Here is a 136,924-nt window from a genome sequence, read left to right on the forward strand (position 1 = left end):
CTGCATCACAGTTTAATTCCCCCTTCTGCCCAATTTTGCATGTCTTACTCCCTTACAAGAATGGATCCTCATTAAACTTCCCTGCAGGCAGATCCCTGTCTCAAAGTCGGCCTCCCAGAGATCTTGACCTAAAATAAATGATAATAAATAACGATGGTATCAAACATAACAACGTGGTACTAGCCAACACATAATCCTTCCTACCTTCCAGGAACTGCTCTAAGTCCTTTACATATATGTACACCTAGGTAAGCATGTTTGCCTTGGTGGGAAAATTGTTATGACTCCCTGGTCTCTGAGCACTGCAGTGTTGAGACAAGAGAAAGATGAGGCTGGGATCAGGGAAGGGGAATGGGAATGGAGACAAGTGGGCAAGCTCGATGTAGTTAGTGCTTGCTGTTTGACAGGAAGTGAGGGACAGGAATAGGGTCAGTAAACCCAAGACCCTGGGACAGCTTCTAGGAGCAGGTTTGGGGAAACACATTGGGTTCATCAGGCAGCATGGTCTCCTCTTCTGAAATGGGGACAGGTTGGCCAGCCAGGAAGGTTCTGGTGGCTCTCCCCACTCTACTGCCGGGGCTGCCCACCGACTTCCTCCACCTCTCCCTGCACCCTGCCCTCTCTCCCGGGATCCACGGATTGTTTTCGTCCTCTTCGGAGGTTGGACATTTGCTGATGGTCCCCGAAGTTTTGCTGCCGTGTCCGCAGAGAGGAATTGCGCCGGGTTCCCTGGGAGGGCGCGGAGCGGAAGCGGAAACAGCGACGCTGGCGCCGGCGGCCGGGTGGCCAGGAACGGAAGCGGAAGTGGCGGCGGCGCCGGCCTGGCCTGGCCTGGCTGAGGGGAGGCGGCGGGCGGGAGCGATGGCGGAGGCCGGGCCACAGGCGCCGCCGCCCCCGGGCACCCCAAGCCGGCACGAGAAGAGCTTGGGACTTCTCACCACCAAGTTCGTGTCGCTTCTGCAGGAGGCCAAGGACGGCGTGCTTGACCTCAAGCTGGTGCGGCCTGGGCTAAGAGGCGACCGGGAGGATGGTGGACCAGGCAGGCCTGGACCGGTAGTGGGAACCCCTGGGGCCGTCCAGCTGAGCCCTCAGGGAGCAAGCCGCCATCGGTGTGCTTTCTCACAGGAGGGAGGCCGGGAACTGTTTCATTCATTCGGCCGAGGCCATTGGGCGTCAGCTATGTGCTAGGCTCTGGGCTGCAGGTCCTGGTCCTCGTGGCCCTCCTCGGCTGGTGTGGGAAGGCATCAGAACATCAGTTCAGACTGTGCCAGGCCTCTTCCTGCCCCGCGGTCCTGATCTATGGCGCCTGGGAGGAGGGCTGGGACTCAGGCCACCCCTTTTTCAGATCACTTCCAGACCAGATTTCAAGGTAGCTGGGGGGACACCTGAGAGTGGGGCTGAGTATCCTGTGCTCTGTTCTGTCTGCCAGGCAGCTGACACCCTTGCTGTGCGTCAGAAGCGGCGGATTTACGACATTACCAACGTGCTGGAAGGTATCGGGCTGATCGAGAAAAAATCCAAGAATAGCATCCAGTGGAAGTGAGTGGGGGCACCTGAGAGGGCAGTGGCATCTCTTACCCAGAAGTGTCAGGGGCGTGGGGAGGAGGACACAGGAGAGAGCAGGGGCCATGGGACCCAGAGTTCCTGGTAGCTCCTCTCAGCCTCCCTCCCTGGGCTCAGGGGTGTGGGGCCTGGCTGCAATACCCGGGAGATTGCGGACAAGCTGATTGAGCTCAAGGCTGAGATCGAGTTGCTGCAGCAGCGGGAGCAAGAACTGGACAAGCACAAGGTGTGGGTGCAGCAGAGCATCCGGAATGTCACAGAGGACGTGCAGAACAGCTGATATCCTCCTGGTGGTCCCTGCTCCCGGGGAGTGGGCGAGAGGGGCCCTCTAGTCCAGCTGGGTTTGCTCTGTGGTACCCTAGACACTATCCTGCTCGGGAGGATGATCCTGCAGCTCCTGGCCAGGTCCCTGCCTTGGCCTCCCTCCTCAGACTCAAAGCCCCTTCCCCAACCATTCTTGGCCTGTGATCCTTCTCCATGTAGACCCCAGGCCCCAGGATTTTCTCTGAGAGCTTGTATGTCAGATCTCTGCTAAAGAGCTGGGTTTTCTTTGTGGTCTGCCATCTGTCACTATAGGCAGGGCATCAGCCGTTCTCCTTAACCCCCACACCTTGGCCTACGTGACTCATGAGGACATCTGCAGATGCTTTGCTGGTGAGCAGAGCCTGGGTAGGGGGCAGTGGGGGTGGGGCTAGACTGAGCCACAGCCCTGAGCAGTGGGCTCAGTGCCCAAGGAGAGTTTTGTCTCTTAAGAGGGTTCCTTGGGCTTGCCCAAAGAGGAACCAGGCAGGGTAAGTCCTGGGTTTGAGGGTCATTGGGACCCCATGGAGGCAAATCATACTGAAAGGGTACAAGAATTCTGGGCTGGGTCCCTGGGTCAGTCCCCATCTGCAGTGTTTCCTGGGTTTGGCTTCTCAGGCATGACAGAGGCATAAGGGGGGTAGAGCATGTGTGTACGCTCTTGCGTGCTTGTATCCAGAGAACGATGGTGCTCACTTGCAACCTGTAGTTAGTTGCGTTAAAGATATAGGAACTGTTCCTTCTCCGTTTTGCATTCTCTAGACTGGTTTGGGGAAGGAAAATTGGCCTTGGCCTGAACATCTACTCCTAGGGAGCAACCCCATCAATCAAGAAGTGAGATTGCCCAGCAATCCTTCAGTCCACATGTTTGAACCCAGATATTCTGGTTACTGACCCTTGGGCTCTTGGGAGGAGAAAAGCTTTAGTTTTCTGCCCCAGCCAGTGGGGGGTTGGGTGAGGTTTACTGTCCTAAGACACCATGATTTTCTTCCTTGCTCAAAGGGATAGGCATCCCCATTCTCAGATTAGATTGAGCCCATGGGCCCTGACCCATCCTTGTCATTTTAGGAGATACCCTTCTGGCCATCCGGGCCCCGTCGGGCACCAGCCTCGAGGTGCCCATCCCAGAGGTGGGTGCTCAGCCCAGGCAGGCGGAGTTGATTGAGGGCGGGTGCTGGCTGTGGAGCCCGATAAGTCCCGGGTGGGGCAGGTAGGGGGAGGCCTGGGTTTGGGGGTTATCTAGAAGAACGGGCAGCCTAGGGTGGGAGAGGACACTGCAGCCCTGGCCCAGGCTCAGGCAGGAGCCAAGCCTGCTTCTAATTCCACCTGTCCCCCATCCCCCACCTCCAGGGCCTCAATGGACAGAAGAAGTACCAGATTCACCTGAAGAGTGTGAGTGGCCCCATCGAGGTGCTGCTGGTGAACAAGGAGGCGTGGAGCTCCCCGCCTGTGGCAGTTCCTGTGCCGCCACCGGAAGATCTGCTCCAGAGCCCTCCTGCCGTCTCTACCCCTCCGCCTCTGCCCAAGCCTACCCTGGCCCAGCCCCAGGATGCCTCACGCCCAAGCAGTCCCCAGCTGACCACCCCCGCCCCTGTCCCTGGCATCACCGAAGCCCAGGGGGTGCCTGGTCCAGCAGCTGAGATCACAGGTGAGGTGTAACAGGCAGCTGGTGATGGGGTGACTTCTGGGGCCCAAAACGCAGCACCTCTGTACTCAGTGTTAGAAGAGACCTTGTGGGGGTTGTCCTTTTCCTGGTCTCCAGCTGGCCTCCCCTTGCTATGGTCGTGAATGAGCCCTTTTTAACAGGGAAGCTCTGAATGTATGAAGGGGTATTAGTGGCAATGGTTTTCGCCGGGTCCACCTGTGTCTCTCTTCCTCTGGCAGCCCCTCTTGAAGCCTGGCACAGCAGCCATGTCATCCTTGAGTCTCCCTCCTGCAGGCCTCATGCCTCTGTTCAGGGGCTCGTTTCTAGGGTACCTCTGCGTGGGGGACTGGCAGTGCCTCTCTCTCCTTGGGAACTGGGGCTCTTGTCATCCCGACTGTGGGTTCTAGCACAAAGCTTCGGTATCCTCCTTCCTGCTCCCAAGTGACTGGGTTTGGGGGATCTGGTTGCAGTGAGCGGTGGCCCTGGACCGGACAGCAAGGACGGTGGGGAGCTCGGCTCCCTGCCCCCAGGCCTGGCAGCCCTGGACACCCGGCCGCTGCAGTCCTCCGCCCTGCTGGACGGCAGTAGCGGCCCATCCGGACCCAACCCTTCTACCTCCTTTGAGCCCATCAAGGCAGACCCCACAGGAGGTGAGTGCGTGGCCCCTGAGGGACAGGCAGAACCCAGCCGCAGCCACTGCTAGGGCAGAAACACCTGGAGCTGGAAGCCAGCTCGCCTGTCTCCTTGGCCAGAGCTGGCCAGCCCGCCCCCCGGCCCCCAGCAACCCTTGCCTTGACCCCAGAGCTCTGCCAGCCTGAGTGAGGAGCCTGGCTGCCAGCTCAGCACTGGTGCCCCTTTGCTCCCCTTCCCGAGCTACCCACAACTCCTGGGCCCCTCTCAAGCCTTGCCTGCCCCCCCTTGCACTCAGGGATCAGGAAGGCATAACTGCCATCCTGGGGAGGGGGCTGTGGTAAAGGCCCTCAGGCTCCAAAGGTGGGGGCAGTGCCTTCCCAGGGGAGGTGACATCATCTGCCTGGAGTCTTCTTTCCAACCTGTGATTTGGGTGTTTGCGTCTTCCAGGACTCGTTCTCCTTGGCCCACAAGCACTGCTCAGTCTCTTCTCACTAAGTGACCCTTTGTCCTCTGTGTTCCCTCTCTCACGTTCACTGTGTCGTTTCTGTTTGGACTCCTTGGGCAGGTCATCTCTGTTCCATTCCGTGTCTTGGTCTCCTCGTCCCCCTCCAGCATTCAGGACCCTTGTACCCCCACCCCCCGGGACGCTGCTGCTGCTCTGGAGACATTGCCTCGCCCTGACTGCTGCCTCCAGCAGGTTTCTGGGTGATTCGCTCTGGTGCTCTCTTGCTCCATGGTGTTGCTTTCTAGCTCCTTTGGCATTTATGATGCCAACTTTGGCTCTTCTCTCACCGGCTTCTTCTGTCCTCTCTCTTGCATGCCTTTATAAACATTGTGCTTCGCAGGTCTCTGTTGCACACCTGTGGAGGGCACCCATTCTGGGTAGATGAATCCCTAGCCTCTGGCTTGCCTAGGTCTTTGTCTGAATTCCACACCTGTGTCCGTGTGCTTTCCTCTGCACATCTGATGGGCACTTCATTCCTGTGTCATTAACCGAAGCTTGCTTTTCTATCTCTGTGTGTACCCTCCTATTGGCCCTGGTCCCTCAGGCCTGACACCCGCATGTCTCTCCACTTCCATCTCCTCGCTTCTGCTCTCCACCTGGCATTAATTAACTGAGTTTTGTCTCAGACATGTCCCATCACTGGCTTCATGTATCCTCAACACTCAGGGTCACTGCTGGCTACCTCTACCCTAAATTCTTCAGCATCCTCCTCTTTACCCCGACTGATAGGGATCTGTCTGCAACACAGGTTGAGTGTGGCATTTCTGTGTTTGCAAAGTACCTTTAACGCTTCTTAAGGCCTGCTGGATGAAACCACAGGCCCTTCACCTGGTATATGAGATCCTCGTGCGCCAGCACTCCTCTCCAGTTTCATTTTCCTCTGCTTCCCATGTGCCTCCTCCCAGTCAGACGTTTATAGCACCAGCCCCTATTAAGTGTCTGCCTCCTCCTCTGCCAAGTGCCCTGGTCCAGGGTGTGGCCTTTGAGCCTGGCATTGAGCAGGTGCTCAACGAGGGCAGGTGTGAGTGGGCATCTGCCATCAGACAGGGCATACCTACTGAGCCCATCAAGGGAAGGGTCTGCTGCCCTCTAACTTCTGAGTTAGAAGAGCTGTATCAGTCATCTTCAATGGGCCTTTCGTACCCTGGGGTCAGCACTAAGGAACTCACATCTAGCAGGGGAGACTGACAATGCCAGCTTGGCCTGGGGCAGGGCCTCCATCTCCTCAGCTGTGTGGAGCCCCAAGACAGGTGGTATAACATCTGAGGAAGGTGGAGGCTAGAGTGGGACCAGACTGGATCTCTGTGCCCTTGAGTATGGCTTTCTTGTCTTTCAGTTCTGGAACTCCCCAGAGAGCTGTCAGAAATCTTTGATCCCACACGAGGTAGGTCTGCATTCTTCCATGGGGTAAGGGCATAGCTCATTGGGTCTTACGGTTGTTTTCTCGCACTTCTGAGGACCTATGATTGTGCTTGGTACCTGGGCAAAGAGTAAAGTTCCTGATGGGTGGCTAGGGGGGGTCCCCTTCATGGGCTTTGGTGGGTGGAGAGCCAGGAGCCAAAATGTAACTGAGCTCTCCCTCCCTCCCCAGAATGCATGAGCTCAGAGCTGCTGGAGGAGCTGATGTCCTCAGAAGGTGGGTAGCCCAGGAAGGTGGGAGGTGGGGGTGGGCAAGGGGGTTGGGCAACTGCTGGGGGGGCGGCCTTGGCCCAGAGCCTCAGCCTAGTGCTCTCTGCAGTGTTTGCCCCCCTCCTCCGCCTTTCTCCACCCCCTGGAGACCACGATTACATCTACAACCTGGACGAGAGCGAAGGTGTCTGTGACCTCTTCGATGTGCCTGTTCTCAACCTCTGACTGACAGGGACATTCCCTGTGTGGCTGGGACACAGACTGTGTGACCTGGGGGCTGCCTGAGGACCTCCCCCACTCTACCCCTACACAGCTTGAGAGCCACAGACTCCTGGCTTCCCCAGCCTTCCCTCACTGCAGTTCTGACCACGACTCCCACTCCTGCACGAGCACCTGTACCGTGCTAGGAAAGCAGGGGAAAGGGGCTCAGCCCCCTTCACCATAGAGCCAGAGTGTTGGCCTCTCCTTTTCTGGGGCTTTCCCCCACCTCATGCCCTCTCAGAGCCCAGGCTCGGCTGCCACTCAGTGGCACAGAACTGAAGACCTGCCATCATCTGCGTAGGGCAGCTTGTCCAGCCCCACTGCCCTGTTGCAGCCATTGCCTCCCACTCTGAGGAGGGAAGCCTAGGGTGGAGCCAGACGCTTGCCAGCACCACCCCTAGCCTCCTTCACTTCTCCCCACCCCTGACCCTAGAGCTCCCCCTGGGCCTCTCCCCTGTACCCCCCATCTGCTGGGCCCTTAGCCCAGAGTACCTATAGGTGGGGTGGGGTGTGGGGTGGGGGGCTGCTAACAGGAAGGAACAGAGAGGTCTTTAGCTAGAAATCTGGACGGGTGAGCCCCTGAGGATTGGCCCAATCTCCTGCTGCCCTGTAGCCCCCCCCTTGTTTATTCATTTGCCCTCATTTAGAGCCATTTGCAGAGATTTAGAAAGATTTGCAGTAACGAACGGATTCCTATATAAAGATTATTTTTATACTTTTTGCAGCAAAAGGAAATTGTAATATTTGTACAGTATCCAAGTGAATAAAGACCATGCCTAAGGCTATCTCTGATCTGGTTCTTTCAGGGCCCCTCCCTGGAATTCGGCTGGATTGGTGGTGGGACCGGGCGGGTTACCTTTCTTGGAAAGGGAGGTGTGGCTGCTCTGGCGTCCCGCCCGCCCCGCCCCCCCCGCCCCCACCTGGCGCACCTAGGGCGGGCCGCCGGGGTGGGGTGGGGCGGGGCAGGGCAGGCGCCTACCCACGGGACTCCAACCCGGAACTAGTCTCGGCTCCCTTGGGAAGGCCGCGGCCCCTGGCCAGGAGCGGGACCCTAACCCCTGAGTGCGGGCCACGGGGTCCAGGCCTTGAACAGAGGGACGTCCTCGTTCTCGGAGGCACCAGACCAGGCGCGCCCTTGGCCGGAGCTTAGACGGTCTGGAAACTACAGGCGCCCCTGCCCTGGCTGGACCATGGCGCCCCCGCGGAACGTGGTGAAGATCGCGGTCCAGATGCCTGACGCCATCCCGCAGCTCATACAGCTGGACCAGGTCACTCGCCCTGTCTGGCCTCCATTCACCCCACCACCCCCCTCCGGGTGGCCCCCTTCCCCTCGGAACCCCCAGGGTCCTCCCCAACTCCTCCCCACACCCGCCCCATGAGTGACCTGTCCACTTGCAGGCAAAGCCTCTGGCCGCTGTGCTGAAGGAGGTGTGCGACGCGTGAGTGCAGGCTAGCCAGGCCGGGGAGGGGGGTGGGGGATGGGAGGGCAGGAGGGAGGGGCGCCCTCTACCGGCCTCACTGAGCCTCCGCTCCTCGCAGGTGGAGCTTGGTTCACTCGGAACGCTACGCCCTGCAGTTTGCTGATGGACATAGGAGCTACATCACTGAGAACGTGAGTCTCCCCCGCCCCCACCCCCGCCAGGCCCATATCCCACTGTGCGACACCCGCCACTTCTAACCCACCTGATCTTGATCCCTCAGACTCATCCCCCTGTCTGGAATGTGATCTTTCTTTTCCGGACTCCCGAACCCTCCCTCACCAGCAACCCGGATTAACCAATCCTCAGAGCCCTTCTTTTTTTTTTTTTCCTCAGAGCCCTTCTTGACTTCTCCCCCTTTCTCTCCATCTTCTCCAGAACCGCACAGAGATCAAGAATGGCAGCATCCTGTGCCTCAGCACTGCCCCAGTAATGCCCTTCCTGACCCCACCCGCATTCCCTGCCCTTCTTCTATGCCTCTTTGCTGCCCACCCTCTTCTCTGCCCAGTTTGGGAGGGCCCCGGCCCCATCTCCGCAGAGCCCCACCTAGTGGACATCTGAGTCCCTACACCTCCAGTTCCTGCTCCTTACTTCCACCCAGCCTCCTCACCTTTCCCACCCCTGCCCAGGACCTTGAGGCTGAGCGGCTGTTGGGTGGGCTGCAGAGTGGGAGTCGTGAAAGGCGCCGGGAAGCTCTGCAGCACCTCGTCTTGCTGGCCCCGGACGTCACCTTTGCCCAGGAGGTCATCAGCCGTGATGGGCTTCAGAGACTAGGCACCATCGTTGAGGATGGGGATGAGTGAGCACAGGACTGCGGTTTGTGGTGGACATGGTGGGGCTGGGGGTCCTAGTCTGGCCCTGCTCAGCCCCAGATGTCCCCCCAGCTTAGGGGAGGTGCTGACCCTTGCACTGAGGGCCTTCTTGGAGCTCATGGAACACGGCATGGTGTCCTGGGAGACGCTCAGCATCCCCTTTGTTAGGAAGGTGGGATGGCTTTTCTAGGGGCAGCAGGTGGGGGCAGTGGAGTGGTGTCAGGATCTGGCCTTCCATGGTGGTGAAGTGGTAGCAAGCCCCTACCCCTGTTACAGGTGGTGTGCTACGTGAACATGAACCTGATGGATGCATCTGTGCAGCCCCTGGCCCTCAGGCTGTTAGAGAGTGTGACCTTGAGCAGCCCTGCTCTGGGCCAGCTGGTCAAGAGTGAGGTACCACTGGATAGGCTGCTGGTCCACCTACAGGTGTAAGTGTCTGGGGGTGGGGGTGGAATACAGGTGAGGGGCATGGAGCCAGACCCTGGATAGCCCGCTGAGCCCGCCTCTTCTTGCCCCAGGATGAACCAGCAGCTACAAACCAAGGCTATGGCATTGCTGACAGCCTTGCTCCAGGGGGCCAACCCTGCTGAACGCAAGGTGAGTGTCCCATCTGGTGGCTGGACTGCAGGGGTGGGGGGTTGGGGGCTGGAGCCTGCGCAGGAGCTGGTGGGCACTGTGTGCCAACCCGGGACTGCAGGAGGCTGCTCGTGGTGGGGCTGAATCATCTAAGCCCCCTTCCCACTTACCTCAGCACATGCTTGGCTACCTGTGGCAGAGAAACCTTCGCCAGTTCATCTATAAGGTAGGAAGGACTGGGCTAGGCAGACCCCTCCCCGCTTTTCCTCCCCCAGTAAGCCCCTCTGCTCACACCTATGGACTGGCTGTTCTCCAGAACATCATCCACAGTGCAACACCATTGGGCGACGAGATGGCTCACCATTTGTATGTACTGCAGGCCCTTATGTTGGGGCTGCTGGAGCCACGCATGAGGACGCCACTGGACCCCTACAGCCAGGTGGGTGCCTTTGGGGAACACAAGGCTGGGGAAGCTAGAGCGTGGCTTTGAGCCTATGATCCTGACGCCCGCTTACCCCACGACAACGTGGAGTACCTCCCATCCCCCCGCCCCCAGGAACAGCGGGAGCAGCTGCAGGCCCTGCGCCAGGCTGCCTTTGAGTCGGAGGGGGAGTCTCTGGGCACTGGGCTGAGTGCCGACCGCCGCCGTTCCTTGTGTGCCCGCGAGTTCCGAAAACTGGGCTTCTCTGTGAGCGACCCCTCCCTAGCCCCCCACCCCTGCCTCAACCCAGGGCTGCTGTTGTTCCAGAGGCCTGGGGCCCTTACTAAGCTGCCCGTCCCGCTTCCCCCAGAATAGCAACCCTGCACAGGATCTAGAGCGCGTGCCCCCTGGCCTGCTGGCCCTGGACAACATGCTCTACTTCTCCAGACACGCACCTAGTGCCTATAGCCGGGTCAGTAATCGGGTGGGTGGGATATGGCTGGGTCCCCGTGGCCTTAGCTGAGCGCCCCGTCGCATTCACTCTTTCTGCCGCCCCAGCTGGTGTTGGAGAACAGCAGCCGTGAGGACAAGCACGAGTGCCCCTTTGCCCGGAGCAGCATCCAGCTGACCGTGCTGCTGTGCGAGCTGCTCCGCATCGGGGAGCCCTGTGAGCGGGCCTGGGCGCGGCGCGGCTGGGAGCGGGGGCCGAAGGGCAGAGAGGGCCAGGGGCTGCGCACGCCTTCTCCCTGAGCCCCTCCTGCCCCCCTGCTCCAGGCTCCGAAACAGCCCAGGACTTTTCGCCCATGTTTTTCGGCCAAGACCAGAGTTTCCATGAGCTCTTCTGTGTGAGCATCCAGCTGCTGAATAAGACCTGGAAGGAGATGCGAGCCACCCAGGAGGACTTCGACAAGGTGGCTGGGGTGGAAGGGAGGAGACCCGGGCCAGGGCAGGGGCCGTTCTGAGTAGGGGCCCCGAGCGCAGCCCTGAGCAGAACTGGGTGGCTCCAGGTCATGCAGGTGGTGCGGGAGCAGCTGGCCCGTACGCTGGCCCTGAAGCCCAGCTCCCTGGAGCTTTTCCGAACCAAGGTGAATGCGCTTCCCTATGGGGAGGTGCTGCGGCTGAGGCAGACAGAGCGGCTGCATCAGGAGGGCACGCTGGCCCCTCCCATACTGTGAGTTGCTGGGAGTGGGTCCCAGTCCTGGCCCCACCTGCCCCAGTGCCCCACGGGCCTTGCCCCAGGTCAGTTCCAGTCAGCAAGCCTTCCCCTTGCCCCCTCCGCCCCCCAACCCAGGGAGCTACGGGAAAAGCTGAAGCCAGAGCTCATGGGCCTGATCCGCCAGCAGCGTTTGCTCCGCCTCTGCGAGGGGACACTCTTCCGCAAAATCAGCAGCCGGAGGCGCCAGGGTGGTTGAATGGGCAGGGGTTGGCAGAGAGCGGCTGGGTTGGGATTAGGGCCCCTCGCGTCATCCTTCCCTCTTCCCTTTTTGCTCACAGACAAGCTGTGGTTCTGCTGCCTGTCCCCCAACCACAAGGTGCTGCAGTACGGGGACGTGGAGGAGGGCGCCAGCCCACCCACCCTGGAGAGCCTGCCTGAGCAGCGTGAGGAGGACGGGGCAGGGGTCCGGGTCAGCCACCTGCCCTCCCGAGACCACCCCCTGTGCGGGGCCCGCCTGGGTCCCAGTGGTCAGCCCGGCCTTCTTCCCGCAGTCGCTGTGGCCGATATCAAGGCACTGCTCACAGGCAAAGACTGCCCCCACGTCCGGGAGAAGGGCTCAGGGAAGCAGAACAAGGTGAGTGCAGTGGAAGCCAGGGGCTCCTTCCCACCCGCACCTGCCTTCCTCTGTTCCCCACTCAGCACTCTCCGCTGCCTGCCTCCCCCAGGATCTCTATGAGTTAGCCTTCTCCATCAGCTATGACCACGGGGAGGTGGAGGCATACCTCAACTTCATTGCCCCATCCAAACGGGAGGTGAGTATCTGGGCCAGGCTGAGCCAAGTGGGGCAGACAGGCTCGGGAAGAGATGGGCAGGCCCTCACAGAGCTGGCCCCATCCCCAGTTTCACCTGTGGACAGATGGGCTGAGCGCCCTGCTCGGCGGTCCCATGGGCAGTGAGCAGACTCGGCTGGACCTGGAACAGCTGCTGACGATGGAGACCAAGCTGCGGTTGTTGGAGCTGGAGAATGTGCCCATTCCCGAGCAGCCGCCTCCCATCCCCCCGCCCCCCACCAATTTCAACTTCTGCTATGACTGCAGCATCACTGAGCCTTGACAGTGAGGTTGGCCATGGGCCACAGCTGCTGGCATTGGTGACCGTGAAGGGTGGAGGGTGGTAAAACCCAGACACCCTGACCAGCAGAGGCTGCCGCAGAAATAAAGTCTGCTTGACTCTGGGGTGTGTGTCGAGCCAGTTCTGCAACTGTGGGCCAAGCCTGCCTTCAAATTTAGCTGGCAAATGAGATGGGGCATCAGGCCAAGGTCACTGCTTGGGGCCACAAACCTGGGCGGCCGCAGTTGAGGGGCTGGTGTTGTGAAGGAGGGGCTGGAGACAAGCTGACCCTATTGTCCTTCCACAGGATGAGTCCTCAACCTTCCTCGGTGCTGGGCCTGCAGAGAGGGATGTCCTCTGGTCTGGGTAGCAGCCCATTGAGGGACGTGGGGCAGAAGATACTGCCCTAAGTGGATGCCTTCCTGGGCCGCATTAACAGGGGCCTAGTTTCCAGAAGGCTCCTGACAGTCTGAACTCAGTCCTCAGTCCTGCTGGGCCCAGTCCTCAGTCCTGCTTGGCCCTGCCTGGTGTCCTTTTCAAGACTTGGGGGCCCTCTGGTGAGAGGTCTGGAGGGACAGATGTGAAGCTGGGTCTGTTCTGTGCTGAATGGCAAACTCTTAAGATTCCAAACATGTCCCCAGGTGCTGGGAGGATAGGGCTGATGCTGACAAGAGGGAATTCAGTGCCGGAAGCCTGGCATTCTGATTCAAATCTGCTGGAGCATGGGTGTGGTGGGGGCCACAGAGAGGCAAGGCCTCTGGGGACAGAAGTGGCTAGGGGTGCTGGGCCCAGCTGGAGGTCAGTTTCAGAGGCTAGCGCACGAACCCACAGGCCCCACAGGGCAGGCTGAAAGCTGCCACCTCTCTGACCTCCTCCATGCCTCTCACTACTTCTCTTTCTCAACACCTTCGCACATACCTTTTTAAACAGTGTTAACCATCAACATGTTACCTTGAAAACTGATGAAATGGCATCTCCTTTGGAGAATGTGCTGGGGGAGCATCTGCTTCTGACTCGGGCCTCCAGGGGGCCCTGTATCCAGAGGCTTCTCACCTTGGAATAGTTCAAGTTCAACTTGCTATTGAGTTCAAGATGGCAATCAGGAGCAGGGATCCCAGATGCAGTTAACTCTTCTAATACCATCAGTTCTTCCTCCCCAGTGTCTCCATTCCCTTGTCCAGGCCACCAACATCTTGGCAAGAATCTCCTGACTTCCTGCCTTCTGTCTTGCCCCTCCAGTCCTTAATACCCCAAGTGCTTTTTCAAACATGAAGCTGATCAGATTACACACTCACATACACACTACCCCCCATCCTGCATTTTTCAGTGTCTCTGTTGTCCGTGGGATGAGGGTCACGGTTACTTGCCTGAGCGGTAGAGCTAGATGGGTAGGAGACATGTTGTCTAACAAAAGGCCTGTGGCTTGCAGAGTGCTCTGCTTGATCCAAGCTAGCATCCTCCCTGCAGCCCAGGGGCCCCGCCCTGCCCTCCTAGCACCAGCTCGGGCCTATCATGTGTACCTCCCTGGTCCTTTCTCATTGCCCTCTTTCTTCCCTTCTGCCCCTTTTTCACTGCGTCGAGTCTTTCCTTGATCTCTCTGGGCTCTGTTCGTTGCTCTCCTAGGCTCCCAATTCCAGCTGCTTGTTTCTCTATTTACACACACCCCACACACTGGACTGTCCCTGTCTGTCGGCTAATTTGCCTCCCTGCCTGACCTGGGGGCTGGGAGAACTTCGGCACCTCTGAACCCCACATAAAGTGCAGTGCCTGGGGGGCACTCGGGCAGCCATGCTAGCTGCTCCTAGAACTGATGGGCAGATGGACAAAGAGAGTGGACAGATAGTTTCTCAGAGCTGCTGTTGTCACTGGCACTGTTTAGGAGGTTGGACTAGGGGACCTCTAATGACCCTACCCAGAGATACTGTCCTCTTTCTTTTTTCTCCCTGAAGACAGCCTCATTGCATCCTTAATCATTGTGCTCCTAGGGCCTGGCTGGCACGTGTCTTTGTTGCAGGACATGCTTGGAGGCTCAAGCAGGGAGAGTCCTCCAGGCTTCTAGTCTCCCACCATACTGGGGAGGAAGTTAGGACTTGCTGGGGGCACCTGTGGGGCTTTGGGTCAGGTGTAAGGAAGAAATTGTCTATGTGCCTCTGGTGTTTTGTCCACATTGTCCCTGGGCTAGGCTGGGCTGCTTCAACTGAGGTCGAGGGGAGGAGGGGGCCCTTTAGTCTGAGAACTTCAGACAAGGAGGTAAGATCTGGAATTTTTAATTTTGTTTGGGTTTACAACAAAGTCTGTGGCCTGGCTGCTGAAGCTCAGTGCCAGTAAGAGCCGGGAGAGCTCCTTATAGGGGATAAGGCGAGGCACAGGCCTCAGGTGGGAGAAGTGGGCAGGTCAAGAGGCACGTGGTCTGCTCCTCCGTGGCCCCAGATGCACCCCACCTGTGGGCCTGGCCTCCGGACCCAGGCCTGGCCAGGAGAGCAGGAGGTGGCATTTCCAGAGGCCTGTGGCAGCGACGTACGGCTGGAAAAGGCTCCTGCTGGGCTCTAGGGCAGACTGGGGCAGGAAGCCCCCTTGGCTGCCCCGGATTAGCCCTACCCGCCGTCCGAGAAAAAGGGGTTTATAGCTTGGGGAGGGGGCTTTGGTGTATGTGGCAGAGGCGGGCAGAAGGCACTGACTCGAATCAGGTCAAGAGGCCAGGGCTGGGGACTCGGGGGGCGGGGGGGCAACGGACGCTGAGGCACAGGGTTGGTTACTGACCTGGCCCTAGAGTGTTACGGTCAGGTCAGCACCTCCCACGAAGCGGGACTGGACACAGGTCACCTGGGGCAGTTGGGCTTGGAAGTGCCTGACGGCAGCCATGCTGATACGAGGGCACATGGCCACATCTAACATCCGGAGCTGCTTGCATGCCCGCCCAATGGTATCCAGAGTTCTGTGGGAGGCCTCCGATGAGCGCCAGCCGGCATGGGGACCCAGCCCAGCCCCCGGACCGTGGCATCATCGGACAACTCACTGCTCGATGAGCTGCCCGCAGCTGGCCAGGTTGAGGTGCTGCAGCCTGGGCCCAGCCCTCGTCACTGAGGACACTGCAGTGACTCAGCACCAAGCACTCCAGGCTGGGGCAGCCCCTGGCCAGGGCCACCAAGCCCTGGTCTGTGAGTGCTGGCAACAGGCTCAGTGACAGCTGCCTCAGCTCGGGGAACTGGAGCACCTGCAAGGACCGGGCTGGGGAGTTGGGGTGGGGGGGTAGGGTGCCGGAGCCCAGGGCCCTTCCAGGCTCTCCCACCCCCAGCTGGAGGAATGGCCGTAAGTAGCAGAAGCCAAAGGGCATGGAACGTCTTCCAAGCAAAAAGCGGGTTGGCCTGGGCCTGACACCGGTGCCAGGCTCCTCAGCCTATCCACACCCCCGGCCCCACACCTTGGCCAAACTGGCATCAGTTAGTTTGCTGCAGGCTGTGAGTTCCAACTCCCGCAGGGCCCGCAGCATGAGCAGGGAAGGGCCCTGTGGATGGGGAGAAGGGTCCTTGGGGCCCGAGGCCTGATGCTCCAGCTCCTGATGTAGCTGTGGGAAGAAGCTCCTGCTTCTCAGGTTCCTCCTGAGTTTGGCCCTCAAATATTCCTAGAGAGAGACACTTAGGAGGGGCAGGAGGGCGGCTGAGCCCAGGGACCACCCTCCCCCCTTCCATGACCTGCACCTGGGGCTCGTGCGTCGGCTCCTCACTTGGTTCCCCCAGCCCCAGAAGCCCCCAGTCTTGGAGTTCCTTGCACCAGGCCATACGCAGGACTGAGAGGTGAGTGAGGTAGGCGCAGATGGCCTGCAGGGTCCTGTTGGTGAGGGCCACACAGGAGGATAAGTCTAGCACCCTGAGGCTCAGGCCCAGCACTGGGATCAGGGAGAACACTGAGGCATCCTAGGAGGGAAGAGAAGGGAGAGAGCAATGGGCAGGTGGCTTGTGCAGGGGTCCCCAGGAAGGTTCTGCCAAGGTTCCAGCCCCACAGGTGACAGGAGGGAGCCACCAGATGGTCCACAGAGGGAAGCAACAATGTCCCTGTGCTGGTAAAAGGTAGGGGTGGGACACCAGGAGGAGTTTGGTGGGGGACTAAGGCCTACATTGACCGCGGCGGGAAGGACGCAGGTGCAAGTTTCTAAAGTATCTGTCCTGCTAGTGCTCCCAGACCCTGCTGAAGGTGTGAGCGGAGGCAGCCTTCTGACCATAGCCTATTGGATCATCAGTGGACATCTGACCCTAGCTGAGCCAGTCAGGTATGCTTCCTCTAGAATTTGAAGCAGAACTGGGAGGTCACCATTGGGGTAGGGCTGCCACCTGCCAGGAGCAGGAGCTAAGGGCAGAGTAGAGGAAGCTGGTTTATAAAGAGGTTTATGAGAGACACAAGAACACGGGCCCCGGGCCCCGGACCCCGGGGAGAGCAGCTAAGATACACATTGTGCTATTGGGAACGTGGAGTGGGAAGCAGGGCAAGGAAAGCGACTGTGGAGGAGACTGAGAGACGGTTTTCAGGTTGGGAATGCCCGGGGCACATTGAGAGGTTGAAGGAATAACCCACTAAAGAGGGAGAGACTGTCATTGCCAAGTTAGGGACGCCACCCAGAGGGACAGGGCTGAGCCCTATTGAAGGGACTGGCTGCAGCCGAGAAATGACCATGACTCCCACATCACATTACCTTTGTGTCAGACCCTGTCGAGCAACCTCCTTGTGTAGCCTCAGTATCCATTCTCTGCAGACCCCCCTCTCTCCTCTTCCCTGCCTCCAGAACACCTGCCATAGTGCCCCTACCCAGTCCACCCGGGGGGCACAGAGCACTTGGTATATGAGGTGTGGGCTGGGCCGGTCTGGTCTCTTGGGCCTCCCTCTAGCTGGGCCCACAGTAGGGGCCAAGGGGAGGAGTGCCGGCAGGAGCACTGTATTTCCAGGCTCCTTTCCCCTTGCGTCCTCAGTTCACTTCTCCCTGCTGTTCCTTGGACACCGACACTGGGCAGGGCCTCCCTGCCGCCACAGGTGCAGCGCCCCCAGCCCCAGCCCTGGAGAGGAAGGAAGGGGATGGTGTGCTCACCTTGAGTGAGGAGCAGTAGGCCAGGCTGAAGGAGGCCAAGGGGGCTGGAGCTCTGTGCCCCGAACCCAGGGCCTGGGCCAGGCCCTGCCCGCTCACCAGGCAGCACTCTGCCAGGTCCAGGCTGTGCAGCTCCCGCAAGCCCCCCAGGGCTGTGCATCCTGCGTCCGTCAGCCGCTGCAGCTTCCTCAGGCGGAGACACTGCAGGGGCCCCAGGTCCCGGCTGATGGCCAGGAGTGCCCCGTTGGCCAGTTCTGAGCAGCCGCTGAGGTCCAGGGAGGTCAGGCCTGATTGCAGACGGCAAAGGGCGGCCACAGCCTCTGTGGAGAGGTCCTGGCAGCCGTGCAGGCTCAGCTCCTGCAGCTGCAGCCCGGCCACCTGACCCAGGACCTTCAGGGCCTCGGGGAGCAAGCCAGTGCCACTCAGGTCCAGGGCGTGCAGCCTATCAGCCCTTTCCTTCACAAATCGCAGCAGGTTGCGGAAGGAGAGTTGGGAGGGGGAGGAGTCTTGGGGGCCAAGGGAGCCCCGGGCTGGGCCTAGTTCAAAAGTGAGGTGATAGTAGGCCAAGGAGAGGTGCTCCAGGTTGGGGGCACAGCTGCTGAGCCGGTTGAAACTGAGGTCGGTCAGGTCCTGCAGGCCAGCCAAGCTGAGCTCACAGAGGCCACGCAACACCTGCCGGACCCGCTGTGCCGTCTCGGGCTGGGCTAGCAGCGTGCTGCCTGTGAAGAGGCTGTTGCAGCCACTGAGGTCAAGGATACGCAGGGCCGGGCAGCCCAGGATCAAGGCCACAAAGGAGGCCTGCGTGGGGCTGCCCCCACTGAGGCACAAGCTCTGCAGTTTCGGGCCCAGGTGGTAGGCAAAAGACTCCAGCACCTGGTGCGAAGCTGGCAAGCCATCCAGGTTGGTCAGGCTGATGCAGGTGATGCCCCTGAGGCCTAGGCTCTTGATGGCCGGGAGGGAGGCGGAGGACACAGGGATGTTGTACTGCACGTTTGTCTAAGGGGCAGCAGCAGGACTGGGGTTAGCCCTCTGGCTTCAGAGGGGGTTGGCCATCATGTCTGGTGGCCAGTCACTGGCAGGTCAGGGAAGGGCCCTGTCCCGATGGGGACCCACTGTGGTGTGTGGTGTCATGTGTGGTTGAGGGGGTGCTGGTGGGAAGTGGGAGGTGGGAAGACAAGTCACTCTGGGGCTCAAAGGGGATGACCGTGAGGGGAGGGCAGGAAGGTTAGCAATGGATGGGACTGGATGCCTATGGAGGGGCGGGGACAGGGTGGGGGGAGCTGGCCTGCTGGGCACAGGGGGCTGGGGTGGCCTGGAGGAGAGCCAGCGGAGCCCCCAGGGGGCAGAGGGCTAAGTATGCTGGATCCCAAACTTTGGGGCTTTCAGAAGGTGGCCCTGAGACCCATGGACTCAGCTCCTGCTCCAGGGAGTCAGAGCTCAGCATTAGCTAAGCAATCAGCCTCCCCCACTTTTTCAAGAGAATATAAATAGCCCTCAGAACAGCTGAAGGCTGTAAAAAGCGAAGCGGTTGTCACTCATCACCACCATGGTTGGCCCAGGTGCTAGAGGTCTAGGGCAGGCAGTGAGGCCTAGGTCCCCTGGCGGCCTCCGTAGCTCAGCCACTTGAGTGTTTACAAAAGGGTGTTTTGTGTGTGTGTGTGTGTGTGTGTGTGTACCCCAGTGCATGTGGGCCCTGCAGGCTCCAGAGTTCAAGATGTGCTTGTGATCTTCGGAGCTCATCTCCGGGGGGGGCGGTCTATCTTGTCTGTCCAGGTAAGGAAGGAGAGGCCTCCCATTTCTGTGGGCAGAACTCTGCTAAGAGAATGAATCTTGAGGTGCCAAGAGTGTGGGGCTGGCCCCGCCGTAGGGCAACAGGGGAACGAGAGCAGGGGGTCCATGACTGGTGTGGGATAGAGCCTGGAGGTGAGCCCAGGGCTAGATTGGTGGGGGGACAGCCTGGCTTGTCTAGGAGTTTGGGGAGCCCCCGTTTTCACAGAAGCGTCCCTGATTTTGTGCCAAAGGGAAGTTATATCAGGTGTGGGGGAGGGAGAGGAAGGCTTGGCTTCTTCTCTACCCCTGGTGGATGGCCAGGCTGCAGGCAAGCAGTACCCAAAGGCTCTTGTTTTAATATATCAACATGATCCTGATGCAGGAAAGCAAGCCGTCTAAAAAACCTGTCCTGTCAGTTACTGCAAGAACAAGCTGATGTCCCCTGCTTCTGCCCCACAGATCATCATCAAAAGGAATTCAGAAAAGTAGGAATGACACACAAGATGCACTCCGGCAAAATACTTATCAACAGGATTCTCCCAGGAAGACACATGAAACCCATTCCTGGGTGGAGAAACCAGGCTGACTTCTGCCACAGAGAGAAGCAGCTCACTATGGCTGTCATCATGGGAATGAGTGTGTGGTAAGAAATGGGGGCCAGCTCCTGACCGCTTCCACAGGAATCAGGGGTCAATTCCCATTCCCGGGATGTGGTCCTTGTGGATGAGAGGAGCACTTCCCGCAGCTCCCCCTCGTAGACACTGGGAGGCAGTGGGGTGGTGGGAACCCTAAGGGCTTGGCTCCCTCTCTCAGATTTAAGGAGGGGGAAAGATCCCAGTGGGTGGGGAAGGTGATTCAAGGTGATGAAAAGATCAGAGAGGAAAGGTTTTAGAAAGGAAGGCTAAAGGAGACCTCCAGCCATTTCCAGGCCCTGCTGACAGAGGGGCCAATCTGAGGATGGAGAGTGAGCTGTGGCTGCAAGTGCAGAGCAGGGCCCGTTGCTGACGCAGGACCACCCCTGCCATCATGTCATGGCCCGCCCCCCCCCCCCCCCCCCCCCCCCCGCCCCAGGCTCCAGCAGCCACAGTCCTTCTTTTCCTTCCTTCCTGAGCCTTGGGGGCCAGGAAATGTTCTCATGTTCTCCTCTTCTCCCACTGCCTCCCTATGAATAAGGTAGATGAACAGCTGTGTGTGTGTTGGGGGGGGGGGGACACTGGCAGTCAGCCTAGAGTCCAAGTCCAGGGCCGACTGGCAGCAGGAAAACCCACCAAACACAGGGGCAGGGCCTGGTCTGAAGGACTTCCAGCAGCTATTGGGAGATGTGTGAGAGTGTGTGTGTGTGTGTTGAGATTTGAGACTGCCTCCCTGCTCCCCACTGTTTTTCTTGATGGGGAGGGGGTAGCCTCTAAGCCATCACTCAGGTGATCTGCCCTGGACTCAGAGTGCAACACCCAGGCGCAGCCCTTTAGGGATACTGGTCATCCGTGGGGAGCAGAGCAGCAAGCAGAAGAAGCAGGCTCCTGGGTTATGGTCTTTGGCCCCAGTGTAGGAGGGTCCCCCTCCCTAGGCCCTAGGAAGATGCTTCTGGAGGTCCAAAGGAGGACTGCAAGGGTATCTGCTCTAGCTTCAGCTGTCCCATCCACAGAGGAGCCAACCAGCCCCCATCTCCTCCTTTTCCAATGCTGGCCTCTTAGGAGTAAATGCCAAGTCATTTGGGAAGTACCCCAAATCTGCTAAAAGGGACACATATCCCTTGACTGTGAGAGGCCAGGATTCCATTGTACCTCATGAAGCCCTGCGCTGAGACTGCAGGCTTGGGTGCCGGCTTGGAAAGCACGTGATGGAGAAATGGCTCTCCTTGTCTGTTGGCACAGGAATCCAAAGCTAACATGCCTGTTCTCCAGAAGAAAATACCTGCCCTGACACCCAGGGGCTTTGGTCTCTAGAGAGGAGTTAGACCTCGGGGGTCATTTCCAGAGGCTCCTCTGGGCCTTTATAAATACCCCAGCAGGAGAAGGCATGGAGGGCAGAAGCTGAGCTTCTTCACAGTGACCAGCCCAGTGGCAACCAGGGCTCTCCCCGAAATGGGCATAGCCTGGGTGTGTGTGGGGGGGGTGGTGGTTTCTGCCTTTGTCTACCTTCTTATTGGAGAAAAGATAGGACTAAGTGGGAGCAAGTCAGGGGGAATAAGAAGTCACCGATCCAGCATCCTAGGCTGGCCTGGTGAGGCATAAACCCCAGCCATGAGCCAGAATCTTCGGTAGCGCCTACTAGCAAGAGGCACTACTTCCTTATCAACTGCCCACGTCGGGGCCCTGGGAGATGGTTCCTGCTAATAAATGCTGCAAACTGCTCTCTGGGACATGGTGGGGGTGGGATGTCAGCAGAGCCCCTGATGCCATGTACCTGTGGCCTGGCCTTCGAGGGCTCCCGGCCCAGGTGGGGCTGAGCTCTGCAGAGACACCAAACAGGTCTTTGTCAGCGTCCTATCTGGAGCTCGCAGCTGGAGCAGCCCCGGTGCTAAAATGGTGGACTCTAGATCTCAAACTCTGACCGTGGCCTCCTTCTCACTCTTACCCCATGCCGATCTACTCCTGACTGCCCACTTCGCTTCTCCCCTCTCCTTCTTGGCTGGACTCCAGGAACCTCTCTGCTGATCGCCTCTCCCTGGGGTCCTGTGGCCCTGGCCCTGGCACGCTGCTGTGCCCATTCTTCTTGCCCTGCCAGGGATGATGAGGGGGCTGTGCTGAGGCTACAGAATTCTGCCTATGGAAGCCGCAGTCTCCCCTCTTGCCTCCCCCACTGCCCCCCTGCTCCCCTGGCTCTCTTCTCATCGCCCTCAAGGGTTCTCTCGAAGCCTACCATTCTCTCCAGCCCCTGACGCGAGTGCAGCAGCCTCCCCGTACTCGGACCTCAGAGACGACCTGTTCTGTTTCAAAAAGAAGCCACTGCCGTCGGTGGGAAGGCCCTCCCTTTGCTGTGTTCAGTCCACCAGCCAGCTCCTGGCAGGACCCATCCTAACTTCCTTCCCTCTCCTCCTCCTAATCCCCTTCTCTCAACTACTGGGCCTGCCCCCACCTTCTCCCATAGGAACACGCAGTCCCTGCCTTCTCACAGCTCCTTCCCCAGTTTACAAATACCTCAGAGTCATACCTTAACAAAAGGCCTCCCTTGATCCTGCCCCCCCCACTCCTGCTTCTCCCCTTTCCTCTGCGCTCAGGCTTCTCCTGAGCCCACACGCCCACATGGCGCTAGCCGCCTTGTTAGACCTCTTGCCTCACCCACTCACCCCTCCATCACTGCCCCCACAGAATCTCTCATTCCTGGCAACTGCTCCCCTCCAGCAAGGCCATCAACATCTGGGGGCTCCTCTGCAGACCTCCCACAAGTGTCTTTTCTGCCATGCCACCTGCTGTGGGTGGCCAGTCTCCCCCTGCTTCCTCCCACTGGGGGTTCTGTGCTTCTGCCTGCCTGGCTCTCCTCCTACCTTCTAGCCTGCTCCCCATCAACCTTTTTTGGGGCCACCAAAGAAGAGAGAGACCCAGTCCATAGAGGAGTGAGTTCCTCAACTGTACGGTCCACCCCATCACACACACACACACACACACACACACTCTCTCTCTCTCTCTCTCCCTGTTGCCCTCATGTGCACCCTGGCAGATTGCACTTCATCTCATTCCAAATGCTTTATTTGCAGTCCACATCTTTTTCCAGAGCGCAGACCCTGGGAACCAGTTACCTGAGGGACCTCGCCAGATACATGGATGCAACATACTTACATCTGAATTCACTGTCTTACCCCAACACTGGGCCTTCTCCTAAACTCTCAGTGCCCTCTACCAAGTCACCCAAGTCAGAGATCTGGGAGCCATTCTAGACCCCTCCCTCACTCCCCACATCCAGTGACCAAAGTCCCTTGCATCTCCTGTCCCTGACACACTGCAGCATGTCCCTCCGCTCCTGCCTCACTGCTCCTAGCCTAGTTCAGGTACCCGTACTGTCTCTCAGAAATACATCACAGCAGTTTCCTCCTTATGGGGGTCCCGGCCCCCGGTCTTTCTGGCTCCTAGCTAGCCTTGGTACTGTCACCAGGTGATCCTTACAAAAGGCAAACTGACCATGCTCTTTGGACCCCTCGATGGTTCTCCACTCCATGGGATGGAGCAGAGCTTCCGGGCCAGCCCTTCTTCAGCCCAGCTTTCCCATGCCTGCCCTCCTTCCTCCCCGGCCCTGGCTCTGGGCATGGCAACTTCTGATGGTTGTCTCATGCTGCCATGCCTCCTCTTGGCTGCTTTTTCTCTTTGGTCACAGTGCTAGGGCGGCGGGGGGCAGGGGGGCTGTCTCACCCCTCACCTACTCCCATTATTTAGCAAATATTACTCTTCTGTCTAGGCCCAGCACAAGCATCCCCTTCTCCATGAAGTCTTTTCTGAATCTTCTCTGCATCCCCCGTGTGCCACACAAGACTCCCGGTGCAGCACCCCTACTCACTCCTTTTAGCTTATGCTTATCTACCTCTCACTACCAACTGTCAAGTGCTGGGCCTTCCCCGGCCCTGCAGCCCCAGTGCCCAGCACAGGGCTAGGCAGACAGACAACATCCCTATCTGAGTGAGCGAGGCCTCTCTGAGCAACTCTGGTAACCTTCCCACTGCCTTCTGCCCTGTGAATAGCGCGAGCTTCTGTGCCTGGCCTCTACCTCTCTTCTCACTCCCCTAAGACAACGTGGCCTCCAAATTCACCCAGCAAAGAGGCCACTGGCCTCAGAGGAACTTCCTCAGCAAATCGTTCCACATTGCCACCCACTCCCCTCCACGTCCTGAGCAGGAGAGCTGACATCCACTCCACCCTCTCCAAGGCCACGCCTTGTATCACCTCAGGCCGCATCCACCATTTCCGCCATTTCTCCTGTCTCTGCTTCCTGCATTCACATCACCCACTCCTCTCTGACTCTCCTCAGCATACGAACACACTTGAAATTTCTTCCAATGAAAATCCTTTGTCGAGTCCCCTCAACCTCTCATTATTGCCCTATTTATTTCCTTCCTCTCGTGGGGAAATAGGTCACTCTCTACAAGGCCCTTCTTATCTCATTCACTCTTCCACCCACCTGGCTTTTCCCCCCAGATGCCAAATGTTGCTGAAGTCACTGGGGACCTCCCTGGACATCAGACATCATGGACACTACCTGTTCTTTATTTTCTGGACTCCTCATGGGATTTGACACTGTTAGTCATCCACTCAGCACTGTAAATGCTCTTCACTTCTGATCCTCGGGACCTCCTCTGTAGGTGCTTCCTCCTCTCCATGCCCTTGGACTGGGGTACTCTTCTGGGGCATTCTGTGGCCTGCTGTTCCTAGGGCTCTTCATGTGCTGCCTGGGGGATGTTACTTGGATCCATGGTTTTAACCTCCACCCATTCTTGAATGATACCCAACTCTGTATTTATTACCAAGACACTTCTCTTGAATTCCTCACTCAGAAATCAAACAACCAACTGCATCTCACCATCTAGAAGTCTCACGCTTCAAATTTCAACAAGTCCAAATCAAATTTCTTTAGACACTAAGCTCAATGACACTGGATAGATAACATGACAGTAGACCCTACTTATACATACACATTTAATATGTGACAAAGGAGGAGTCCAATGCAGCAGGGAAGGGAAAGATTATATATAAGTGGTATTAGGGCTATTTGAAAACTAATCCATTTAGCTTCTTACCTGAGAGAATAGATTAAATTTCACCAATTAAAAAAATTACTATAAAAATTTAAGCCATAAAACAGAAGAAATGATTTTGTTGTGAACCTAAAGCCTCTCTGAAAAAATGAGTCTAGTAAAAAAAAAAAACAGAAGAGAAATATGAGTGTACATCAAATCACTGAAGAGGCAAGGGGTCTCTAAGTTTAAAAAGCAGTGGAAGAAATAAGAAAGCAAAAGATGTTCAGAATCAACAACATAGAAATTTAACCTCTGTGTCTCAGAAATAAGCCCATATCTACAAATCAAATACAAAGGCAAATATGTTAGGAATATATTTCAATAAATATGTAAAAGATCCATCTCTTTAATGTATAAAAGGTTCATACAAACGGGTAAGAAAAATACTAAGATACCAATGGTTAAATGGATAAAGAACAGAAACAAGAGAGGGAAATATAAATGGTCAGCTAATAAGAAAACTGTTTAGCCTCAGTAGTGATCAAAGAAGTCAGAATGAAAACAAGGAGCTGTCACCGCTTGCCTTTCAAACTGTTGCAGATGTCTGCATTCACCTCCAAGCTGGGCTGTTTCCCCACACCTTGACTCACCCTCTCCAGTCTCCTCAGCACTGGAGTTCTAAGACACGTCACTCCATGTCATCCCCTGCCTTAACATTCCTGGACAGGCTCCGTGATGGTAATCAGGATGGAGCCCTGGCACCAGTGCCAGCTTGTGGTCTGACCGCCCTCTAGCCTCATCTCCCACCCCTCCTACACCCATCTCCGTTCTAGCCGTAGGGGATTTGGGTGGTCATTTACAGAGCCATTTCACACCTTGGTGCCTCTACCTGTGCTACCAGCGGTCCCGGAAGACCAACCTTCCGCCTCATTCCGTTCCGTCAGGAAGCCTTCCCTCATGCTCCTGGTCTCCTCTGGACGTCCTTCTTCCTGTTCTTGTTGCACCGCTCATTCGAGTGTCACAGCACCAAGCACATGACATCACCATCACTCATGTACTTGTCTTTCTCCTTCACCGGACTGTGAGCTCCTTGGGGCAGGGGACTCTATCTTACTCATCTGTCAAGTCCCAGCACTGGACCCAGAGTCAAGTGTGTATGAATGTAACGTATGTGTATGTATGCATGGATGAATGGACGATGTGGAAGCAGGGCCATGAGCAAACTGGAGTGAGAGACGGCTGAGAATGGGCCAGGTGAGGGTGGCCACCTTACCTCCCGAAGGGCATTCTGGGCTGCACAGTACCAAGCCCGACTCACGAGGGAGGCCTCTTTCTGATCTGACAGAGGCAGGAAGCTCAGAATATATGTGAGCATCTGAGGGAAAAAGACAGGGCATTGGCAACTATTAGAGCTGGGGGCCTTTGGAACCTTCTCCAGCTGATAGTGCGGTCAGTCTGAGGGAATGGAACACTGGCTTCTAGTTCATCTTGAATCCTAAGCTTCATGGGGTCTTCACTTCCCCTCTCCAGCCCCCAGGCATCTTTACTCTGAACAAACCATTCCTGAGCCTCGCCTGGATGCAGGGTTGTACTGACTGATAAAAAGCAAACTTCCCGCTCAGTTTGGTAAAAAGAGCCTGGGCATTAGGACCAGATAAACCAAGTTCAAATCCTTACTCTATCAACTGGCCTCTCTGAGCCTTGTTTTTCTAATCTGTAAAATGGCAATGGTAGTGAGGTTTAAATGGGTTGTGCTGAGAATTTAATAACATAGTAAAGTGGCGGGGCGCCTGCGTGGCTCAGTCGGTTAAGCGTCTGCCTTCGGCTCAGGTCATGATCTCAGGGTCCTGGAACCGAGTCCTGCATTGGGCTCCTTGCTCAGTGGGGAGTCTGCTTCCCCCTGCTCTCGCTCTTTCTCTGTCCCTCTCAAATAAATAAAATCTTTAAAAAAAAAAATGTAGTATAAGACCTAGGACAGCAAGTCAGGTGTCCTCCTCTGATCTTTGGAAACCACACCCCTTCCTCCTTCCCTCACAGGTCAGGCTCTGGGTCCTCCCTCTTTCCCCATTTTCTCCTCTGTCAACTCGCCTTCTCAGCTGGCTGTTAAGATATGATCCCAGCAGGACCCAGCCCAGGTGCTCAGGCCCTCGCTCCACCTATGCTCTAGGAGTCTGGGGGTCATGAGGTTGGAGGCCCTATAGAGGACTGGGGAGGGAGTCACTGGTGAGGCCAAGAATGATCTAATATTAACTATTCTTTTCTTCTGAAATCTTCTCTCTGGGACTCTTGTAACACTGTGTTTTCTAGGGCTCCACTCTCCAACTCCAACTGCCCCGTTTCTGGATTCTTCTGTGGCTCCCATGGCTCCGACTTGGGTCTTTCAATCTGTTTACTTCCTAGGATAGTAAATTCATTTGCATGGCTTCAACAGTTACCTCTACAGCAATAAGCAACAATTCAGTATCCGCATATTGTCTCATCATTCATGTGCTAGTCTGGTGTTGCCAATCGTCCACAGGATCCATTATCTAAATGTCTTACTATCACCTTCGTCTCAACCAAAATTCATATTCTCAGTCCAAAGCATCCCTTCCTCCCAACTTTCCAGCACCTGAGCTTCAATGCCAATAGTGCATCTCACCTGAAGATCCTGATAATACTTTGTACTCTTCGTGCTCTTCTGTCCCTTGCTGTCAGATACAGGTGTACGGCACAGGCTTAGGCCAGGGTAACTAAGACTCATGCAGATCCCAGCTCTACTACTTCCAAGCTGTGTGACCTATGTGACCTCAGGCAGGGTAACTGACCTCTCTGAGCTTCAGTTTCCATACTATATATAATAGTTACGGTGTGCTTGATACCTAGTAGATGTTCCATAAATGGTTGCTGGATTGCTGTTACTAATATTTCTACCTTTGAAATTTTAGCACCTCAGTAGCCCAGACCCTTATCACTCCAGACCTGGATTCTTTCTACAATCTCCCACCTGACCTCCTTGCCTCCAGGCTCAGCCTTGCTAGTCATTTTGCACACTGTGACAAGGTTAGTTTCCTTAAAAAACAGCTTTTAGTCTTAGCACATCCCTGATGAAAACCTTCAGGGTACCCCAGTACCCGCAGGACAAAATCTCTTCTCTTGGATCAGCAAGACCCTAAGCAAGATCCTGCCAGGCCCTATGCCTGACCGGACCCCTGATCCCAGAGCTTCCCCAGTTCAGTCTTCCCACTGTCCTACAACCATACCATGTCTATTACCTTTTGCCTATGTAGGCCTTTTTCAGGAATGCCCTTTCTTAACCTTGACCTCACCAGCCCATTCTAACCTCTTCTTCCTTTCTTTGATCCCTAGCACACAAAAGGTACTCAGCCAATACTTACTGGTTTGAATTAAAGATGGACAGTGCTCTATCTCTATTTTCATCAAAGCCCTCTACCTCAATTTTCACCAAAGGTTTGCTCAGGGAAGGAGTGGGGAAGATAAAACAGATCATTACTGAGAGGCCTGGGGAGAGCTGCCTTCAGGGCCGGAAAGCTAGACAGGGGGAAGAGAACACTGATGGGATTGGAACTGACTAAGCCCCCACCCTGTGGGAGGCAGGGAAGCCTGTCTGAGCCAAGTTAAGACAGTGGCCATCCTGTATTCTGGGGCTCGGCAACCAACCCAAAAAGCAACGGGAGAGGGCAATAAACCTGTCCTCACTGAGGAGAGGGAGCATGATTCTTTGAGCTGAGAAGGGGGTGGCTTTTCTAGGTCGAAGAGGAGGCAATGGTAAGGATGGAGTCACCCTCCATGAACCCCATCCTAAGGGGCTACAACTGAGATATGACTGGTCATTCCTGGGATTTATGTAGTAGACATCCTCTGGGGCCTAGGAGATAAAGGATGCATGGTAGGGGGCTAAAGGGGGTGGGAGCTGCCCTATTCTTGCTAAGGGGAAGGAGCACCTTCCAGGGCCAATGAGGAAAGGGTGTCTTGTCTCCCGTGGGCAACGGGAGGGAGCTGCCAACTCTCAAGGCAAAAGGGACAGAGAGGCCATCCCAAGAGGCCACTGGGAACAAAATCTGTTCTCTCTCTCTCCGGCCAGTGGAAGGAGAGTGGTCTTGTTCCAGGCTAAGGAAAAGGAGCAAACATCCCATGGGGTGAAGGAGGTAGGGAGAGCCATCACTAGGGACCGAGGGAGTGGGAAGCAGGCCTGTCCTGGGTGAAGTAATCCAGCGACTGTGGCCGGAGTTGATGGGAGGGGCAATCTGTCTCCCACCGCCAGGGGAAGGGGGCAGCCGTCTTTCGGGGCAGAGGGAATGGAGTGATCATCTCAAGGGGCCAAGGAGGATAAGATCGGTTACCATTCGGGGACGAGGGGATGGAACAGTCATCTTCCAGAACTGAGGGGGAGGGGCGGCCATCGCTAGAGAAGGGAATAGGCAGAGACCCTGTCCTTGCTGAGGTGACAGGGCAGCCATCTCCTGGGGCCGACGGGGAAGGAGAGGACGGTTCCCCCAAGCTAAGGGTACAGGGTGGCCCAAAGGCAGGGCCGTTACCCATAGCCTGCAGGTCCTGGGATCTCTCGGGCAGGTCGTTTCCGCCAGGCGGGCGGAGCCTGGCGAGCTGTCTAACAGCCCCTCCCCCCAGCCCGGGACCCCGAGGGCGGAGCCTGTCCCAAGCCAGGCCTGAGGGCGGCCTCCTCTCACCTCCAGGGGCAGCGACTCCGCCATCGCATCCCCGCCGCCTCCGCCCCCGTGTAAGGCCTTCTGGGAAGTGTAGTCCTACCGACTGGGGGGGAGGGCCTTGGGAGGGAAGTGGACCCCCCCACTTCCGTCACAGTTGTGACGATTTGGGTCTGCACCGGAAGTGCCTGTGCTGCCGATGTGGTACCTACTGACCGCGGTTTCGGTCGCTCTCCCTTGTTTTTCTCGCTGGGTGTTTGCGTCGCGCCATGGCGGTAAGGAGGGCGGGTAGGGCGGGGTTCGCAACGGTAGAGGATTCCCGGGGCCGGGAGACTGAAAACAGAGGAAGGACATCAAAGGAAGCGGTCCGCCAGAGGGGGGCGCCATGCAGTGGCCAGACCCTACTAGAGCTCCGCGGGGGAATGGAGCGGCGCGCCGCCATACCAGAAGTGGTGCGGGAGGGGAGTGGGCGTCAGTACCAGACTGTATCAGACCTGGTCGGAGACCTTAGGGGCCTGAAAGGGGTGGGCGTCAGCCGAGATCTGGACTACTCCAGCAGAGGCCGGAGGCGCGCACCATTCAGCGCCACTCAGGAGTCACCCTTGAAGGGGTAGTCATCCCAAAGCTGGACCTTACCAGGGGAGCCAGGAGATACCAGCCTAGTGTTGGATTGTTCCAGGGTGAGCAGGAGGCGATCATCGGTAGGGGTGTTGCACAGATGGTGTCAGCCCTAAGCAGGATGGACGGGAGGAGGGGTGGGCATCCCAAGGATTGTGCTTGATTTGAGCACGTGGGGATCTGGCTTAGGTGCAGGTGTAATTCTGTACCTGACCAGACTTGGGGGAGGGTAAGGAGGACCCTGGCTGAGGAGGGCTCTGACAGCACCTTACCATCCCTCTGCAGCCGAAGGGCAAAGTGGGCACGAGAGGGAAGAAGCAGATATTTGAAGAGAACAGAGAGACTCTGAAGTTCTATCTGCGGATCATACTGGGGGCCAATGTAAGTACCTACCTCCTTGCTTCTGTGCCCACCCGAGATCCCACAGTCAGCTCTGGTGGGGGTGGGTGTGGGTGGGCCTGGTGGTATGTGACAGTCATGTGTAGTTTTCCAGAAGAAAACTACAATTAAAAAGAAATGAGGGGCACCTGGGTGGCTCAGTTGTTAAGCGTTTGCCTTTGGCTCGGGTCATGATCCCAGGGTCCTTCCCTGCACCGCGGGAAGCGTGCTTCTCCCTCTCCCACTCCCCCTGCTTCTGTTCCCTCTCTCGCTGTGTCTCTGTCAAATAAATAAAATCTTTTAAAAAAATTCCTAAAAATTAAAAAAAAAAAAAAGAGAATGGATCCTGGCCCCCAAAAAGTGCTGAGTAGTCAAAACAAAAAACAACCAAAAATGAAAGGAGCGTTTGAGTCTCAGATGGACTTGAGCCCATCCTTCCCATCCCAGATACACAGGGCCTTCTTTCCTGGGCTGACACGTCGGAGGAGAGTCTGGGGACTCAGGTACTCAGGGAACAGACCCCTTTCTCCCACGAACCCTATGAGAAACAGCCTGTCTCTTTCCACCAGCTGGCCTAACTCCTGGTCAGAGTCGAGGAAGGCCCGTGATTTAGGGTAGCTTTTGATCCCAGCCTGATCATGTATCTGTTTACAGGCCATTTACTGTCTTGTGACCTTGGTGTTCTTCTACTCATCTGCCTCATTTTGGGCCTGGGTAAGTGTCCCCTATCCTGGGAAGTGGATAAGCATATAGGATTACTGGCTGGCCTTTGATACCATTCTTATTCTGCAGATGGCCCTGGCCTTTAGTCTGGCAGTATATGGGGCCAGCTACCACTCTATGAGCTCGATGGCACGGGCAGCCTTTTCTGAGGATGGGGCCCTGATGGATGGTGGAATGGACCTCAACATGGAGCAGGGCATGGCAGAGTGAGTGTCCCCCGCTGCCAGCCCAGGTGAGCGGCCCTGGGGCTGGGGTGTTGGGGCCCAGATAGCCCAAGACCCACAACTGCCCGCAACTTAAAGAGGGTAGAAGGGAGATGAACTGGGGCCCATCTACTATTTTTGGCCCTTGCAGCCTCCCTTCTATCCACAGGCACCTTAAGGATGTGATCCTACTGACAGCCATCGTGCAGGTGCTCAGCTGCTTCTCCCTCTACATCTGGTCCTTCTGGCTTCTGGTGCGTGGACTGTAGGGCTCCCAAGAAGGGGCTAGAGCATTTAACCCTTCTCTTCTTTCATTTCCTGCACCTGGCTTCAAGTTACCTTTTTTGTCCTAGGCTCCGGGCCGGGCCCTTTACCTCCTCTGGGTGAATGTGCTGGGCCCTTGGTTCACAGCCGACGGTGGCACCCCAGCACCAGAGCACAATGAGAAACGGCAGCGCCGACAGGAGCGGCGGCAGATGAAGCGGTTATAGCCCCTGACGTTTGGGTCACAGGCTGCATGGTCCCCATGCCAGGAGCAGGGAGGGCCTGCCTAGTCCAGGGCCCAAAAGCAGTCTAAGGTATAGGATTGTTGAATAAATGGCTCAGAATGTGGCTAACGGCTGTGCGGGTGATAATGAAGGGCGAGGCAGGGAGAGCCAGTCCTGCTGTACTGGAGCCAGTATTAGCCTCCTGCTACAGACCAAGTGTGGTGGGTACCTCGAAGGAAGGAAAATGCTCTTGGGTTGGCTAGGAAAACTTTATTATACTCCACGTATTCAGGGAGCTCATACAAGTACGTGTACACACACACACACACGCACAAACACGCACGCACGCACACAGGCACGCACAGCTAATACTGCTCAAGGCACTGTCCCCTGGGCACACAGTGGCCCTGGGGTTGAGAAGAGGCCCAAATTCTGCTGATCCCTCCTCACTCTCTGGTCTCTTGTACTGCAGACTGGGGCCCCGACAGGTAGGTGTCCTGGAGGCGGCGCCTTATACCTCCAGGCCAGTCCCCTTGCTCAGTCCCAGTGCCTGCACCAGGTCCTCTCCGAGCCCGCTCTTCAGTGTCCGTCTCACTGCAGGGACAGAGCAGGGTTGGAAGGGGGTTGATGGGATTAAGGCGGGTAGTGGGAATTTGGGGAGCACTCACAAGACTTGCGGTTGCCCCGGGAACGCTTGCGTTCCCGAGCAGCTAAGGCACGAGGACTGCTCTTCGTCACTGATTGCACCAGCAGGTCCATGATCTCATCTGAAGTGTCACTGGGTAAATTGGAGCCTGGGGGTTCTTCTGGGGGTGCAGTGGAGGATCCCATTGCTGTCGGCATGACTGGGGAGCCACTCTGGGCCATGCCTAAGGGAGACCAGATGGGGAAGTCAGGTCAAGGTGACCCCAAAGCCCATTGTTCCCAGTGGCCCCAGGTCCCACCTCTGCTGCGGCGGCCATGTGTCGTGTCCTCTGGCTTGCTGGTCAGCAGACTCTTCATGCTGGCGTGACTGTCGGCATCACCCCGCCCTGGCCCACTGCCCACAGCCACTGGGACAGATGGGTTGCTGGGGGCTTCCCCAGCCACACCTGAGAACTTCTCTGTCTGCAGAGGACAGAAGGATGAGCTGGGAGCGGGGGAAGGAAGCCACAGGGGGTGGCAGTCCAAACCAGGAAGGGTGCCCACCTCTGTGATCATGCGGCCCCGGGTCTTGTTGCGCTCACGGTACGTGGCACGCTTCTGCTGCTGCTGCAGCACCCGTTCCCGGCAAGTGCGGTACTCCAGTGCAAACTCGCGCAGCGTGTGGCAGAACTGCATGATGCGCACCTCGCGGGCCGCCGGGGCCGTGTACCCCAGGTACAACAGGAAGGCGTGGAACCTAAGCAGGCCGGGGTAGGGAGGGATGGTGAGTCCTGCGTGGGGTCTGAGCGATGGTGGTGGCGCTCCTGCCTCTCTGGCCCGTGTGCCCACCTGTTGCAGACACGGCGGTGCACCACCCGCAGCATGGCTACACGGCGGCCACACTGGGCCAAGAAGTGGGTGAGGCGGGCACGCAGGGCTGGGGCCAGCTCATGCTTGGCCAAGCTCCGTAGGCTCTCCTCAGCTGCCCGGCTCCGACGCTCCAACTGCCCCAGGTTCTCAGTCAGCTGCTCAAAGTCCACCTGGAAAAGCAGGGGGTATGCATGCTATCCCCCCACAGAAGGGCACCACCTGAGCTGCCTCTGCCAGGCCAGCCAGCTTGGGCCCTAGGGACCCAGCTAGCCAAGACCTGCCTCCTGCCCTCCAAAAGCTCACAGTCTAATGCCGGAGACAATGGGGAACAGGGAAGCTTTCTTGGGGGAAGTGGTGGCTAAATGGAGACCCAAAGACAGTAGGTGTGTGTAGCCAGGCCAGCAGAGGAAAGAGTGTTTCTGGCCAAGGACACAGCCCACGCAGACACCTAGCTGGGCACACTCTGGCACAATAGCCCAGACAGGGAGGGAGAGCCAGCCCCAGGAAGCAGCGCTCCCTCATTGCCGTGGCTGGTCTTAGCCAAGCCTCTGGCTGGCGCTAACCTTGGCACAGCGCGTCAGGGCAGGGATTTCGGAGTAGAGGTCCGAGGAATCAGGCCGGGTCTGGAGCACCAAGGAGCAGAGATGGTGCAGCAGTGACTGCCGGCGCACCGTGTCCTTCACCTCTGACACCTTCTCCAGGTAGCTCAGCTCGAAGCCGCTGCTCTGAAAGGACCCCATCTGAGCCTGGGCCTGGCTGGCTCCAGAGCCCTGGCCGCCAGCCCTTGTGCGCTCCTACTCACCTGGGAACCGTTGAGGAAGTTGCCCACAGCCAGGAGAGTGGCCAGGATGCAGCGGAAGGTGGCATTTTGTACCAGCTGTTCCATGCCCACTTTCAGGTCAAATAGTGGTTCTGCGATTTCCTGGAGTGGGAGATGAGGGACTCTCAAACTACCTGGTCCTTGTGCTCACCTGCCCCCGTTCCTGCCCCGCCCCCCCCATAATCCAAGTACCCGCTCCATGCTGTCATAGTCCAGCTTGAAGGCCCAGAGTTGTAGGCGGGCGGCCAGGCCCCCAGTGGAGGCAAGGGTCATCAGGAAATTCTCAGCTGGGCCCAGGGGTACGTCAGGATTGGCCAGCTGGGCCTCCTCGATCTTCTGCCGCTCCTCCTCCGTGGGCATCATAGTCAGCAGTTTCTGAGGATGCAGCCACCACCCCACATAGTCCCCTCAGTCCTGGCCTGAGGCTTCAGGAGTTGGTTTGGACTCATCCCTAGGTCATCTGGGGGATCCCCAGGGTCTGGGGAGTGCTCTGTAGAAATACCAAGCCCGTGCCCACTGACCAAAGGAGAGGGCCAGACCTTCCACCTCCCTCCAATACCCCTAGCTGGTATCCCCACCTCAATGCCATCTTTGGTGACAGCAAACTCATCAAAGTTGAGCAGGGCAGCCTTAATGACATGCACAGGTGGCAGGGTGGTTAGGCCAATGTTGATGGCGTTGCTGCGCTTGGGGTCCAGCACTGTGGTCATTGTCCGGCGGCCCTCACCGGCTTTCTTTAAAGTTGGGGAGAAGAGTGGTATGAGATTGGGAAAGGAACTAGCTGGGGAAACAATATAAGACGGCACTCTTAAAGCCCCCTTTGAAATGGCCAGATGGTGCGGTCACCCCACAACCTGCGGTGGGATGTGTAAGGCTTTGGGATGAGCTGAGATTCTAGTTAGGGCTTTGCTGATACCTTGTTGAGAGACCTCAGACAAGACTCGGTGCCTTTCTTTGCCTCGGTTCCCCCATGTGGGAAATGGGTGGCAGTTCAGACCCTTAAGGTCTGACTGCCTCCTGCCTCCACTGGGGTTACCCTGCAGACGAGGGTGGATTTACCTTGGAAGGCAGCACGTCCTTGGCACGGGACTCAAACAGGTGTTCCAGCCGGGCTGTGTCCACCGCTACAGGTTCCAGTGAGGCCCATAGGGTGGGGCAAGGCCCAAAATGGCTCCCAGAGCCTCCATGGCCCCCAGCCAGCTTTAGCTCCCGCCAGAAGAGTTTTACTGTCTTCCTCTTGGTGGGGAGGGCTAGACCATCAGGTGCTGAGGGAGGAAGGGGGGCGGCTGGAGGTGGAGGTGGTGGGAGTGAGCCTTTGATGGGTGGGGGAGGTGGGGGCGGAGGAGGCAGGGGACCTCCAGAGAGCACAGGCAGTGGGGGTGGTGGGGGTGGGACCCCTTTCACAGCCTCCACAGCCTCCACATTCAGCATGTCCTCGTCTTCGTCCTCCCCCAGGTCTGAGAAGTCCAGGTCTCCAATGCAGAGCTTGGGTACACGGACAGGAAACTCCTGAATGGGCTCAGCCTTGGGGCTTGGTGGGGCCAGTGGCGCCTTGGGCTCTGGCTCAAGGCGCCGTTGGGCCCGGAGCAGACCTCGGGGGGCAGGGCTCTCAGGGGTTCTGGGTGCAGGGCCTGGTTCTGGGGAGCCACATAGTTCCCGGGTATCTAGAAGAGAAGCGGCTGTCAGCATCATGCCCTCTGTGGAGCAAAAGGGCAACATGAGTGGATTCTGCCCACCCACCTACTCACCTGGGTGTCCATCGGCCTCATCAGGCATGGCCCCAGCCAATGTCTCTGCCCGGCCCTGGGCCAGTGCAGCCTGCTTCTCTGTTTCTGCTGCTGCCACATTCTCCAGGAACCGGGCTCTGGAGGGAAGCGCTCATCAGTGAGGGTGTCTGACACACCCCAGCCCAGGGTGGTGTACATGCCTTGCTGTGCCCTGGGCACTGCCCCAAACTGCAGGCACACACAGACACACAGGGAGCAGTCCATGCGCTGAGCAGACCCAGGACTTACCCCCCAAGGCCAGCCCCTGTTCAATCCTCCATATCTGGGGAGGGTCAATGCCAACCCAGCATCCCCAGTTCAACATATGGAGAGAAGTTCTGCTTAACATCTAACTTGCAACCTTGCTGCTGTTCATGTTCATTGTCTTGATTCTAGACAAGGACCCTCAAAGCAGGGGAAGGGGACAGCTGTCCCAGTGGGTACACCAGGCTGTCCCATGTCTGGCAGCTTCTGAGAGCTATGACCCATGCCTAGAAAAGGGCCCGGTAAACAACAGGCTTTAGCTTAAGAGTTTCATGCTTTACTGACTGAGCTACCACAACAGGCACTCAGTTTATGTTAAAATAATGAATGTGATCCAGTGTCTTTTTTTCAGCCCCTCCAGCTTCTGTTGGCCCTCAGTCCCTGCCCTTCCCTCAGTCCTAGGTTGCTCCTCTACCCCCACACCATATAGCACCCTGGATACCACCCCCCCCGCCCTATTCCTGGGAGACTGGGCCCCAGGTTGGGAGTCTGTGTCCTCATTTTTGGTTGAAGCTGTTAAGGTGTCACTGTTGAAGCACAGGGACCACTATGACCCCAATGAGCTGCTTCCCTTCCCCTTGGATAACAGAGGAGGCGTATGTCTGGGAGAGGAAGGGCCTGAGAGTCCCCCAGCTCTGGCTGCATGAGGCACATGGAACCCCCGCTGGGGGGAAGCATTGCTGAAGCCCTGAGCACATGGCGAGCCTGGCAGGCTGGCCTCTGTACTTACTCCAGCCTGGCCTGCTCAGTAGGGGACTGAGGGACAGGTGGGCTCTCTGGGGCCCTGGGTGGGGGGGGATGAGAGGAAGAGATGGTAATTGTGGTGCCCGCTCCACTCCAAAGCCCAGCAGCTCGTACCCACACAGAGCTGGGCAGTAGTACCAGGGGTTCCTTCCCAGCCCCAGTGGGAAGGGGAGGCGTGGAGGAGGCAGGACGTGAGGAAACTGGAAATGGAGGGGAGAGACGGACATGAAGCAGGACAGGGTGCAGTAGGAGACAAAGACGGAGCAGAACAAGAGAGTCAAGAGATAGGGGCAGAGAAACAAAGAAGGGGGGCAAGGGAATAGATGACAAAGGGGCAAGGACAGGCAGAATGCCAGAAAGAGATGAAGACAAGCAGCAGGAGGAAGAGGTCCAGTCAGAGCAGAACCCCACCCCCCAGCAGTCACTTACCAAACAGGAGCAGTTTGGTGAAGTCTGGAAAGAAAGAGAAAGCACGCGTTTGGGCAGAGGAGTTTGGGCAGAGGAGGCGGAGGGCCTGTGGAGGGGCTCAGAGTGGAGGGACAGCTGGAGAGAGGACTCTAGGGGCAGCCTCTATCTCCCTACTTACTTGTAGATGCTCCTCTCGCTGGAGCTGTCGGCCGAGGGCCCCACGGAGATGGCAGGAAAGAGGTTCACCGAGGTACAGAGGCCAGAAGCTGGGCTCATGGGGCTGGGAGCCAGGCCGGTCGACAGGGCCGGGCCAGCGGAGTAGGTGGAGATTACCGTTGAGGCGGGGTCCGCGGGGCTTGAGGCGGGGCCTGTCGGCGAGGCGGGGCCTGTGCGGCTAGAGGCAGGGCCTGCAGGGCTGGAGGCGGGGCCTGTTAACGGACAAGGCCACTGCAGGCGGATCCACCCCTCCTCTTGTGCAAAGGCAAGTTCTTACCCAGGCTCGGAGGAGCGAAGAGGGCAGCCCCCGCCTTCTAGAGACCGGCGGCTCCTCTTGCCCTCCTCCGAAGAGGGCTTTCTGCGTTCCCGCCGCCCACCTGCAGCGGCTTCCTCAATGTCTCCATCCTCCAACCGCAGGGCATTCTAGTGGAGGTGTACCCAGATCTAAGCCGCTGAGACTCGCACAGGTAGGGTGGGGTGCTGGGGAACTGCGCCTCTTCCCTCCCTTCCAGTCCCGCCCAGATGGCCCAGCCTACCTCATAGAGCACAAGCTGTGTGCGCAGATCGAAATCAGTGCCCGAGGTGCCCAAGTGGCGCTGGACCAGAGCCTCCATGCCCTGCTGCTCCAGCGCATCTGTCACATCATAGAAGGAGTCCTGGTCCGGAAGTGCTGCCAGTGTCTAGAGGGTGGGGATGGGAGGGCGAGGCCAAGGCTGACTGGGGTTAGGAGCCTTAGGGGCCCAGAATTGGCAGCTGGTTCTCCCCCCTTCTCAGGGCACCCCCACCTTGTTGATGAGGGTGACTGTGTACACCAACAACTCAGGGTCAGCGCCATTCTTCTCCTCTAGGATGGACACCAGATTGGCCCAAGGAAGAGAGCCTGACACACAGAAAGGGGACCGATCATGCAGGGACAGGTAGGAGAGAGGGCTCTGAATGGTGGGGGAGGAAGGGACAGTCTCTCACCTGTGGAGCTGGCCACAAAGTTGACTGCGCGGATAAACAGCGGTGCGTTGTGCTCAGAGTATTCCACAAACACCAGCAGCAGCTTCAGGGCCGTTTTCACCACCAGGCGGGACTGGGGGAGGGGTCACCACATATGAGTGGGGCTTGGGCCAGACTTGTGCTAGCTCCTGCTGGGGAGGGGTAAGGGCTCCTGGGGCTGGACCCAGAGAGGAGAGTCTAGGCAGAAAGGCCCTGGCCCCGGGCCCAGGTGTTGGAGGGCCTCCTAGGCTTAGAGGAGCCTGTCTCACTCATTCCAGCCCACTGTGAAGAAGAGCCGACAGAGGTCAGTGCGAGGCAGTGGGGAAGGGTGCATGGCTGTGCGGAGGCCCACTTACCACACTGGCGCACAGTGTGTACAGCCACTGCAGAGTCTCACTGTGGGCCACCACCCCCAGCATCCCATCCACAAACAGCATCAGCTGGCCTAGTGCTGGGGACACAGGGACAAGAAGAGGTCAGAAAGGGGTCGCTGAAGGCAGGGGTCATGGGGGAGGGATGGGGCTGACCTCGGAGGATGTAGCTCTGGTAGTTGTGGTCAGCAGCAGCACCCACACGGATCAGGCAACTCAGCCCCTCTGAGTGCACAAATTCGGGCACCAGGTCCTTGTCCTCCTGGGGACACCACGGGGGACTGTAAGCAGGGCTCAGGCTGGACGCCCACCCCCAGCCCACTTCTGGGCCTCACCTGGAAGATCTGCTTTAGTGAGAAGAGAGAGCGGCGCAGCTCAGGGCCACTGGAGCCATACAACTTTTCTGCAAGGGGTAGGTGGGCACGGAGAGCTCAAGGGGGCACAGACACCCTCCTCTACTGGGACACAATCCCCCACCAAAGAATATTCTAGCACTCTTGAACCCCCAACCTCCTCCTCCACTCCCTGACTCTGGGCAACCCCCATCGCGGTTTAGCTGCAGCATCAGCCCTGGCCCTGGGAAGAGAGGTCAGGATAGGAATGGGGAGGGCCACGCATCCTGTCTCCCATGTGCCTTGTTCACTGTCCAGCACAGGCCTGAAAGAAACTGAGCCAGCACGGGTGGGGAGGGGGATTCCTGGACTCCAATGCCCTCATACACTTACCCAAGATGGCATTGACCCTCACAGAGAGTTGAGTACGCAGGATGAGTGTAGGCTTCCGCCCTTTGCTGGAATCAAGCAGCCTAGTCAGCAGTTTCCAGGTCATTCCTCAGAGTCCCTGCCCCCACACCAGGGCAGCTAAAGACCACCCCACATGCCAACACTGGCCCAACTCCTTCCTCCCCAACAAGAGGGTTTGTGCAAACATAGGTATCTCAGGGTATGTGCAAGAGCCCCCCATCCACACCACACACACATCCCGGGCATCAGGTAACACTGGCCAGGCCTTGGGATTCCCCTGGCACAGTCCCCTGGGGTGGCAGGAGGTAACCCACAGCCTAGGCTAGAGATCAGGTGTCTTGCCTGCTGACACCTGAGCCAGCCCCTGGTGGAAGCAAGGGTGGGGGCCAGCCTTGCCTTCCTGGTCCCATCAGCTCTGACCTGATCTCTTCATAGAAGCCCTCCAGCATCTCCCGCTGCTCTTCCAGAGACAGCTCAGGGTCCAGGTAGTATCCGGAGGGAGACACTTGCAGGGCACAGTCCTCCAGCTGGGGGAAAGAGGTGGCAGGGGTATGTACGGAGACCCCATGCCCTCCCACCTCCCACTCAGAGAGCTGGCAGAGTGGCATACCACGGGGTGTGCGCTGCCGCGACGCATTCCGTCGGCAGCCGTCTCTCCCAGGCCTACTATGTGCAGTGCCCACGCACTCCAGGGGCCAGGCTTTCTTGCCCTTTGTACGTGCTATGTCTTCCAGCTAACACCTACCCATTCTGTAGGTTTCAGATCAGGTAATGGTTTTTTGGAATGCTCTCCTGGACTCCTCTAGCCAATGCTACGCGACCCATTCCACCCCATGTGTGTAGCTCCCATTTGTGAGGCCTTCCACACAGCGTGATAATGTCCCATACACTACTCTTCTTCCCCAATAACCATAAGTTCTCTGGGTTCAGGCACCATGTCTGTCTTGCCCCATGCTGTATCTGCAGAGCCTAGCACAGCTTTTGGCTCACAGTAAGTGCTCACTAAACACTGTTGAGCTAATGAACATGAATAAGGAAGGGGAATAAAGATGGGCAGGAGCTCCTGCTTTTGAGGAAGTTCACAGCCCTGGGGGTGATAAGCTGCATCCACAAAGCAGTCAAGCCCAGGGAGAACGTGTTAACGAATGCTGGTGCAAACCCAGCTGGGAGGGGGGTGTGTGTGTGTGTGCGTGTGAACCCAGCTGGGAGGGGTGTGTGTGTGTGTGTGTGTGTGCTGTCTCCCTGAATTGAGACCGTGAGGACCTTTGGGTAATCCATAGGCTGTCAGTCCCTCTAGGCCTAAGGGTCTTTGCCCTGCCCTGAGTGAGCTGGGCCTCAGAGGCCTCCAGGTTGAAAACCAGGTTTTAGGGTCTGACTCCATCAGTCTGCACTGGGTCCCTGAAACCTGCATTGTACAAGGCACACGTTCTATCCACTTGTCTGCTTCCCATGTATCCCCACCACGCCTCCAGCCTGGCTCCCGTCCACCATCACCAGGCGTCACACTGGCCTCTTAAGAAGTACCTGTAGAGAGGCCCTAGTGGAGTGACTCCAGAGTCTGAGGGCGGCACTGTGCCTCTTCGAGACACCTCCCCCGTAGCACAGAGCCAGTATGCAGGGCTCAACAAAGTCCCCTTGAATTGAGTGGGCCTGCTCCTTGACGTACCATGGCCCAGGGAGAGCCCACCTCTGGAGAAGCAGGGTGTTTTCCGGCTTCCCTCTTACTGGGGAAGTCAATCCCATCATTCGTCCTGCTGTTCTGCCAGCCCTGCCCTGCCCTGGGCCCAGTCCAAGGGCTTCCAGCTGCATTTGGTCCCCTGGGGGGGGGAAGGGAGTCCAGCTCCTGCCCCTACCCCTGTTTCTGCTTTGCACCCCTGCTCATGCCTGAGAGCCTGACCCACCTCCTTCCTGGCAGTTCAGCCTTGAGGCCCTTGGGTGACACCCCCTCTCCTCCTGCCCCCCTCCCCCACCCTGTCTCGCCTGGGACATGGGACACAGGACAAACACTCCAGCCTGTTCTCTGTCCCACTTCCTGCCTGGCTGCCTGCCCTCCCTTGGGCGCCTTGGGCGGGCCTGGCCTCTCTCCCCTCCCTGGGAGCAGAGTCATCTTCTCCAGGGCCTAACAGGAACAGGCCTGAGATGCGGAGGCAAGGCCTCAGAGCTGGGGTACTCCGTCTTGGGCCAGCTCAGCTGAGGGCAGCCCCACATTCCTCCTGATCCCTCTTCCCACATGATGACTCAGCAGCCTGCCTACCCCACCCGCATCCAGGCACAGCTGCATCTCCTTCCACCTTGGACTAGAGGATTCTGGGACCCTAGAGAAACATCTCCACACACACTGCCCTAGCCCCAGAGCAACACATTCCTTCAGGGATCCCCCAGATCACACATACATAGACTAGCTCACTCATTCAAACATTCATGCATCAGGCTGGTTTTAGGTGCTGAAGACATAGTGGGGAAGAAGATACTGCTTCTGCTTTTCCTGCCTTCCAGCCCGGCTGGGGAGGCAGGCAGGCTCGCCTCAGAAAAAGGCCACAAATACATGTAGAAGTACAAGGGTCATGAGTGTTAAGCAAGGAGAGGAGTGGAGTGCTGTAAAGCTGAACACTGGAGGGGTGATCAGATTAAACCTGGTATGTACTTCCACACCCAGGTTCATGGTCTGTGGTATACATATATGCTCTGCTGGAGCACAGGTTCAAGAAGCACATCCCCAGAAAGCTCGGCTCCAGCAGGCTCTCTTCCCCTCCTGCAAGCACGCTTGTGTGCTCTAATCCCAAGTGAGCAGAGAACGGCCCTCTCCTTCCAGAAGGCCTGCATGTATTTGGGGTAAGGTCCTGCAGGCCAAGTGCTCCATCATCCAGCCTCCTCAGATAAGCAGGTTTAACCTCTTTCCCTCCATGGTGGCAGCAGTGGCCTCCCTAGAGGAGTCCTGAGGTAACAGTCAGCCCAAAGCCTCCAGGATGGTACCCCCCAACCCAGCTGCCTGTCCTGGGTGGAGATGGGGGAGGGTGGGCTAAGGTAGCAAAGAACAGAGACTTCCTGCCAGCTGGGTGGTGTTTGTCCCTCACACCCCTGGCCCCTTGCTCGGGTCACCCTTCTGAGAGCCAAACCTCTGGGGCTTGTTTCTCACACCCTGGGGCTGGGCCAGGCCAGAATAAGCCTGCTGACAGTGCTGAGGGTCAGCACAGGGCCCGTGTAGGCCCACATCCTTGACTCCCTCCTGGTTCTTGTCTTGCACGCTTCTCTGTGTCCGTTTTGGAGTACAGTCCTCTCCATTCTTCCCAGGCTCAGCCCCTCCCTTCAGCATCCAGCCCACTTTTCTCTTGGTTCTCTGGGCTCAGGCTCTTCTGACAGCCTAAACCAACTCATTACATATGGCTTTAAATGCAGGGCCAAACTTAGGGGACCATGGTGTCTACTCCCCAATATTTTTCATAACTGCAAATCAGGAGAGAATGAACACACCAGGGGCAGGGAAAGAAGATGGAGAAGAGGGCAGAATTATATGCTGAAGGACTCCCGTTTTAGGAAATAATTTTGCTAACTGCTTTTTTTTTCTTTTGCTGTCCTCTAAACCCTATACCCTTGAGACACCTGGCTGGCTCATTTGGAGAGCATGCAACTCTTGATCTTGGGGTCGTGAGTTCAAGCTCCACGTTGGGTGTAGAGGTTACTTAAACAAACAAACAAACAAATATATAAACTTTAAACATGACACCCTCCTTCTACTGTTATCTTGGGTTTCCAACTAGACCATGACTTCCTGGATGAGACACCATGGATGGACCTTGAGGAGCGAAACCCATAATAGTTATGCCTCCCCTGTGTCACATACCAGGTTGCCTAGTTGTCTGATTCTCCTGCTATTCCCTTTTTTTTTTTTAAGTTTTATTTACGTAAGCAATCTCTGCGCCCAAATTGGGGCTCAAACCCACAACCCTGAGATCAAGAGTCAAATGCTCTACCAACTGAGCCAGCCAGGTGCCCCTCTCCTGACAATCCTTTCACAGGTGAGGAAACCAAGGCTCAGAAACTCAGTGAATATGCCCCAGGCTGCACAACCAGGAATGGAACCAGGGCTAACTGACCTACATCTTGGGTGGATGGACTTTGGAAGTGCTCCAGGGAACCCTGGAGGGGAGGTGGGGGGGGAGGGCTGGAGCATGAAGTGTTGCCAAGGGCTGAAGACCACCCCTCAGCTTTCTGGACTCAGCAAATACCCTGAACTGGTCCTCCAAGTTGTAGCAAGGGAACACAAATGAACACATACACATCATACACGCCAAGGTAACAATGCCTACATCTGTAAGGATCTAGGTCCTGCGGTCCCTCACCAGGCTGCATCCCAGCCTGACCCCAGAATGACCAGTAAATTGGACATGGATGGTGGCCCCAGAGAAAGCTGGGAGAAGGCCATAACTCATGTCCACATCCCAAACTTCTAGTCTCCCCAAAAGACCTCCATATCAGGGAAATAAAGGGCTCAGTTCATCACCAGAGCACCCCATCTTACCCTTAAACCTCCTCTGGGATCCCTCCAGTTGGTCCCTGTCCCAGCAGATCAGGTTCACACTTTAGCCCCCTTGCCACAACTGCTCCTGAGAGGTAAACTGAGGCTGGAGTAGGGAGGGTGCAAGGTCAAGAAACATCCCAGGACAGTGCCATCCCTGTCCTCCTCTAATCTTTAGCCACAGCTGGGGAAACAGTTACTGGTGACAGACGGATTTCTAGGGATATCCCTGCTGCTAGAAGTAGGGGGCTCCTCGGGCCTTTGCATCAGGGTCAGAGCAGGACTCAGGTCTCTGTGCCCAGAGCCCAGGGAGAAGTCAATGCTATCTCACACGTGGCAGGCCCTTTACGTGTCAGACAGGGGCTCCTGAGGCACTGCCCAGAAGACCAAAATGTAGCAGAGCTCTGGGTAAAGAGATGAAATGCAGGGCCAGAGGGTCAGGTTCTCCCCTGGACAGGGGCAGGTCCCTGGGCTGGGAGAGGCTTGTGCACAGAGGGAAGACAGATATTCCTAATATTCCCCTGGGGACACCAGGCATGGCCCAAGGCACAGCCAGGACCCTCCCCACCCCCCTCACCCCTCCCACTCCCACCCAAGGCCAGGAGATGAGTCAGAGGCTGTGGCAAGGAGCTTCCTCCTAGACTAGGAGGAAATGAGCAAGGCCTTCTCAGATCTGAAAGCTCTAAACGGTTTAAAAAGGAAGCCCCCAGGGGAACTCTAGTGGCTAGGCCCAGCCCAATGGGGTATGTGGGGTGGAGCTCCAGAGTGAAAGTAGGCTGGACCTTCCTAAATTCCCAGGGAGGGAGCAGGGTCTGCAGGGATGATGAAGGTCAGTGCCCAGAGTGGGAGGGCAGATGTCATCACTTGTCTGTGTCCTGTTCCTCTACTGGACAGATGTACAGAGGATAACGTATTGAGTGGTGATCCCCTCCTTCTTATTTCTGCTCTAGGCCTGGGATGGGAATGCCTGGGTTTCTGGGCCACCTCTCCCCTCTATAGGGCTATGTAGGCAGGCTTGAGTCATGTCTGTGCCCCTGGGGCAAACACTTATAGGAGGAGGGGAGGGACGAGCTGTTGACATTTCCTGCAAGGAGGAGCCCTGCTCCCCCTCTCTCAGCCCTCTGATGTCCCTGCCCCTATCCTATTCTCAGCCCTTCTTCCTCCAGCCTTCTATTCTGGGGCTGTGGTCACAGTTTATATTTGGGATGAGCACATCACAGTGTATCTGACCATTCCTAGCACAGCTGCCAGCCCCAGGGAATCCTGGCTACAGGCACAGTGGTAACTCAGTGTGCCCACCAGCATATCCTGCCTGTGGGGGATATGGTAGTCCTGAGGTACACCAAGTGGGAGATCCTAAAGGTGGGGAGACCAGGAATGTCTGAGCTGGGGCGTACTTAACACTTAACACATTCTCCATCTGAGCTCTGTAGTCTTTAGCTAAGGAGTACAGAGCACCCGGTGCAGCAGGGAGATGGGTCCCTAAATGAGGGGAAGAAGAGGGGTTGTTCTTTTCTGTTGCTGACCTCCCAAATCTGCCCCTAATTGGGAAGAGGGCTGTTAGGGCTAAGTCCTGTCCTAGAGTGGGGGGTGGGAGGAATACTATGTTCTCTGTAATGCACCAGGCTTGTTTCAGCACCAGGAGTTCCAGGAGCCTGAAGGCAGGAACCTAGACTCGGTTCAACACCCCTCTCCAGCGCCCAACCTGAATTGAAGGTGGCCTCGGGATGGACGTGCTCTTTCCAGGCCCACCTCAGACTGCCCCTTTGAACAGGGCAGGACAAAAGGGGTTGCATCAAAACACTAAAGTGGGCAGTGTACTACAACCTTCAAGCCGTGGCCTTGAAGCCGGGGCTCTGCCCGGACACGCGCCACTCCCCCCGCCAGTAATCTCACTAACTCTCCCGCCCGCGCTCAGAGGCGGGGCTGGCCTGCAGAGCGAGGAATGCAGGCTGGGGGCCCGGCGCCCGGGGCACATTCCAGGGGAGACCCCGGGCCTAGGGGGCAAGTTTGCGTAACTCGCCCCCCAGCTAAGGCTGGCAGCAGGGGAGGGCACCCCCGCCAACTCTCTCTTTTTCCTCACCACTCGGTGTGTACTGGCTGGCGGGGAACCCTGGGGGGTGGTAGTGCGCCTCCCAGAGTCCTGGTCCGGAAACCCAGCGCGCCGGAAAGCGCTGCCTGCGGGGGGCTGAGCGCAGGGAGCCGGAGGGGAGGTAGAGCCAACCATCTGGAAAAGGGCCTCTCCCAGCACTGTGCACGAGTCGGCTCCGGGACGCAGGCAAACTAGGGCAGGCTGGCGGTTTAAAATTAGCCCGGCCCCCCCCTCCCTTCTAGCAGTGGGCGGGCTGCGGCGGGAGTACGGGATGGTGGGGGCGGTGACTCAAAAGGCTTTTCCACCAGTGCAGCCACCAGCTCTCGGCGTGTCCCGGGCCGGACCGCTTCCCGGAGACTCACCTCACCCCGAGAAGTCTCTCTTCTACTGGCACTCCCAAGCGGGGCCCGCACCTACCGAGGCAACACTCCATCCGGCAGGACCTAATCCAGCCTCCAGAAACCGCTCGAGGCCTTGGCCGCCCCAGTGGCCCGCCCCGGGTCCGCCCCTCCTTTTGGTCCCGCCCCACCTCACCTGAAGCAGGTGGAAGCTGGTGCTTCCCCAGCTCCAACTTTTATAGTCCGCTACCACGCAAACATCTACCGTCACCTTATCCAGATCGGTTACCCAGGCAGATAGGCAGCGAGTGGACCCCGAACATCTCCCCAGGTGGGCCTCACTTCGAGGGGGCAGCCAGAGTGGCGCAGACCACAAATTCCCATCTCCCTTCTTCAGCTTCCCTCAACTTGAGAGGCGTCCCGCGAAAGCGAGGCAGCGTGGACCTTAAGTCCCCAGTCCAAGACTTTCCCGCAGAAGCGCACCCGCTCCAGCCTCTCCCCGAGGGATACCTCCCAAACGCTTTCATGGCGCCATGAACCTTTGATCGCCCCCAATCTTTCTCCGGACCCCCTCACCTTCAGCGGCGCCGCCAGCAGGCGGTGCAGCGCGGGTATCTGCGCACCCAGGGGCAGTGCCCCGTCTAGGCTGCAGGTGGGGGCCCGGCGCGGCTCCGGGAAGTTGGCACATGCGAAGGGGTCGGTGTCCTCCAAGTACTGCACCCGCACGGTCACCACTGATACCGGGTCCCCGTCTCCGCGGTCTTCCTTGCCCGCCATCGTTTGTCACTGGCTCGCGCCGCGCGCCTCCGGGAGAGTCCCGGCCCCTCCGCGGCGTCTACTCAACTAGCTCCGCTGTCTGGGCCGAGTCTGACCGGACGCTGCTGGAGAGGGGCGGGGCCAGGCGGAGGCGGGGCCGAGGAAGGGGGTGGAGCCAAGAGTAGTCCCTGAAAGCGCCGGGAGGGGCAACCACTGCTGGGGGCGGGGCTTGCCGCCAGCCACTCAGAGGGCGCGATCGTGATCCCGTTAGTTTACTGGCTCTGCCGGCGGGAAACCGGAGCTCACCCCCCCACACCCCCACCCCCCGCCTTCAAGAGCGTGCCCAGAGCGGGGAGGTTTTCATTGGGGTTGGTGGCGGTGAGGCTGCGTTCTTGTTGAGGGGTTATTCGGGCAGGTGGGGCGGGAATTTCTTCAGATAGTGGCCGGCCGGGTCTCCCAGAGTTTAGGGACGAGATGGTCCTGATTCCTTCAGTTTGAGGGATGAAGTGGATGGGATTCCATCGTTTGGGGAAAGCAGGGAGATGGATCCCTTTCAATTTGGAGCAAGAAGTGAAAATAGATTCCACTCAGTTTGAAGGAAGAAGTGGAATCATTTCCCTTTAGTTGGGGTAAGAAGAGGGACGGGTGCCCCTCAGTTCTGGGAAAATGATATGATGACTCAATTTGAGTGAGGAGGTAGAACATGTTTTTCTCAGTTTGGGGTAAGATGTGGGATGGGTGCCCCTCAGCTTGAATGAAAAATGGAGACGGTCCTCCTCAGTTTGGGGTGAGATAAGCCAAATGCCCCTCAGGTTTGGGGGGAAAGGTGAGTGGATCCCTTTTAGTTTGAAGGGAATCGATAGGCTGGGTTTTCTCATAGTTCAGGGAAAGAGGTTAGGTTCCCTTCTGTTTTCATGGAAAAGGTGAGGAGACTTTCCTGTAGTTTGACCGAAAGGGAGGCCGGGTGCTCCTCGGTTTGGGAGATAAAGAGGAACAGCTTCCTCATCAGCCTCGAATGAGCTGGGCCCAGTCTGGGCCTTGGAGTTTCTGGGGACGTTGAGGAAGGACGGCGTTGTCCATCACGGCTTTCTGGGAGGGCCCAGTGCGCGTGCGCAGCGCTGGTCTGGGCGGGGGCCCGAAGGGGGTCCTAGGCTCCGGAGGGCGGCGGCGCACTGCCCCCTGCCGTCTGCACGGGGCAGCGTCAGGGCCCGCGCCTTCGGTACCAGCGGCCGGCGGCTCCAGCGGGTCGGCACTAGCGGTGAAGGAGATGCGCCCCTCCGGCCTGGACCGCGCCCCCCGCAGATCCCCTCCGCTCCCGCGACGGGCTACCTACTCCGGCGGGTGGGACGCGGCCGCGCCTCCGGAGGGCTGTGGCCGCTCACAGCTCTGAAACCGGGTCAGGGGAGCTTTGGGGAAGGTTTGGGGGAGCGGACTCGAAGGAATAGGTTTCGGGACTTGGAGAGCTGGACTGGGGGATTTCCAGAGCTCAGACTGGTTTAGAGGGGGGAGGAGCAGGGGTCCAGAGTCCGGACGCCCGGGGCACGGTCTCGGAGTCCGGACCCGGCTTGGGGGTTTCGGAGCTGGGATTGGGGGGAGCGGGCCCCACGTGCTTGTGACGCGGGGGCGGCCGGTAGGCGCGGCAGCGACGCGCGGCCGGCGGCCGTGCGGTGCCGGAGGGCCGCTAGGCAGGCGGCAGGATGCTGCGCGCCGCACTACCGCTGTTCGGGCTGCCCCTGGCGGGGGCGGCCGCCACCGAAGAGCCCACCCAGGAGCCGGGGTCGCCCGACGAGCCTCCCGCAGGGCTGGCGCTCTTCCGCTGGCAGTGGCACGAGGTGGAGGCGCCCTACCTGGTAGCCCTGTGGATCCTGGTGGCCAGCCTGGCCAAAATCGGTGAGTGCGTGTGTGTGAGCGCCAGGCCGGCGGCCGGCAGCGGACCCGCCCCCAACCCCTAGTGCCCAGATCTGGGCCGGCTTCTTGCACAGTGCCAGGACTCAGGTTCCGATTCCACAAATCCGGGCTCTCACAGAGTTCCTGCGCCCTCTCTCCCTCCTCTCCTCCCCGCGGGGGAGGTCTGAGGATTGGCCTTCTCTGAGGGCTGCCCCAGCTCTCTCCATCCCTACACTCTTTGCCCTCTCTGCCCCCCTCCTCCCCATAAGCCCTTCCGTCTGGCCTCTTCTCCACCAGTCTCCAGGCTCCTAGAAACCTCTGTCAGCAACAAAGATGTGTGGAGACATTGTGGAGATAGTGTTCTCCAGCGAATCCAGGCATCCTGGATCTGCAGAAGCAGTCTTCCCAGGAGACCACATACAAGTGTCCACTCTCTTGGGATACTAGATTGCCACTTTTCCTCTAGGCCCCCCTCTGCTCTCCTACAGATGCACCGTTCTTTAGGTGTGCTTAGCAGGACCCCCTACCATAATTCAGATCTACGTTCTTCCCATTTCAGGGTAAAAAACAAACAAACAAAAACCCCTTTCATTTCGTAGGGCCTTACTTACTATCTGCTGCCTACACTAGGTGCTTTCATACATCCGACCTCCTTCAGTCTGCACAGCATTAAAGGTTGTGCTTCACATTCCTTGCCTTGAATAGAGCTGCTTTTCCTTGCCTTTGCCCCTTCCTCCCCACTTCTGAGCAGCCAGTGGTCCCTCCTCCTTCCAGAGACCCTCCTCCATCTCCCTGTTGTTCAGGCTCTGCTGTGGGGGTGACTAATTATAGCTGAGCGTTGCTACTCACTCCCCAGCTATGCTGGCACAGGCTGTACTCCAATCTCACCAATACAGTCTTCCTGTAGGAATCACACAGCTTAGAATTTGCCCCTCAACTCCCCCAGGGACTCTGCTGGGGGTGGGGGGTGGGGTTGCTGGGCAGGAACAGAAGAACTTTCCACTCTGTTCTTGCAGCTCATTAATAATGGGAAATGGGGCCTGAAGGCCTTCAGGGAACCTAGTTCTGCCTGAGAACAGGCTTTGGTGATGGGTTTTGGATTGCAGTGCTGGGGTTGATGCATGCTCTGGAAGTGAGGATGGAATGGAGTTCCCTGAAGGAGAGGAGAGGGGAACTGAAGGTAGGGATGTGTGTGGGCAGATCTGACTGAATTTACCTTAGGGCCTGGCAGCAATGAGAGCAAGAGGGAGGAGCCCAGATTTGGGAGCCGAGAATTGGGTTTGCTGAGGAGTCTATGAGTTGCAGGAAAGTTCTTGTTTTATTTAGGGTTTATGTAGCAACAACTGTAGTTTCCCCAATAAATTGTAGTGCTTTGCCTAGCTTGGATGTCACATCCTCTGGAAGTAGAAGAAGAGAGCCTCTTCATCTCACACACACACACACACACACACACACACACACACACACACAAGTCCTCACAGAGGATGGGAGAGATCAGTAGGACGCTCAGCGATACCTTCCCTCAGCTTCATTGCTAGGAGATTTCCCCCACCCCCCTTTTTTTAAATTTTTATTTTTATTTTATTTTTTTAGATTTTATTTATTTATTTGAGAGGTAGTGAGAGAGAGCACAAGTGGGGTTGGAGAGGGAGAAGCAGGCTACCCGCAGAGTAAGGAGCCCGATGTGGGACTCGATCCCAGGACCCTGGGATCATGACGTGAGCCGAAGGCAGACGCTTAACCGACTGAGCCACCCAGGTGCCCTTTTCTCCCCTTTTATTTGACAAATATTTATGTAGATCCCACTGTGTGCCAGGAACTGTTCTAAGCCCTTTGCATATAGCTTCCAAAGGGCACTGTCTTGGCATTGGGTCTCACATAGGCTATCATGGAGGCCACTTCCACTACCTGCCACTCCAGGTATGGGGAGAAGTGTTTACTCAGGATCTCAGGGCCTAGGGGAAAGCCAAAAGAGTTTATTTTAGTGGGCAAAGATAGGAGTGGCGATAATGCTAGAAACCCAATTCATACTTCCACTTCTTTTCCTGGGGGCAGGTCTGTCATTATTTCCCCCCAGGATAATTTTTTTAAAGGTTTTTTATTTTTAAGTAATCTCTATACACAACTCAAACTCACAACCCCGAGATCAAGAGTGGCATGCTCCACCGACTGAGCCAGCCAGGCATCCTTCCCCAGAGTTCAGGTAAATTAAATAGCTTGAGATTACACAGTTAGAAAGTGATGGAGCCAGAAGAACTGGAGATCTTCTTACTGCTACACCCAATGTTTTTTAAGCGATTGTGCCATTAGTGGAGCCTATGTAATGAGAAGCACATTGGGCTAGGAGGTCTGCAGTGCTGCTAGGAGATATAATACGTGTTATGGTCTGGATAGGGAGCAAGACGCTGTATATTAGGTAACGTTTATTGAGTGCTTGTGATAGAGCACTGGGTTAAGTGCTATCGAGTAGATTGTTTTACTTAAACCTCACAACAATTCTATGAGATCATGACTGTTTTTATTTCCATTTTGCTGACAAGAAAACTGAAAGAGAGGTGAAGTTATGTACTCCGAGGCCACAGAACTAGTAAATAGAGGAGCTAGTCTTCGAACCCAGGCAGCCTGACTCTAGAGGCCCTGATTTTAATAGCTAAGTTATGCATAAAAATATACCAGCTAACATTTGCTGAGGCTCAAATAATAGCTATGAATAAGGGAGATCAGAGAAAGGTGAGGTCCCCTGAGGATAAGAGTAGAGAGGAGGGGGCATCTCCAGAATGGAAAGAGCAAGAAAGGCCTAGGTTACCATGACAGAAGCACCAAGAGACAGACAACCTTAGCTGCAGTGGAGGGCTTGTAGCCATGCAACTTGAGATTCTAGCAGTCTTGCCATTCTTTTCTCCTCCTTGGTCCCAGGGTCAGGGTTCCTGACCTTAGATAACATTTTAAGACTGGGAGGTTAAAGGCCAGTGTGTGTGTGTGTGTGTGTGTGTGTGTGTGTGTGTGTGTGTCCCATAAGCTGATACATCCTGCCCTCTTCTTGCATTGTAGTGTTTCACTTGTCGCGGAAGGTGACATCGCTGGTCCCTGAGAGCTGCCTGCTGATTTTGCTGGGACTGGTGCTTGGAGGCATTGTCTTGGCTGTGGCCAAGAAAGCTGAGTACCAGCTGGAGCCAGGCACATTCTTCCTCTTCCTGCTGCCTCCTATTGTGCTGGACTCGGGCTATTTCATGCCTAGCCGGCTGTTCTTTGACAATTTGGGTGCCATCCTCACATATGCTGTGGTGGGCACACTCTGGAATGCCTTCACAACAGGTGCTGCCCTCTGGGGCCTGCAGCAGGCTGGACTTGTGGGTGAGTGACACTAGGCCCTGGACTGGCAGAGGGAGGCTTTGCCAGATTCATCACCCAGCTCCCTTCTCCAGTTCTGGAGATCCCATATTGGCAAGAGCCATGCCCTGAGAGCTCCGTCTTAGGTCCCTCCCACCTGGAGTGCAAGGCAACACTCCAGATGGGCCTTCAGCCTTCATTTAGGTCTCTGCCAGTTGAGGCTGGGCTTCTGCAGCATGACAGCTGAGCAGAGGCCTGGCTCCCAGATGTGTGTGGGCTGCCGAGGCTGGGAAGCCTGCATTACTACTCTGCTGCCTCCTGCCCTCTGTTACGACACTGCCACTTGCCAGTCTTGCTCCCCTGAGGCACAATTCACTGTTCCGTGAGGGCCAACCATCCTGGCTCTGCCCAGGTCACATCAGGGTGGTTTTCTGTTATTATTATTTATTTTTTTTTAATTAAGATTTTTTTAAACAATTTTATTTTTAAGCAATCTCTACACCCAACATGGGGCTGGAACCTACAACCCCAAGATCAAGAGTCACATGCTTCATTCACTGAGCCAGCCACTGTTCAGCCAGGCACCCCCTTACATTTTTTTTTAAAGATTCATTCATTTATTTGAGAGAGTATGTACATAGTGGGGAGGGGCAGAGGGAGAAGAGAATCAAGCACACTTGCTGAGCGCTGAGCCCGAGGCACGGCTGGATCTCCAGACACTATCAGGACCTGAGCCAAAACCAAGTTAGATGCCCAACCGCCACCTAGGGACCCCTGAATTTTTTTTTAAGTAATCTCTACACCCAGCATGGGGCTTAAACTCATGACCTCGAGGTCAAGAGTCACATGCTCTTATGACTGAGCCAGCCAGGCACCCCTGTTGTTATTATTATTATTATTATTATAGATAAATCTATATTATACATCGACAGAATGCAATACATTATACTGAGTGTTCTCTCCTTACTTATCCCATGGACTCTTTATAGCAACCCTGTTGGGGTATAATTTGTCCCACTTAATAGATGAGGAAATAGAAGGCCTTGAACTCATTTGATAACAGGTTCAAGGTTAGTAGGAGAGGTCTGCTTTACTGGGGCTCCTTGCCCTTAGGCTGCCTTCCTACTCCCTTCTTCCTCATTTCCTGTACCCAAATCCATCCAGCTCTGAACATTGATAATTCAGACTTCTTCCAAGGTACAAGGGGAGGTTTGCAGTTTCTACTTGAGGACTCCAGCCTGATTTTCCGAATGGATGAGTGAACTCTTTGGGGCAGGAAGGGAAGGGAGAACATCAGATAATAATAATAATAACAGTAACAACAACAATAATAATAAGTAACATCTATTAGGTGCTTACTATGTATGAGACTCTGGCTAAATAAAGAACCTTTTGAGGGAGATACTGTTATTATTCCCAATATATACATGAGAAAACTGAGGCTCACAGAGATTCTATGTCATATTCAAGTTCTCCCCATGGTGGGTGCTTTTCCTATCACACTTAGCCCTCGTGGATGGACAGCCCTTCCCCCTCCTGCTGACAATTGTGTCACATCCCTTAGGCTGAGAACCACAAGTGTGGGAGAAAGCACTCTCTTGTTGTTGTCCCTGATAAGGCCAGTGAGCAGCCAGTTTCCACCTGCTAGTGGTTCTTATTACTGCAGTTGCAATTCTCAGCATCACCTTAACTTTTCAGGTTACTTAGACTTTCTTAGCCATCTCCTGGGTTGATTTTGCAGCAATCTCGTGAGGTAGGCAGATGAGGAGGCATGGCTTAAGAGAAGTCATGTGACAGTGACAGCGCCAACATCACAGAGCTGGTAAGTGGCAAAGCCAGGCCTTAGGCTCAAGTCTCCTGACCTGCGGGCTGACACTGTCTTCACCATCCCAAGTCCTCTCTGGGCATCCTTGTTTCCACAATGCGGGGGCGGGGGGTGGTGGTGGGAGCCAGGGCTTGTCACAAGGAATGCTGTGGGAGACCAGATACCTCACCAACTGCTGTCCCCCATCTGTCCCTCAAAAGCCCCTCGAGTGCAGGCCAGCTTGCTGGACTTTCTGCTGTTCGGGAGCCTCATCTCAGCAGTGGACCCTGTGGCCGTCCTGGCTGTCTTTGAGGAGGTGCACGTCAACGACACTCTCTTTATCATCGTCTTTGGCGAGTCCCTGCTCAATGATGCCGTCACCGTGGTGAGAGTGCTCAGTTGGCTGCCATTCCCTGACCCCCGCTACCATGCTCTGACTAGTTGGGTGTCTGAGCATGCTCATACCCTTCCCTGGGTCCCCTGGGGAAGAAATACAGCCTCAGTTTTCACCTTCTCCTGGCAGTCCCAGTTGGGCATTCCCTCTCTTTGCTTCTGACTCTCCTCTTCTCACTCAGGTGCTGTACAAGGTCTGCAACTCCTTTGTGGAGATGGGCTCTGCCAACGTGCAGGCTGCTGACTACCTGAAAGGAGTCGGTCAGTATTTCCCCCTCTTGGCTGGGTTGCTGAGTCCCTGCCCCCAACTGCATCAGGACAGAGGAGGCTGTTGGGTTGCCTCATTCCCTTCCCTCCACTATGGAGAAATGGGATCCCGAGAACCTGAGAAGGAAGGGCTTTCCCGGGATCCTGGCTCTGGGATCCTGACCCCCGGGGAGTACAGTGGGCATTGTCCTCCACTCCCTGCCAGGCAGCACTCTTGTCTGCCCGGGTGGGGTCCAGGCCTGGGGTCATGCTGACAACCCACTCCTCCCCCAGCCTCCCTGTTTCTGGTCAGTCTGGGCGGGGCAGCCGTGGGCTTAGTCTTTGCCTTCCTCCTGGCCCTGACCACACGCTTCACCAAGCGGGTCCGCATCATCGAGCCGCTGCTGGTCTTCCTCCTCGCCTATGCAGCCTACCTCACTGCTGAAATGGCCTCGCTTTCTGCTATTCTTGCGTGAGTCGTGGGGGCCTTGCATGTAGGCAGCTGGGAGGGGGCATTGGAGATGGTTGCCCCTTCCATGGACAGAAGCAGGACCCTGAGGAGGCAATAGGCTTCCCTGAGCCCTTGTGGTAGCGGGAGCCTCAAACTCCCCTGGGGAGACGGCAAACCTCAGGTAATGTTTCAGGATCTGCCTCCAGAACTGCCCTAGGCACCTCAGAACCCAATCTTCCTCTGCCTGAAGCACTCTCTGGGGTATAGGCTGAGCTAGAAGTGGACCTCAGGTCCTGGTGCCGCCAGCTCTAATGGCCACAGCACTTTAAAAAGTGCCTCAGAGAGGATGCGAGTCAGAGCATGTTTCTCGCAGCTTCCCTTCCAGGAGGCACTGAGTGGGAACCTGGAGATTTGGACCCTTATCCCAAGACCACCCACCACTAGCTATCCTGGGACAGTCTCTTTGCCTCCCTGGGCTTCAGCTCTGACGGTCTGACAACCTGTGATGGGCAGCACCCCTCCTGCGGCACGCTCAAACCCCAGAGGCTGCAACCCCTCCTTACTTGCCCTGTCTGTTCATTCCTCTCCCAGTGTGACTATGTGTGGCCTGGGCTGTAAGAAGTATGTGGAGGCCAACATCTCCCATAAGTCACGCACGGCTGTCAAATACACAATGAAGACTCTAGCCAGCTGTGCTGAGACCGTCATCTTCATGCTGCTTGGCATCTCGGCTGTGGACTCTTCTAAGTGGGCCTGGGATTCTGGGCTGGTGCTGGGCACCCTCTTCTTCATCCTGTTCTTCCGAGCCCTCGGTATTGCCAGCACCCTCTGCTTTCCCACTCTCCTTCCTGCCCTGCCCCAGCTCATCCCCCACTTTGAGTCCACATCCTTGTCTATTCCTAAGCCCCACCCCCCCGCCCCGTTGCTCACCCCTCCCAACCCCTGTCAGACCTTAGCCCAGATACTTGGTGCCATCCACTCCTGGGTCCTCCACTCCCAACGCCCTGCTCCCACTGGCCTCCCTCCTGCTGTAGGCGTAGTCCTGCAGACGTGGGTGCTGAATCAGTTCCGGCTGGTCCCTCTGGACAAGATTGACCAGGTGGTGATGTCCTATGGGGGCCTGCGGGGGGCTGTGGCCTTCGCTCTCGTCATCCTACTGGACAGGACCAAGGTCCCTGCCAAGGACTACTTTGTGGCCACCACTATTGTGGTGGTCTTCTTCACAGTCATTGTGCAGGTGGGAGAGCCCAGGAGGCTGGGTAGGGAGAGGGTCCGGCAGGCCCTGGGGGAGGCATGGAGCCTTTGGGACCGGGGCTCTTCTCTTTGGGGGATAGGGACCTGACTTCCCAGACCTTGAGTGCAGTAAGGTGGAGGTACAGAAACTGAGGTCTAATTATGGGGTGAGAAGGGCAGCAGGGAACTGGATAGGGCAGGGCTCACCTGCTGCCTGTCCATAGGGCTTAACCATCAAGCCACTGGTCAAGTGGCTGAAGGTGAAGAGGAGTGAGCATCACAAACCCACCCTGAACCAGGAGCTGCATGAGCACGTGGGTACCAGAACCCCATCCCTACACCTATACCTCTCTTCCTTCTATTTTGAGCAGAGTCCTGATCCAGTCCCCCTACCCACCCCCTTCTAGACTTTTGACCACATTCTGGCTGCAGTGGAGGACGTTGTGGGGCACCATGGCTATCACTACTGGAGGGACAGGTGAGGGAGCTCCCCCAAGGCTCCTTCAGCAGCAGCAGCCCCACCAGCCAGGGCAGCATTGGGGATGTACCACACTTCTGAGAAGGGACACAGCCAGACTTGGGCTGGGTGACCTCTGCCAGGAGCTCTTCAGTGGCATCCCAGTACTCTCAGGATAAGACAAGTCTTCCCAGGGAGGCCTGCCTGGCCCTGTGTGGTACTGCAGGTGCCAGACCCCAGCCTCATCGTGCTCTGCCCTGCCTTTGACTCTCTGCCTGCTAATTACACGGATCCTGGTTTAGAACTTCAGGACCCACTCTGCTTCCCCCACCCTGCCACTGGGACCTTTGCCCATATTCTGTGTATTAGAACATTCCCTTGCCTCCTTCTCACCTACTTAACCTGTTCATCCTTCAGATCGCACCATAGGCATCAATTCTCTAAGGAGGACTTCCCTGGCCTCCCTGACTAGGACAAATCCCTATCATACTCTATCCTTTGTAGTTCTTGTTATGGTTGCAATTTTAGTTGTTTGCAATAACTTCAATTTAATGTCAGGCTTTCCCCTAATGCTGTAAGTTCCATAAGGGCCGGGATTAGCTTTGAGATTCTCCCAACTGCGGCCCACACCAAGAGAGCCAGGCCAGTGCTGGCCGTGCCCCTGCCCCATCTGAGGAAGGGCCAGCCAGCTGGGCTTTGGGGATGGCACTCAGGGCTGGGCCTGACGTCCTCTGTAGGTGGGAGCAGTTTGACAAGAAGTACCTGAGTCAGCTGCTGATGCGGCGGTCAGCCTACCGCATCCGGGACCAGATCTGGGATGTGTACTATAGACTCAACATCCGGGATGCCATCAGCTTCGTGGACCAGGTGGGCCAGCAGCCAGTGGTGGGTGGGCAGGTAGCCAGCAGAGCAAGGCAGGAAGGGGTGACAAGCAGGCAGGACCTGAGCAGGGAGTTGGGAATTCCCAGCAGACTCCATGGTCTGGTAAAGTGGCAGCTGCAGGCACCAGCCTGACCTGATGCTAAATTCAGAGTCTGGCAGGCAGTAGAGAAAGCTGAGAAAGAGCTGGACTCTACAGTCAGCAGATGCAGTTCAGTTCTTACCACTTACAGGCTTGTGATCTTGGGTAAGTCCCTTATCCTCTCTGAGCCTCAGTTTCCTCCATTGTAAGAAAGCAGGAATAAGAATACCTATGTCATGGGGTTTTGTGGATTCAATATTTAAAGTGCATAGCACAGTACCTGGAAGATCAAAGAGCAGAATAAGTGTTACCTATTGTTCTTTTTATTACCCTTTGACTGGGCCACCCTCCATCTGATTGCCGTCTGACCTCTGTCTTGGCCCCTGCAGGGAGGCCATATCTTGTCCTCCACAGGGCTCACTCTGCCCTCTATGCCCAGCCGCAATTCTGTGGCAGAGACCTCTGTCACCAACCTGCTGTAAGTCCTTGAGCCCCCTTCCAATTCCTCAAGCTCCTCTCTGCCGGGCCCTCTCTGTGCATCCCTTTTGGGGAAGATTTGTGGACACCTTTGCTTTTTGCCCTCCGCCTGGCCTGTGCCTCCCGGCCCCTCCCCGGCACACATGTTCCCTGCCTCCTGCAGGAGGGAGAGTGGCAGTGGAGCGTGTCTGGATCTGCAGGTGATTGACACAGTGCGCAGCGGCCGGGACCGTGAGGATGCTGTGATGCACCATCTGCTCTGTGGAGGCCTCTACAAGCCACGCCGCCGGGTGAGAGCAGGCACGGTGTGAGAGTTCCAAGGGCAGCTGGGGCGGGGGGTTGGGGAAGGGTGGTCGGGGAGGCCATGACTACAGGCTCAAGAGGCAGTTGGCGCCAGCTAGTGGAGAGTTAAAAACACCCACTTGAAGAGCGTGGGCTTCATCTTGTTGTAATAACTTTTAGCTTTTTTTTTTTTTTTTTTTTTGAGAAAGGGTTGGCCTGATACAAGCACTGTTTAAAGATGTCTTCTTCTGGTAGCAGAGCACAGACCAAATTGGAGGGGTGAGGTGAGAGACGGGGAGAGCCAGTTGGGAGGCTGGATTGAAACACCAGATCGGAGCTGGGTGGTGGTAAGGGAGAGGAGCACATAGGATTGGGTGGTTGTCCTGAAGGGGAGAGGAGGGGACAGACTACAGAGGGCTTGATGGGCTCCCAGACAGAAGCAGAAGTGCTGAGGAAGCCTGTGGGACCAGCTTAGCATGGGGAAGGCCGGCATCTCTTTTAGAGAATGTTAGTCTAACGCAGGTCAGGAAGCTTTGGGGCTAGACGGCCCAGCCCATCCGGGAGGGAATCTGCTGCAACCCCACAAGGGGGCAGCAAACCATTACATTGAACTTGTCTGAACCGGGAAGGCAGCTGTTACCATTCCTGGCAGTTGAAACAGTCCAGGTTATTTCTATCATTGAGACGGAATTGGCTTCCCTTAACCGGTGGCACTGGTCCTAATTTGACTCTCTGCAGCTCTGCAGAATAAGACTTTAAAGGTTCCAAGACAGTTCCCTTTCACACAGGCCTTCTTGCCCTCAAGTCAGCATCGCCTCTCCCTGCTGTGTCTTCTCTGGTCATAAGAAACAAGGCCCAGAAGGCTCCTCTAGCTGTGGTTGGTCAGGGCATGGCATAGGGGTTCTCTTACCTTTCTAGCTCTAGAATTTGCCATTCTCTTCCCGCTGCTCAGAATCCCCCCAGCTTTGTTTTACCACTCTGAGGCTCCATATTATCCTTACAATTAGACACACCTCCATGGTCTTCCTCAGTTAATGACTGTTAAACTCTGTCTTATCCAACCTGTGGGGTTTGTGTTTCATTTTGTTTACTTTTTTCTCAAGGCAAATTTTACTCATTCACAAAACTAGACAGAATAAAATAACTCTCATGTATCCATTGCTCAGCTCCTCTTATCAGTGCATGGTTAACCTTGTAACATGCTGTACCCCCACCTCACTCCATCCACACTTTATTATCTTAAAGCAAACTCCAGACATATATCATATCACCTCTAAATATTTCAATATGTGTCTCTATGTGGCAGGAACTCTCTATATGTATTCATGTGTATGTATATTTTATATATATATATACACACATATATATAATAGTACAATTATCACTCACAGCAAATAACAATAATTCTTTCTCACATGAAATATCCAACCAGTGTTCATAAACATCTTTTTTCCAGATGGTTTGTTTAAACCAGGATCCAAATAAAGTCCACACTTTGCCTTTGGTAAATATGTCTCTTTATTAAAGAAGAAATCTCTAATAGTTCCTTTTCCTTTTCACCCACTTGCTTATTTATTTATGAAGAAACTGGATACTATGTCTCAGAGAATTTCCCATTTTATGGATTTTGCTGATTGTATTCCAGTGGTGGTGTTTAACATGTTCCTCCATCCCCTGTATTTCCTGGTAGTTAAATCTAGAGGCCTGGTCAGATTCAGGAACATTCAGTAGGTGTGCTATGTATTTCTTATTGTATCACATCAGGATGTATGTAATGATTGGTTGTCTATGGATGTGTGTATGTAAGATTGGTCAATGGGTGCAATTCTTGTGTAGTCAATTAAAAAAAACTGGAGTAAGATTGTGCTTATCTCTGTTAAATGTCATCTTATTTGATTTAGCCTATCATTCCATCGTTTGGATCCCATGTCTGGCACCAAATATCTGTTCAGATTCACATCATGTGAAAATTTACTAAGCCTGTTAACTTTGTATTCATCCAAATCAACATAAAATGTTGAACAGGATAGAGCTGAGGACAGAGCCCTGTGGCATGCTACCAAAGACTTTCCTCCAGACTGACATGGATCAAGCATTTTTGGGTATGGTTACTCAACTAGTTCTGAGTCCACTTAGTTATACCATAACATAATCTGTAATTCTTCGTGTTCTTCACAGAAATGTCATTAGAGAGAAATGTCATCAGAAACAGACAGAAGTGTTTAGTATGCAGTTACAAATAGGAGATGATAGTTTAAGAGAGAGATAAGGGCTAGAACTAATGATTTTTAAAAAAGATTTTATTTATTTAACAGAGAGAAAGAGAGAGAGAGAGAGGGAACACAAGCAGGGGGAGTGGGAGAGGGAGAAGCAGGCTTCCCACTGAGCAGGGAGCCCGATGTGGGGCTCGATCCCAGGATCCTGGGATTACGACCTGAGTCGAAGGCAGACGCTTAACGACTGAGCCACCCAGGTGCCCCTAGAACTAACGATTTATAAGCAATCTTTATCATCAGAGGTTTCCTAACCTGGCAACATCAGAATCCCCTGGGGGAGCTTGCTAGAATACATATTCCTGGCTTCACCTCCTGGAGATTCTGATTTTGTAGTATGGAAAGGGACTAAGAATCTGTGGGCTTAGTAAATGTCCAGGTGATTCAAATGCACCTGGTCTGATGGCGTCATGGTCTCTATCATGAGGCTAGCTGAAGCTGGGGGAAGGGCCAGTTCACTGCGGAGAACATTTGGAGGGGGGAGAGGAGGGCCAAGGACAACACTGTGAGGAATCCACAGGGGAGAAAAGGAAGGGGAGCCAGCAAAGGAGGGGAGAGGAGCTGTAGCAGGTGGTGTCTTGGAGGCCTGGGGCAGGACAGCTGGATGCTCCACAGAGGTCGCTCAGTGCCTAACCAGAGGCCATGCCATGGCACTGGTGACCAGGGAGAAGGCAGCACCATGGACTCGTGAACCCTGGAGTTATATTTCTGTTTTTAAGAAAGTAATGGGTATGAGGGAAAGTGTCAGAATCACAGTATAAAAGTTTGGCAGCAAAAGGGAAGCAGTGGCTTCAGTGGAAAGGCTTTCTTCAGGGGAGTGTGGGCAGCTGCCTGCTTAAAGGCAGGGGGTGGGCGTGGTGAGGGGAGGAGGGAAGGTGCTGGGGCAGGGGGAATGGGAGGGAGCCAGGAGCTGATGCAGGAAGGGAGGAGTGGGCTGAGCAAAACAGGGACCAGAGTTCAGGGGGGAGGCCTGGGAGGGAGTTGATTCTGGCACCCCCAGGAGAGAGGGGTCCCTCTGGGTGATTAGGTAGAGGAGGGTAGATGGGAGACTTGAAGGGAGCTCTTAGAACTGGCTCAGGGCATCAGAAAATAGGAGGCATAGGAAAAGATCGATTGTACTGCGGAGGTGAGCCCAGATGAAATGATTCAGACCAAATGGCAGTACTTCTATCTGGCAGTCTAGGCAGCTATGTAGTGGGCTTGGTCTTTGTGAGAAAGAGTGGGAAGAACAGATGATGGGGGTGGTCCTGAATTGGGTGCAGGTGGCTGTTGGGACCAGGAGGGTCCAGGGTGTCGGGAGAGATAGTTCCGGAAGTCCAAAGTTTTTGCAGAAATGGCTGGCTGGAGAGTTCGTTGTGGAGGGAGAATCCTGTGTACCGGGGGTGGGGGGACAGGCACAGGGACCAGGCTCCGAAATGGAAGTGCTAAGAAAGAAATGTCCCCCACAGTCTCATAGTAGCCCTGAGGGACAAGATACAGGGTCCCCTGCCTCTTGTTACTTCAAGTCAGAGGGGATTGGGAAGGGCAGTAGAGGATAGGGACAGCCAGATTTGGGGGGAATGGGTTCGTGATAAAAAGAAGGTTTTCCTCCGGTGAATTGAGAATACAGAGTGGCTGGCTGGGTTCCTATCGTATTTTTTGTTTTTTTAATCCATGGTTGGTTCTGGAAAAACTGGGCTGGCAGGGCCTATGGTGCACTTGGTGCTGTGGCCTGGGTTCCTGTGGGAGGCCAAGGCTCCCAGCATCATGGCAGGGCGGGGCTGTCATTGCCAGTACAAAGCCAGCTGCAGCCGCCACTTCATCTCAGAGGATGCTCAGGAACGGCAGGACAAGGAGATCTTCCAGCAGAACATGAAGCGGCGGCTGGAGTCTTTTAAGTCCACCAAGCACAACATCTGCCTCAACAAGAGCAAGCCACGACCTCGCAAGACCAGTCGCAAGAAGGCACGTGCTTTCTCTGGGACTTCTGTTTGGGGCTGGAGGCTGATGGTGCATAGTTTCAAGCTCCCAAGTATTGGAATCCAGCCCAGGGGGACCCCGAGTTGGATAATCCTCAAGACCTTGGTGGGTGCAATAGTTTGTGTTCCCTTTTGCAACTTCCTGGAGGCCCAGAAGGGTAAGGTGAGGCCTTCTGGGGGAGATCTGCCTCTTGCCATGTGGGCGGTCACCTGCTGGGAGGCAGCAGAACTTCCTACCAGAAATGAACCCAGAAAGAGAAAGGCAGGTTCCTGGGGGCAGGAGCAGGGAGAGCTCCATGAGTCCCTAATTCAGCCCAGGCTGAGGCATCCAGAGCCCTTGCTGGGGCATAGGTTACTTACACTCCATAACACTTGCCTGGGGCGCCCCGGGCAGATGAAACCACTGAGACTGACACAGATTCCCAGGCCCGCTGTGTCAGGGAGACCCTACCAGACAACAGGGTTGGGGTTTTGAGCCCTGATCAGAGGCTTAGGGTTTTTTTTCTTGGTCCTCAGAAGGATGGCTTGGCTAACACTGAGGCCACAAATGGGAAACCTCGAGACGTGGGCTTTCAGGACACAGGCAAGCAGGGAGTGGGGGTGGGGCTGAGGATGGGGTGGGAGGGCAGAGGCCCATCAACCAAAACCTGGAGGATCCCCTCTGTGCTGCATTCAGTGCCATAGGCTGAGGCTCCTCCCTTCAGGGACCTGATGGGCTTACTTGATTTCAAAGCTGGCCATGTTCTAGGCAGTTCTCAGTTTGTGGCAGGAGGTGTCTGGTAGCTAACTACAGGTTCTAGGCCCCGGGGACTTGGAGAAAGTATCATGGAGAAGGGGGGAGCTTGAAGGATGGGTGTCCCCTAGCCCAGTGTCCTGTCTGCAAAACCAGGAGTTTGGATGAGCTGAGCATTGATGGGCCTTCCACCTCTCCAGATGCTCATGTTTTCAGTTGAGGATGGGCTCCGGGGCTGAGAGAACAGGATGGAGGGGCTGGAAAGTAGAACCTCCCCGCTGGCTTCCTCTGAGGAGGGGCTCTGCAGCCCCACCTCCCTTCCTCTCCAGCCCCAACCCCTAGGCCAGTGCTGAAATAGCCAGAGGAGAAGGTGGGGGGTTGTGCCAGCCGTGGGCTCTTGCCTGGGTAGACAGCTGGCTTGGGCTTACGCGGCACCAAGAGGCAGCTGCCGGGCTGCCATCCCCACTCAGTCTTGTCCCCGTCCAGCTGCTGTGATCTTAACTGTGGAGTCGGAGTCGGAGGAGGAGAGTGACAGTTCAGAGACGGAGAAGGAGGATGACGAGGGGATCATCTTTGTGGCTCGGGCCACCAGTGAGGTTCTTCAAGAGGGCAAGGTCTCAGGTAATGCTTTCCTCCCAGCCTCCCTCCCCCTCGGGCAGGCTGGAGCTGTGCAGCTGCCATCTTCCCTCTTCACTCATGGCCTTCCCTCCAGACAACTCCCTTTTCCTACTCACTTATTCACCAAGCAGCATTTACTGAGCATCTCCTTTATAGTCAGACATCTGACATGCCTGATCTGATTCAATCCTCACAACAACCACGATCGGGGAACCGAGCTCATAGAGCTCAAGGGTCTTGGGATTTGTCCAGGATCCCACAGCAGTACCAGAATTTGAACCTGACCCATCTGACTCCAAAGCCTGCAGCTTTGTCACTGCCTCCCAGCCTCCCTTTACAGTCTGGCGAGGCATACGAGGTGACAAGCAAACCAAACACCAGGCTCTGTTGTGACCCATGCTCAGCACACCTGCCCTCAGGTAGAGCCCCTGGGGAGGGTGGCAGCCTGGCCTGGGGAAGGAGTCTGAATTCATCAAAATGGCATTATTGTGGATCAAAAACAATATATATATGTGTTTCCGTATGTGGAGACCTAACTTACTCATAATATCACTGCTAGTTGGCTCCAGCATCCTCAGGTGTCATTTCTAAAATGTTTATTCTAGAAAATTGCAAAATATACAATAGACAGAATAATAAAGTAAACTTCCATCTACCCATTACCCAGCTTCAATAATTACCTACTCCTAATCTTATTTCATCTATCCCCTCACCTATGCCCCTCTCTTCACTGGGTTCTTTTGAAGCAAATCTCAGATATCATATCACCTTATCAATAAATACTTAAGTATGTATCTTTAAAAGATAAGGATTCTTCTTAAAAAATATTACTCACAATACCATTATCATATCTAAAGTCTTTGTCACATGTTCAAATTTCCCTGATTGTCTTAAATTTTTTTTTTTACAGTAGATTTCAAATAAAAATCCATACAAGGCCCACACATGACATTTGGTTGCTAAGTCTCTTTTATCCTACAGCAGTGGTTCTCAAGGGGGTGGTAGTGGAGTGACTTTGCCTGCAGGGGACGTTTGGCAATACCCGGAGCCATTTTTGGTCACCCCAACTGGAGAGGCGCGCTTGCATGTAGCGGCTAGAGGCCAGGGACGCTACTATGTGTCCGCTAACGCATGGGACAGCCTACAACAAAGTATCTGTTCCATCTTGTCAGTGATGTCAATTTGAGAAACCCTGATTTACAGATCCCCCCCTCCCTTTTTTTCCTTCCCATGTATTTATGGAAATAGTCTGGTTATTTGTCCCACAGTCTTTCCTTGTCTGGATTTTGCTGATGGAATCCCCAAAGCATCATTTTAATATGTTTCACTGTGCCTTATATTTCCTTTAAACCAGTCATTAAATCTCGATCAGATGTCAGTTTAGATGTTTTGCTAAGAACCCTTGAGTGGCGGTGATGGTGCACTTTGTACCGCGTCGCAGCGGGAAACCCATCCCCTCTGGGGTCTGTCTTCTGTGAGGTTACTGTCGATCACTGGGCTCAGGTGCTAACCTGGCCCACCCGCTGGGAAGCTCGCCAGCAGCCGTTCAGCAGCGTTAGCCGCTGACGGTCATCGCCAGACCCCGCACTGCATCCGGGGCTGCACAGTGGTCATGCTCTCCATCTCCTTTGTCATCTGCATTACCAGCACTTCTTCTATAAAAAAAACTTCACATCAGTGACTTCATTACTTTGAGGGGCAGTTCATACAGAAAAGAATAGATGAATGCTTGATTTTTTTTTTTCCTTTCACGTAACAGTTTTCAGACCAATGAAGCCTCCTCCAAAGGTGAAGACTGAATTTTGTTGTTGTTGTTTTAGTCTGGTGGTGGTGGTGGTGGTTAAAATTTAATATTCCGGGTCTTTCAAGAGAGGGAGTTTTACTTCCAAACATTTTATAATGTACTCGACTGCGAAGGACTTTATCAATGAGCAGGTACAGACCGAGCACCTGTTATATGCAAGGCATTGTATTGACTTTGGAGAGCAGGGCGCGGGAGGTGGCCAGGGGGCTTCTCCTCTTTCAGAACCTCGGACTTCCTGTCACACAGTGGCCCGGCCTCCCATGCTGGGCCAGCAGTGCCTGGACTCCTTGGCTCAGGTCCCCTTTGCGGCACAGCGTCTCGCCTGCTATGGGGTTTGCATGAGCTCACTCTTGTGGGCTCTGTCGCACCAAAGGGCTGTGGTGGGTGCTCAGGCAGGGTGTCCAGCACCAAAGCCTTTGGCGTGGAACCTCGAGGTCTCCCTCACCCTCAATGCTGTCTCCTCTGGGACAGGGCCTGGCAGGATGTGGTTTCTGAGGCCAGCGCTGCAAGTTGATGAGGACTGATCACAGATGGGCTTTCTTCCTGCCTGGCGCCTCTTTTCTCTTGAGTTATCTGCATTCATTTAGTCAGTATTTGCTGAGCAACTACTCTGTGCCCAGCCCTGTGCCAGGTGCTGGGGATATACAATGCAGAGCTTTCCCTCATCAACTAATCACACATATGGATGTATTAGGGCAAATGTGGAATGAATTTATTTACGACAACGTGGTGATACTTGAAAAGGATTCCACTGTGTTACTAATGAGTGCATATGTACTCTCTGTCCCCAGGGAGCCTTGAGGTGTGCCCAAGCCCACGCATCATCCCCCCCTCCCCAACCTGTGCAGAGAAGGAGCTACCCTGGAAGAGTGGGCAGGGAGATCTGGCAGTCTACGTGTCCTCGGAAACCACCAAGATTGTGCCCGTGGACATGCAGGCGGGCTGGAACCAGAGCATCTCGTCCCTGGAGAGCCTGGCGTCCCCGCCCTGTACCCAGGCCCCGACTCTGACCTGCCTGCCTCCTTGCCCGCTGGCCGCTGAAGAGCCCCAGCCCCCTTTCGACCTGCCTTACGATCCACGCCCTAGCTTCGCCTTTCCCCCAAGCCTGGCCAAAGCGGGCCGCTCTCGCAGTGAGAGCAGCGCTGATATCCCCCAGCAGCAGGAGCTGCAGCCCCTCATGGGACACGAGGACCGCACCCACCTTAGCCCACGCGCAGCCAACTCCCACTGGTGCATCCAGTTCAACAAAGGTGGCCGGCTGTAGCCCACGGACTCAAGGAGGAGCAGGGAGCTGGATGCCCATGGGAAGTCTTCCCTGGGCAATGGGCAGAGGAGCCCACTTAGCCTGACAAGGAGCCAGAGGAGCCTGAACTAGCAACTGGGCTTCCTTGGGGCAGGTCAGAAGGGTATCCTGGACTGGTCCTCACAGGGACCCTTTCACCACCTTCCCTTTCAGTAAGGCCCTTACCCTGGCTCAAGACCCAGTCCAGAACTTCTAGGGACTAGGCCCAGCCACTGGGAAGCTGATGCCCTTTCCTCAGTGGGTCCCCCTACGGTCACTCTTGGCAGCTTTTCCTGCCCCCAAAGCAAGGGCATCATTCCATAGCTGATGCTGGTCTTTCCTGCCCTCCACCCACTCCCCAGCATCAGCTCAAAGACAGTGCCCTGGCACTGAGGCTCCTCGAGGGGCTGGTCCTCAGAGGGATGGGGGTGGGAGGTGGAGCAGGCCTCAACCTTAGGCTTTGCTGCCCTGTTGGGTCAGCTACCTACAGCCCATTTTGCGGGGGGCAGGGGGGCAGTGGGAACCTGTGTCCAATTCTTTCTTTATCTCCTTCCCTTTGCTGCCAGTTATTGGGGCCATAGTTCTTCCTTTTCCAGGATCGAGGCCACAGGGCTGGGCCAGGCTTCAGATCAGGGCTGTTTCTTGGCAGGGGTCACTCTGAAGATCAGCTGCTCTGTATCCAAGTCTGGATCTTTCAGATTCCTGGGTCTGGATTTTCTGAGGAGGGGAGATAGTGGCCTCTGGGCCACGACCACCTTGACATTCCCCAAATAGGAAAGGAGCCAGGTATTAAAGGGCCACCGTCCCACTGCTCTGGGGGCTGGGATGCCTGGCTGCAGTGGGAAGGGGGCTGACTGGGTGGCAGGTAAATTTTCTGGGGTTAGCACCTGCCCTGTGTCTTGTATCTTGAACCTAAGACACATTAAACATCTCTCAGATGAATGGGTGTCCTGTGTCCATCTGTCTGGGGGTCCTAGGGGTGCGGGGGCAACTGGGGTATCTAATGAGGCAAATAGAACCTTACAACTGCCTGCCCTGGGGCTTCTAGGAGAGAGAATGGAGGGGGATCCTGGGAAGGACTGTTAGGCCCTCTGGCCCTCTCTCCCTCCTCCCTCATACCTTCCCAACATGGTCCCCTGAGTGGGGGGCCTGCAGTGGCTGTCCAGGGATCGCTGTATGGGCACAGGGTCACAAAACTGGGAGTCCACTCTAAAATAGGGAGGCCAGCAGGAAAAGAGACCCCAGAACATAGGTCCCAAGGTACCCAAAGATGCAGCCAGCACATACTGGGATCAGATAAGCCTTCCTTGAAAACCTGGAGGCAGGTGTAGGACAAATAAACAGAAGTCCTCTGCCCATGGCAGGTGGGAGGGCAATCTCAAGGGAGCTGCTTCCCACTCGAGTTTACACTATAAAGTGGGTAGTGTGGGGTCCAGAAACATCTAGGGACCAAAACCCTTAGACAATAGCAGCCCCAGATTCAATTCCCACTGTGTCTGAAGGACTTTTAAGAAGACATCCATCTTTATTGAGATATAACACATATACTACAAAACTCAACCATTTAAAATGTATAGTTCAGTGGTTTTTAATATATTCACAGAGTTGTACAACCTCATCACAATCTAAGTTTAGAACATTTTCATTATCCCCAGGAAACCTTGTGCCCATTGGCAGTCACTCATCATCCCCTGCCTGCCCAGCCCTAGGTAATCACTAACCTACTTTCTGTCTCTGTAGATCTGAAGGACTCTCGACACTGCGAAGGTTACACAGGTAGTCAATAAGCACTTACCTTCTCTGGGCTACGAATGGGAAAATGGGAAGGAAAGAGGAGTGACTTGGGCCTTGCCCTCACATTGTTTAGAGCTGGCAGTGACAGGACCTAATAGCTAACCGTCCAGCTGTCACTTACCAGCCATGGCAGCTTAGGCACATTACATACTGTCCGTGAGCCTCAGTGTCTTCATCTCTAAGACGGAATAGCAAGTATACTTATTTTATAAGTTTGCTGTCAGGATGAAATGAAAAAATGACAAGAACCTAGTATACAGCAGGGCGCACAGTAAGGGATCGTTAATGTTTGCCATTGCAGGTCTTGTACTTCAAGGCAAGGAGCGAGGAAAGTGCTGTGGGACTCCGAGGAGATCTGGGAAGGCTTTGTGAGGAGCTGGTGGGTGTGAAAGTGTGTGTGTGTGGTGTGTGTGTGTAGGGGTTCAGACAATACAGGCCAAGTTGGGTGGATGCATTCCAGGTAGAAAGAGCAGCATGCCCAGAGCACACATGGCAAAAAGGGAGAAGCAGTGGGTGATGTGCCCTGGAGAAACCAGCCAGAGACACACAGGCTGGGGTGGGGGTGGGGGGATGCTGCTGAGTTGTGGAGGTGGCAGAGAGCTGGCCTGGGAGAACTGTGATCTGCGGAGCGGTGTGGGCAGTGATATGCTTTAGAGAGCTCAAACGCAGTCGGTGCCAGATGGAATGAAAGAAGCCCCGGGTGCAGGATAGACTGGTGGAGGGGAAGGCTGGAGACAGGAGGCTTGCTCTGCTCAAGCAGCCTAGGGACGTGAAGAGACGGGACAGGGCAGGCAGCCATTCTCAGACTTTCGGGTCACAATCACTGAGAGCTGTCAAACATACAGATTCCTGGGGCACCTGGGTGGCTCGGTCAGCTAAGCATCCGACTCTTGGTTTCGGCTCAGGTTGTGATCTCGCGGTCCTAAGATTGAGCCCCATGTCGGGGCTCTGCACTCAGCGGGAAGTCTGTTTGAGATTCTCTCTCTCCCTCTCCCTCTGCCCCTCCCCCTCCTCGCTCCCTCTCTCTCTAAAAATAAATCTTTAAAAAAAGCCATGTAAATTCCTTGGGCCTGCCCCAAGGTTCTGACTTAGCAAAGCAATGGGGACCCAGAGATCTGTAATCTTAAGCAGCTCCTTGTGAGGGAGATCACAAAGACGACATTCTTCGAGAATTTTTAGATTAGAAAAGTGGTAGAAATTAAATCCACACAATCAGGCAACTCAAGGTGCAGGAGGAAGGGGTGCAGAGGGGCTCCTGGGTTTGGCGCTGGGTAACTAAGGATAGTTGGACATCTGGGAAGACAGGGTTAGTTAGAGATGGAGGGGGAGAAAGCAGGTGAGCACAGCTAGGGGAGAGGCAGGTATGTGGGATGCAGGAGAGTGAGCAAGTCAGGAGCTCATCCATGGCTCACCACCTGACTGGATAAGATGATGGACATGGCCCTCGGGGTGACCTAAGCTGCAACCATGTTTTGAAGGAGGAAGGATTTTGACCAGGGGAGATGGACACATTTGAGACAAGATTTGTGATCAGATGAGTTTTCTAGGCCAGTATGGAGTTTGGAGTTTATTTAGGCCAAAAGTGAGAAAAGTCTGCAAAGTTTGGGGTATTATCACCCTCGCTGTCTGGGGCAGTACTGAAGAGAGTGTGCAAGGTTTGGGGTGGAGTAAGTGCAATGACTTTGGGTCTCTTATCACTAGGCCCAAAGCCCCCATCTTATTTTTGATTGATTTATGTTGGCAAGGAATGGGAGGCTGAGGGAAGGCTGGGCAAGGGGCAGGGGAGGGAGGCCCAACCCCATTTTATGATCTCAGTGGAAAAGGCTGCTGTGAGTGAATTTTGCTGCCAGCAGAGCCACAGAGATGGGCCCCATGAGTCACTCCTCAGTCCTGCAAGCTCAGCCCTGCAGAGCCTGCTGTGGTCAGCGGCCTGGGTTGGTTCCAGGCCCAGCCCCCAGTGTTCCCCCACTAGGCCTCTGTGTGTCCCCATTTCTATCCGTATCTTTGCCATCCTAGGGCTGTGCATCGTGCAGCTCTCTGCCTTTTCTGTTCTCCTTTCAGACTGAGCCTCTGAGTCTGTCTCTATTTGTGACTCTAGTTTACATCTGGCTCAAGGATGGGGAGCCTCAGGAGGGCAGGTGGTAATGTGACCACTCTCAGGCACCCCTAGGCATTTATTCTATGCCAGGCCCTATGTTAAGTGCTGGAAGTATAGAAGTGGCCAGTACACTCTGTTTTCATGAAGCTACAATGCACATTCTATGTGGAGTGAACAAACCAAGGCTGCCCCTGACGCTGAATCTGTCTGCTGCCCGTGCCCGGCACTGCTGAGGTCAGCTATGGCCTGTGGCTTGGGACCTCTTACTTGCCTCTGGTATTGGAGGGGGTATGTGTGCCTGCCAGCAGGTCCCCCCAGATCTCAGCGCTCCTAGGAGGCCTGGCTGGTGGCTGGGGGTGGGCAGACAGTGGGCAGCAGAAGGACAGGGAGGGAGCAGGAGGCAATGACTCAATGGGGCGGCCCTGGGACGGCTGGGGAGGGATCCAAGGTTGGTCCCGATGCTCGCTAAAGCTAGAGGAGGGTGGGGCCAGAGGTCCTGGCTGGGGGGTGGGGACGGAGCAGGACAATTCCAAGGCTCCTCTGGCAGCCAGATCAGCTCAAGAAGAAGGCTCCTAGGTAGCGGGTCTGAGAGTCTGGACTTTGGGAGCTGATGTGGCAGCTGGGATGGGGGCGGGGGTGGGCTGCTGTTGTTACGACTGTGCCTGCTTTTTTTTTTTTTAAGATTTTATTTATTTGACAGAGAGAGACACAGAGAGAGAGGGAACACAAGCAGGGGGAGTGGGAGAGGGAGAAGCAGGCTTCTCGCTGAGCAGGGAGCCCGATGTGGGGCTCCATCCCAGGACCCTGGGATCATGACCTGAGCCTAAGGCAGATGCTTAACGACTGAGCCACCCAGGCGCCCCACTGTGCCTGCTTTTGATGCCCAGGTTTGCTGCTCTGGCAGCCTCCAGGCTCCTGAGGGGGTGCCTGCTTTAGAGCCAAGGAAGCCATCATACCCACTGCCCCTCCCCTCCCAGAAACCAAGGGCCTGAGCATGTTGTGGGGCATAGTGCCTTCTTCTGGCCACACAGCCTACCTTCTTACACTCTTCCCACAAATTGTGGGGAGTGTCAGGCCAGGCACACATGCCCTAAAGGCACCTCACACCTCAGAGCTAGGAGGGATCTCACAGGTCAACTCTCCAGGTAGCTTTCACCAGTTCAGGATCCCCTGAATGCAGGTGAAATGATGGGGAGGGCATGAACACAGCCTAAACGCTGCCAGCAACTGGACATCTGACACATGGGGTCTTCCCTAGTCCTTATGGCAAACCCCAGGGGAAAAAAAAGGATGACTTTTTTTTTTTTTTAAACAGGTGAGTAAGGTGAGGCTTAAAGAGAACTGAGTTGCTGGAGCTCACCCAGCAGGTAAGTGGAGGAGCAGGCCTGGGTTAGTGTCTCTGGCTTCAGGACCCTGACCTCAGCCCCAATCTCCTTGGCTGGACTTTGTGGGGAAGGGGGTAGGTGAAAGTGCCCAGGAATGTACCAGAGTGGAGGGTCTGGGCCTGGTGGACTCTGGCAAGCCTGAGTCAGCTCCAGCCCAGATAGCAGTCCCCCACCGGGTCTTGGAATCATACAACCTGTCTTGGTGCCTGGGCCTGGAAGGAAGATTGAGGGCTGCAAGGGAGGGGCCCCTTCCTCCTACCCTCCATGAAGATACCCGTACTGGTTCCTAGCAGCCCCAAGCAGCTGGTTTGGGCTTAGAGAGTTTCTCTTTCTAGGGGCCTCCTGGGACCCGGGGCCCACACTTATCTTCTCCCGCGAGGAGTGAGTGCTCCCAGTTTTGAGGAGAGAGGGTGGGGCAGCCCCCCATACTGCGTGCATTCAAGAGCAGAAGCCTGCCCCGCTCCACCGCGCCCCCCTCCCCCACCGCAAGCCCCTTCCCTCTATCCCCAGGCCGACCCACCGGATCCCTCACCTCGGGCACTTACACCGCCTTCCCCAGCAGGGGGCCGCTTCCGGCGCTCTCAGGCAGGCGGCGGGGAGTGGGCACAGTGGGACGGCTGGCAGTCGCTGCCCCTCCCCGCCGACAGAGAAGCCAAGTCAAAGTAAGGGGGCCCTGAGGGTGGGAGTGGAGCCGAGCCGCTTGGCCCCGAGGGTGGGAGGGGGCGGCGGCGGGCAGGAGGCGCTGCGAGGGCCCGCTCCTCAGCGCTTTCCTGGGGGTCCGGGCCGCTGCCGTCGGGCCTGGGGGTGGGATGCAGCTCCGTCCTCCGGCCCCCAGGGGGCGGCGCGGCGCCGCGTCCTCCGCCGCCCTGCGTTCCCTCCCCGCGGCCAGGAGGCGGCGCCCGTGGACGCCGGGCGGTGCGCTGTACCCGCCGTCGACGGCGGTGCGGTAGGTTTGAGGGCTCCGCTTCGCGGTCTCGCGTCCCGGACACGTGAGTGTGGCGGGCGGGCGGGCAAGGGATGGGGCGCGGAGTCTCGTGGCCAGACAAGGCCCAATTGGGCAGGTGTCAGCACGAGGCAGCACGGCGTCCATGCAATGGCGGCGCCCCATCCGCATAGACCAGCAAAGCGTGGCAGGGATTGCGCGTCCAAGCGTGGGGGCCCTCCTGGCGGAGGCCCACGTGAGCGTGGTCGGGCGGGGGCCGACCCCTGCTGGTCTCCCCTCTCTTCAGGTCTGAACTGCCGCCGCGTCTGTGCTCCGTCTGGCCTTCCAGACCAGGCTGGCCACCAAGGCCACCAAGATTGGCCTTCTGCCTGTTTCACTCACGGAGCCGTACGCACGACCATAATCAACCCATTTCCTGGATGAGCAGAAGCCTCACACTGAGGACCCAGCTCCTCTCCCACTTGCCCTGAGCAGGCCCACTCTTAAGGAGGGGGTGATGGAAGGGCCACCGGAGGTTGGGGATGAGTCCCCAGACTCCCAGGGACACGCCACTGACTGGAGGTTTGCTGTGTGCAGCTTCAGGGATGCCTGGGATGAAGAGGAACCTGTTCCCCGCATGCAGGTTAAGGACCCTAATCCTCCGAGACGTACAGCAGGGACAGCCCAGGGAGAAGGGCTACAGGGCAGCCCCTTGCCTGGGGAGCCTCAGTCTCCGCTAGGACAGATGGCTGTAGATGGGTCAGGGGATGCCCAGGGTTGCATATTAGGAGGTTCTTCACTCCAGTTAGAGGAACCAACCCCTTCTGGAGTGGAGAGCCTCCTGTGCCCAATGTCCTCCCGCCTCAGCCTCACACAGGGCGAGAGTGATAGTCAAGGGGGAGGCTTGGCAAGGGACCAAGTTCCAAAGAGATTAATGCCAGCCCACCTGGGTCCTGAGGGCTTGGACAGTGATCCTGTGGACCCTGGAGGCCCATTATCTGAGACGACGTCAGAGCTACTGGAGGCAGGTGAGGGAGGCGGGGCCAAGGAAGTCTTGGAAGGGAGTGGGGGTTCCTGAAGGGGGGGAGGGCTCTGACCCTACTCCACCTGAAGCCCAGGTCCGAGGAGGGGTCTCTGGGGGGGTGGCCCAATGCAGACCCAAGCCGTTTTCCTTCTGAAGACCCCAGTGGATCCAGCCTCCCTAAGCCTGCTGATGATCTCCTGGCCCAAGACCTTGCCTGGGAGCTGCTGGCCAGTGGCATGGCTACCCTGCCAGGTAGTTGGGAACGACTGGAGGTGGTGGGAGTGGGGTGACTTGATTGGGCAGGTGTCCACTGCCTTCTCCCCACAGGGACTCGGGATGTAGAAGGCCGGGCAGTGCTGCTTCTGTGTGCCCATAGCCCGGCCTGGCTTCACCCCAAGTGCAGTGACCGTGAACTCATCCGCCTCCTGCTCTACCTGCGTGGCATTCCCAGGTTTGGGGAGGAAATGGGGGAGGGGGTTGGAGCCTGAGCTGGGAGATGGCAATATTGGGGAATTAGATACTGAACTGAAGCCTCTTCTTTAGGCCTGAAGTACAGGCCATGGGACTGACTGTGCTGGTGGACGCCCGGGTTTGTTCCCCACGCTCTTCCCTCCTCTGGGGGCTCAGCCAACTGCAGGTGAGTACGCGATAGTAGCTTCCCCTGCCTTCAGCCATTCCTTTTGTGTAGGGTTGGGGACATGGTTGAACTCAAAGTCCTTGCAGGAAGCCGCCCCAGGGTCAGTGTACCAGGTGCTGCTACTGGGAAAGATGCCGGAGGAGGTGCCTTCCAGGCTGCAGGTACAGAGCCGTTTCGGCCAGGGGTGGAGATGGGCTGTTTTCCCCACTAGGCCTCGGTCACCACCTGCTTTTCTGGCAGCTGCAGCAGCTGCCTTCTCATCAGAGCCTGCTGAACCACGTCTCCACCTCCGGGTTGCCGACTTCAATGGGAGGAGGCCTGCCGTACTGCCACCAGGCCTGGCTGGACTTCCGGATGGTCAGTGCAGTGGGTGGGGCACAGGGTGGGTGGCAGGCAACGTGGCCAGCAGGGGGGCCTTTTCTGGGTTGGCTTGAGCAGTGCAAAGCCGGCCTGGGATCCAGGATGCCTGGGATGAGCACTGCACTACTCTGGTCATGCCTGCCCCTGCTCACAGCGTCTGGAAGCCCTGCTGCAGAGCTGCCAGGTGGTTTGTGCCCTGCTCCAGGGGGCCATCGAGAGCATGAAGGCTGTGCCCCAGCCCATGGAGTCTGGGGTGAGTGTTCCCTCGACACCTCTCCGAGTGCTCCCTGTCTCCCTCCTTTTCTCCCATGCTCACCTCCACTACCTGTTGCACTTAATCACAGGAAGTTGGTCGGCTGTTACGGCAGGCACAGGTCCTGATGCAGCATGTGCTAGACTCACCACGGCTAGCATGGCTACAATGCCAGGGGGGTTTGGAGCTGGCATGGCTGAAGCAAGAGGTCCCAGAGGTGACCCTGAGCCCAGACTACAGGTAGATGCAAACTCAGATCCCAGATCTTGCCCCAGCTCACCATATCCTATGCCAGGGACTCAGCTGGCTGGCTCAGAACCAGCCAGGATTGGTGGTCCCAGGATAGGGTGGAGTGGAGCAAGGCAACTAAGAGCCCTAAGACCATGTACCCTATATCAGGCCAGCAGTGGATGAGGTTGATGAACTCTATGGCCGTGTAGATGGACTGCTGCATCAACTGACCCTCCAGAGTAACCGGCGGGTACAGGCACTGGAGTTGGTCCAGACTCTGGAGGCCCAGGAGGGTGGACTGCACCAGGTGGGAACCATCTACCCACATGGGCCCTCCCTCTGATCTCAAGCATGACCTCCACCCCACAGCAGCATTCCTTTCCCTGCTTGTGCCCCTCCAGATTGAAGTGTGGCTACAGCAGGTGGGCTGGCCAGCACTTGAGGAGCTAAGGGATCCCTCACTGGACATGCTGCTCCAGGCCCACGGTCCTTTTCAGGACTTGGACCAGGTTGCCCAGGTGAGTTTGGTCACTTGTTTATTCCATAGGTATTGGGTCACTTGGCTGAGGACTGGGAATGCAGGATGGGTGAAAGCAAATCTATCCTTTTCTCTCTTGGAATGTACAGTTCAGCAGAGAAGATCAGTTGTAATCAAAGGTTCAAACTCATATATGTGTTTGCAAACCGAGGCAGAAGCTCCGAAGAGAAGTAACGCAGGTCGTTCTACCTGAGTATATTAATAAAGACCTCACCCAGAAGGGGTGTTGGGCTAGCTTTCTTGAGATAGTGACTTTTGAACTGAACGCTAAAGAACAGATCGGGGTTAATTAGGAGGAAGAGGGGTTGGGGTTAAGAGACATTCCAGGGGGCGCCTGGGTGGCTCAGTTGGTTAAGCGACTGCCTTTGGCTCAGGTCATGATCCTGGAGTCCCGGGATCGAGTCTCGCATCGGGCTCCCTGCTCGGCGGGGAGTCTGCTTCTCCCTCTGACCCTCCCCCCTCTCATGTGCTCTCTCATTCTCTCTCTCTCAAATAAATAAATAAAATCTTTAAAAAAAAAAAAAAGAGAGAGATATTCCAGGCTGATGGAGCAAACAGCATATGCAAGGGTTCTGTGGCAGGAGGGAGCATGGGTTGCCCGAGGAACCATAAGCAGGACAGTGAGGTTGAAATGCAGTGCAGAAAAGGGAGGGAGAATGGAGGGAGATGAGGTAAAATGAGGCTGGAAAAGTAGCGGCCAAATAGCTGGGCCCCTTTTGCAGTGTAATATCTAGTGGGAAAGTCACATAATCAGATCCACATCCTAGGAAGATCATCCTTTTTTTTTTTTTTTCAAGATTTTATTTATTTATTTGACAGAGACACACAGCAAGAGAGGGAACACAAGCAGGGGGAGTGGGGGAGGGAGAAGTAGGCTTCCTGCCCCACCGAGCAGGGAGCCTGATGCGGGGCTCGATCCCAGGACCCTGGGATCATGACCTGAGCCGAAGGCAGACGCTTAACGACTGAGCCACCCAGGCGCCCCGAGGAAGATCATCTTAGGTTCTGGGTAGACGGGGATTTGAAGGATGGATGTGTGTACAGTCCACAGAGGCAATTGCAGTGGCCCACCAGGAATGATGCTTTCCCTGGCCAGATGGTGGCAGAGGAGATTGATTTTAGAAATTGCTGGGATTTGATGGTGGATACATAGAAGGAGAGGGAGGTTTCAGGGTTGAATGAGTGCCGTTCCCTGAGAGAGGGGCCGGAAGACAAGGATCTTCTGGGGGAAGGGGCTTCATCTTGGAATGGAGGAACTCAGAGGAGAGACCGGGGTGTAGAGGGTCACTTGGTGGATGTGAGTTGTGGATGACATTTGAAGTTGGTCACACGAGACTGCCTGAGGAGAGAGCATGTGGACTGTGTTCAGGAGCACCAGTGTTTAATGGCCCAGGTGAGGGATGGGGAACAGGAGGAGGAACCACCAGAGAAGGATGAGGAGAATCAGGTGAGTGGAGAGGGGTCGGGGAGCTGGCAGAGAGAGGATTGGAGGCTGCTGAGTGATGGTCAGATGAGGCCTGAGAAGGGCTGGGGATGGCGGTGGCACTGAGGTTGCATTAAGCTGACGGGGAAGAAGCAGTGATACCAAGGATAACAACTTCTCCCGGAACTTTGGCTGTGGAGAGGGGCACAGAGACAGAGGGGAGTCGGGGGCAAGGGAAGGTCTTCAGTCACAGGAGAGACTTGACAATGACATGTAGAGATGTCTGTGGAAAAGACTGCTCTGGGCTAGACCACCAGGCCCAGACCTGCTGAGCCCAGGCTGTCTCCAGGAGCAGGTCAGGCGAGCTGAGAAGTTTCTACAGCCACTGTCTGGCTGGGAGGCTGCTGAGCTGGGGCCCGCTGGGGCCCGCTTTCTGGCCCTGCAAGCCCAGCTGACTGACTTCTCCAGGGCTTTGGCCCGGCGGCGGCAGCGGCTGGCAGATGCTGAGAAGCTCTCCCATTTTTTCAAGCAGGTAGGTGGGCTGTCCTGACCTTGGCTGCGGGTGGTTGGCAGGGGTAGAAGGGTGGCTGCCTAACCCCAGCACAGCCTGAGCTCTTTCAGGACATTCTGCCTGTTCTCTCTCCTTGTCTTCGGGGTGACCCCAAAATCCAACCACTGGGGGGCATGGCCTGAGTCGTCATCCTGCGGGGATGGGGAGTGGATTGAAGGGAAGGCTCGGCGGTCTTGGTGGGCCCCATCTTCACTGCCTCTCTGGCCTTGGTGTTACAGGCCTCAACCTGGGCTGAGGAGGGGAAGCGGCTGTTGGCAGAGCTGGAGCACGAGCACCCAGGGGTTGCGCTGCAACGGCTGCAGCTGCATTGGACCAAGCACCCTGACTTGCCTCCTGCCCACTTCCGAAAAATGTGGGCTCTGGCCACAGGGTTGGGGTCTGAGGGCATCCGCCAGGAGTGCCGCTGGGCCTGGGCACGATGCCAGGACACCTGGCTGGCCCTGGACCAGAAGCTAGAGGCCGCGCTGAAGCCACCACTGACCGCAGCCACGACCACGACGGGCAGCACAGCTAGCCTGTGTGTCGGCCGTGTCCCTGCTGCATCTGCCACCCTTCCCCTGAGGAAGGCCTACAGCCTTGATCAGAATTTGGGACAGAGTCTCCGAGAGCCTGCCCACCACTGCCACCGTGCGGCCACTGCGGCTGCCTGCCACAGACCAGAGGCCGGAGGGGGTGCCCAGCCAGGGTCATCCCCTGCCACGCCTCCGCCAAGCAGCTCCGATCCCAGGAGCCCCAGCAGGTGCAGGCAGTGGGCAGGGCAGGGAGGGCAGTGGCAGGAGAGAGGTCTCGAATCCTGATTCCACCTATCTGGTAGGCTCCAGCTGGTGCTGGCGGAGATGGTGGCCACAGAGCGGGAGTATGTCTGTGCTCTTGACTACACCATGGAGAACTACTTCCCCGAGCTGGATCGCCCCGATGTGCCCCAGGGCCTCCGTGGCCAGCGCGCCCACCTCTTTGGCAACCTGGAGAAGCTGCGGGACTTCCACTGTCATTTCTTCCTGCGTGAACTGGAGGCCTGTACCCAGCACCCCTCTCGGGTAGCCTATGCCTTCCTGCGCCACGTAAGCGTCCCACAGGCCACATGGCTCCTAGCTGATTCTGCCACTCAACAAAGAGCCCCTGGGTGCAGGCTTGGTGCCAGGCTCTGTGCTGAGTACAGCTATGAGCGAGACCACCAAGGTCCCTGCCCCTCTAGATGCTCGTGTTTTAGTAGAAGAGACATAAAAGTATAAAAGGGAATTGCAGATTATAGTTGAGGCCAGGAAGAAAATAATCAGGATAGATCGATGATTGTGAAGGAGTGGTGGGCAGGAGTGGGGCAGTTAGAGGCCTCTTTGAGGAGCTGGTGTTGAAGCTGGGGCCAGAGAGAGGGACTGGAGTCAGAGTGTTCCATCCAGAGGAAAGATCAAGTTTAAAGGAAGAGACAGGTCAAAGTGGCTGAGTGCAGTGAGCAAGAGAAGGGGTAGTCCAAGGTGAGGGGTCCCAGAGTGGTGGTCCCAGAACAGTGGGAGGAGCAAAAGCCCTGTGGGCAAGCCCCGCTCTGCGCAGTGCCTGTTCTTGCCAGGTTACCCCTCATTCAAAGCCAGGCAGATTGGATCAGGGGGAGGCTTCCCTGGGAGCTCTTTATTGGCATTTTGGGCCTTTCAAGCTGAGGGTATCTGGCCCATGGGGGCCAGACTTTGGAAGCTGGCCCCCTTGCAACCAGGCTGAGCTGTGTGTCCTCACAGAGGGTGCAGTTCGGGATGTATGCACTCTACAGCAAGAATAAACCTCGCTCCGATGCCCTGATGACCAGCTTCGGTCACGCCTTCTTCAAGGTAGATGAGCCTGAGACTGTAGGGGAGGAGGGGGAGGAGGGGGCGGAGGAGGTACCCCGAAGCCGCCTGATGGTCTTCCGTGCACCTGGCAGGACAAGCAGCAAATGCTGGGGGACCACCTGGACTTGGCCTCCTACCTGCTGAAGCCCATCCAGCGCATGAGCAAGTACGCACTGCTGCTGCAGGAACTGGCGCGGGCCTGTGGGGGCGCCGTGCAGGAGCTGAGTGCCCTGCGGGCCGCCCAGAGCCTCGTGCGCTTCCAGCTGCGACACGGCAATGACCTGCTGGCCATGGACGCCATTCAGGGCTGTGATGTGAGTCATGCCAGGCCCTGGTGGGCAGGTGCAGTGGGTGTGAAGGGAGGGGGCGGCAGAGGCTGGGTACTCACTGGGCCCCAACTTGGCAGGTTAACCTCAAGGAACAGGGGCAGCTGGTGCGGCAGGACGAGTTCATGGTGCGCACCGGGCGCCGTAAGTCCTTGCGCCGTGTTTTTCTCTTTGAGGAGCTGCTGCTCTTCAGCAAGCCTCGCCGAGGACCCACAGGCACCGACACATTTGCCTACAAGCGTTCATTCAAGGTAGGCTCACCCGACCCCTCCCACGCTCCCTGCCCCCTTCTCCCCCGGCGCCTCACCAAGCCCCTCTCCTGGCCACGCAGATGGCAGACCTGGGCCTCACTGAGTGCTGTGGGGAGAGCAACCTGCGGTTTGAGATCTGGTTCCGCCGTCGCAAGGCCAGGGACACCTTTGTGCTGCAGGCTGCCAGCGTGGCCACCAAGCAGGCTTGGACGGCTGACATTTCTCGTCTGCTCTGGAGGCAGGCCATCCACAACAAGGGTGTGTCCCTGCCCCCTACTTCAATAAAAGGTCCCCCCTCTGGGCAGCTTACAGTGTTCCACATGGGCCCAGGCAGGGCCTAGGGACCTGGAAATGCTTGGGAGCAGGGAGGTCCCGCAGTAGCAGCCACTGTAGGGGAAAGAACTTCAAAGTCAGGCAGGCCTGCTCTCACTGTCCCTGACTACGGACACAGTGCTAACCTCTCTGAGTATCAGAGGCCTTAACTTTAAAAGGGCAGTTATGACACCTGCCCCCAGGATCGTGGGGAGGAGAGCATGGCACCAAGAAAGGCTCTGTGCACAGGACGGCTAATCTGCTGGGTATGGATGTATAGGAAGGACTTATTCAAGGGAGAGGGTAGACAGAGGCCCAAGGGCAAGGCTCGTGTCCAGAGAGACCCCACGTATGCCCACTGTCCACCCAGAGGTGCGCATGGCTGAGATGGTGTCCATGGGCGTGGGGAACAAGGCCTTCCGGGACATCGCCCCCAGCGAGGAAGCTATCAACGACCGCACCGTCAACTACGTCCTGAAGTGCCGAGGTAGCAGGCAGGCTGCCGGGGGTGTGGGGGAGGAAGGCTGCATGCGAGGCAACGTGGACCTTTGTCAGCCCTTGCCTGTGCTCCCTTCAGGACCCTGGCCCAGGTAGGGTCTGGCCTGTCCCAACCTGACCCTCTCTCTCATGCAGAAGTTCGCTCTCGGGCCTCTATTGCCGTGGCCCCGTTTGACTGTGACAGCCCCTACCTGGGAGCCTTGAGTTCTCTTCCTGGAGACCCTGCCTCTTGCTCTGTGCTGGGGTCCCTCAACCTGCACCTGTACAGAGACCCGGCTCTTCTGGGACTCCGCGGGCCCCTGTATTCTCCCAGCTTCCCAGAGGAAGCAGCACTGGAGGCTGAAGTGGAGCTGGGCAGTCAGCTGTCTTTGAGTAGGTCTGGGCTTAGCCAGAGGCAGGATGGTATCGCTTAGGGTCTGGCCCTCGGGTGCTGACAGCTTACCTCCCTCCTCCCTAGCTCCTGAGGACTCCGAGGTCTCATCCCAGTGCCCATCAGCCAGTGGATCCAGTGGGTCTGACAGCAGCTATGTGTCAGGGCAGGCCCTGGGCAGGGGTCTTGAGGACTTGTCCTGTGTGAGTACCATTTTGTCCTGTATCCACCAGCCCCAGCCCAGGCCTATGGCTGCCTTTCCTTTAGGTGGAAATGGGGGTGGGTGGGCCAGGGCCCTACCCCAGAGATGCTACCTGGACCCTGAGTTGAAGAAACAGGCAGTCAGGCCTACCTTGTCAACCACAGGTCTGAGCCCGGGCTGGAAGGCAGGCAGTGGACCCAGCAGCTTTTGCTCCAGGAAACATCACCTCTCTCAGGATCTGCTGTGACCGGAGTGTGGCTGCCACCTGGGCTACCTTCCAGCCCATGTGCACTGCCCTATTGACTATTCTTTCTGATGTCTGTGCCCACTGGCATACTGGCAGGGACCTCTCCCAGGGAGCCTAGCTGCAAAGCCTGAATGACTACCCTGATCCTGAGCTTCTGGCCCCCTGTCCCCTTCTTCTGTTCTCTCTGCTGTTCCCACCCCAGTTATGGGTTAAGATTAGGCTAGAGCGGAGTGTGGGTGTTGCCATGCTCTAGGCTGATGGGGCACCAAGTGGCTCTGGGCAGCGACTGGGCTGCCCCCACCCTCAGGAGGAACATAGGTGGGTTCCCAGCAGTTGCTTCCCGACCCCTGGTCTCAAAGCCAACGTTCTCAAACTTAAGGGCAAGCCCACACCTATTGTACCCTTAACTCTTGGTTGCCCTGGCTGCCCAAGCCTAGCTCTTCCTGGGTCAGTTTGGTTATTTTGACTCAACACCTTTTGAATAGCTTTCAATTAGAGCTGTTATCTAAAATTATTTCACTGATTGTTAAGTCTTTGGTGTCTCAAAGAGAGAGTCCAGGCCCTTGACTCATAAATTACTCTTTATTTATAATAAAAATAGACTGACACACCCTCTGATGGGGACACACATTCTTAAAATGAGCCTTGGCAGGTGGGGGTATGTGAGGGCAGCATTTCTGGTCACCCTAGCCCTCTTGTAAGTACTTGCCCAGGATAGAGTAAGAGACAGACCTAGACAGGCCCCTCTGGATGAGCAGGTCCACGCAGCGGCTGTATTTCCTGGCGAAAGGCAGTGTGAGCTAGAAGGAAAGGCTCGTCTTATCCCTTACTTCCTGGCTGGTTGCCTACCCTAGTTCTGTGGGTGTGGGGGGGGTCCTCCCATCTGGGGGTGGGGGCGGGGGTAGGGCAAGGCCTGTTGTTGGGGGACCTTTGATGCTCTTGGGCTCAATTCTGCCCAAAGGCCTCTCACAAGGCTGTGGCTAGGAGTGGCTACCAGAATGACCAGAGGGTCAAAAATGTATGTTTCGGGCCACTGGTTTTCCATTTTCTAGCTGTAGATGCTGACTTCACCTTTCCAATCAATAGACCAGCCAGGGGCCTAATAGTAACTGGGAACCAGTGTGTTTAGGGTGAAAACTATTACAATAATATACCTGATTACAGAAATACCAAATTAAGGAGAAATTAGCTAAATCTTTTTCACCTACAATGTTAAAATAAAAACTTAAAACCCTAAAATTATTTTAAGGAATCAAAAAACAAATACAAAAAGACCTGGGTCATTCCTTTGACCTTATTGAACATTTTTCTGGTAAAGAATGCTTTAAAGCAGCTTATATATAAAAGGAATGTGTGAAAGTGATGATGTAGCAAAGTAGGTGAAATTGGTATCACCCATCAAAAAGGTCTGACTCCTAATAGTCTCTCTGATTTCAGCACCCAAAAACTTGGGTTCACGTGATGTGCTTCCCAAGCGTGGCTGGGGGTGTTAGTGATGAAGGCAAAATTGGTACCATTGGAGGAAAACTGCAAAAACCAGTGGCCCGAATGCCGCTTTTTGATCACTCTGGACTGGTTAATTTCAGCCATTGTTTCTCCCACCTTGGGACCAGGGACCATAGGTTAGCTGCCTGCCTTGCCTTCTGGGCAGTGTTGGCCTGGCCCCCATGCAGCAAGACAGTGTCCATTTGAGGTGTCCACAGTGTCAGCATTCCCAGTGGGGTACAGGTGGCCCTCACCTCCACCCAGCTGTACAGGCGTTCCTGGGTGTGCCGGTCATCCTTGAAGCCGGTGATGGCCAGCAAGTCCACCACAAACTGCTTGGGGCTGATGTGCAGGGTCTGCCAGGAGAGCCCCCGGTCAGGCAGGGCTGGAAGCACCTGCCCGACACACATTTGCTCCCTGCCTTGCAGAGTGGGATGCAGAACAGGGGCTCCCCTTGGTCTGCAGGAGCTACAGGGATCAGGGGCCACTGTCAAGCCAAACTACCTCTTGGTCAAGGCCTGGTTCAGATGACACTGCCCTGTCTTCCTGTCCGTGCGCTCCTTGCCACCCTTGTGCCCCTGACCTGTTCCCCTTGACTTGATTCCCTTTGCCTGGCACCACTTATTGTGGAGATAGGGGGACAGACAGGTGGAGAAGCAGCAAGGTCTGGGGCCTGGCAAACATACCCACAGCCGGTTGGTTAGGGAGACCACACTGGCTGTCATGGCTTTGGGGTCCTTTTGCCTGATGGAATCCAGGATGATGTCAGTCAGGAAGCGATGACATTTTTGTGCATAAAACATCTCTTCCCAGGATAGAGAGAAACTCAGGAAAGTCACCTCTGTGGAGGAGAGAGTAGATGTGGCCACATCTGCCTGCGGCTAAGGCCTTAGAGCCCGCCTGGAGGAAGGGAGAAGTGTAGGGCTCCTGAGGGATACTGTTTTCCTGAAGTACCCTGGGTAGGGGCTCAGGCATCTCCACAAGGAAGCGCAGGGCCAGGTATGGCTTCAGAGTCTCACCTCTGGGCTGGGGGCTGGCTGTAGTCAGTGCCTGCCTGAGGTTGTCCATCTGTGTGGTATAGATGATGCTGTCCTCAAAGAACATGCAGGAACCATCGCTGCCCACCACGGGGGGATGGGCCACTTTGAGGATGACCCCTGCATTATCCACCTCACTGGCCTCAGGCAGAGGCTGCTCAGGGCCAGGGCTTTCTGTGAAAACAACACGGGGTGGGGTTCCTCCTTAAGCCACTTTGGAGCCCAAGCAGGGAGGGGGTCTCTGGTGACAGAGCAGCACAGTCAGTCACCCCAGCCTCCTAGCAGCTTCTGCTTCCAGCTTCTCAGATGTGGCACCCTCTGCTGACACGGCCCTGTCCTGGCTCTCCTCTCTCCATTGTCCTAGAAGCATTACAAGCCCAATCCTACATTTCAGAACTCCAAGGAACTCCCCCAATTCCTCTTGAACTAAGGCTGGTATTAACTAGAGTTGATAATACCCCAGCTGGGAGACTGGAAATCGTTGGAAAACTAAAACGAGAGGAGCTTTTGGGGTGAGCTTTTGATACATGTCCACTCTGAGGAGTACGTTTGACAGACCAACTCACGGCTCACAGGCAGGGCCTGAGAAGGACCCTCCAAGGAGGGCCTAAGCCTTTAAAAGGGAAAGCAACAGAATACTGTAGAAAGACTTTGAGGGAGCAGAGGAAACAGCCCAACATGGCAGTTCTCAGCATACTCCCCTGGGTGGTCTCCACACTGCCCCTCCACACATAACACGCCTCTCTTCAGCTCCTCCTTCTGTCCATTCCACCTCAGTAATCACCCACACTCCTGCAGTCACACAAGCCAGAAACCTGGCCTCTCTCTTGCTGGATCCTTCCCTACCTCCTCCCCCAACTGCCTAGCCTGTTTGATCTAGAGTGACCTTACGCTTCTAACACTCCTGCTTCTGCTGCTACGTTTCCTCTACTCCTGGAGCAAGCTCTCTGAATGCACACCTGACTGCTTGCTCCCTTGTTTAAAATTCTTCAGTGGCTGCCCACACCCCATAGGATGAGAACAAAGTACCAGGTCCTAAACTTGGCCCACAAGACCTGTCCTGATTAATTATGTCTTCAGCCCTATTTCCCATCACTTCCCCACATGAAACCTGGCCTCCAGAGCTAGACCAAAGACCTGTGTTTCCACAAGCACCCGAGATTTCTCCTTCCTTCCCCTGCTCACTCCCCAGCCCCTAGCCTTTTTTTTTTTTTAAAGATTTTATTTATTTATTTGAGACAGAGAGAATGAGAGACAGAGAGCATGAGAGGGAGGAGGGTTAGAGGGAGAAGCAGACTCCCCGCTGAGCAGGGAGCCCGATGCGGGACTCGATCCCGGGACTCCAGGATCATGACCTGAGCCGAAGGCAGTCGCTTAACCAACTGAGCCACCCAGGCGCCCGCCCCTAGCCTTCTTTGTGCTTCTATTATTTCATAGACACCCTCTTCCCACATGCTTCATGCAGACTCTTAGCCCCATAAGTTATGCCAGTGTGTTGGTCATCTCTGTCTGCTGCTTGGCAGAGCTGGCATCAGTAAATAGAGGGTTCTAGTCCCCCTTTGTCACTAATTCACTCTGTGGTCTTGGCCAAGGTTTGCCCTCTCTGTTGTTAAGTGAGACTTAGGTCAAGGATGGGACAGGACTCACCATTCTCTCTTGGCTTCTGCTTGCCCCAGTCCTTCGGCGTGACAGCTCTTTTCATGGGGAAGTATGGCTTAAAGGTTGGCTCTGGCCCCTTGTCTTTGGCTCCAGCTCCAGCCCCTGCCTGTGGGCCCAGGTCCTTCTCTGAGCCTGTGGAATGGCCTTTCCAGGAAGCTGAGGTGCTGGGCTGGGAAGGAGCCTCACTTCCCGAAGGGAGCTGCAGGGTAGCCTCCTCCATGGAGCTGCTCCGGGGGACTGGCAGTGGCTGGAATTCCCACTGTTTGCAATTGACCATGTCCCATTCCCTCACCAGGGAGATGAGTTTTTGCATGGGGGTGATGGGAGGGTCTTTGGTGTCAGGTTTCTGTGTGAGGTTGACTGTGGTGCATTTCTTCTTGGGAGGACTCTCAGGGTGGGCCCCCCAGTATCTGGGGTTGGCACATAAGCCAGGACAGTGGGAGTATGTGCTGGGATTGCCCGCCCTCTTGGCACCTCGGCACACGGACACCTGGATGGTCCGGGAGTACTGCTCAGACTCCTCCGTCTGGCCGGATCTGGCCAGGGTCCCCTTGGCCTTGTTCCATGGAGTTCTGTCACTGCATTCTTGGAAGTCCATGGGCATGCAGGCTGTGGTCTGGGGAAGGAGGACACGGCAGCTCTGGGAATGCTGTGCTTCCACACTGAAGCTTCACCTGAGAAGAATAATGTGGGCCTCCAAGACCTCACTTGCTCACCCATCAATCCTATCCTCCACACAGGTCAGCCGTTTGAGCTTTGCTCAGCCTGAGTGGGGGTGGTGCTAGCCCAGGGGCCTCTCATATTCTGAAGGGACATACTATCAGCATCCGAGGCCACAAGTGGCCAACATTTCCCTGTGCTTCCTTCAATGTTTGGACATAGTTAACATGCTAGGAGTCCACGTAGGCCCTGCTCTTTAATTTTGCCATGCCCCTCAGTAGCAGAGCCTACTCCTGAACCCTGTGGCAGTGCTCTCAGGACAAAAACGAACCAAACAAGGCTGGGGCTTACTTCTTTGGTGTCTCTACTGAACTCCACCAGTGACCTTGGCCCTTCTGTCACCACATGCAGCCTCCTGATGGGAAAAGCTTCTTCATTTTCAGATTCTTTCTCCTGGGTCCATGACCTGCAGACTCCAAGAAGGAGTCAGTGAGCAGAAGCTTCTACTAGTTCATCAACCAGTTGGTCAGGTCTGCCCTTTGGCTAGTTAACTCTAAACAGGGGCGGAGAAGGGCTCTTAAAAGGTTTCACTTAGGTTATTAGCCAATCCTGGGCCTGCTCCACCCCCTTAGCCCCAAGGAGAACGGGCAGGTGGGACTGAGGACAGGATTCTCAAGACGACTATAAAGGTCCAAACTCCAGAACATGGTGTCTAGAGCAAAGTTTCCTTACTTGTATGCCTCACATTGGGCAAGAGCTTCTGAGAGGGATGGGATGTGGTAATCCTCTACCTCCTGGCAGAATAAGGGCCATTCCCTGCAGATGACAAGACGTCGCCGTCAGGCTGGGCAGCTGCAGTGGGAGTGTGGGTGGAGGCATAGCCTTCGGAGCTGCTGCCTTGAACAGCAGTTCACATATTGGAGATAATATAACCTCCTCCCTGAAAGCTACAAACTCAAGATTTTTTCTTTTTCTTTTTTTTTTTTAAAGATTTTATTTATTTATTTGAGAAAGAAAGAATGAGAGACAGAGAGCATGAGAGGGAAGAGGATCAGAGGGAGAAGCAGACTCCCCGCTGAGCAGGGAGCCCGATGCGGGACTCGATCCCGGGACTCCAGGATCATGACCTGAGCCGAAGGCAGTCGCCCAACCAACTGAGCCACCCAGGTGCCCCTTTTTTTTTTTTTTAAAGATTTTATTTATTTATTTGACAGAGAGAGACACAGCGAGAGAGGGAACACAAGCAGGGGGAGTGGGAGAGGGAGAAGCAGACTCCCCGCCGAGCAGGGAGCCCGATGCGGGACTCGATCCTGGGACTCCAGGATCATGACCTGAGCTGAAGGCAGTCGCTTGACCAACTGAGCCACCCAGGTGCCCCAAACTCAAGATTTTTTCATTGCAGAAGGAAGGGGTTTCATCACATGATTTCCTTCCATTTGTCACTTACTTAAATTCAGATGGTAAAAACAGTTTTCCAAGTCTCAGGAAGTTGAGAATGTGTCGGAACATTTGGCCATCCCCGTGGATCAGCAGGGTCTGCCCGTAAGTGATCCAGTACACTCTTTGAGGGTTGGATAGAAGTTCTGGATACTGCAAGGGGTTGCACGCCAGACTCTGTTAGTCTGTTAGTTAAAGGGCTGGGTCGTCAGTAAGGGGCAGGTCAGTCTTCTCTTAATTCATCTTCTCAACCATTCTAGAACAGAGGCTTTGGGATTTCCATCTCCCTGTCTTGTTAGCCACAGGGAGCCATAGTGGGGAGCAGAGCATCCAGGGACAAGAACATCCCTGCTTCAAGTTTTGCTGCCTTCTAGACTAGATCACCCTCTCAAGGCATTTGTAACCCCGCCCTGTGTCTTGCTTGGTCCAGACTCCTCAGACTGGTCTCCTCCTGACCCAAACTCTTGTGGGCCTTCCTAGCGTGCTGCTCATACAACAAGAGCACTTTGGGCCAGAAGCAGCGGGAAGATACTACTCTAAGCAGGGGCTAGGGCTGTGTGAGGGCCAGGTGACTAGGTTCTAAAGCTGCTCAGCCACAGAAGCCACAAGGAAAGGAGGATGTCCTGGGGCCAGCATACCTTCAGCAAGGTCTGCAGGGTGGTTGCATACCAGTGGCTTCCAACATAAACTTTGATGATCTGTTGGAGGGAATACACAGTGATTTCTGCTGTCCACTCCTCATCTAAGGAAACCAATGAGAAGGAATAGATCACATGACCAGAAGGGAAATTAGGTGGGGCATTTTCGTTAATAACACGTTAAGACTCAATATCTTCATCAGTCATGTTGTGTTGCCTCCTCTGAAAAGCAGCAGGAACCCCTTAAACCAACCTTCTCTCAGGCCTTCCCTGCAGCACACCAGCTAGCTCACTTTGCTGGGTGGTGAGGTGGGTTTGGAATGGCAGCTTGGAGGGTCAGCTGGTGACTCAGGGTGGGAAGGGTGAGCCGTCTAAAATCTCATCAATACCAGGGATCCTGATGCTCTTCCCCTGACCCACCTCTCTCAAGAAAGCTGGACTGATGTTCCTGTCCACCTACATTGCCAACTGCCTCTGGTTTCTGGCTGGGTGTGTCCTGGGTGTATAACTCTTCATGTGGTGAGGAGTCCCTCTGTATGTTTGTGCTTGTGGTTTGGCAAATGTCACATTGCCAGCTCTCATCAAATCACTGTCACTGCTATAGAGACCAAGCCTCTAGGCCTGTCTGGAGAATTGATTTATTTATTCTGAGAAGATGAACCCATGACTCTTTTCCTAGGGGAGACAAGGCTTAGGCTTTGTTCTGATGTTTGGGAACCAGTTTCTAATGAGCTTTGTAATGAGCAAAGGGTATATAACTAGGTTACATAATCAAGAGGTAAGAGGTATATCATTAGATTGTGAACTCCATGAAGATAAGGACTGGGTCTGTTTTGCTCACTTCTATACTCATAGTGTCTGCTTCCTTCCTGGTATGTGGTAGGTGCACAATAAATGTTGACTATTGCTGAATGATAGAATACAGTGGAAACTTGATCTAAAAACTTTTTGTTAATAAGAGGTTATAGGGAAGCTGGTGAAAACAACATTAGTTTTGGACTCAGACTCAAACTCTAGCTCGATCACTATCTCACTGTGTAATCTGAGCAAGTTACCTCCCTGAGCCTCTGCTTCATCTGTTAAAAGGACCAGAGATTGCTCCCCCCTGGGTGGCTGTGAGGATCAAATGAGCACAGCATGTCAGCTCTCAGAGCCAGAGTAGTCATACCCTTGGAGACCATGCGGCCCCATACCGAGGTCAGTCGGTACTGCGCAGTCTGTGCTACTCAAGGCTACTCATCGGCTTGAGGTGAGGAGGGGTACCTTAACATGAAAGTGTCCCTCTAGGAAAACCTAGAGATGTTGACTTTCCTCTCCTCTTCCATCTACGGTTCCTGGCCCTGGCCAGCCTTGACTTTCCTTTATGATACCCAAGCCCTCCTCTGATACTAAATTCAAATAAAGCAGCTTTCTCATTTACTGAGCACATCCACGGGTGCCAGAGTCCTCGGCTCCAGATGAGTCTTCAGGGCTACTTTCATTGGCTCGTAGGTGATGTCCCTCTTGTCCAGGAAGGCACAGAGCTCGTACACCTCAGAAATAGTCTCAGTCAGGGGTAGCCGACAAGTCCCCAGCCAGTTCCTGCCCAGAGGAAAGGCCTGTTAGAGAGAACCTCAGCACCGCACCCCAAGGGAGTCGGGCCTGCCAACTTTTCATGTCCAGAATGCCTTGCCTCTACCACTGGCTCTAACCTGTGGCCACTACATCATTTCCTGCTTTAACCAGAAATCTGGTGATGTCTTGTGAGAGACTGAACTGTTGGAGCTGAGTTTGACCTACTTCAGCAAAGCCCTCTAAATCAACTAACTGTAAGCTTCTAGGCTCTGCCTAAGGTTCCAGAAGCCAGACCAGGGCCCAGACACTCCCATCCTACCCCCATAAGTATCTGCCCATGCCATCTCAGTCACTATATGGCAGCCTTCCTTGGTCTTGGGAGGTTACTAATACCCTGTGTGCCTAGGAAAGAGGCTGGGGGTCTGAACATCAACCCCCTGCCTCCAAAGGCACTTGTCTTTGCCCTCTGTGACATCAGGGATGGGACATCTCTGGGAGAGATGGGTGGTGTGGGCCTCAATGGCCCAAAATGCCCAGGGTTGGCTGACCTTCTTCCTAGGGGCTCAGGAAAACCCACTTCTATGTTTAGTTTTGGTATCAATATATTTTGTGACCCTAAGAGAATTGCTCCACTCTGAACATCAGTTTACCTTTCTATAAAACAGGATTAGAATCCATGCTCCTGCACTAATGGGGACATTCAAGAGCTAATCCCCCAAGGCAAAGGCCAGGTATCACCTCCTTTGGAAAGCCCGCCTTGCTTTGCTTCTGGAGCTCACCCCCAGTTCTTGCCTTTCTGTGTCTCCAGCAAGCCTCCCAAGGGTTGTGGGGTGGGGGAGGACCTTTGTAGAAAGGTCTGCATGGAAGGGGAATTATCTAGCACCCTAAGGGTTGTGACTGTGGCCTGCTCATCTCAGACCTAGAACAGGGCCAAAAGCAGCAATGGATTGCAGAAAAAAGAAGTATGAAACTGTCTGAAGACTGTGAACTTTGGGAACCCTTATACTTGGCACCAGTCCTCTCCTCTAAGGCCTGGGTTTAGTGGTGGTGGTGGGTGTAGCTAACATGATGGGTTTGTTCCCAAGGACACGACTTCCCTCTGGCTCATGGACAGGGCCCCAGGTTGGTTCCTGAGGAAAGGCAAAGACCAGCCTGAGTGGAACCAAGCTGCTCTCTGAGGAGGGCCTTACTTGACATGCTGAAAGAGGACCCCGTTCCCTGTGATGTACAGTCTACTGCCATCCAGCGTGCTCTCGATGCGGAGCTGTCCCAGTGCGGAGTCTGGGTACTTGACAAGCAGACCCAGGGCCATCATGTACAACGGCTTCACAGACTCCAGGCCTGCTGCACGGCCCCCCTTCCCAGGGCTTGGGGGAGGACAAGAGGTCCTGGAACAGCCACCTGTGCCGGTGAGAATGGGGTGACTCCTAGACCCCTCATGGTCATAACTCTATTAGAAGCTTTGGGTCTTGCTTCCTACTGCTGCCTTGAATTAGTACCAAAGAAGCTTAGAGGGAGATTATTTCCTTGCACAGCCTAATCTGGATCCTCTCAAAATCAGTATAATTTTTCGAATACTTAGTTAGGTTTACAGGTCAAAGTTATTGGTTGGGAGGTAGGGTTGGAGGAGATTAATTTGCTGTATCATTAACATTTGATTTTCAGAAATTTCAGTAGAGCTGCCCTTTGGCCCCAGCCTCTTCAGGAATCTCCCTTAGTTCCAAGCTCTGCTCTAATCATCCGTGGGGAAGGACCGGCAACCCTAAGCACAGAACCTGATGTGCATCACAAGCTTCTCAGATTCACAGCCCCTATCACTCCTGGGCAGAATTTTCCCCAGAGACAAACTACGTGGTGTTACTTTCAGATTGGGTATTTGGGTTGCTGGCTCATGGGCAGGCCCTTGTTCTACTGCAGTGGGCACAATGCACAATCTATAGGATCCTAGCCCAGTGGCAACAGTGGGCCAGGAGGCAAGCTGCTGGGTGATTTTCATGGATCTTTATAAATGAAATTTTTAAAAAAAGATTTTATTTATTTGAGAGAGAGAATGAGAGAGAGAGAGCACGAGCAGAGGGAGAAGCAGGCTCCCCACTGAGCAAGGAGCCCGATATGGGACTCGATTCCAGGACCCTGGGATCATGACCTGAGCCGAAGGCAGACGTTCAACTGACTGAGTCACCCAGGTGTCCCTGATTTTCATGGATCTTCTCCAATCCTCTGAGTAAGCCTACGGGAGGCGTCATGCCCTCCTTATATCACAGATGAGGAAACTATCCTGAGAGGCTAATTAAGTACCTTGCCCCAGACCACAAAGCTAGGTGGGGCAGAGCTGGGATTTGAGGGCAGCTTTGCCCATCTCCAAGGATACCGGAGCTGTTTCCCTTAGTCATGCGCTTTATAAAAGGCAAAAATCATGCTTTGTATTCGAGGGCTGCTGCACGGTTTACAGAGCCTGACTGCAAACACGCTTTCCCTCCAACTTCACATGGCTCTGGTGGAGCAGGCACCGCTGTACGCATCTCTCAATGACCCATGTTCTCTGAGAAATAGAAGCCCCTGAAGGAGGGGTTTCAACTCACCCCCTCTCAAGAGGATTGTAAGACCCTGGAACAGGCTCCCGAGACCTGCTGCAGGATGCCACTACTTGCAGATAGGATAGAACTCCCATTTTGCCTGGGGACGAGGCTGGGGGGCTGGGCCTAAACACAGCAAAAGACCTTATTCCCATGGGTAAATGTCTGGTGATGCATAGGCCAAACTCCACATGTGCAAGACCGTTCTCTACATCCTCAGCACGCCAGCTGAGGCCACACTGGGGTAGCTAGTTTCCTGCAACATGCACAGTAGCTTCCACAGATGTACAGGATTTGGGAGATGGGATGATGAAAGGCAAATAAAACATGTAAGGAAGAAACTAGAATGAGGTAGGCCTGGGAGCATGAAGGCCTGGATTGGACCGGGGTCAGGAAGCGTCAGAAGCAGGCAGACAGGCACAGCAGCCAGAGGCTGTGAAGTAGGGAAACAAGGGAATTTGGGGGTGGGTGAGAGAACTGAAGCACTAGCGGAGAAGCTGCCTGAGAGTCTCCCATGCCCTCCAGCCATGCCTGGAAGGGGCAGGATGGCAGTGGCCATCAGGTGCTGCAAGGTGCTCACCATTTCCACAAGCAGGGCAGACCCACTGTACCCCTGAGAAGCTTGCCCTTGCGCCCAACCTCCCTCCCTAGGACATTCAGGCCTGGTTTCCCCACCCAGGCTGGGCTGAGCTACCTACAGCTCAGTGGGAAGGCTGAGCAGACAGAGGGTACACAAGGGTTCAGGCTGAAATTGCTCTTCTCGTATTCTAAGTCAGCCAAAACACCCACCTCTCACCACTGCCCAAAGCCCAGAGTGGTTGTGGGAGGGAGGGAAGATGTTTGTTCTTGTCTTTTCCAGCTCAATCCTGGACTGCCCCAGAATGTCAAGGGGAGGGCAAGGTTCCCCTGGTGACATACCCATGTTCATTCGGTACAACCTTACAGCTTCAGTGAGCTCGGGGATTTCCAGAATTTCCACTTCTGCTTCTAACACATCTATGTTGGAGAAATTATCTGGTAGTAAAATCTTCTGTGAGCGTAGAAAATTCACTTGAAAAGCAAAAGGAAACAAAATGGTTAAGGAGGTTATTTCTGATTCAACTGTAGGTCCAGGTTTTGGCAGGTTTGTGCTACTGCAACATATCCTAGGCTCTCCTTGTTCTGAAACAATTTCTAAACATACCTGGTTAGATTAGCTTTGAGTCTGTGGTTTCAAGGTGAAAGACCCCAAATGACTTTGTTTTCCTGTGTTTGAGTCCATGGGTGTGGCCTCCCTTGGCCTGGCCTGGGGCTTCCAGGCCAGGCCCTCCTGGTGAATATACTGGCCTTGAGACTTACCCTGTGAGTCTTGACCCAAGAGTAGGTCATTCCAAAAGAGGGAGTTGTCTTGCCGCTTACAAAGGAAGGGCCCAGCTGAGCTGGGCCGGCAGGTGGCACTTGCAGTTTGTCCCTGCCTGGATTGCAGTGTGGGAGGCAGAGATGGAGCCAACGCTAACGTCCTGTGTGAATCAACTTGGAGATTCAGAAGCACATCAAGACAACTTTCCAGGTGACTATAAGGAATGGCTGGGGTTCCAGGCATTTGGGCCCCAGTACAGTTTGGGTGTTTCCTGCCCTATTCATCTAGGTAGCAACAGCATCTTGGAATCAAAGATTCCAGGGTTGAAGATCTCCCTCCTTAGGCCACTAGCTCAAGCAGACAATTTTACAATGATTTTGGGGAACCTTTCACCATACACCCTCCTTCTCTTTTGTTCTGGATTTAGTGGATATGAGAGCAGGTAGGGACCATTCTTTGAAACAAAGGAATAGGAATAGGAAACGCTCTTTCCTCATTTTATGCTGACAGGAACTGAGGCTGGGAGACCACCCAGGTGGATCCATAAAGGCAAGCTAGAGAGTAGCTGGCTTTTGAGCCCAGCTCAGGGCCTTGCCCTTCACACCAACTCCTGTGGCCGCTGATCACTGCAGGCAGCTTCCAGTGCCCCTTTACACCCAGGCCATCCCCAAATGAACAGGGAATAAAATAGCTCTGAGGTTTGTGGGAGTCTAAAGCTGGGAATCAGCTTCCCTTCCAGAAGGCTCTGTCATGCTTCCACCACCTCAGCCCAAGGAAGCTCCTGAGGCCCTAAGCACCAAGCTGAGCCTCCATGGGATGTGGGATGGGTAGGGGTGGATGGGCCCTATCAGCCACCCCCCCACCCCCAGGATAGAGCAATCACCAATGAAACGGAACTCGCTGCACTCGCACTCGATTAGGGCCACAGTCTCAGCCAGCCACAGCAGATTGTCTTCAGTCACCAGGCTTGGATACTTGGCCACTAGGTCTAGGGGCAGAAAACAGTAATGCACTTCCTCTTCCGTGTCTAACAGTGGTGTGTCCATGAGTCCCAAAGGTGCCTTATCATGTAGGCCTGGAAGAGAATGTGCAGAGTGGCATTACCACCTCTCAGAGGCCAGGGGTTCTCACTGATCCCAGGGTCCTAGGGGAAGCTGGGGAGATCACCCCAGAGATGGTCCCTGCCAGGTCCCTCCTTTCCCCATCCCCCCCTCTCTAGATGTAACCCTAACCGCAAACGCAGGAGTATGGTGGGGAGGACACGGAAATCTATTTTTCCTACAATGAAGGGCAGTAGGACATGTTGTAAGAGTTTTGCTTATGTACTCAAAGTCATTAAATTCATACTTGTTACCTATCTGGTTTTTTCTAACTGATCAAACCAACCATTGTGACCCACAGATAAAATGGATGCTTTTGACTCTCTTGGAAGCTCAAAACCCATCAATAATCATGAATGGCTGTTTTGGTATCTCAGATAGGCCAATCTATACTGTAAGTCACCCATCAGATGGTGATCATTTGGAGACACTTCTTGTGTGGTAGTTAGAGGTGACTTGAAAGGTTGGTAGAATTCTCTGACTACGAGGAGGGGGCAGAATACAGCCCAGCCCAGCCTTGCCCAAATATGCAGAGGAATGAACGTGGAAAAGGGTGTTTAGTTCCAGGGGGTAAGCAGCCTTGGAGAGGGCATGTGGCAGGGTACAAGATCAAAGATGATGATGGAGAGGTACAGAGATCATCCAAAACTAGTTCAGCAATCAGAGTACTCTCTGGAGGAAGCCACTTCTGTTAGGGTGAGGAGAAGGGAAGCTGGTGTGGGCTATAGGAAGGGTCAGCCAGTGGGTATACCTGTGAAGGCGGGGCTTTTTATAGGAAATTCTGAGGGCTTGCTGATACACTTCCATGTTCGCCAGTAGTTCAAAGATGCTCTCTCAGCAACAGGTATGTCTGCAGGCCGTACACGTAGGTGGTGTTTCCCTTCCTTCAGATTATCTAGAGTCTGTTACATACAGAAAATTACTGCCTGGAAAATTCTAAATCGCATAATTATCGATTAGTTCTTGGGCAAAATACCAGGAAAAATAGCATGTGACTTACTTTGGTAAAGGTTTTTGAAATAAATTTAGTCAATCACACGAAAATATAAAAATTTAGGTCTACAAGATGATATGCTGATATTCAAAATTTCAGTAACTATCTTCTGATTTTTGAAACAATCTTTTTGGGTTATAATTTTATGCTGATTAATAGAAATTTATCTTACATAAGCTAAAGAGTAATTTATATTTAATCATTAAAAACTAGAGATTTTCTACCATTTCCCCTCAACAATTTGTATAACTGCTGTGATCTGCTTATTGTTTGTGTTCATCCTAACCCTGGAATGTGATCTAAGCAGGGAATTGGACGTGGCACAGGGTACCACATTTTTCAAAGCACTTTCATATACATTTGCTCATTTACCCTAACACAACTCTGTGAGATAGATGTCGCAAATGTCTGCATTCCCATTTTACTGATGAAGCAATTGAGGTTAAAGGATTTGGGACTTGCTCAGGCAGTCTTCCACATCCAGAGCTCCTCCACTTGAAGGAGCAGGTGACCAGGCGTGGGTACATAAGCTGGAGCACGCCAGGTAGGCAGGGCTGAAGCTCAAAGCAGAAGGTGGCCTGGTGTTGCCCATCACTCAAGGACCCATTCTCCCTCTAAAGTCCTGTATAGGGGGCAGGTTATCATAACAGCAAGCCCATTTTTCCTGTCCCTACTCTAGAAGAAAATAGTATTTTCCCAAGAAATTTCTGGAGATAGCTAGAGAAGTAGTCTTTGAAAGGCACCGTATGACAACTTTTTTTCTCTAGGAGCCTCAAAATCAACAAAATACCTTAGGTTCAATATAAAACTAATAAAAGAACCTGCTTCTAAGCTGAACTACACAGGTGAAGCTCTTGCGAAGCGGCTCATAGGAAGCCTGAGCTTGGAAAGTGCCCTCTGGTGGCTATGGCTGTAAACTGCACCCACATAACTGCGTAAGGTCTGTAAAAGGAGGGGACTAGAAATGGGAGAACCTTCCTCACTTTGGGTGACTGGTGGACTTGTGGAAGGACTGGAAAATGTCAGGGTCATGGGGAGTGCTTTTCGGGAGCACTGAGTAATGGGAGGGAGGAACAGTGTGTGTGTGAAACACCAGAAGAGAGTCTGTCATTCATTCATCTGAGAAATGCTTGTGTATCATCAGGGCCACAGATACTGTGCCTGGGCTCAAGGAGCTCTCAGCTTGGAGGAAAGCTGAGAAAAGACAAGAAAAACAACAATTTACATATATTGAGATTAAAAGCCAGCAACATTACTGAAGTTTCAGGAGCTCCAGGAACCCTAGAATTTCTTTCCACAGCGTTGGAAGGAAATGTAAGCTTTCTTGTCCCTCTTTGCTCAGGATTGCACACAACTTTAGATTCTGTGTCAAGCTGTCAGCTATCCTGAAGAGGGAAACTGGTGAAAGATGGGTTTCTGTATGAGGGAGTAGTTGGCCTCAGGCAAAGAGAAATAAAAATGAGGTGCCAGGAAGGTAACAGAGAAACTGGAACAGGTTCTGCATCAGTGGGTGAGCAGGATTACTGAATTCAAATGAGATGATAATGATGATGAAGGTGGTAATAATAATAATAATGATAATAATAATATATTATAATGTGACACTATTTGTACTAAGTGGAATAAAAAAAACTGACTGCACAGGAAGGACAGGACAGGTGGGAGGATGGTAGGCAGAAATATATACTGAGCCACCTGCCTCTGTGCCTTGATTGTAGCGTTAAGGTGTGTGGAGGTTGGGGCGCCTGGGTGGCTCAGTTGGTTAAGTGTCTGCCTTCAGCTTGGGTCATGATCTCGAGGTCCTGGGATTGAGCCCCATGTTGGGCTCTCTGCTCAGCAAGGAGTCCGCTTCTTCCTCTCCCTCTCCCTCTGAGTTCTCCCAATCCCTCTCTCTCTCTCAAATAAATAAAATCTTAAAAAAAAAAAAAAAAAGGTGTATGGAGGTTGGGGGAGTGAGGAAGATGAATCTAGAGCAGTAAACAAGAGCCAGAGAGTGAAGCGCTCTGTAAGCTGGGCTGAGGAGATTGATATATCCCCTGGTTAAGAGAAGACACTGAAGGATTTAAAGCAGGGACTGTGACTTGACTGATAGTCACACCATCTCCACCCAGTCAGCCAGCAAGCCCTAAGACTCCATGCTCTGCTCTCTGCTCTACCCTCTTCCTTCTTTCCCCTCCCCCAGTCCTGGTCCTCTCATCCCCAGGCCCTCTCCCTACAGTGATCTTTCAAACATGCAAATGAGTCCAAACCACTCTCCATCTTAAAAAACTTCAGTGCTCCCCACTACTTATAGGACATCCAAATTCTCCCTGGCATTGCATGCAAGGTCCTCCACAATCAGTGGAGGCAGCAGGATATACACAAAAAGCACAACGGACTTGAACTCAGACAGACTGGGCTTTGAATCTTGGTCACTTAAGAGCTGACATTTATTGCCCAGGCACTTTTTTTTTTTAAGATTTTACTTTTAGGTAATCTCTACACCCAACATGGGGCTCAAACTCACAACCCCAAGAACAAAAGTTGCACATTCTACTGACTGAGCCAGCCAGACACTGCAACCCAAGCATTTTTAAACTGAATCCTCCTAATGTCCCCCCATCCCCCACATACCAAGTAGGCTTTACTATTATCACTCCCTTTTAGCAAATGGGAAACAAGGCCCAAGAAGGGAAAAAGTACTCAGTGCCCAAATAAGTGGAGACGCTAGGAATGGAACCCAGAATTCTAGGGTCCATGCTCTTAACCACTGCTCTTACCAGTTGACTTCCATCTGTCACTTAACCTCTAGAAGCCTCAGGCTCCTCACATGCAAACTGGAGATAGGAAAATCTGGAAGATGTTGTTGTAAGGATTAAAGGAAATAATATAAATGTTAATTTCCTTCCTCTTAGTGGTCAGTTCCAAACTATCTTTTCAGCTTCATCTCCTACCATTCTTTGTCTGCATCCCATCATCATTAACACTAAACTCCATAAAGCTCCAAAGACATTGTAATGCCTCCTTAACTTTGTATATGCAATTTCCTCTTCCCAGAACACTTTCTCCTCCCTTCTCTGTCTAAAAAGCCTGAAGCCTCCCCTAGCTAGAATGGGTGATTCTCTTTTGTTCCCACAGACCCCTCCAAACTTCTCTCTCTGGGTCCCTGGCTTGGTTTCAGGCCTGTCCTTTCAGGCTTTGGGAGGAAGGACTGGCTTGATGCATCCCCAGCTTCTAGTCTAGAACCTAATGTGTAGTAAATTATCAGAATTGCTGTGTTAAATGAAAGAATGCATGTAAATGAAGAGATAGAAAACTGAGTCCTCTGGAAAGAAAAGCAAAATGAGACATGAGGAAGCCCAAAATGAGCTGGCAGAGAAGTAGCCTGTATTCACAAAAACCGAGACAGATGCTGAGAATCCAAAGCCATAGGAAAAGCCAGCACAGGATTACAATGGGCAGAGCCCACAGAGTTCAGAGGGCAGTGAAGGCAGTGATTCCAACTTGGGACCTAAAGTCCAGAGGGAAGATCTATTAGAGAGAGGGACAAGGATGTAAAGGAGGAGAGGGAGACAGAATGACAGGACAAAAGGTCTCAACTTGGGTCTGATAGATGATGGATCATAACATGTTGGGTGAAGTAGAAAGAAATGAGAGTAACACTAGGGAGAGCCTACAAGAGACAGCAGACCATGTGAAACCCATGCTAAGCTGACTGCATCAGAAGAACTTGAAACTGCCATTTATTTCACTTGCAGATTCAAATCCTGAAATTCTGTCCCAGTGGAGGAAACAACAGTGCCCTTGAACAACTCTAAATTGGGCATTGTGGAAGGGATGTATTGAGGGAGGGAAATCCCTGCCTGGGAAAACAACCTGTTTGAGGAAGGGCCTACTCCCTTTTTGGAGGTGCTGTTTGATACCCGGGTATACCCTGTGGGGTGGGTAGGTGTGACAGTCCAACTAGTTTGAGAGATATACTAGCTGATGGGAGAATGATCTATTTTGTAGAAATGAAATCTCCATTTCTTGTTACTTCTACAAATGTGAAGTGTGAGCTGTACCATTCTCTCCAAGAAAGGTATGTTTTTGTTTTTTAAAGATTTTATTTATTTATTTGTCAGAGAGAGAGAGTACACACAAACAGGCGGAGTGAGAGGCAGAGGGAGAAGCAGACTCCCTGCTGAGCAGGGAGCCCGACGTGGGACTCGATCCCAGGACCCCAGGATCATGACCTGAGCCGAAGGCAGATGCTTAACCGACTGAACCACCCAGGCATCCCCAAGAAAGGTATGTTTGACAAATCTTAAAAAAGAAAAACATACAAATAAATCCCAAAAGATCACAGTTCCTGCCAGTCAAGTCATGCACTAGGCCCAGAAGCCTTAATTAGGTTGTTTTCTAAACTCTCTCAGTCAATCCTTGCTCTGACTTCTAGAAACACAAGACCTTCTACTCATGGGAAGCCATTTAGGTACTATATGAATCCAAAGAACACATTCCCTAACCCCCTCACTTTGCTTTATTGTTCTCAATAACACCTACTTATTTATTTACCATCTGCTAGTCTCCCCTAGTAGATATAACCTCCAAAACCATGAGGATCTTGCCTGTTTTGTTTTCTGCTATATTTGCAGCACCCACAACAGTTCCTGTGGGATCTCAATACATTTTTTTAAGGATTTTATTTATTTATTTGAGAGAGAGAGCACGAGCGGGGGTAGGGGCAGAGGGAGAGGGAGAAGCAGATTCCCTGTTGAGCTGGGAGCCCAATGTGGGGCTCGATCCCAGGACCCAGAGATCATGACCTGAGCCGAAGTCAGATGCACAGCTGACTGAGCCACCCAGGCGCCCCTCAATACATTTTCATAGAATGAATGAGGTAATGAATTAGTGAAGAGAATTTCAGAGAGCCTAGTTTCCAGCTGTCCTTTGGCTTTGTTGACTGAAGTTGCCACAGAGTATATGGCTGGTCTCTATGGACTTCAATTCCACTTCTATCTGCCTGAACAGACTTTTATGATGCTGTTATGACTTTTACTATTCACATGCTATGACCCAGAAAATTATTTATTTTTTTTAAAAGATTTTATTTATTTATTTGAGAGAGAGAATGAGAGAGAGAGCACATGAGAGGGGGGAGGGTCAGAGGGAGAAGCAGACTCCCTGCCGAGCAGGGAGCCCGATGCGGGACTCGATCCCGGGACTCCAGGATCATGACCTGAACCGAAGGCAGTCGCTTAACCAACTGAGCCACCCAGGCGCCCCTTCCCAGAAAATTATTAGAGGGAAGATTTCTTTAGGGAAATACAGACCCGAATTCAGATGGCTAGTTACTAACACAAGGATAATTAATGTTACTTTTGGCCTAAATAGTAGCGAAAAAATATGTCAGTCAGAAGCAGTGTAAGACTAATGACATGGGGGCAATTGTGTATGTGTGTAGGTATGGTCACCAAAAGACGGCTGACAAATGTACTAGTAGAAGAGCTCTGGGACTTAACGGAGGTTTTCCAAAGCAGAACCAGTGCTCAGAGATGCCTTATGCTCTGATGTGGGCTGTTGAAAGGAGCTTGGAGGAGCTTGCAAATCTCCAACTGCCTTGTAAAAACAAGGAAGGCTAACATCAATCTGAAGCTCAAGGAAGTGAGGCTAGTAGATCAAAAGGATGTGTAGAACAGCTGCGATCAACCAAAGAAGCCAAATACAGCTATCAGGATCTCAAACCTGCCCCTCCCACTGCCACCTCCAGTTTCTTGGCCCTGCAGAAGTAGATTCAACCTTCATAGGTCATCCTGGGTTCATCATTCACTGTTCTCTCAGTGGATGTTTATTAAACAGGCTGGTACTGTGAGAGGCCAGGAATGCAAACATGAAAAGAATACAGGCTAGTGAAGGAGAAAGATATATGAATACCTGATCCAAACAGAATAGCATTGATAGGTGACAGGAATTAACTCTGAGAGCAGAGAAACAAAAACGCTGCCTGGAAATGTCAGGCTAGGCTTCCCTTGGATCATACTTAGGGTAAATCTTAAAGAGGGATCATTTTAGAAAGAAGAGAGATAGGAGATTTTATCATTCATATTATATATAATATGAATGCATTTCACATTAAATATATTTAATATATTTAATATATATTAAGTTAATATATATTAACTTAGCAAGTTAAATATAGCAAGTTAAAAGGTGTGAAGAGAAGGCATTTGGGGTGCTTAGGGACATGGCTGAACTTCAAAGTGTATGTGTGTGTGAGTGCCCACGCGCGCACATAGGTGTGTGTGTCTTGGGAGAGGAGCCAGGGCAAGCAGATGCTATGTCAGGGGTTGTCCACTTACCCGTATATCCACAGACAAGCTACGCTGTTGGGATGAGTATCTACTGTTTATCTAATCTTCCTTTCCAAGATCACACTGGTAATCTGTCTTCACACATCATGAGTAATAGGAAATGTGAGACCCATTACTGGTCTGTTTTCTTAAAAGCATCATTTGTGTCTTCAACATAAAAACTCCCTGGCTCCCTTGAGCACAAGGAATGCAGGTGTATTTGGGTTGCTTGCTGGTAGCAGAATGCTCATAGGCAGAATAATTTAAGTTTCTAAATTTAGAAGTCCCAGAAGGCAATGGAAAAGGAAACACAAGTAGCATGCACTGTCATACTAAGTCCTCAGTGGTCTTCAAGGGACAAGTAAAAGGGAATCGACAGTCTGCCAAAAACCTTGAACCCTTGTGAGTGACCCTGAAGAGAAATTTCACACTGCGGTAGCAGCTCACTCTCAACCAGGCTGATAGCTTGTAAGAGGCTTGAAGCAGTTTACATTTAGGCAAAGGGGATTTCCCAAATTACACAGAAAGTTCTAGTATACACTAAAACGTTAATGTACAGACCTGGAATGACTACTCTGTTTTTTCTCTGTGAATATCCAGGCTCATAGATTTACATATCAGCTTTGATGACTCCCAAATTTATACCTCTAGATCAGATTGCTCCCATGAATTCCAGACCTTATACATCCTGCTGCCTTTTCACCACTGCCACTTGAATGTTTAATAAATACCCTTTTCTTGCCTCTCAAACTTAACACATTCAAATCCTAACTCCTGATTTCTCCGCCTAAACCTGCACATCCCTTGGAATCCACCATTCCCCTTACTGCTCAGGATACAAAGGAGTTATCTATTCTCTCTTACCCTACCAACAATTCATACCAATAATTCATTAGCAAACCCTGTCAGTTCTATCATCGAGACATATACAGAATTTGAACACTTCTAACTCCACTATTACCACATTAGGCCAAACTACCACTATATTTTATCTGGATGGTATAGGAGCCTCCTAACTGGTCTTCCTGCTTTTCCTGTGCCCCACTAGAGTGTAGGCCAGGGGTTGACACATTGCGGGGCTTGAACTCATGACCTTGAGATCAAAACCTGAGCTGAGATCAAGAGTCAGGTGCCTCACGCATTGAGCTGCCACCCAGGTACCCTGGCAAATTTTTTTCTGTAAAAGTGTGGATAGTAAATATTTTAGGCTTTGAGAATATGGTCCCTGTTGCAACTATTCAACTCTGTATTATAGCTCAAGAGCAGCTATAAACAATATATAAACAAATGAGCATGACTGTGTTCCAATAAAACTTAATGGGCACTGAAATTTGAATTTCAGATAATTTTCTTTTCTTTTTTTTTAAATATTTTATTTATTTATTTGTCGGAGGGGGGGCACAAGCAGGGGGAGCGGCAGGCAGAGGGAGAAGCAGGCTCCCTGCTGAGCAAGAAGCCCATGCGGCACTCAATCCCAGGACCCTAGGATCATGACCTGAGCCAAAGGCAGATGCTTAATGGACTGAGCCACTGAGGCATCCCTGTAAAAACCATTCCTAGCTAACAGGTTGTACAAAAAAGGTAGTAAGCTGGATTTCATCCATAGGCTATAGTTTGATGACTCCTGTTCTAATATTAAGACAGAAGTCAATGATTTTTTTATAGTTTTATTGAAATGTATTTAATGTGAAATGCATTCATATTATATATAATATGAATGATAAAATCTCCTATTTAAATCGTACAGTTCAATGGTTTTTAGTATGTTCACAGAGTTGTGCAACCATCATCACAATCTCTTTCAACATCCTAAAAAGTAACTCTGTACCCATTAACAGTCATTGCCAATCCTGCCCACCCTATCCTTCCCACCCTGTACCTCAGCTCTAGGCAACAACTAATCTACCTTCTGTCTCTATAACTTCGCCTATTATGCACATTTTATATAAATTGAATCATACAATATATGGTCCTCTGTGTCTGGCTTCTTTCACTTAGCAAAATGTTTTGAAGTTCATCCGTGTTGTTACATGTATCAGTACTTCATTCCTTTTTATTGACAAATAATATTCCATTGTATGGATATCCATTTTGTTTGTTTATTCATCAGCTGATGAACATAAGGATTGTTTCTACTTTTTGGCTACTATGAATAATGCTGCTTTGAACATTTGTTTACAAGTTTTTGTGTGGACATAAGTTTTAATTTTTCTTGGGTATATACTTAGAAGTGGAATTAACTGGGTCACATGGTAACTAACTTTTTGAGGAACTGCCAGACTGTTTTCCAAAGAAGCTTACAAATTTACATTCCCATCAGCAGTGGGTGAGGGTTCCAATTTCTCCACATCCTTGCCAACACCTGTCATTGCCTGTCCTTTTGATGATAGACATCCTAGTGTGTGTGAAGTGATATCTCATTATGGTTTCCATTTGCATTTCCCTGATGGCTAATAATGATTTTTGGACAGGCTTTAGCAGTGGGGAAAGTGATGGAAATGGAAATGTGTGAGGCTGTTGATTTGTTTGAGATGGCTACTGATTCTCCAGCTGTATTTACACTCTGCTTCACAGAATAAACATCACTTCAATTAGACCAGCCTAAGTGTTTATTTCTTTGAAAACACTATTTCCGAAACATAAGCACTTGTTCTACTGTATCTTTAGGGAGGCAGATCCACATGATTCTTCAAATACTTCTACTGCTCACACAACTTGGGACTTTGGAATTGGACCCACTCATTGGCCTCTGAGTTGCTACCTCCTATACTGAAGTTGCTTCCCAGATAGATTTTGTTTCAATTTGGAAAGTGAGGATGGGAAAGGAATTAAAGGGCTTTATAAACTGTTTGTATAGCTGGCTTGTGTTCTTTAAAATGGTTCTTCAAAAAATTGCCTCGATCTCCTTGATTTTCTGCAATGAACAAGTGACTCCTTCCTTCCCCCACAATAATGGAGCTTTGGCACAGAGTCATCAGCAATCTTGACATGCCAGGCCATGTAAGTAATTTTGAAGCCACTTGTAATCAATTCTAGCACTCCATTCCAGACGTAGTTAAAAAAAAATTTATTTTGGGTGCCTGGGTGGCTCAGTTGTTAAGCGTCTGCCTTCGGCTCAGGTCATGATCCCAGGGCCCTGGGATCGAGTCCCACATCGGGCTCCCTGCTCGGCGGGAAGCCTGCTTCTCCCTCTCCCACTTCCCCTGCTTGTGTTCCTGCTCTTGCTCTCTCTCTGTCAAATAAATAAATAAAATCTTTAAAAAAATTTATTTCAGGTGGATAGCCTTAAAAAAAATAAAAAGAATACTACAACAACTTGTGTTGGAATATGTTAAGGGTTTTTTTTAGGGTTTTGATTTCCAAATATATAATAACTTTTAAGAAAAAGCATTAAATTATTTAGTAAGAATTATCTACAAAAACACTCAGTGTAGGGGTGCCTGGGTGGCTCAGTTGTTGGGCGTCTGCCTTTGGCTCAGGTCATGATCCCAGGGTCCCGGGATCGAGCCCTGCATTGGGCTCCCTGATCTGCGGGAAGCCTGCTTCTCCCTCTCCCACTCCCCCTGCTTGTGTTCCTGCTCTCGCTGTGTCCCTCTCTGTCAAATAAATAAATAAAATCTTAAAAAAAAAAAAAGAGTTCATCTGTTTAAAAAACAAAACAAAACAAAACACTCAGTGTAAAATGTTCTCATTCCTATATGACCCAAATATGCACGATCTACCTCAATTTTCTTCTAAGAGGTGTTCAGGAGGCACAGCTGGTAGTGCACTGAGCTGAACTGTGACTTGTTGGGTCAGTGCTTATGGAGATGGATCCAGTAAACAACACTTTGTCCAGACAGTGGGATTAATATGGAGCATGGCCCAATGGTCCTTTCTAGTCATAACATTTAGCTTTTCTAGGTTAAAAAAAATCATTGTCCAAAAACTAAGAATAAGCTACTTAAGATAAGCCATAGAAATGGTTTCTGTCGTTTGGAGAAAAGTTAAGATTCAAGAAGAATGTTAAAATAGGATTTCCAAGAGTCAAGGGACCAACTTAGCAGTTGGTTAAGTCCTATCCCGGGGCTGTGGTGGCTACTGGTATAGGTAAGGCAGAGTCAGGATGAAATCCTTTATTCAGTTTATTGATTACTCTAACTCATTCATCACACTTCCCCATTAAGAGGGTCATCTCAACAACCAATATATGAAAGGACACAACACGTAGTGATTGGTATGAGGTCTATGTTACTGATCACTCTTGGAAGACAAGAGTATCTTACCTGCAACAAAGGCATCAGCTGCAAACCCAGCGCTTGCTCATAGAGTAAGTTCAATTCTGCACAACTGGAGAAGGAGAGTTTGGAAGTGTAGAGGTAATAGTGCACATGCCTAAATGTGGAACCGTCTCTGTCGATGAATAGCCTCTGGCTTTCCAAGGAGGTCAAGGCTGAAGCCTCTTTCCATAGCAGGGAGTCTGGAAACTGAGCGAGTTTGCTTCTGGGAACTGAGAAATGCCAGCCCCCAACGTTGAAATGAAACAAATCCTCTGCTGATTCATGAGGCATGCCAGGCTCCTCCTAAAAGGGGAATAAAAACGGAGCTATGCGAGAAAAAGAAATAAAAAGCATCCATCTTGGAAAGGAAGAAGTAAGATTATCTCTATTTGCAGATGATGTGATCTTGCATATAGAAAATCCCAAGGTGAAATTCACTAGGAAATTATTAGAAATGAGTTTAGTAAGGGTGAAAGATATGTATCAATTGTATTTTTATTTTTAAATTTTATTTATGTATTTATTTGAGAGGGAGAGAGAGAATGTCAAGCAAGCTCCACACGCGGCACAGAGCCTGTTGAGGGGCTTGATCTCTCAACCCTGAGATCATGAACTGAGCTAAAATCAAGAGTCAGATGCTTAACTGACTGAGCCACCCAGGCGCCCCTCAATTGGATGTTAATACACAAGCAATGAACAATCCAAAAATGAGATTCAGAAAACAATTCTATTCCAATAGTATCAAAAAGAACAAAATATTTAGGAATAAATTTAACAAAAGAAAGGTAATACTTGTACTCTGAAAAGTTCAAAACATAGTTGAAAGAAATTTTAAAGACTTAAGTAAATGGAAAAACATCTCATGTTTACCAATCAGAAGACTTAATACTGTTAAGACTGCAATACTCTCCAGATGTACAGATTGAACACAGTCCCTATGAAAATTCCAGCTGCCTTTTTTTTTTTTTTTGCAAAAATTGACAAGCTGGGGGTGCCTGGGTGGCTCAGTCAGTTAGCGTCTGCCTTCAGCTTAGGTCATGATCCCAGGGTCCTGGAATCGAGCCCCTCATCGGGCTACCTGCTCAGTGGAGGGTCTGCTTCACCCTCTCCCTCTGCCCCTCCCCCCACTCATGGTCTGTGTTCTCTCTCACTCACAAATAAATAAATAAAATCTTTTTAAAAAATTGACAAACTGATGTTAAAGCTCATATGGAAATAAAAGGGAATAGTAAAAACAATCAAACAAACAAAAAAACCCTCCAACTCTTGAAAAAGGAGAACAAAAAAAATTTTTAAAAAATTAATTAATTTGGGAGAGTGAGGGGAGGGGCAGAGGGAGAGAATCTCAAGCAGACTCCCTGCTGAGCTCAGAGCCCAAGGTGGACTTGATTCCATGACCCATGAGATCATAACCTGAGCTGAAATGAAAAGTCAGACACTTAACTGACTGAGCCACCCAGGCGCCCCAAGGAGAACAAAATTTGATGATTCACACTTCCCACTTTCAAAACTTACTAAAAAGCTATAGTAGTCAAGATAGTGTGCTATTGTATAAGGAAAACATATGGATAAGTGGAATACCATTGAGAGTCCAGAAATAAACCTTGACATTTATGGTTAATTGAATTTGACAAGGGAGCCAAGGCAATCCAATGGGTAAAGAATAGCCTTTTCAAAAACTGGTGCTGGGACAGCTGGACATCCAAATGCAAAAAAAAAAAAAAAAAAAAGTTAGACCCCTACCTCACACCATACGTAGAAATTAACACCAAATGGGACAAACCTAAAAATAAGAGCTAAAACTATAAAACCCTTAGAAGAAAACACAAAATCCTCATGATCTTGGATTAGGTAATGCCTCCTTAGATGAGATACAAAAAGCACAAGTGAAACAAATAAGCAAATAAAACTTCATCAAGGGCGCCTGGGTTGGTCAGTCGTTAAGCGTCTGCCTTCGGCTCAGGTCATGATCCCAGGGTCCTGGGATCGAGTCCCGCATCGGGCTCCCTGCTCGGCGGGAAGCCTGCTTCTCCCTCTCCCACTCCCCCTGCTTGTGTTCCTGCTCTCGCTGTCTCTCTCTCTGTCAAATAAATAAATAAAATCTTTAAAAAAAAACTTCATCAAAATTGCAAACTTTTGTGCTCCAAAGGACACCATCAAGATTTGCAGATCACATATCTGATAAAGAACTTGTATTTAGACTACATAAATAACTCTTACAACTCAATAATAAAAATAATAATAAAAAGATGAACAATCAGGGGCGCCTGGGTGGCTCAGTTGTTAAGCGTCTGCCTTCGGCTCAGGTCATGATCCCAGGGTCCTGGGATCGAGTCCCACATCGGGCTCCCTGCTCGGCGGGAAGCCTGCTTCTCCCTCTCCCACTCCCCCTGCTTGTGTTCCCTCTCTCGCTGTGTCTCTATCAAATAAATAAATAAAATCTTAAAAAAAAAAAGATGAACAATCAAATTTAAAAGGGAGTAAAAAATCTAAAAACACAGTTCTCTATGCTAAATGAAAGAAGCCAGACACAAAAGCCACATATTATATGATTCCATCTATGTGTAATGTGCAGAACAGGCATTATAGAGTTGATTAGTGGTGGCTTAGGGCTAGAGAGGTTGTGGGGGAAATGCACAGTGACTAGTAACAGGTATGGAATTTCTTTTCTTTTTCAAATAATGAAAATGTTGTAAAATTGTGGTACTAGTTGCACACTCTGTGAATATACTAAAAACCACTGAACTGTAAACTTTAAATGTAAATTGTAGTATGGGAATTATTTTTTAATAAAGCCATTTTAAAAAATAAAAAAAAAAAACATTTAAGACAGAGAGTTAAGAGGTCCTGTGTTGGGCTCTGCACTCAGCATGGAGTCTGCTTGGGATTCTTTCCTTTTTCCTCTCCCTCCCTCTCTGCCCCTCCCCCTGCTCTTTCTCTCTCTTAAATAAATACATAAATAAATAAATAAATAAAATCTTTAATTTAAAAAAAAAAGGAGAGAGAGAGTTGTGAGGAGGCGCTCCCTACCCCTCTGAGTGCATGCAGAGCTCTCTTGGGATCGTACCTGCAGAGACACTACATTATTGAGACCATAGCAGAATAGCTGAATGTTGTGGTTTCCTTTTTGTATATACAAAGGCAGCAAAGATCATTAACCTTCCTCAGCTCATTGTGAAAAGTTCAAGGTTATCTATTCATATAAATGAACTATTTTGCTTCAAGATAACCTAGCTTATCAACATTATAGAAAAGTAGAACATATGAACATACAAACCATCTGTATCAGATTTTAAAATAAACAAGGAGGACTACTCTTGTAAACAAAATTTAAAAGGTGGTAAATAGTATATAAAATTCTACCTTAAAAAGAACATAAAAGAATTCTAAATAAAAATTATGCATGGTGGGGCGCCTGGGTGGCTCAGTCAGTTAAGCGACTGCCTTCGGCTCAGGTCATGATCCTGGAGTCCTGGGATCGAGTCCCGCATCGGGCTCCCTGCTCAGCGGGGAGTCTGCTTCTCCCTCTGACCCTCCTCCCTCTCGTGCTCTCTGTCTCTCATTCTCTCTGTCTCAAATAAACAAATAAAATCTTTAAAAAAAAAAAAAATTATGCATGGTGAAGCAATTGGGGTGCAATGTACTGATATTTATAACATTTTGAAATGCATCAAAAAACCAATATGCATTGGTAAAGGGATGGACAGATGGACATATGATAAAAACAAATATAGCAAGATGTTCACTGTAGAATCCAGGCAGTGGGTATATAGTTCGTTCAACCTTTCTGAATCTTCCAAATTTGCATTAAAATGTTGGTGGGGGGGGAAGAGTGTTAAATAAGAGTTGGTTGCTCAAGAGAGGAAAGGCTCACTTCTCCAACAAAACCTGCATCTTCTATTTTGATAGCTGAGGAAGGAAAATAAATGGCATGCAACAAAGAAGTGGGTGGAGTTCCTTTCTCTTATAATAACTGGTCTAAATAATTCAGAAGAGCAATTATATATGCCACATTTGAGGCCAGAAGAGTTAAAGGCACCATGAGAAAGATTACAAATTTTTAAATGGTGTCATGATTCACAGAAGCTGAGTAAGAAAAGCCAATCTAACCAACTAATCTAGACTTTTGAGTCCCGGCCCTTTTAAAAATGGCTACAGCTGAGCATGACAAACTGATGGTAAATAAGGGCCCCACCCAGACCAGAAAGCATAAAGAAGCAAGAACTCTTGATTTTGCTTTCTGTTCTTCTTGAAGGTGACTAGCTGGTTGATAGCTCAGTGTAAGTGCTCCTACTATGCAGATTTTGGCTGCCAAAGAAGACCCACTCCTGGAAGGTGAGCTACAGTTCTGTTCTCAGTCCTCTTTTCTTATTAAGGATAGGCTTTGACAAGTGTCTTTGCTCAAGAGTTTGCCTCCTTCTTACACATACATGTCCCATCCACAGGTGGGCTCTCAAGAGATGCCTGCTGGAGTGAGGGTAGGGGCTAAGGATGTGGCTGTTCTTTCTAGAGTTTTCTTTCCAAAGACTGCACAGGGTTTGTTAGAACTATCCCAGCCTGGGGAGACCCCTCGGTCAGAGGCAAGCTTGGGGATCTGTAGTACTTGAAGGGCAAAATGCTTCTTGCCAGACTGCCTACAGGAAATGGGGTAGCCCTCGCATAATCTTCTGCAGCCCATTCCAAAGAGTATCTCTCTTTTCCGCACTGATCCTCCCTCCCAAAGGAGCACCTTCCAAATAAATTTCTAGAGCTATAACCACCTCATGATCTAAAGACAGGACTTCAACTCCTCAGAGCCAAGTTCACCAACGATTCAGATCTGGGGCTCCCTCCCTATCATGCCTCAGAGAGCTGCCCCCGCCCCCATCCCCACCCCCTACCCCTCTCATTTGGATCTGGACACCTCCCCCACCCCATTTACCCGCCGGCCACTGCCTGGTCTCAGAGTCAACAGCTCCAAATGCTGAGACAAGAAGAGCTTCACCTTGTCAAGAGGCACAACTCCACCTCTCAGAAGCCCCCCAAAACCTCAGACCTAGAACACTTCATCCCTCAAAACAGGCGCATTCTTCCAATCCCTCTGAGCCAGTCCCCAAACCCTTCAAAGCTGGGACCATATCCCGCCCCATGTCCCAGAGCCAGGTCCCTAACCCCATAGCCCTAATCTTTGGCCACATCACCTCCCCAATCGCCGTTTTGGTGTTTTTGGCGCCCCCGCCAGGGCGGGATCCATACCATAGTCCGGACGCCTGAGGCGGGTGGGCGGGCGGGCGGGTGCGCGCGTGATCACAGCACTAACGGCTTGGGGAGATCGGCGGCACGCGCGGTGGGGCGGGGCCTGCGGCGGGGGCGGGGCCTGGAGTGCGCCAGCCTGTCTCGTGGACCGAGACAGGTGAGGGGCGGGCGGGGATGGCGGAGCAGTGGGATCTGGACGAGGAAGGCGTCCGCCGCCTGGGGGCGCTGACTCTGGAGCAGCCCGGTAGGGCCAGGCCGGGAGGACCTGGGCCGGGAGCGTGGGGACTGAGGCTGAGGGGAGAAAACTGAGGTAGAGGTGGGGGAACCTGAGGTAGACGCGGCGGAATGGCGGCGGAGGAGCGGTCCCTGAGATGGAGAAGGGGTTACTGAGGCGGAAGAGTCACACTGAGGTGAAGGTGAACGACGTGAAGTAGCCTGAGAGTCTGGGGAGGAGGGCGAGGAATTGAGGGAGACGAACGGAGTCTGAAGTGGAGGAGAAAGTAGATTAACGGGACACTGCGGCCGGAAACAGAACTGGACAGAGTCTGAGCTAGTGGAAGGAAACGGAGCCCCAAGAGGGGCATTGGCGGGAGAAGGGACGTGCTGAGAAGCGCCTTTGAGGTGGCGGTGCTCTTGAGGAAGGCACGAAGGGCGTTCGTTTTGGCATTTTCTGAAATTTCAGACCCAGGAGGGTTTTTCCTGTTTGGGGTAAAATGGGAAAGGATGTTCCCTTATCAGTCCCTCTCTTCGTTTCGTCTCCGCCTCAAGAACTTGGCCATTTCTTTGATCCGTCCGGATGTGTGGCCTCCTTTTAAGAGACACTCAGAAAGGGGCCTCAATTGTGAAAGCAATAGCAAGCAGCTAGCTGGTCTCTCAAGGCGCTGGAGAGAACTGGCTGAGCAACTGCTGACCCCAACTTTGACCTGGGCTCTGATTCACAGAGCTTGTTTTCTGAGTTTCTAAGGAGTAGAAATGTTGGGAAAGTTTTATCAGCATTCCTAACTCAGCTTTTACCCTTATTAAATTTACTCTATCCTTAATGCCAGGCCCTGTGTTAAATGCTTACCCCCCACCCCGCAATATTTAATCCCCATAACAGGCCTGTAAAGCAGATGCTGTTATTGTGCCTATTTTACAGATGGGTTAAAATTAAGTTTAGTCTCCTGCCCAAAGTGACACAGCCAGGGTTTATTAACCCAGGACTCTTGAGTTCAGAGCCTGTGCTCTAACCTTTACAAAAAGTTGCCGTTCTTGCTTCCTCTAGTACTATTTATTTGTGGGATATGAAATAATTGGTTTTATTTTGTTTAAAAATTATTTCTTATTTAAAATTTATAAAAACTAGTGCATGCTAGTAACAAACATTACATGAATGAAGAGGTTATTAATCTTTCCTTCCTCTGGAAATCTCTCCACCCCCAACCAAAGGTAGTGGTGTGGTGTGTATATGAATAGACTGCAGATATTTCAGGTTTGTTTTTTCTTTTTCAAACTACTTTGAGCTCTCCTGTTTTACAAGTTAGCTAAGAAAAGCTTTATTGGTTTGACACACTTTTGTACTTTTTTGCCTTTAAAAAAATGTTGATTTAGTTTTATTTGGTTGGGGGTGGGGCATATACTCCTTACATTCTCCAGCTATAATGGCACATGGCAGATTTTTTTTGCTTGTTTTTGTTTCCTTGTTTTATTACAGTTGTCTGAATAACAAGATTGTGCTCATTCTGACAATTCAAACAATGCAAAACTAAAGTAAAAGAATATTCTCCCCTCTCCCTCTTTCCATACCTTTTCCATACATCTACACATAGGTATTTTTTTTAATGTATAAGCATATCTATTATTTGGCAATTTGCTTTTTTTTGACTTATCAATAAAACATACTTTAATGTGCTGTTATATGCATTATTAAATTAAGTAAAAAATCACAGTGGTCATCTTTGGGGAGAAAGGCTTTTATTCTGTACTTTACTGTTGGAATTTTCTGGCTATGTAATAAGTGTTATTTTCTTTTTAATGTCCAAAGAGGTGATCTTGTGGTGCAGTTATAGACTGTTTTGTATGTTTGTTTTTTTGTTATATTTCCCTATACTAAAAAATTCCCATAAATGTTTAAATTATCCTTTGTCATGCAGAAAATTTTCACCTTAAGGGAGTCAAGTTTATTTTTCCTTATGATTTGTGATTTTTTGGTCTTATTTTTGAAGTTTTTCCCTACACTGCTGAATAACATTTTTTTCCTAAAAATTCTGCTGCTTTGCTCTTCACCTTAAGTCTAATCTACCTGGAATTTATTTTTATATACAATGTGTGATTTGGTATAATTGTATTTTTTTTATACTGATCTCCAGTTTCCTCAGAACCTATTTATAGTATCTCTGCTATATTCCAAGTTCCTTTGTAAATGTGTAGGCTCTCTGTTCTGTTCCACTGTTCTGTTTGTCTATTCCTACACCAGTATCACACTTTTGTAACTACTGTGGCTTAACAGGTTTTGATAACTGGTAAAGTCAGTGCCCTCCTTCACTTTCCTCTTTTTCCTTCAAAGTTGTCTAGGCTATTCTTAGCCCTTTATTCTCTTTTAGAATCAGCTTGTCAGTTTTCATCAAAGCATTTTAAGCAGGGATGTGTCCTGATCTAATACTTATTTTTAAAATATGACTCTCACCCATTAGAAGCCTGTTACAGTAGTCCAGATAAGAGATAATGAATGGCTTGGACTAGGAGGATGACAGTGGAGATAAAAAGAAGTGGACAGAGTCAAGGTGTATTTTGTGGGTAGATAGGACAAGACTTACCAAAAAAATTGAATATGGGAGTTGGGGAAAGGGAAGATTCAAAGATAAAACTTAAACTTGGTTTAGGTTATTGCTGGGTGGATGATGTTGCTATTTATTTAGAGAGAGCACAAAGACTATGGGAAATATTGGCTTGGGGAAGGCGAATCAAGAGTGCTGCTTTGAACATGTTAAGTTTAAAATACCTACTAGACATTCAAATGTGAAATTTTTAGTAGGCAATTGGATATACAAGTCTGGATCTCAGAGGAGAGAGGTCAGGGTTAGAGTTGTGAATTTTGGGAGACATTAGCAAATCAGTAATACTTAAAGTGATAAGAATGGGTGAACTCACCTAACTAGAGAATGTGGATGGAGAATAGAAGAAGGTTTAAGACTCATCTTGGGATATTTCAATCTTTAGATGTTGAATAGAGAAGGAAGAACTTGGTGTCTTGGAATTTAAGAAAGGGTAGTGTATGAAGGAAGTAATGGTCAGCTGTGCCAAATGCTATTTTTTTTTTTTATTAGAGAGAGCACACGAGAAGGGGGAGGGTCCGAGGGAGAAGCAGACTCCCCGCTGAGCAGGGAGCCCGATGCAGGGCTCGATCCTGGGACTCCAGGATCATGACCTGAGCCGAAGGCAGTCGCTTAACCAACTGAGCCACCCAGGCGCCCCTGTGCCAAATGCTATTGACAGGCTAAGCAAGCAGAGAAATGTCTGTTAGATTTGGCAACATGGAACTCATTGGTCACTTTAACTAGGGGAATTTCGAGAGAATGGAGGGAAGCCAGGCTGGGTTGGGATGAAAAGGGAATAGTATGTGAGGGAGAAGAGCTAGTGAAGGTAAGACCTTTCCTTAGAAATGTGGCCATAAAAGAGAACACAGAAGTGGAATACTAGTTGGGGGATATAATGTGGGATAAAGAACAAGTTTTTAGTGGGTTTAAGATTTTATTTATTTATTTTTATTTTATTTATTTATTTGACAGAGAGCACAAGCAGGGGGAGGATTAGAGGGAGAGGGAGAAGCAGGCTCCCCATTGAGCATGACCTGAGCCAAAGGCAGACACTTAACTGACTGAGCCACCCAGGCACCCCAAGAACAAGTTTTTTAAAGACACAATATACTAGAACATATTTGTATGCTGATGATAATTATTTGGTAAGGAGAGAAAATATATAATTATGTACTTCTTTCGCTTTTAAAAATAATTCAGTTATTTATTATATGGGTAATATAATTATTGTACAGTGAAAAGTGAGTCTTGACCACCCCCTTCCCTGGCCCTGACCCAGTTCTCCTGAAGACAATCACTATTACCAATATCTTGGATAGCTTTCCAGAAATATTCTCTACCTATATCACTTATAATTTTTTTATTAATGGCAGTATATAAATATATACAAGAGTAGAGACAACAGAATAATGAACTCCCATCACCCTACCTCAGCTGGTATTGTCAATTCATGGCCAGTCTTCTTTCTTCTGTACCTCACCTAACTTCTACCCACGCCTAACCCCCTGCACTGTTTATTTTGAAGCAAATCCCTGTCATATGATTTAACCCATATATATTTTAATGTATATATCTTCAAAAGAGAACTCTTTTAAAAATAATAATCACTTATAAACCTAAAAATATTTAATAGTAATTTCTTGATATCATCAAATATGCAACCAGTTTTCTCATTTCACCAACTGTCCTATAAAATTTTTCTGATTCAGGATCTATGTAAGGCCTACTGTAATTGGTTGATATTTGTCTTTTAAAAAAAATTTTTAATTCCAGTATAGTTAACATACAGTGTTACATTCATTTCAGGTGTACAATATGGGGATTCAACAATTTCATGCCTCACCCGTGCTCATCACGACAATTGCACTCCTTAATCCCCATCACCTGTTTCATCCCTCTGGCAACCATCAGTTCTCAATAGTTAAAGAGTGTTTCTTGGCTTGTCTGTCTGTGTTTTTGTTTTTTCTCTGCTCATTTGTTTTGTTTCTTAAATTTCACATATGAGTGAAATCATAGGTATTTGTCTTTCGTTGACTTAACTTCACTTAGCATTATACAGTTGATACTTGTCTTAAATATTGTTTGAGCCATAGGTTTCCCCTTCTTTTTTTCCTTGCATTTTCTATTGTTCTTAAAGAAACTCGGCCATCTGTCCTGAACAGTTTCTTACAATCTGGATTTTGCTCATTAAATTCCTAAGATGTTTAACATTTTCCCCAGTTCTTGTTCCTATGAATTGCTACTTAAGTGAAGCTTGATTTGATTCAGGTTTGTTTGTTTTTGTGCAAGACTACTTCATAGGTGAGAGTATACTGTCATGAAGTGTATAATTATCTGGTGTTCTTTTTGTGACATCAGCTATTAAACATGACTATGTAAAGTCCACTAATTCATTAGGGATTGCAAAATGATAATTTTCTATCTTTCATTTTTATTAGTTGTAAGACGTATATAAAAAGACATTTCCTATCGGGTGCCTGGGTGGCTCAGTTGTTAAGCGTCTGCCTTCGGCTCAGGTCATGATCCCGGGGTCCTGGGATCGAGTCCCACATCGGGCTCCCTGCTCGGCAGGAAGCCTGCTTCTCCCTCTCCCACTCCCCCTGCTTGTGTTCCTGCTCTCACTATCTCTCTCTCTGTCAAATAAATAAATAAAAATCTTTAAAAAAGACATTTCCTATCAACTCGGTTATCTTGAGGCACAGTTTGTACAGCAGAGACAGGATAAATACTTTTTTTTTCCAGCTTATCAGTTTTTGGAAAAATGTGTTGTTTTCTTAGCATCCTCTAAAGGTAACCAATAAGAGAGTTGTTTTGTTTTCTTAGTGTCATTATAAATTCATGGATTTAAGTGTTTCTGGTGTGTTCTAATCTACTGCAGTTATTATCATAATTGCTGTTGAACTTGTCCCTACTTTGGCTAGTGGGAAATCTTTCAGGCTGACTCTTGAGGCTTTTTTTCAGTTTTACTTATTTGAAACTCTTTCATCATCCCTATAAATAAGCTTTATTAAAGATTATGAATTCAGTTTCCAAGTGAGCTATAAATGGTTTTCCATACAGAGATTATTTACTTGATTTGTTATTTTCATGAGCAAAACGTGTTTTGACCCATTAGGGTTATGTAGCTTATATATTAAAATAGGAAGATTATTCTGTTTTGTTTTTTTTTTTTTGAAGATTTTACTTATTTATTTGAGAGAGAGAGACAGAGATAGCGAGAGAGAGCACAAGCAGGGAGGAGAGGGAGAAGAAGCCTCCCCGCTGAGCGGGGAGCCCGATGCAGTACTCTATCCCAGGACCCTGGGATCATGACCTGAGCCGAAGGCAGACGCTTAACCAACTGAGCCACCCAGGCGCCCCTATTCTGTTGTTCTTGACATCTTTGATGTGCAACGTTTGATGAGATCTCTGATCTGTTTGTCTTCACTGTCTTTATAAACATTGAGACTGCATAATCTCTTAAGACCTTGCACTTCATATGAATCATAAAAGAATATCTGTCACTGTGGCAGTTTATCATTTGAATGATAATTGCAGTTCCTTTAAAAATATTAAAATGTCTGCCCTTCAAAACAGCGGGGAAAGGCATGAGAAATGCTTCAGGGCACTGATAGAAATTATAATTGACCTTAGCTTTTGTCCCATGGTAACAGATTTTTAGGGTACCAGACCATTGCATACTATAGGACTACCAATATGCTGCCCTCAAAGTCAGGAAAAAAATTTTTTGAGATATAATTCACATACTATAAAATTTAATGTATATAATCTAGTGCCACTTAGTTCATTGCGCAACCATTACCATTAGTAGTTCCAGAACATTTTTATCAGCCCCAAAGGAAACCCTGTACCCATTAGGCAGTCACTTTTCATTTCCAGCTTTCCCGAGCCCCTGGCAACCACTAATTTGCTTTCTGTCTCTATGGATTTGCCTGCTCTGGATATTCCATATAAATAGAATCATACAATATATGGTCTTTTATATCTGGCTCCTTTCACTTAGCATGGTATTTTTAAGGTTCATCCATATTTTATCATGTATGGGTACTTCATTCCTTTTTTTTTATTAATAGAATTTATTTTTTAAAGCATTTTTAGGTTTATAGAAAAGCTGAACAGAGAGTACAGAGAGTTCTATAAAAGCTCCCTCTTCCCCCCTCATACTTTCCCCATATCTCCCCTATTATTAATATCTTGCATTTGTGTGGTACATTTGTTATGATTGATGAACCAATACCAATATATTATTATTAACTGAAGTCTGTTGTTTACATTAAGATTCACTCTTTGTGTTGTTTGATTCTGTGGATTTTGACAAATATATAGTGTCATGTGTATACCATTACAGTATCAAACAGAATAGTTTCACTGCCCTAAATATCCTCTGTGCTCCATCTGTTCATCCTTCCCTTTCTACTTAACCCCTAACAACTACTCATCTTTTTACTACTACTTTCTATAGAATGTCATACAGTTGTAATCATTTAATATGTAATCTCTGGCAACCAGTAACTTTTTTTTTTTTTTAAGATTTATTTATTTGAGAAAGAGAGCATGAACGCATGCAAGGGGGCAAGGGGGGAGGAGCGGAGGGAGAGGAAGGAGAGAATCCCCCCCCCCCACCGCCCACCAGCAGGCTCCCAGCTGAGCAGAGTCCAACACAGGGCTGCAAGGCTGAATCGCAGGACCCTGAGATCTCGACCTGAGCCAAAATCAAGAGGTGGATGTTTAACCGACTGAGCCACCCAGGTACCCCCATCCACTAACCTTTTTAAAAAATCTTTTAATTGAAATATAAATGACATACAACATTATATTCGTTTCAGATATACAACATAATGATTTGATATTTTTATACATCATGGCATGTATACATACAATAAATCTAGTTAACATTTGTCACATTACATAGTTACAAAGAAATGTATTTTCTTGTGATGAGAACATTTAAGATCTACTTAGTAACTTTCAAATATGCAATACAGTATTATTAAATAGTGGCCATGCTGTACATCAGTGATCTGTTTACTGTTGCCTTTTTCACAATGTCTTATAGTTGGAACCGTATAAGTATAACCTTTTCAGACTGGCTTATTTCACTTAGCCATATGTATTTAAGGTTCCTCCATGTCTTCCCATAGCTCAATTGATAGCTCATTTCTTTTTATTGCCGAATAATATTCCACTGTGTGGAGGTACCATAGTTTATCCATCCATTTACTTATTGAAGAGCATCTTGGTTGCCTCTAAGTTTTGGCGGTTATAAGTAAAACTGCTATAAACATTCATATAAGCCTCTATGTACAGGTATAGGTGCTATAAATACAGAGGTTTCTGTGTTGACATAAACTTTCAACTCACTTGGGCAAGTATCAAGGCACATGATTGCTAGATCATCTGGTAAGCTGTGTCTAGTTTTATAAGACACTGCCAAGCTGTCCCAGGCGCCCCTAGAGCCACATGGGTGCCCCTGATCTTCATTTTTGAAATGACCTTTTTTTTAATTTGAGTTCTGTCTTTATTTTCAAATCTTCCTTTTCTTTCTGATAATTTTCCTGAGTTTTTCTAATTCTAATTTACATTTTTCAGCAATTTTCAAACTTTTTGGTTTCAGAATATTTAAGAAATATAGGAGTGACATTGTCTTATATTCTTAAAAATATCTTTAATGTCTTAATTGGAGACTTCTAGAGTCTCATATCTGCTTCTGTATTAAATCTCAAGAAATGTATTGGTTGAAAAAAAAAATATATATATATATATATTTTAAAGATTTTATTTATTTGACAGACACAGCGAGAGAGGGAACACAAGCAGAGGGAGTGGGAGAGGGAGAAGCAGGCCTCCCGCTGAGCAGGGAGCCCAATGCGGGGCTCAATCCCAGGACCTTGGGATCATGACCCGAGCCGAAGGCAGATGCCCAACGACTGAGCCACCCAGGCGCCCGAAAAATATATATTTTTTATATATATTATATATTAGTATATAGATTAAAGATTTTACTTCTTTGTCAGAGAGAGAACCCGATGAGTGGGGAGCAGCAGAGGGAGAGGAACAAGCTGGTTCTCCACTGATCAGGGACCCCGATGCAGGGCTCGATCTCAGGACCCTGGGATTACGACCTGAGCCGAAGGCAGACGCTTAACCAACTGAGCCACCCAAGCACCCCTGGTTGAAATATACCTTTTAAAAACGGGGCGCCTGGGTGGCTCAGTTGGTTAAGCTACTGCCTTTGGCTCAGGTCATGATCCTGGAGTCCAGGGACAGAGTCCCGCATTGGGCTTCCAGCTCAGTGGGGAGTCTGCTTCTCCCTCTGACCCTTCCCCCTGTCATGTGTTCTCTCTCTCTCTCATTCTCTCTCTCAAATAAATAAAATCTATAAAAATAAAAATGATGCCTCACACAGATAAGAGGTTCAAAAAGAAGGAAGTATTTTAATAGCCTTGCAGAGAATTGTGGATATTCTTCTTTGATATGACGTGAAAACTGGACAAATGGTAGTTTCTTAAAAGTTGAGTTGTGTGTGGAATCTGAAACTATATCAGCGTGCTTTTTGTACTCTGTTGCATTTGAAATCCATTGGTACATCTTGCATTTAAATGGATCTTTTACCCATGCATGATTTTGTGCATCCGTCATTTGAGAGATACTAATTCACTGAGTTATGTATGTCTTTCAAATGCTGACAAATGTCATTCTGTATAACATATAAAATAAAGTTTTCATTTGTTAATGTCATCAATCTCGGGGCGCCTCGGTGGCTCAGTCAGTTAAGCGTCTGCCTTCAGCTCAGGTCATGATCTCAGGTTGTGAGATAGAGCCCCATTGGCTCTGTGCTCAACTCCGTGCTCAATAGCAGCTTGAGATTCGTTGTCTCTTTCTCTCTCTCTCTCCCTCTTCCCCTCCCCTCTGCATGCATTTTCTCTCTCTCAAATAAAGAAATCTTCAAAAAAATTTTACACAGATGTTTTCCCTCAGGGCATCCACCATACTTTATTATGCAGCAGAAGTACTTCATAAATATTTCTCATTTAGTCACACAAAACAAACATGTGCTCAAAGTTCAGAATTAATAAAATTAACCATTTTTACTGCTTTTTAAAGGACATTCTTAAGTGAAACTGGCTATTTTTAAAAATTGCAGGTATGTGATGGTAAAGAATACTATGACTGGGCGCTGGGTAGCTCAGTCGTTAAGCGTCTGCCTTTGGCTCAGGTCATGATCTCAGGGTCCTGGGATCGAACCTCACATTGGGCTCTCTGCTCAGCGGGGATCCTGCTTCTCCCTCTCCCCCTGCTTATGTTCCCTCTCTCACTGTGTCTCTCTGTTAAATGAATAAAATCTTTAAAGAAAGAACACTATGACTGTGAGTGTTCCTTGAGTCATCCTAAGGCCCCAGTAGTTTTGCTTTTACACCATAATTGCAACAGTGGAAAAGCTAATATTTTTTAAAAGATTTTATTTATTGGGCGCCCGGGTGGCTCAGTCGTTAAACATCTGTCTTCGGCTCAGGTCGTGATCCCAGGGTCCTGCGATCGAGCCCCACACTGGGCTCCCTGCTCTGTGGGAAACCTGCTTTTCCCTTTCCCACTCCGCCTGCTTGTGTTCCCTCTCTCACTGTCTCTCTGTCAAATAAATAAATCTTTTTAAAAAGATTTTATTTATTTGAGAGAGGGAGAGAGAGCATGAGAGGGGAGAGGGTCAGAGGGAGAAGCAGACTCGCTGCTGAGCAAGGAGCCTGATGCAGGACTCCATCCTAGGACTCCAGGATCATGACCTGAGCCAAAGGCAGTAACTTAACCAACTGAGCCACCCAGGCGCCCAGTATTTTAATATTATTATGAAAGTAATTTTTAAAAAATATTTTGATTTTGTGGACCCCTGTACATGTCTCAGGGTCCTTCAGGGGTCTAGGAACCACTTTGAGAACTGCTACATTTTGTTTTTGTATCTTTTAGCTTGTTTCGAAATATTAAGTTACGATTTTCATTTGTGATATATCTTTCCGGAGTGCTTTCATTCTTTAGGGGTAATACTCTCTTTTTTCTTTTATTAACGTCATATAAAATTGGACTGTAATCCTTTCCTGTGGCTCTTTAAGTGCAGTAAGTTTTCCTATACTTTTACATGATAGGGTGGGCCAGAATAGCTTTTCTAGTTTCAGGGTTTTGGAGCTCCCTCTTCTGTTCACAAAGTGGAAAAAAAAAAAAAAAGCTTTAGGCTTCCTGGTATCTGCCATCTTTGCTTCTCTCCCCACTTGTATCTGGACCTTCTCTTTTTTTTGAACCTGTTGTTTCTGTCCCATTCAATGTGGATTCTCCTCCCAGTAATTTCTCCCTGATGTGGGTCTTATCTTGAAAGCTATCTTCAGTTTATTACTTTTTGGGGTTTATAGGGTCCAGACTGCTCTAGCACCTTAAACCTTATTTCATTGCAGTTCCCTGGCACTTACCTGCAAATTGGATCTTGCAGAACCTCCTTCCAGTTTTGATCGCTATTGTATTTAGCCCACCACACTTGCCAGTGAGTTCCTATTGACAATTTTGACATTCTCCTCTTTTTAGTGCTATTAGAAGTCTAGTTGACTTTCTTCCATATATATGAGTATATTATATAAATATATATGTATATACTTTAAAACATAGTTACACACAAATGTACTTTTCCCTCACTGTCATGGAGATCTTTCCATATGATCATCTACAAGTGTCTACCTCATTCTTTTTAATAACTGCATAACAATAATTCACACATATATAGTAATTATAAGTAGTGTTCTAAGTTTTGTATATATATTCATTTAATCATTACAACATCTTATGAGTTAAATACTGTTATTATCCCCATTTTACAGATAAGGAATCTGAAGTACAGAGAGAGTAAGTGACTTGTAGAAAGCCACAGATCTAGTACTTTGTCCGTTGTATCCATCTACTGTTATTTAGGACATCAAGTTCTACTCTTCTGCTGATAGACCCTGTGATCATTTTCTTTTTCTTTTTTTTCTTTCTCTTTTTTTAAACTATCCTAAAACCTTTCTGCAATTGATACCCACGTGTATTTATTATATATCCTGGCAAATTTTTTTTTAGTATAATCTATAGGGCTAAATCCTAGCAGTGGGATTGCTACATTTCTTTTTTTTTTTTTTTAAGATTTTATTTATTTGACAGAGAAAGACAGCTAGAGAGTAAACACAAGCAGGGGGAGTGGGAGAGGGAGAAGCAGGGTGCTGGCTGAGCAGGAAGCCTGATGTGGGGCTCGATCCTGGGACTCTGGGATCACGACCTGAGCCGAAGGCAGACGCTTGACTGAGCCACCCAGGTGCCCCAGATTGCTACATTTCTTTTTAAATTCGTTTTGAGAACTTTTGGAGACTTTTATTACATCCTTCAGGGTGAATAGAAACACAAGGGTGCTATAAAACCAAGGTTTGGTTTCACTGTATTAGGTGATATCACTGCTTTTAAAAGGAAAATCTGGTCTTATGAACCTTGATGTAGGGCCTTTCACAAATGGATTATGGGAGGAAGGAAGACCTATTTTCACTGACTCTGTTTTTAAGCAGAGTTCATAATCTATCTACTGGTGATCTCTTTTCAGAATTGGTGGAGTCTCTTTCATTGCAGGGATCTTATGCTGGAAAAATTCATTCCATTGGTGACGCCTTCAGAAATTTTAAAAACCTCCGATCCTTAGATTTATCAAGAAATTTGATCACAAGCCTGAAGGTAAGTTCTATATTCTATGACTAGTCAGTTCAGCCCAATTTATTTTGGTGGTGGTGGTGGTAGTAGTTGTTTTAATGGGAAGAAATAAGAGAGAGATAATGTCAGCCTGGGGAATATAGGATCTTCCTTTTAAGTGTTTCCAAACTAAATTTTATTATTCACTGTAAAACTCATTCAGCTTTATTCTATGTTTGAAATTTTCTGATATAAAATGTTGGGGAAATTTTTTTTGTACTCGGAAAATTATATTAAACGATCTAAGGCTATAGGACAAAGTTTTTATGTGTGTAAAAAGTTACAAGGAGCACTTGTGAAAGTACATATTCTTAGTTGCTACTCTGAGAGAGATTCTGAGTTAGTCGGTCTGAGTGGGCTCAGGATATACCCGGGGATTCTGATGATGTTGGTACATAGTACAGAAACACTGGTTTAGATTATTTCTGTGGGTTTTTTCAAGGAGGAGGAGGAAATGGTGGCCTTGAAAACAAAGAAAAATGTCTAGATCAGGGTATGGTAGAGCAGAGGGCAAGACAGGAAAGTGGGCAGGAGCAGGCTTGAGCAGTGTGAGGATTAGCAAATACACAAAGAGCTCTACAAACGTAAGTGTGTACACACAGAGGTGGAAGTTTTGTTTTCTTTGTGGTAGACCCCCAAACGGTATTTCCTCCACGTGTTGCCATTTTACCCTTATGTGCCCATCTTGATTAAGCCCTTCTTTGCAAGACTCAAGGTCAAAGACTCACAAATGCTATTCAGGATTAGTTAATGATCTCCTGGATTATGCTGCCAGTTTTGTGCTTTTAAGGGAATACTTGTTCAACAAGACAAGCCAGACCCAAGTCTAAAACAAAGGACCCTGAAAGAGAAGTTCAAGCAAGATTTCCAGCTAGGACTCTAAAAGCAGAAGCTGCAAGTTAAACTAGGTCGTTAGACTATTTGGTAACAGCCATTAATATTTGACCCATCAGTTTCAGAAAGCAGTAGTTTACAGTTGCTTAGGTCTCCTCTTTTCACATGTATGTATGTTTGCTTGTTAATTTTCAAGGTAAAAAATTGAGTGGACATTGCCATAATTTGTTTATATACTCGCTTTCTTTCTACTTCTGAAAATTGGGCAAAAAACTATTGTGAAGATTAGCATGTGTACACTGGCATATATAGGAAGCACTTAGTAAATGTTTTCTCCAATTTTTTGCATCTATGATCTATCTGCATATGTTCATCTCTAGTAGTTCTGAATCATTTTACTTAATTTTCTCAGGGGATAAATGTTTTGTGATTATTTCTAGTATAACTTTGGGGAATACGTGAATTCATGCCAAGTGGGAAAAGTGAGAGGAAGATAGAAGTCATTTCCTTGACTTTTACACTGAGAGACATTAAAAGATTACTTGAGCTGGGCCATTAGACACATTTAAAGAGAGTCCTGATGGTGTACTGCCCTGAGAGTGGGGCCAAAGTCACTGAAAACTATTCCTAACTTCTGATCCTTTTACAATGTAGAAGTTAATGGAATTGAAAAAAGCCAGAAAGAAATGAATCAAAGTGTAAACAGAGTTCTCTATTCAGAAATGCTTTGTGTATAATCTCTGAGTTTTCTAAATTTTCTGCAACAAGAGAATGGTCATTTTGAATGACAAGAATAAAAAAAAATTATTTTATAAATACATGATGGAAAATAATTTTACTGAAATTACCCTCAATGACAAAAGTTCCTTCTATGGTAAGCCTTTTTACTACGAAAAGGATATGATTGTACATATATGTACATGTTTTGAATTATTGTCCTGAAATTTAATGTTGGACAAAAGCAGCTAACTAGACAAATACATGAAAATTAAACAATTATTTTCAATAGTAGATTTCAGCAAAGGAGGCATACTGTGGCTTTTCCTCTCCAGTATCCCACAGAAACAGAGGGGTGGGATAATTCTGAAAGGAGAAACAAGGACAAGAATGGTTCCAGACTGTTCCAAGAGGGAAGACTTAAGATACAGTGTTGTTTCGTTTTCCCATATACTCAATTTATCCTAAACGTGAGGCACTGAGATAAAAGAACACAAAACATACACACACCTAATTTTTTTAAATTATACCCTTCTTCCTCAGAACTATCTCTTTTGCCTACCTCCTTTCTTCTTGAAAATTGAGGTGTATCTAGGGTCAGAGTGGATGTGGCAAGGGTGAGAGAAGGGCAAAAGTGATGTGGCCTAGCCACTGGAAGGGAGAGTAATCGGGGAGCAACAGAAGTAGAGAATAGACTGTAGATATTTCCATGTCAGATTTTGTAAGGAGGAAATGCATGATATCTATGGATTATTTAATATATAGGACATCCAGTGCCTATCGGCTACATTGTTCTTATTCTTAGGCATCTAAATAAGAGTTTCAACCCTGCCTTTCTCATGGGTGACTCAGGTAACATGTTTAAGGATGGAAGTAATAGATATATTTCCACCTTTATCTGTGAGATTCCTAGTCCTTACCTATGTGCAGTTTCATAATGTGGTCTTTTCCTTGCAGGGCATCCAGTACTTATGTTCACTCCAAGACCTGAATTTATATTATAACAACATTCCTTCATTAGTGGAGGTGTCCCGCCTACAGCCTTTACCCTTCCTCAAAGAACTAGATTTGAGACTCAATCCTGTTGTCAGGAAAGATACAGATTATAGGCTCTTTGCTGTGTACACGCTACAAACTCTGGAGAAACTGGGTGAGACCCTCCTCCCCTGTTCCTTGCCCTAGAATTTACATTAAACGAGCTGCCTCCTAACCTTTGGGTGTTGGCCCACAGTGTGCACTGGCAGGATATATTTGTTTATTAGTCAATATTTATGTAATTCTTTTGTGTTGGCAGGATGTATGACGAGTCCTTTTTTTATTGAATGACAATCTATGATTTTATCAGTTACTTCCAGCTTTAGTTTTCTTCAGTTGATGGTTTCACCACCACTTCCTCCCCAACAAAGAGTTTCCAGGTTGAGATTTATTTTTCCAGGTGCCCCAAATTTGCAACTATATTAGCAATAGAAAATGCATACAACAACCTTTGGGGCTTAGTCGGCAAGGAACAATAAATATTCCTTCAAATGAGCTAGTCTGTATTTCTTTATAATTTTATTGTTGAGTGTACATTTCTTGTTGATACAGACTTGGATTTGCCCCTGGGAAAGTTATTGTGGGGAAACTAATTTCTTTCAGAAACAGTGTAACTTTCAGCAGAATACTAGGCCATTTGGATTGTTTGCTGCCTAAACTCTACTTTCCTGCAGGGGTATTTACACCTATGTGGCAGTTGTTGCTGTGGTATCCCTGTAGTCTCCCTGAGTTACTACTTGCTCCAGTGACAACATAATAGCATTCGTTTGTGACCTGTCTCTAACAAAAGAATATGAGACTGATCTTTAGTTTTTACTCTGTGAATATGGTTTTCTGACCCACTACTGTTTACTCCAAAAAAGAAACATGCTCAGACCACGGTTTTTGCCTCCAGATGACCGAGCTGTGCGAGAAAGTGAGAGAAAAGCTGCCAAGCTGCATTTTAGTCAGTTGGGCAACAGTGAAAATTTTCTTTTAGAGGTGGAAAAAAGGTAAGACAATTCTTTACCAAAAAAAAAAAAAAAAAAGTTTTAGTTTGGTTCGGACATAGACAGCAGTGAATTCCTACTTAATGTCTTCATTTTCGGCAGAAATCTCCACAAGTTGTAAGAATCCTCAGATCAGAAATAAAAGTATCTCTTCAACATACTGAAATTTCTCTGGGATGAGAATCTGGCCCTCAGAGGGAACATTTCTGCTTTCTTGAACTCTTGGGTCTGCTTTGGCTATAATTATTTTTTTAAAAAAGATTTTATTTATTTGAGTGAGAGGAAGAGAACAAGCTGGGGGGAAGGGCAGAGGAAGAGGGAGAAGCAGACTCCCTGCTGAGCAGGGAGCCTGATGAGATGAGGGGCTGGGATCATGACCTGAGCCTAAGGCAGATGCTTAACCAACTGAGCCACCCAGGTGCCCCTGGAAATAATTATTGATAATTCTCTAAAGCTGCTGTTCAAAGCTTATAGATAGGGATACCGTGAGATATCATCCCCATAAATGCTTACCAACTCTTTCTTGGAGTTATGAGTACATGGTCTTTTCCTATTGAATTAGAAGGTTTACATTACCAGGGAGATTAATTTGTTAAAAGGTAAAGGAAATGTTTTTCTACAAAATCAAAAGTAAACAGACCTTGAAGCTCTAAAGTATCTGAATGGTAGATTTTTCTACTTCTTGTTACTAAAATCTGATTAAAATAAGATACCATATCTTCTATTCCAAAACTCATGCTCTTTATTTTTAAAAAGTAGCTTTATTATTTTTGAAAAACAGAAGTCATTTTACATATTATGTAAAATTTACATAATACAGAAAAGTGCAGTGAAAAAGTCAAAATCACCCCATATTCTGTTACCAAGAGTTAGTAATGTTTGGTATACATCCTTCTAGACATCTGTGTACCTACCAATAGACACATGTACATGTGTCTGTTAGTACTGTTTTCTGATGGTATAAGTAATGCATAGTTATTGAGAATTTGGAAAGTATAGAAAAACCACAAGAAATAAATAAGCAACTCATAATTTCACTACCCAGAATAAACATTAATTGTAGTAAATATCTGCTTAGTCTTAGGTATATGTATGTGTGTATGTTTATATACAATATTCTATGTTATATAATCTCAAAATATACATTAATAATAAAATAATACATATATAATATTTATTTTATAGTAATTTGCTTCCTATACATACCATTTCTAGTTTGATAAGATATGAACATATCTCCACAACATTAAATATTCTTCTCCAGAGTGAGTTTTTTCTTTGTTTATTGCCTTTCCCCTCCATGAGAACTAGGACCTTGCTTGTCTTATTTGTTGCAGTATCCCTAGTGCCTCCAACAGTGTCTGACACATATAAGATACTAAGAAATAATTTGTTGAATGATGAATGAATGAAGTCAATGTTCTGTTGGCCTGGGATCTTTCTCTTTGTCTATTTCTGCTCTGATCCTTTATATGTTTTATAATGTAACCCTCAGCATTTTTAGTTCCCTATACATATTTTTTAGTTCTCTATTTTTTTTAAGATTTTATTTATTTGTCAGAGAGAGAGGAACATAAGCAGGGGGAGCAACAGGCAGAAAGAGAAGCAGGCTCCCCGCTGAGTGAAGAGCCCGATGTGGGACTCGATCCTAGGACCCTGGGATGACGACCTGAGCCAAAGGCAGACGCTTAACCGACTGAACCACCCAGGCGTCCCAGTTGTCTGTTTTTTTAAGTCAAGTTTATTGAGAGTTTTACATAGAGTAAAATTCACCCTGCTATAAAAAGAAGCGGAATGTTCCTTAAAAATTATTTGTATATTGGGGTGCCTGGGTGGCTCAGTTGGGCGACCGCCTTCGGCTCAGTTCATGATCCTTGAGTCCTGGGATCGAGTCCCACATCCGGCTCCCTGCTCAGCGGAGAGTCTGCTTCTCCCTCTGACCTTCCCCCCTCATGCTCTCTCTCTCTCAAATAAATAAATAAAATCTTTAAAAAAATTATCTGTGTATATATTTTGTGAACTAATTCTTACTTTAATTTGTTGGGGGTACCTTGTTTGTTATAGGAATACAGAGATGAATTAATGTATAATTGAATACATTTCCTAGTAAGGCAGATAATTAGCACTATCATATTTCCGTTTATCATAGTTACCATATGATGATTGCAAAAGCAGAGGTAAAATGTTAAACTTAAGTGCCCAGTCCTAGCATTAATATCTTATAAGCTCTCCGACCTTGGGTAAAGATTTTTTTAAGTCTTTCTGAATCTGAGTTCCCCCAACCTATAAAATGGAGATAATGGATAATAGGGGAGCTTTTATGATTAAATGAAATGGTGGGTGTAAAGTGCCTGGCTCATAGTCTAGGCTGTCTGTACTTCCAATCTGTACTTACTATACTTACATCTTACTATACTGTATCAATCAAGAGCAAACATTTACCTCTCGTCTTTTTTTTTTTAAACTAATGGCTCTAGTTGCTCTCAGTACAGTTCTTGGCAGCAGAACCTTACTTTCTGTGTCCTATGAATTTTTTAATTCAAAAAAGAAAATATCTTATTCCCTTAATCATTTAGACCTAAGTTTGTATCAAGAAAACAGAGTGTGTAAGTCCTGAATTTTCTGGCTTTCATACTTTTTTTTTTTTTGAAGATTTTCTTTAGATATTTAGAAAGAGAGAGCACACACATGCGCAAGTAGAGGGAGGGGCAGAGGGAGAGAGAGAATCTCAAGCAGACTCCCTGCTAAGCCCAGAGCCTTACGCAGGGCTCAATCCCATGACCCTGAGATCATGACCTGAGCTGAAATCAAGAGTCAGACGCTCAACCAACTGAGTCTGGCTTTCTTTTTTTTCTTTTTTTTTTTTTTTTAAAGATTTTATTTATTTATTTGACAGAGAGAATGAGAGAGAGAGCACATGAGAGGGGGGAGGGTCAGAGGGAGAAGCAGACTCCCTGCCGAGCAGGGAGCCCGATGCGGGACTCGATCCCGGGACTCCAGGATCATGACCTGAGACCGACTGAGCCACCCAGGCGCCCCTGAGTCTGGCTTTCTTACCTTAAAGACTGAACTATGGTGTCCTTCTCTCTCACTATTCCCAGTAACAATATTATGGCTTTAAAAAAATGGGTTTAACTGAAATATTTGTGAAATTAATATTTTCTAGAACATTTGAAAAAAAATCTGATTACCATGAATTAATGTTTTCTAAAAAATGGGTTTAACTGAAATATTTGTGAAATTAATATTTTCTAGAACATTTGAAAAAAAATCTGATTACCATGAATTAGTTTTCTTTTTTTTTTTTTTTTGAATTAATGTTTTCTAAATAGCATTTACTGGTGATCTCAGAAACCTTTTTCTGAGCTTTTTTTTTAAATTTGAATTTTAAATAAATTATTCTATGTGGCAGCTCTAGGGAGAAGACAGTGAAAAACTTTGTGACAGATGAGAGCTGTGCATCAAAAGTCAGTGCCGATGTTGATAACAGAATTGAAACTGGTAAGCTTTCTAGCTTTGATCACAAAATGCTTAAAACATTAGTTATTTCAGCTTTTGTGCCCAGTGTTGAGTAGGATGAAGACAAAATAGTTGAGAAATAGCAGATTTGAAATAAGCACCAGATTTACTGACTGTTTTTCCTCCTTTCTCTCACTGCCAGAAAAGGCCCTATTTATTGAGCAGGCCTAAACCCATCAAGTACAGAACCCGTCAAGTACAAGCTGTACTCAGAATTCAATTTCATTTACATCAATTTACATCATTAGTACATTCTGAAAATTGCATTGCCAGTCCCCATGGCCTCTGAGCATTGATTGCTAAGGTGATTGATTCATTAGCCAGAGACTCATGACTCATCTGCATCAATGCAGCTCAGACCCTGGGCCTTCTGGGTTTCTCTACCTTGAATCTTTGCAGCTGCAGAATCTCTTGTGTTTGTGCTATTTTCCTGGTGAGTGTTGCCTGTAAGCACTGTTGGTAACCTACTAGGATTAGAAGTGGTTATGCCACATTTAATGATCATGGCACAGGTGAGGAGAAAGCTTTTCGTGAGAGGAATTGCGTACAGTGGACCCTTATAGATTAACTTGGCACTCATCAGATGACTTTTTACTTGAGACTATTCTATAGAGGCCTCTGTCCCTTTGAAGGATACACCAAATTATTTGCAACCTCTAAAAATTAATCCCTAAAATCCCAGCAATAACTTTAATAGATGGACTATGTAGTTTAGACATTAAGAATTTCCAGTTTATAACATAAAGTATGTTATTTTCTTTACTACTTATCTATCCATGTGGACACTTATTACAAGTCATTTTTATGTGATTTCATGGTAAAATAAGCCATAGTGAAATACGATTTTTATTTTTTCTTTCTTGGAAATCTCAGTGCACATATGTCATGGAGCATGGATTGCTTTATTTCATTTTAAATAGCATTTTTTATATTTAAAATTTGATTAAATTCTGGGGTACCTGGGTGGCTCAATCAGTTAAGTGTCTGACTCTTGATTTCAGCTTGGGTTGTGGTCTCAGGGTCATGGGATTGAGCCCCTCATTGGGCTCTGTGGTCAGCAGTGAGTCTGCTTAAGATTCTCTCTCCCCAAGATTCTCTCTGTCTCTCTCTCACCTGTGTCGCTCAGTCAGTTGAGCATCTGCCTTTGGCTCAGGTTAGGGTTAGGTGGGATCGAGTCCAGCATCAGGCTCCCTGCTTGGCGGGGAGTCTGCTTCTCCCTTTCCCTCTGCCTGCCATTCCCCCTGCTTATGCTCTCTCTCTCTCTGTCTCTCTCAAATAAATAAGTAAAATCTTTAAAAAAAAAAAAAAAAAAAAAAAAAAGATTCTCTCTCCCCCTCTGCTCCTCCCCCAATCAAGCAGTCTCTTAATTAATTAATTAAAAAATAACACAGTGGGGAGTCTGCTTAGGATTCTCTCAGTCTCCCTCTGTCCATCCCCTCCCTGCTCATGTGCTCTCTAAAATAAATAAATCTTTTAAAAAATAAAATAAAATTTGGGGCGCCTGGGTGGCTCAGTCGTTGGGCGTCTGCCTTCGGCTCAGGTCATGATCCCACGGTCCTGGGATCGAGTCCCACATCGGGCTCCCTGCTCCATGGGAAGCCTGCTTCTCCCTCTCCCGCTCCCCCTGCTTGTGTTCCCTCTCTCGCTGCGTCTCTCTCTGTCAAATAAATAAAATCTTTAAAAAAAAAAAATAATAAAAATAAAATAAAATAAAATAAAATAAAATAAAATTTGATGAAATTCTATTTTTTTTTAAAGATTTTATTTATGTATTAGTGTGCATGTCAGGGGAGGGACAGAGGGGGACGGAGAAGGAAAGAGAATCTCAAGCAGACTCCTTGCTGAGTGTGGAGCCTGTCTCAGGGCTTGATCTCACAACCCTGAGATCATGACCCGAGCAGAAACCAAGAGTCAGCACTTAATCTACTGAGCCACCCAGGCACCCCTGATGAAATTCTATTGTAATAATTTTGGAAAATACTAAAAAATATGAAGAACAGCATTTTAATCACTCATAAGCCTGTCCCCTAGAGAGAATCCCAATTAATAATTTGGTATACAGCCTTGTGTTTTTTCTAGGTAAAAACATTTATATATCCATTTCCAGAATGATGAAGATACATTGAAGTATAATTTGCTTTTTTTTTTTTTTAAGATTTTATTTATTTATTTTTTAGAGAGCGAGCGAGAGAGAAACAGCATGAGAGGGGAGAGGGTCAGAGGGAGAAGCAGGCTCCCCGCTGAGCCAGGAGCCCGACACGGGACTCGATTCCAGGACCCTGGGATCATGACCTGAGCTGAAGGCAGACGCTTAACCATCTGAGCCACCCAGGCGCCCATAATTTGCTTCTTTTTGTATGAGCTGAGTTAGACTTCATTTATGTCATATTACATCATTAGCACACATAAAGGTTCATCCCATAAATTAAAATGTTTTAAAGTGCATAGTCTCAGGGCATCTGGATGGTTCAGTCGGTTAAGTGTGTGGGATTCTTGGTTTTGGCTCAGATCCTGATCTCATGGGGCATTGGGCTCGGTTCTCAGCAGGGATTCTGCTAGAAGATTCTCTCCCTCTGCCCCCCCCCCCACTCTCCTGTCCACTCTCTGTCTCTCAAATAAATAAATCTTTTTTTTAAAAAAGGTGTATAGTCTCTACTGAGAACAAACTACTTTACCAGACACAGGGCCCATTTCTAAAGGTTCTTGGAAGCTCCAGCTGTTGCCTGGATTTTTTTTTTAATATAAAATTTATGTTGCAACTTTGAAACATTAAAGAGCTTTGCTTTCTACTGAAAATTATGTTTGTGCTAGACCCCTGGGGAGTGTTGCTTGTAAGCACTGTTGGTAATCCAGTATGACTAAAGTGGTTATGCCATGTTAATGGTTGTGCCACAGGCTAGGAGAAAGCTTTCTGGAGAACAGTTCCCACTAGCTCAGTTGTTCCAAACAGTGCTTTTCCACCAATCATTTAGAATGATACCCATTAGCATGGCTACTATCAAAAACCCAGAAAATAACACATGTTGGCAAGGATGTGGAGAATTGGAACTGTTGGTCCAATTGTTTGGTGGGAATATAAAATGGTACAGATGCCAGGGACAGCAGTATGGCAGTTCCTGAAAAAATTAAAAATAAAATTACTGTATGATGCAGTGATTCCACTTTAGGGCCTATTCCCAAAGAAGTGAAAGCAGGATTTTGAAGAGGTGTTTGTATACCCATGTTCATAGCAGCATTATTCACAACAGCTAAAACATGGAAGCAATCCAAGTGTCCGTCAACAGATGAATGAATAAGCAAAATGTGATATACACAAACAATGGAATATTATTCAGCCTTAAAAAGGAAGGAAATTCTGACATATGCTACAACATGGACGAACCTTAAGGACATTATGCTAAGCAAAATTAGCCAGTCACAAAAAGACAAGCACTATATGATCCCACTTACATGAGGTACTTAAAGCAGTCAAAATCACAGGGAGAGAAAATAGAATGGTGGTTGCCGGGGGCTACAGGGAGGGGGAAGTAGGGAGTTATCATTTAATGGATATAGTTTCAGTTTTATAAGATGAAAAGAATTCTGAAGATGATGATGGTGATGGTTGCACAGCATTATGAATGCATTTAATACCACTGAACTGTACACCTAAAAATGGTTAAGATGGTAAATTTTGTGTTATGTGTATTTAGCCACAACAAAAGTAATTGGGAAAAAAACCCCAAAACTATGGAGACAGTAAAAAGATCAGTGGTTGCCAGGCTAGAGGGGAGGAAGGGATGACTAGGTAAGGGTGTACCTTCATTCTTTTGCATGAGGGGTGGGACATGGGTAGCTGTTACTGATACTGCCAAGAGCTAAAATTGACTGAAGTTAACTTCCATTTAGCTTCCAGGTCTTCCCCTGGAAATTGCAAGCCTTCAGTAGACTCCAGAATTCCAAAATAGTTACATCAGACAGATTCTGCCAGTGTAATTGTTGCCTCAGTGGAGGACAGATGCACGGGCTGCTTACTCTGCCATCTTCCCCTGTCTCCATAGTTTTGCCTTCTCCAGAATGGCATATAGTTGGAATCATTAAGTATGTAGCCTTTTTAGATTGGCTTCTTTACTTAGTAATATCCATTTAAGGTTCCTTTATGTCTTTTCATGGTTTGATAGCTCCTTTCTTTCTAGTGCTGAATAATATTCTGTTGTCTGGGTGTACCACACTTTATTTATCCATTCACCTACTGAAGGACATCTTGGTTGCTTCTAAGTTTTGGCAATTTTGAAAAAAGCTGCTATAAACATCCATGTGTAGTGTTTGTGTGGACATAAGTTTTCAACTCCTTTGGGCAAATACCAAGTGTTTAATTTTATAAGAAACTGCC

The 136,924-nt window shown here is 51.0% G+C and overlaps 8 protein-coding genes across 19 annotated transcripts in view; 6 read left to right on the top strand and 2 right to left on the bottom strand.

Annotated features, from left to right (window-relative positions):
• Positions 1-822: 822 nt before the first annotated feature.
• Positions 823-7,337, top strand: E2F4 (E2F transcription factor 4). 2 transcript variants are annotated; one of them, XM_021703845.1, is made up of 10 exons: positions 823-996; positions 1,430-1,539; positions 1,681-1,842; positions 2,174-2,217; positions 2,932-2,993; positions 3,214-3,511; positions 3,979-4,158; positions 5,983-6,030; positions 6,238-6,282; positions 6,385-7,337. In XM_021703845.1, the coding sequence occupies exons 1-10, from the start codon at positions 862-864 to the stop codon at positions 6,498-6,500; spliced, it is 1,200 nt and encodes a 399-aa protein (XP_021559520.1). In that variant the 5' UTR covers positions 823-861; the 3' UTR covers positions 6,501-7,337. The 2 variants fall into 2 exon arrangements, with proteins under 2 accessions (XP_021559520.1, XP_021559528.1); XM_021703853.1 differs by lacking the exon at positions 3,979-4,158.
• Positions 7,338-7,412: 75 nt separating this feature from the next.
• Positions 7,413-12,208, top strand: ELMO3 (engulfment and cell motility 3). 8 transcript variants are annotated; one of them, XM_021703806.1, is made up of 20 exons: positions 7,413-7,804; positions 7,935-7,975; positions 8,076-8,148; positions 8,393-8,443; positions 8,644-8,813; positions 8,899-8,998; positions 9,103-9,254; positions 9,345-9,423; positions 9,578-9,628; positions 9,719-9,841; positions 9,959-10,090; positions 10,194-10,295; positions 10,382-10,490; positions 10,598-10,734; positions 10,831-10,994; positions 11,115-11,227; positions 11,318-11,422; positions 11,531-11,613; positions 11,705-11,791; positions 11,880-12,208. In XM_021703806.1, exons 1-20 carry the CDS (start codon positions 7,727-7,729, stop codon positions 12,090-12,092), a joined length of 2,163 nt encoding a protein of 720 aa, XP_021559481.1. In that variant the 5' UTR covers positions 7,413-7,726; the 3' UTR covers positions 12,093-12,208. The 8 variants fall into 8 exon arrangements, with proteins under 8 accessions (XP_021559481.1, XP_044777983.1, XP_021559463.1 ...); XM_044922048.1 differs by having other exon boundaries at positions 9,959-10,092; positions 10,202-10,295; positions 11,318-11,613; XM_021703788.1 differs by having other exon boundaries at positions 11,318-11,613.
• A 17,213-nt stretch (positions 12,209-29,421) lies between these two features.
• Positions 29,422-31,796, top strand: TMEM208 (transmembrane protein 208). The gene is made up of 6 exons (XM_021703762.1): positions 29,422-29,537; positions 30,166-30,261; positions 30,913-30,972; positions 31,051-31,187; positions 31,354-31,438; positions 31,538-31,796. The coding sequence occupies exons 1-6, from the start codon at positions 29,532-29,534 to the stop codon at positions 31,673-31,675; spliced, it is 522 nt and encodes a 173-aa protein (XP_021559437.1). The 5' UTR covers positions 29,422-29,531; the 3' UTR covers positions 31,676-31,796.
• A 142-nt stretch (positions 31,797-31,938) lies between these two features.
• FHOD1 (formin homology 2 domain containing 1) lies at positions 31,939-47,205 on the bottom strand. Of its 2 annotated transcripts, XM_044922093.1 has the most exons (24): positions 47,005-47,205; positions 39,903-40,009; positions 39,465-39,529; positions 39,075-39,142; positions 38,896-39,001; positions 38,725-38,819; positions 38,351-38,462; positions 38,170-38,264; positions 37,921-38,064; positions 37,662-37,807; positions 37,347-37,562; positions 37,190-37,213; positions 36,747-36,800; positions 35,735-35,850; positions 35,046-35,650; positions 34,565-34,720; positions 34,179-34,361; positions 33,969-34,088; positions 33,730-33,891; positions 33,146-33,336; positions 32,861-33,053; positions 32,617-32,779; positions 32,341-32,541; positions 31,939-32,266 (listed from the first exon to the last, which is right to left on the bottom strand). In XM_044922093.1, the coding sequence occupies exons 1-24, from the start codon at positions 47,203-47,205 to the stop codon at positions 32,184-32,186; spliced, it is 3,606 nt and encodes a 1,201-aa protein (XP_044778028.1). In that variant the 3' UTR covers positions 31,939-32,183. The 2 variants fall into 2 exon arrangements, with proteins under 2 accessions (XP_044778028.1, XP_044778029.1); XM_044922094.1 differs by lacking the exons at positions 36,747-36,800; positions 37,190-37,213.
• Positions 47,206-48,881: 1,676 nt separating this feature from the next.
• SLC9A5 (solute carrier family 9 member A5) lies at positions 48,882-67,376 on the top strand. Of its 3 annotated transcripts, none has more exons than XM_021703731.1 (16): positions 48,882-49,074; positions 52,123-52,425; positions 54,427-54,590; positions 54,781-54,859; positions 55,139-55,316; positions 55,887-56,107; positions 56,330-56,532; positions 56,753-56,842; positions 56,936-57,006; positions 57,723-57,852; positions 58,336-58,424; positions 58,587-58,713; positions 62,752-62,922; positions 63,453-63,519; positions 64,156-64,290; positions 66,883-67,376. In XM_021703731.1, exons 1-16 carry the CDS (start codon positions 48,882-48,884, stop codon positions 67,353-67,355), a joined length of 2,694 nt encoding a protein of 897 aa, XP_021559406.1. In that variant the 3' UTR covers positions 67,356-67,376. The 3 variants fall into 3 exon arrangements, with proteins under 3 accessions (XP_021559406.1, XP_021559412.1, XP_021559419.1); XM_021703737.1 differs by having other exon boundaries at positions 63,456-63,519; XM_021703744.1 differs by lacking the exon at positions 52,123-52,425.
• Positions 67,377-74,089: 6,713 nt separating this feature from the next.
• On the top strand, positions 74,090-82,555 carry PLEKHG4 (pleckstrin homology and RhoGEF domain containing G4). Its single transcript, XM_044922059.1, has 21 exons — positions 74,090-74,600; positions 74,753-74,848; positions 74,924-75,047; positions 75,140-75,233; positions 75,320-75,394; positions 75,474-75,590; positions 75,748-75,846; positions 75,938-76,086; positions 76,246-76,384; positions 76,479-76,595; positions 78,388-78,570; positions 78,828-79,348; positions 79,424-79,670; positions 80,337-80,426; positions 80,519-80,740; positions 80,833-81,003; positions 81,084-81,261; positions 81,686-81,802; positions 81,949-82,185; positions 82,271-82,386; positions 82,550-82,555. The coding sequence occupies exons 1-21, from the start codon at positions 74,090-74,092 to the stop codon at positions 82,553-82,555; spliced, it is 3,609 nt and encodes a 1,202-aa protein (XP_044777994.1).
• A 763-nt stretch (positions 82,556-83,318) lies between these two features.
• On the bottom strand, positions 83,319-111,575 carry KCTD19 (potassium channel tetramerization domain containing 19). Its single transcript, XM_021705619.1, has 16 exons — positions 111,570-111,575; positions 107,688-107,984; positions 96,869-97,019; positions 95,901-96,092; positions 94,597-94,728; positions 92,293-92,503; positions 90,969-91,129; positions 89,549-89,652; positions 88,921-89,063; positions 88,206-88,289; positions 87,825-87,939; positions 86,802-87,429; positions 85,137-85,328; positions 84,804-84,958; positions 84,372-84,473; positions 83,319-83,432 (listed from the first exon to the last, which is right to left on the bottom strand). The coding sequence occupies exons 1-16, from the start codon at positions 111,573-111,575 to the stop codon at positions 83,319-83,321; spliced, it is 2,787 nt and encodes a 928-aa protein (XP_021561294.1).
• Positions 111,576-113,087: 1,512 nt separating this feature from the next.
• Positions 113,088-136,924, top strand: part of LRRC36 (leucine rich repeat containing 36) — a 43,653-nt gene continuing 19,816 nt past the window's right edge. The window contains exons 1-5 of the mRNA XM_044922236.1: positions 113,088-113,160; positions 125,316-125,443; positions 127,967-128,159; positions 128,940-129,036; positions 132,446-132,534. Coding sequence (XP_044778171.1) covers positions 113,091-113,160; positions 125,316-125,443; positions 127,967-128,159; positions 128,940-129,036; positions 132,446-132,534 — 577 coding nt within the window. The 5' untranslated portion in view covers positions 113,088-113,090. The remainder of the gene's footprint in view (positions 113,161-125,315; positions 125,444-127,966; positions 128,160-128,939; positions 129,037-132,445; positions 132,535-136,924) is intronic.

This window comes from Neomonachus schauinslandi, chromosome 16 (genome assembly GCF_002201575.2).
Source record: "Neomonachus schauinslandi chromosome 16, ASM220157v2, whole genome shotgun sequence".
Classification (NCBI taxonomy): Eukaryota; Metazoa; Chordata; class Mammalia; order Carnivora; family Phocidae; genus Neomonachus; species Neomonachus schauinslandi.

Bases quoted from the DNA above. Each gene is read 5' to 3' on its own strand.
- E2F4 (XM_021703845.1), top strand. From the start codon at position 862: ATGGCGGAGGCCGGGCCACAGGCGCCGCCGCCCCCGGGCACCCCAAGC. The intron at 997-1,429 runs GTGCGGCCTGGG...TCTGTCTGCCAG, and splicing joins GCGTGCTTGACCTCAAGCTG to GCAGCTGACACCCTTGCTGT. The intron at 1,540-1,680 runs GTGAGTGGGGGC...CCCTGGGCTCAG, and splicing joins AAGAATAGCATCCAGTGGAA to GGGTGTGGGGCCTGGCTGCA.
- ELMO3 (XM_021703788.1), top strand. From the start codon at position 7,727: ATGGCGCCCCCGCGGAACGTGGTGAAGATCGCGGTCCAGATGCCTGAC. The intron at 7,976-8,075 runs GTGAGTGCAGGC...CGCTCCTCGCAG, and splicing joins CTGAAGGAGGTGTGCGACGC to GTGGAGCTTGGTTCACTCGG. The intron at 8,444-8,643 runs GTAATGCCCTTC...ACCCCTGCCCAG, and splicing joins TGTGCCTCAGCACTGCCCCA to GACCTTGAGGCTGAGCGGCT.
- TMEM208 (XM_021703762.1), top strand. The intron at 31,188-31,353 runs GTGAGTGTCCCC...TTCTATCCACAG, and splicing joins ATGGAGCAGGGCATGGCAGA to GCACCTTAAGGATGTGATCC. The intron at 31,439-31,537 runs GTGCGTGGACTG...TTTTTGTCCTAG, and splicing joins TCTGGTCCTTCTGGCTTCTG to GCTCCGGGCCGGGCCCTTTA.
- FHOD1 (XM_044922093.1), bottom strand. From the start codon at position 47,205: ATGGCGGGCAAGGAAGACCGCGGAGACGGGGACCCGGTATCAGTGGTG. The intron at 37,563-37,661 runs GTAAGAACTTGC...CCCTGCCTCTAG, and splicing joins CTTCGCTCCTCCGAGCCTGG to CCGCACAGGCCCCGCCTCGC. The intron at 34,362-34,564 runs GTGGGGATACCA...CTGCATCCTCAG, and splicing joins TCACCAAAGATGGCATTGAG to AAACTGCTGACTATGATGCC.
- SLC9A5 (XM_021703731.1), top strand. From the start codon at position 48,882: ATGCTGCGCGCCGCACTACCGCTGTTCGGGCTGCCCCTGGCGGGGGCG. The intron at 49,075-52,122 runs GTGAGTGCGTGT...CTTGCATTGTAG, and splicing joins GGCCAGCCTGGCCAAAATCG to TGTTTCACTTGTCGCGGAAG. The intron at 62,923-63,452 runs GCACGTGCTTTC...CTTGGTCCTCAG, and splicing joins GCAAGACCAGTCGCAAGAAG to AAGGATGGCTTGGCTAACAC.
- PLEKHG4 (XM_044922059.1), top strand. From the start codon at position 74,090: ATGGAAGGGCCACCGGAGGTTGGGGATGAGTCCCCAGACTCCCAGGGA. The intron at 75,395-75,473 runs GTACAGAGCCGT...CTTTTCTGGCAG, and splicing joins AGGTGCCTTCCAGGCTGCAG to CTGCAGCAGCTGCCTTCTCA. The intron at 81,004-81,083 runs GTAGGCTCACCC...CTGGCCACGCAG, and splicing joins CCTACAAGCGTTCATTCAAG to ATGGCAGACCTGGGCCTCAC.
- KCTD19 (XM_021705619.1), bottom strand. The intron at 88,290-88,920 runs GTAAGTGACAAA...TGTCATCTGCAG, and splicing joins TTTTTACCATCTGAATTTAA to GGAATGGCCCTTATTCTGCC. The intron at 83,433-84,371 runs GTGAGGGCCACC...CTTTCCTTCTAG, and splicing joins GCCTGTACAGCTGGGTGGAG to CTCACACTGCCTTTCGCCAG.